Genomic DNA, 136409 nt, shown 5'->3' with positions numbered 1-136409 from the left:
TCCCGCGCTCCGCCGGGGGGGACGCGGGCTAAGGCCCGGGAGGGCACCAGGAAAAGAGGTTGGTTTGGGTGTAAGTGGGATCTTTAATTTCAGAAGTTCTCAAAAGAGGCGGAGCTTCACTTCCGAAGTGAAGTCCCTTCCGTCACGGCCCGAGAGGAGCCGGCGAGGTCACCGTGCGTGGAGGCCCACGGGGCGCGGGGACCCGATCTGACCCCGGGCGCGGCGCCCCTTCGGCGGAAGGGGAAGGGTCCGCAAGGATCAGCCTGGACGGACAGACGGACGGACAGACACAGACAGACAGACAAGCATACCCAGAAGTCCTAATCTTTCCCTCATGGTGCATGGTGGCATAAATGAAGCCTACTTCGACAGACAGACAGACAGATGAGCATACCCAGAAGTCCTAATCTTTCCTTCACAGTACATGGTGGCATAAATGAAGCCTACAGACCGACCGACCGACAGGCAGGCAGGCAGAGACAGACAGACAGACAGACAAGCATACCCAGAAGTCTTAATCTTTCCCTCTTGGTACATGGTGGCATAAATGAAGCCTACTTCTACAGACAGACAGACAGGCAAGCAGGCAGACAGATAGATGAGCATACCCAGAAGTCCTAATCTTTCCCTCATGGTGCATGGTGGCATAAACGAAACCTATTTCGACAGACAGACAGACAGATAGATAGATAGATAGACAAGCAGACCCAGAAGTCCTAATCTTTCCCTCGTGGTGGCATATCTGAACCCTACTTCTATCCAGCAGCGGTGCTTTTACCCCCCCCCCCCAGCCTTGAAGGAGGCCGGATGGGCCCCCTCCGCCGTCCTCGTTCTTTCATTCTTTCACTTCGTGTTTCTCTCCTGGCTCAGGGCTAAAATGGCCAGCCTACCTGCCCTTAGTGACAGCAATCTTAGAAAATAACTCCCTCTGCTCAACACAACACTTCTAATGAATAAGCCTTACAAAATGAGGAGGGAAAGATTATTTTATTCAGAAAAGTTAAATATGCTTACCTCCCCCGCAAAGATACGATCGTAATGGAAACAAAGTAGCTTCATGTTTCATGCTTTATATTAATAGTTGAAATAAAGACAAGGATAGAAAATACTGCCCTTTTGTGTTAGCCTTACCTTCTACACATTACTTTTCTAAAATTCCTCTGTTAGCAGTAAGGCGGTAAGAAAATAGTTCAGAGTTCAAAAGAAAGGTGGGAAGGATAAGGGGTGAAAGCCCTGTTCCCCTACCTACCTATCTTACCTCTCCAGATACAATCTACCAGTTCCTTACTGTCCATCCACATGTTCTATCTAATGTGTATTTTTCTTAAAGACTGTTACATGCAAGTTATGCATACAGTCTTATACCATAACCACTATTCATACTGTTTTCATATACAAATAATACAAATCATGCAGGCCATAATTTACAGTACATTTTTATATGTCACAGTGACCCAATTAATACAGCCCAGAAGGTCAAAGTTAATCTCTTACATGTTTTTCACAATCTTGGGAAATATAACAAACATGTTCATTGTTTTTCCAGCTGTGGAGACTGAATTCAGGGACTTGACACATTCTGTGCCCGCACTAGACCACTTATATTCCAGCCCTCAAATCCATTTCTCAGGAAGAGCATCAATTGGCTCTGTTATTACCTGGAAAGTTGTAGGATCTAAGTTATTAATGTGCTTGGGAAATGAACTTGGGAAAACAAATACAGTGTTATCATAGGGCCATACAGGAAGTTACAAGCACTACACCCACCCACCCACGTCCGAGTATCATCCCAGTATTTGGTTGTGAGTTTGGTTGTACTTTTGAAGTATGGCACTATCTAATATGTTTATTGTTAATTATTTTACAGTTTTGAGATTGCTTTCCCCTATTGTATCAGTTGTTCCTTACCTCAATTCTGCCAAGGTGTCTTTATTATTCCTTTAAAAATGGAAGAAACAAGGTTGTAATCCTATTACTTAGGAGGCTGAGAGCTGAACATTATAGTTTGAAGCCAGCCCAAGCTTGCAAGTTCATGAGACCATAATTTGCACCAAAAAGCCAGAACTGGAGAAAAATGGCCCAAAGAATTCCAGCCTTTAGCAGAAAAAGCTAAGGAAAAACACTCCCAGACCTTGACTTTAGCACAAAGAATAAAAGCAGGGGGGTAGGAGGGGGTGGGGGGAGAAATAGGCTGGGAGAAAATGTTTGTACCCAGAGACACATTAATAGCAGAGCTGACATTCTTTCATTCTTTCTTCTCAACAAAATGTGTTGTTTGTCTCATTTGTTTTTTTTACACTATCTCTACTAAGCTAAAGGCAACCAGAAGCTCATAGAACTGTCACTAAGTAACTCTTGTGAACATTTACTTGAAGCCTTAATTGTATCATTCCTAAAACAGACACAATCTTACCTTTCCTACAGGGTCACTAGAAAAATGAATCCGAGAAAAGCCTAGTGTGCGCTGCCTCCATGAATGTTAGTATTTTCTTCTCTCCTTCAGAAGTCCTTAGAATACAGTTTTTGTTGTCGGTTGTGGGACTTGAACTTAGGGCCTGGGCACTGTCCCTGAGTTCTTTTGCTCAAGGCTAGCACTCTACCACTTTGAGCCACAGCTTTAATTCCTGGTTTTGATGGTTTATTAGAGATAAGAGTCTCCCGGGGACTTTTCTTCCCCAGACTGGCTTCAAACCACTATCCTCAGATCTCAGCCTCCTGAGTAGCTAGGCTTACAGGTGTGAGCCACCAGGCCAGGCTCCTTAGAATACATTTTTAGCCTTGGAACATTTATCTCCTCAAGGTTATTTTTGACCTAACTTCTTTGCATTGACCTTCTCCTACGGATATCTTCCTAAACCATGGAACCATCTGGACTGAAGGCTTTGATATATGTTCACCATGGGGTCAATTAATTTCCAAAATAGCCAAAAGTACTATGTTGTTCATTTAGTTATTCTAAAGAACTGTTCGTCTAGCTGAGCACTGGTGGCTCATGCCTATCACCCTAGCATCTCTGGAGGCTGAGCTCTGACCATCGTAGTTTGAAGCTAGCCCAGGCTGAAAAGTTAGTGAGACTCTTATTTCCAATTAACCAGCAAAACAAAACAAAAACAAAAACAACCCTGAAAGTGGAGCTATGGCTGGAGAGAAAGAGAGGCCCCAGTACTGATGCACAAAAGCATGTGTGCCCACACTTGCATGCACCCACACACAAAATCTGTTAAGCACTTAAAACATATGCATTCATACATGACTGATGGGAAGCTGTTTTGGGAGCATAGCAGCCTTGCTATGGATTGAACACCAATGAAACAGAACACCTCCAGAGAACAAGCTATATGAAGCAGAGTTATTATTTACATGTAGGCAGCAACAGAGAGGACAACAGAAGCTAAGATTCATTATGCCACTGGTCCCCAGTAGTCAGGAAGGCTTCCCAAGGAGTCTTGCATCTCACTTGTGTAGCTGAGGGACCTTGAAAGTTTCAAGTAGACTAACTGGGTTCTGTGTCCTGGGGCCGCATGACACAGTAGAGGAATTGTTAAGGACATTCTGGTTCTAAGGCCTACTGGTTCAAAGCAAGAGTGTTCCAGGCGCTGCCTCCTTGTTTCAGGATGTTGCATTCCAGCATATTCTATAGTTAGTAAGAATTATAAATGAAAAAGAGAGATAATTTGATTAGTTCGAGGCCATCTGGTAAAGCTTCCTACCAAGATTGATGTGATTTCTTACAATCTAAATGTATACCACACCTAGCTTTTGTGGCAGTGGTTAAAGTGGTTCTCTTCTAATGTTATTTCCCCCATACAAACTTCAGTATGCCTCTCTTAGGAGAATTTTTAAATATAACCAGCACACATTATTATCTCTACAATAAAATTATTAACTAATTATTTTCAGCAAATACCCATTTCTTAGGATATTTGCCTGCTTGTTCCAAAAGTATCTTTTTTTAAAAAAATAAGTAGCTTAAAAAAAACAGACTATTGGTATGATGCTACACATCTGTAATCCCTGCCATTCAGTAGATGGAGATCATGATTTGAGGCCAGTCTCAGCAAAGAAAGTTATTAAGGCTCCAACTCAAAAAAAACGAACCAGTCATGCGGCACCTGCCTGTAATCCTACCTACTTAGGAGGCAGATATAGGAAGATCACGATCCTACACCAGTCCTGGGCAAAAAGCACAAGACCCTACCAGAAAGATGAACTGAAAAACAAAAAAGGTTAGGAAGAAAGTTTGCCTGGCAAGTGAAGGCCCTGAGTTGAAATCCCAGTATGACCAAATATGCAGAGTATCAGGCAGGGTGTTAAGTGGGTTTCATCTGTAATGCCAGCTTTTGGGCATTGTGAATTTGAGGCAAGCCTGAGTTAACTTATTGAATTCCTGCCAAAAATATATCAGATTAAACTTCTTATATGTCTTTTTATTTTCAGTTCCTACTTTCCCTCTGTTTATCATGCCAAGTGATTTTTTATGTTTTGCTTGTGTTGAGAAACCTAGATCTTCACCTCAGACTACCACAGTCTTTCTATTTAGCTAATTATTTCTTCATACCTTTTTCTTTCTCTTTTTACTAGATATGACATTTTAAAGATCTGTCCGTGTAGTTGTAGATAGTTATGATTAGTTCAGTTTCATCGCATGAGGATTAAATTGGGTCCATCATTACTTGGGTGGATATATCAGAAGTGACTTTCTATTAGAAGCCCTCATCTTGTTTATTTTTATGTTTTTTGTGCTACTTCAGGGGTTTGTTCTCAGGGCCTGGGCACTGTCCCTGAGCTTTTGTGCTCAAGGAGAGCACTCTACCACTAGAGTCATAGCTCTACTTCCAGCTTTTTTTTTTCTTTTTGGTAGTTAATTGAAGATAAGAGTCTTATGGATTTCCCTGCCCAGGCTGGTTTCTAATAAGGATCTTTAGATCTCAGCCCCCTGAGTAATTAGGATTATAAGCATGAGCCACAGGCACCCAGCATCCTTTTTATGTGCATCATTTTGTGTTGTTATTCTTCAAAGTACTTAGCACCATCTGCATGCTAAGGTGCTCATTGCATCACTTATTGGACACCTAGTAGGTGACTTACTGACTCATCTCAAAGGTAAGAATCAAATCATTTTTATATCTCCCAGAATTCTTTCTATATACTAAATATTTGCTACATCTTTTTTTAGATGGTCTTATTTAAATTTTCTTTTTAAAGTCAAATTTGTTATAGCACTTTGCACACACACACACACACATCACTTATGTTAACACTGGGGCTTGAATTCAAAGCTTCCAGCTCAGCTTGCTTGCTTACAGCTGGTGCTCTGCCCCCTGAGCTGCCCTTTTAGTGCAGTGTTTTGCCAGTAAATTTGAGATGGAGTTTTGTGTGCTTTTCTGCCTGGGTTGCTTCAAACTGAAGTCATCCAGGCCTCAGCCTCCCAGTAGCTAGGATTACAGGTCTGAGCCACTGGCCCTTGGCTGAAAGACTTTATCACTAAGATGATCTTGGAAACATTTCCAACTGGGTCATGACTTCTAGTTGCAGGGGCACAATGCATTTACTTTAAACAAAATAATCATGTCTTAAAGGCACAAATAATTCCCAGGAAGACTTGGGAACCAAGGGTGAAGACTTTCTGAGAACAACACAGCCATGCCTGTTGCTTCAAAGGAAAAATATTAAATTGTTATTAGAAAGGTGATGTATAGAGGGGTTATCATTTCTTACTTGTTTTTTAAACAGACACCAATGCAACCATTGCCCCTACCATACTTATAATATTAAGGAGCTATCTACAAGAACCAAATACTTGTATGCAAAATCCATTTTTACTGCACATTTCCTACACCACTCCACTGTGTTCTCTTCCTCCAAAGTAGAAGCTTCCTAGGGAGTATAGAGATGGTGTTTTGCTTTTTTAACTTGTAGGACAGAGGCAGGCATGATGGAAAGCAAAAGGAAGCAAGCTAACAGGCAAATAATGACAAAGCTACTGTAACCAATGAACACTGAAGTCTACACGGATTGAATGGATCTAATGGCAATGCGATGGAGCAAAACCACCCAACTTGACTTGGGATGTAGATTGTGGCATATCCGGTATATGGCTTTGGACAAGTCACTTAGCCCACTTGGGTCTGAGCCTGTATCTATACAAATCCAACAAGGACCAGTCTGCAGTGACCCTTCTGGCCGCAAATGCCTGTGATTGAAAGATAATTTAGCCGGCAATGTTCTTTCATTCAGTAGTTCCTCCCCCACTCCACCTGAGAAAAATGTTTTGTTATTCAGCGATATTTATATCGACAGTTTTCTTTTTGTCAGTTGTGGGGCTTGAACTCAGGACCTGGACACTGTCTCTGAGCTTTTAGCGCAAGGCTAGCACTCCACCACTTGGAGCCAGAGCTCTATTTCTGGTTTTTCTGGTGGGTAGCTGGAGATGAGAGTCTCGTGGGCTCTTTTAGCCAGGCTGGCTTCTAACTGTGATCCTCAGATCTCAGTTTCCTGAGTAGCTAGGATTACAGGAGCGAGCCACCAATGCCTGGCTTCTACAATTTTCTAGATTTAATTGGTTCTTCTCTCCTCCAGTTTGTATTAGCCACTTTGGTATCCAGCATGGTTCTTCTGAATAATATTTCCAAAGCTGATGTCTCCAGCAGGTACCCAGTAATGACTGCGATATACTGAAAAGGAGGAAACACACAGCCCTGCTCTGGCTTTATGATCTAAACTGTAAGTCTCAACTTTAAAAAGTTTTCCACGTTAGTTATGCAGGTTAGTCAGAATATCTCTAGTTATACCAACACCGTAGCTGCTTCATTATTTTCAAGGATGTTTCATAATCACAAAATGTTCGTAAAGAGAAGCTTTGAAATCTGCACTGGCCTTCTTCATACATTGCCCTACGTATGTTTTTATTAGCCTCACATTCCCAAGGCAGATATGTCATTGAGAGTTTATAGGCATACCTTACTGCTGGGTGACCTACTGCGTTAGATTGGGTGCTCTTTGAGGGTGAAGGCACACCTGTGTTGCTCATTCCTGCATCCCATTCAACATAGTATCAGGCACAGGAAAAGTTTCTAAAATCATCTTGTGGAATGAGTAAATGTGTTTATAAGTGCTAGGTGCTACACTAAATCTTGCTTTGTTTCATTGTGTATAATACTAATAATAACAGCATCAACTTTCCCTTCCTCTTTCTTTCTCCTTCCTCTTTCCTTCCTTCCTTCCCTTCCTTTCTTCTCTTCCCTTCCCTTCCCTTCCTTTCCTTTCCCTTCGCTTCCTTTCTTTTCTTTCTTTCTGTTGGTCCTGAGGCTTGGACTAAGGGCCTAGGTACTGCCCCTAAACTTTCTTGTTCAAGGCTAGTACTCACCATTTGAGCCACAGCTCCACTTCTGGCTTTTGGGTGTTTAATTGTACATAAACATTGCATGGACTTTCCTGCCCAGATTGGCTTCAAATCATGATCCTCAGATCTCGGCCTCCTGTGTAGCTAGGAATATAGGCGTGAGCCACTGGCGCTCAGCTTTTTACTTCTTCTTCTTTTGTTTTATTTTAAGCAAATGTATTGTGGTTTAGATTTGAAACACCCAGTGTATGGGGACCCGACTGGATCCTGGATGCTTTGCTATCACGCGCATGGTGATATCTGATGTTGTGACTGGGAGGGGATAAAAAGTAAGAGGTGGGGCTCAATAGGAGGAAGCAGGTCCTGGTATGTTCTTGGGAACTCTGCTTTGTTCTGGTCCCTTTATGCTTTCCCGTTTCTGTGCGACGCCCCCTCCAGTAGAATAGGCTGACCGCTCTCAAACCAGGCTGAACACCACTGTGGAGCGAACACAAGCACTCAGGGAGGGACAGCACCCAGGCCCGGCCCACGCACACCCACACACCCACACACATGTATTCCACCAATGCCCTGATCCAACGTTGGGTCTGGGTTTTAGTGGCTGTCTCCTTGGACTTCTGCAGTCTAGCACAGTTCCTCAGGACCTCTTTTCCTTTCAATGACCTTAACACTTTGGGAGAGTATCTGGTCACTTGTTTCACAGACAGTCCCTTCCTTTGGTTTTACCTGATGTTTTCTTACAGTTAGACAGTAGGGGTGGTATGGGACAACTTGCTGTGTTTATAAACGCAAACTCTGGAAACTGTATGTACAGACTGAACTGAAGAAAGGTTGAGCATGGCTGAAGCCCCCTTTAAGATGTTATAATTGACTTAGTGTGAATGTAAGATGCAGACACTGGGATGAAGCTTTGAAAAATGAGATATTTTTAGGTTAAAATGAATGGTATTTGAGGATCAGTTTTTATGCATGGGAGAAGAGCTGAAGGATATTAAGCATATAATTACTAGGATATTAGACATGGACTCTATTAATTGGTAGTTAAGATCTTTTTAAAATTTTTATTTTATTTTTTGTTCATATGGTACCAAGGAATCAAACCCAGGACCTCATGCACATCAGGCAAGCACTCTACCACTAAGCCACATTCCCAGCTTGTGTGTGTGTGTGTGTGTGTGTGTGTGTGTGTGTGTGTGTGCATACGCCTCACACTCTCACTTACCTTTTTCTGCTCAGGGCTGGAGGTCTGGTGCTCTACCACTTGGGCCACAGCTCACTTCTGGTTTTTTGATGGCTAATTGGTGATAAGAGACTCATGGACTTTTGGCCTGGACTGGGTTCTAACAAGAATCCTCAAATCATGGCCTCCTGAGTAGCAAGGATTACAGGCAAACACAAACCTTTGGCAGGATCTTTGCAATAAGTTTTGTAAAAAGTAATCTGCTGGTTTGCCATTGCAATAATGCAGAAAGAGAAGGAAAGAAAGCTGCTCAGCCATTCATTCGCTCTTGTTTCCAAGTTTAAGGTAGAGAAATGGCAGATCTCTAACTGAGGACTAGAAAGCACAGTCTGCACCTCACCACTACCCCTTATTTTCTTTGGATAAATAGAACTTTCTCGAAAGAACAACTCAGTCTGGGTGTGGGTAGTGAAAAGGGTTAGCTATACCCAGTGAGGGAAGCAGCCGTGAATTGCTCCGAGGTTCAAAAGCCCTTCTGAAGGAGTACTTGATCGAAATGCAATATAAGGTGCTGGAAACTAATCTTTTAAAGTTATCTTTGTTAGAGACAGAGGAGGAGTGAATAGTCTCTCATATTTCTCTTAATCTGCACTAGTCTAGCCTGACTCTCATGGTCCAAAAAGCTGTTCTTAATCTCACAAAGACTCATAGAAAGAAGAAGGAAGTCTATGTGATTGGAGCCCTGTTGGGTATAATTACATGATAAATACCTATTTGGGCAAATAAAACAGAGGTTTTTAAACTGAGGCTGCATTCAGAGTCATTTACAGAGTTTTGAAAAAATACAGGTGCCCAGGACCCATTCCATGTAGAGTAGGTGTGTTACTTAGAATTCCTTTGGTTGGAAATGGCAGAAAATCACCCCAAAAAGGTTTGAGCACAGTTTGGAAGGGGCTGTGTATTAGTCAGATAAGATCTGCCTAACAAATCAGTCTTAGGGACTAAATAAATCATAGACATCTTGTACAGTTTCCGCGTGGTGGTGGTCAAGATTTGGGGAGGAGCTAAGATTCTGCCTTGGGGTTCTCGTGAAGTAGAAACCAAGATGTGAGCCGGGCTTGGTCACCTAAACTCTTGTCTGAGGTTTGAGAAAGCATTTCTAAGATGGCTTCACCTCTTGGCTGGTGTTGCCTGGGTGCTTGATCTTGGCAGATTATCTCCTAACCACATGGGTTTTTGTACAGGAGATTCTTTCAGAGAGAAATCCACGAGAACAAGGCAGAAGCAGCGTGGCACAATTCTTAGGCTGGGATTAAGGTCCCTCAGAGGAATGGTGTTTATAGGTCACATCATCTATCTGCGAAGGCTGAGGATGTCCTTGATATACAGTAGTTTGTGTCCTAGAGAAAATATACATTATGTTGGTTACACCCATTCCGTTTTTATAGGATGAAAACAATTCAACTGAGTATCAAGGGAAGCTTTGAAGGGGGAAGCAGTAATTTTAAAAAGCCCTGTGGGTTAAGAGTGACTCACCTCTAGCCCTGGTGATGGGCTTAGATCTGTCTAATAACCTTGAAACACTGTTAACATTGGTAGAGCTCTTCAGTGTCCCAGATGATTTCATAACATGTTATTTGATCTTAAGAACAGTGTTAGGCTGGTAAGATGGAGTCCTAAGAGCTGGGATTGAAAGATGAAGCTAATAATAGTGAACACCCACCAGGTGCCAGGTCTCTGGATCCTTTTAGTCAAGCGGCATGAAGTAGAAGTGAGTAAGTTCAATTTGTCTTTTGTGCTGGTAGTTGGGGCTTGAACTTAAGGCCTGGGCACTATCCCTTAGCTTCCCCCCACCTCAAGTTTAGTGCTCTACCATTTGAGCCACAGCTCCCCTTGCAGCTTTTTTGGTGGGTAATTGGAGAGAAGAGTCTCACAGACATTTCTGCTCAGGTTAGCTTTGAACTGCTAGCCTAAGACCTCAGCCTGAGCCACAGCTTCAATCCTAGTAATTGCACTTTTGAAGAGAGCTCAGTTTCCTTTGGCTGGAAAAGGTTAAATACATGCCATGGGTAAGCATTGGCATTTTGATGAGCACCGTGGGGTTCTTATTCTAGTCTCTTGTACTTTCCCACTTGGCTGCTGAATCTTTCAGCATGATCAACCCTTGCTGCTGCTTCCCTCACAAGCTCCATGCTGGTCTTTTTCTTCCTCTTCTGGCAGCACAGGATGCTCCAAAGGCCAAAGAAAGGGCTCTGGAAGCCTGGGCTCAGACTTCATATGGCCAAAGAATGTATTCTCTTCTTTCTTTCTTTCTTTCTTTTTTTGGTGTCAGTTTCATTACAAGTTTGTTGGATTAGAAAAGAGAGCTAGTCCACCATTTATACTCAGATAAACCAAGCAAGTGTGGTTTTAACACTGAATCTTAAGTGGCCTCAAAAAACTCTTGGTTCTTCATTTTCCTTGTTTGTCAATTGGATTGCTTTAAGTATGAACAGATTTGAGGAAAGGTAGCATGAAGGATGCAAAACACTTTGTGATTCTGTATGTATTTGGGTGAAAAAGATGATTTTCGGGTATAACTTCTATTGTTAATGCCTCAAACTTTTTTTTTTTGGTGGTGGTACTGGGTTTGAACTCAGGGCCTCACACTTGCTGTGCAGGAATTCTACCTCTTTTTTTTTTTTTTTTTTTATTTTTTATTTTTTTTTGGGTCCGGTCATGGGGCCTGAACTCTGGGCCTGGGCGCTGTCCCTCAGCTCTTCAGCTCAAGGCGAGCGCTCTACCACTTGAGCCACAGTGCCACTTCTTTTTTCTTTTTGCTTATGTGGTGCTGAGGAATCGAACCCAGGGCCTCGAGCATGCAAGGCAAGCGCTCTACCACTGAGCCACCTTCCCAGCCCGGAATTCTACCTCTTGAGCCACTCTCCTGGTCAAACTTCTGAATTGCTCTTGGAACTCAAATATGTTTGGCTGTGGATTGTCATAAAGGTGCAAGAAATAAACATTACTTTACCATGTATTTGCAATTCACCCAAAGCAATAATAACCCCTAAGATTATCCAAAATACATGCCAATGGTACCACCAAATGGAGTCTGTGATATTATAATGAAATAAGCTTAGACTATGCCAAAGCTTCCCTCACTGGTTGTCTACCTAGGAAAGTTCTCTGAATGATTCTTACATTTTGAACTCTGGAGCTCCTTTGTAGTATACAAATAGAATGGCCAACAATAGTGGACGTATAATTGCAAGGTAGTTGTAAGCCAAAGTGACACGCTGAGCCACAGAGTTTAGAGTCTAGTCTCATTATAGTATAGCATGGTAGATGAGAGCTCTCTGAGCCATAAAAACTTGAATTCCAGACTTAGCTCCAACAAAGGTATAACTTTGGGTGGTGATTTTATCACCTAACATGTCATAATTATATATTTGTTATAAGGATTAAATAAAGTCAGGGAAATAAAGTGCTGTCAAAATTATATTTTTAATATGACTCATACAAATATAAAGTGAAGCATGTCTCAAAGATGTACTTAATATGTTAATGAGGGAACTGACAAGATGGTAAGACTGGTTCAGAGAGATTCAGAGGCAGTAAAGCATTTATGGCAACTGAAAAAAAATGCTTCCATGAGATGGTTAATTTAATACATAATTGGTTAATGTATAGACTGATGAATGGTAACCTCTAGGATGGTCTTTCCTCCAGATCACTTCATCTCTACTGGACAAGTTTAATTTGTATCCTTATCAGTAGTGGTGGTGATTTTTGTCTTCTGAACCCATTTTTAGCTCTCACTACTAAAGGGGAAGAGGAGGGCCAGCTGGCTCAGGTTGGTTGGTGGGAGAGCCGTGATGTTAATAAATATTCTCCCATGGACAGGCAGTACTCACAATGAGTTATCCACATTCAATCGCCATTGAATGCTGAGCTTGAGAAACAGGATATCAGTTTCTCCAGGTCACTAGGTTTTAAAGATATAAGGATAGAATACATTATCAGATGAAGTAGAATATTAATCAATTTGAGATCTGTATTAGAAAAATATGGGAAAAAAATCTAAGATGTTTACTTGAGAAGTAGATATACTTAAAATACAACCTATAAGGCGATTACAGTATCAGAAAAGCCAACACTTATTAACTATTTTCCTAGACTAGATTACCTTTGATACTTAAAACATTTCTATCTTGTCCAAACATACTTCCTGTATTTGGTATCCAGGAAACAACATGAAATAATTTCAACTTAAAACACTTAACAAAATTATTGAACTTTATATTATGTGGGGGAAGTATAGTTGATAAATATGTAACAATATTTCTTTGTCTAAAACTGTAACATATGACCATTAAGAAATCTTAACAAGTTTTACTTAGCTCTCTGATTAAAAAAAAATAAAGGAATCCTGGTAGTTGTAATCTGTATTTGAGCTGAGTCAATACAGAAATTTAAGCTGGGCACAGGTGGCTCATGCCTGTAATCCTAGCTACTCAGGAGGCTGAGATCTGTGGATCACGGTTCAAAGCCAGCCTGGGCAGGAAAGACCATGAGACTCCTATCTCCAAAAAACCACTAGAAAACCGGAAGTGGTGCTGTAGTTCAAGTGGTAGAGTGCTTGCCTTGAGCTGAAGAGCTGAGGGACAGCGCCCAGGCCCAGAGTTCAAGCCCCATGACCGACCAAAAAAAAAAGAAATTTAAGTGACTTGGCAACTGATAGAGGATTTAAGTACTGTGCATTATTTTAAGGCATTATTTTGTTAGATTATTTCCTTATGGAGCCTTTGAGACCTTGCATATAACCTTCAGATTAATAGATGGTAAATTCTGTTTTTTCACATACGTGTGAAAATGGAGCCAGGAGATGGATAGGGTTGGGAGAGGTGGGGGAATGATAGAAAGCCTAACCTTAAGCAAGAGGCAGTGTACTCAAGACATGTGGAATTGAAACTCTTGCATAACCACTCAAAGCTTGAAGGGGAAAATCAGGAAGAATTTCTTCTTGATGTGAGTTGTAGTCTCTATTTTAAGGAATATGGCTGGGTGCTGGTGGCTCTTGTCTGTAATCTTCATTGATCTTAGGAGGCTGAGATCAGAGGAGCGAGATTGGAAGCCAGCCTTGGCAGCGAAGTATTCGAGATTCTTAACTCCAATTGTCTACCCCAAAGCCAGAAGTTAAGCTGTGCCTGAAGTAGTAAAGTGCTAGTGTTGAGCAAAAACATTTAGGGACAGGGCTGAGACCCTAAGTTCAAACACACACACACACACACACACACACACACACACACACACACACAGAGAAAAATGAATTGTTTCATCTCTGGAATCGTACATTTAGTGTCTTTGGAGTCTGCCTAACCATCTGTATCTGAAACTCCAGAAAGAGAAATCACAGCTAAGGGGTACTAGTGGGTAAGAAAAGGCTCTTTGCCTATGGCTGCTGTATCTGGTGACCATAATTCGGTGGCTCACAGCAGATTCACGCTCCTCATTTTGGGGAGGCCTCTCTTTGCCTCATCTTGTGTCTGACAGCTCCACCTCCCTTAGCACCCCTAGGCATCTATCTGTAAGCCCTAGACTCTGCTACACCCCCCTGGCCTCTGCTTGGCCCAAGGACCTCACTCCAACACACCCTGATCCAATATGACAGGCACCTCATTTTAACGTATGATAAGTGCACTCATGTTTCTAAGATTTGGAGGGGCAGTAGAGGAGTTTGACCTCAGGGCCTTAGCTTGCTAGGCAAATTCCCACTTGAGCCACACGTTGGGCAAGTCTCTTTTTTAGGGGGGGGTGGTACTTTTTGAACAGTGTCATCTCTTCCCTCTTTTCTCCCCGTTTTTTCCTTCCTGATCCCTCTTCAGTCTCCCCCCTCCCCCCACCATGAGTTGTATAGTTCATTTTCTTTTTTTAAATGTTTTTATTAATAATAGAAAGGCTGACAAATAGATTTTATTTCAAAAACTATTGCAAGAAAGCCCAAAACATTTTGAAAAAGAACACAATATTTCTGAGTACAGAAAATGTGTACAGTTCATTTTCAACATCGGTCTCTATTTTTGCACTAATGACTTATTTCTAGACTCATAGTTTTTTAAAAGAACTTTTATATCCTCTTGTCACAGGTCTTGTCATCTTGATTAGAACCCCAAAAGAGCTAATACAATTCCCATCTTCTTCCGTGTGCATGCAGAAGGGAAGAGCGATGTCTCTCTTGCCCTTTCCACATCTTGACTTTTGTCTGAGCTCGCCTCTGCTCATGGAGGACTGAAGGAAAATCAGGAGCCGCAGACCTAAGGTCAGCACAGTCCGGATGGGCCATGGAGTTGTCCCACGGCTGCTTGGCCCGCAGCTCACCTAAGGCTTTGGCTTACCTCCCTCAGCCCTGAGATGAGCGAGAACGCCTCGCTTTCTCCTGACACAGCTCTTGCCTCTCTAGGCTTCTTGATTTGCAACCGTCAGAGGAGGAGGGAGGGGGAGATGATGTATCCCAGCACTCTACTTTTCTACTCTTCTTTGCTCTAAAATGAAAAATGTATGCCTCTCAACCCGATGGTGAGATTGTGTCCTGGCCCCGATCCCAGCACTAAGCCAGCTGGATGGTGCTGGACGGGTCACCGGCTCTGGTTTCCATTTCTACACTTAGAACAGCACTGAAGCAGTTGATACTGCTCCAATGTTTTATGGCTCTATGGAGTATCGCCAGTTTATCCTTAAAAGACAAACTGGTGGTCTTGAATCTCATCCATGAGGGTAATGGGGCGGTGCGCTTGAATCTCAGCCTTCAGCCTACTAGGTGTGCTTGCTTTTAAATGTTTCCCTCCTGGGTTTAATTCTAAGAACCTACCTAAGAAGCCTTCCTGCAGCAAAATCATCTGAAAAAGGATGGAGACGTAAAGACTACTCCTTGTTAAATACTGACTGTCTGAATAGGTTCTGTATCACCACTGGCTGCTTCCATAGAGTCCTTCTTCTGTGAAACACTGACATTTTTTTTCAAACTTCTGATGTACTTCTCACTGATAACAGGAAACAAAAAAGATACATCTTTCCTAACCCCTTAGAATGTGTCCATTTCAACGCCTGTTGCTCACAGTTTTTTGTTTTCCCAGGCTGCAACAAGGAGAAAAGTGAACGCAATGGTGCTCAGCTGAAGATCCATCAGTAGCCCTAGGCAGAGGGGAGGAGGGCACTTTGGGATCCTGAGAAATGAAGTTTGAACAATTACTTGTACATCACATTTTTTTATGCTAAAAACACTGGTACTTTACCTCACCACAACCTGAGTGTGATAAAATTATGGTGTGTCAGAATACACAGAAAAGCGCTATGGCGGACAATGAATGGTAAGTGCTTCCCTCGTTTTCTCTCCCATTTGCTTTTCTCTCCGTTCCTTCATTTTGCCCAGGTGAGTCATAATGTGACCAGGTGTCCCAACTCTGATGGGAAATGATGGCAGAGGTGCGTGGTAGCAGGACAAAGAAAGCTAAGGAAGCCACGCGAAGGACCTCAGACTTGATACACTTAGCCAACCATAATTGAACATCAAGATTAACTAGCTTGATCAAAGTCATGTGGCTGTTAAGTGGATAAACTGTAATTCAAAGCCTGGGTTTTTGTGTTTGCCTTAGGTTTGTGTAGCAATGGAAGAACTCCCTGATTATCAACAAGCATTAGTTAGAAACAAATAAAGAGAAATTATTTTTACAATTGCAAGTAATCTATTTATTTCCAATATACAAAAGGTTGATCAACACATAATTTACATTTCAGCATTGAAAGAGGCATCAAGAAATTTCAAGTCTATATTTCCTAATCTTTCCAAAGAAAGGTCCCTGGTATTACATGTAAGTGAAATAACTGCTTGCTTCTGTTGTGTTAGACCACTGATCTCATAGAACAAACAAACAAAAAACCCCAACACACAATCACAGAAACATCACCAACCCTTTCTATCTGTAGCAAAGTCTCAACATAAGAGATACAATGGACAAAAGAAACAATTACTCTACCATAACAAAACAAAAACTACATGTACTATAGTGAATTGTTGATTTAGTCAGTGTGACTACTATTCCTGGCAATGCGATTACTGCATTTGGTGAGAGGTACTAATTAATTAAAAAAAATTAAAACTAGAAGAAAATCAGTACGTAATATATAATTAATGTCTTGCAGTTCCTGATGTGTGTGTATACATACACATATGTTGTACACACCTGGGTATACAACTATACACACATACACATAAACACACACATGGCTTACATCTGTGCTGGATTGTGAAATATACTTATTTCTTTTCTAGATTGCAGTCACAAAACTTTGACAATCACTGGTACAGGGCATTGACTCAGCATTCCTGAGCTCTGCTCTGTCTATCCATTGGGATAGATGCTTGCTGTTCAACATGCTGGAAAACCTATGTGTGAGTAAGCGTGTGCAGGAACACACACACACACACACACACACACACACACACCAGCTGTCACTGTACCATAGTACAGACTGTATCTTGATTAAGGTTCAGAAATATAGTCCTTTGAGTTTTTAATTCACCCCAGAAAGGATTGATTACATTCATTTTCATGCTGTTTCTTGTAAACCTTAAGAATAAACAGAAAAAGAAATAATCATTAAAATTTATTTTGGTGATACTGGTTTGAGCTCATCTTTACTAAAGGTATTTGTCAATGGAAGATACTTGTAACGACACTAAATATTCAACGATTGGGAACTAGTTAAAAAAATCTTATGCGAAAATGACTATTATGGTACTTGAGTAAACTAAAAATATTTAAAGTTCAATGCAAAAAGTACTAATAGAGAAAACTATAAACAGTTGATCATTCAATTTTTATTTTACCTTTTCTTCTTTTTTGATTTCATACTTGATAAGTGACACCTTTCTTGCACATTACAATATCAATGTCAAGTCTTAGATTTCACTTCTGTGTACAAGACAGCCTCGAACCTTCTAATGGAAGTGACACTGCAGTTTCATTATATAATAAATTCTGTAAGGCTGCACAAATATTAAATACTAATTTAAAATAGAAATAAGCATGGCCGATTAGCCACTGATCTTACCAAATGTTACTGATGAGGACTCAGGTGATTATTTCCTCTTTTTCGCATTTATATGAGAACTTCTATAACTAGTCATTTTGTAATGGGATGAAAACGAACCATTTTAAAAGGAGCCTTCCTACTGGCTAGACTGCTTTGTTATTTTGAGAATAGGTTATGATTACATTTTGCCTTAAACTTTAGATTGAAATTAGGACTGAATTCAATGTGCAGCTCCGTAGCCTTTTACTTCTGGATTATTGTTTTGTTAATAATTGAATTTGACCTTCCTTATTTCACTTTCACTATTATTACTTTATAATCATGATGACAATATAGTTATGTATTTTTATAATACTAATTATGATTATTGATGTGTTATTTTTTTCAATTTTTTTTGGTGGTGTTAGGGTTTGAACTCAGGGCCATTGTTCTTGCTAGGCAGGAGCTTTACCACTTGAGCCATACTCCTAAACCAATGTGATGTATTTGGGATGAAAAGTTAGCCTGTAAGCCAAGCTGCTCTATGAGATGCCAGAAATCTGAAGAGTCAGCACTTGAAACCCTGGAAAGGCCACTGGAGCTAACTTGGTCCAGGGTTAAATCAGGCTCTGCTGAGGGCTGAGGATCCTGTGGCCAGCTTTGCTAGATTCCTGTGGCTGGAAGAACAGGAAAGGTGGCGGGTTACTAAGATCGCAGTGAATTATTTATGCAACGGAGAAACTCCCGTCCATCTTGTACAAGCATAGCTGCTCCCAATTTCAAGTTCTTCTCCTGGTGCTACTCCTTCCTCTTTTCTTTCTTTCTTTTTCTTTTTTGTCTCTACCCACTATCTAGAACCGGATAGTTTTAAATTGCATAGCTGAGTATTTCTTAGCTCACTCAAAGATACAGGTAAGAAAAAAGGAGAGGCATCACATACCCAGAACTGCACTTTGGGGGCTTGTACCACCAGTTCTTGGGCCTTGGAACAGACCCTAAAAACATTCTTTGCCTGTGCTAGATGACCAAGGTTCTTTTTGCCTTTACCAGTCGTTCTGTCATAGCACTAAACCCTACTGTTATGAAGCACTGAACCTGAGCACTGAGGTACAGCGTCCAGCAGGTGAAACACCGGAAGCTTCTCACTGGGGTGAGAAAGGGGAGCTGATAGCTCTTGCATATGTGGCTGGGGGTCAGGGGCTGTCAGTCATGAAATCAGAGCCCTGTGCTCGCCCCTTCCCCTTGTCAGTCCCCCGGCCTGAGTCCGGAAGGGCTGCCTTCCATTCAGGTAACAGATGGTGGCGGTGGGCAGACATCTCAGGCAAGGTTTATTAATTATCACCATGGTAAAATGGCTATAATTTTTTTCCCAAAGGGCTTCATGACTCTGTGAAAGGCTGGTACTGAAATCGGGGGGGGGGGCGTTAAGAATCAATGGACTGTCCAGCATTGCTCAGCTCTCCTGGTCAGAAAGGAACTCACTGAAGATGTAGGTCATTTTGTTCTTGTTGACAGATGACATCTGGACTAGTGCAGTTGCTTCTCACCAAAAACCTTTCACTGCTGAAGTAACTCGGATTGTCCTCTTGTCTCCTTTGAGCCCGTTGGTGATTACAGGAATCTTTTTTTTTTGAGACAGGTTCTCACTCCTTAGTCCAGACTGGCTTCAAATTAGAGATCAACCTGCCTCAGTCTCCCAGAGCTGCATTGAGTGGCACGCACCATGGCCGTCAGCCTGGGAATCATTTTAACTCACCCAGCTCCAAGGTAGCCGCACTGGAGTTTGGTTTCCTCAGCGTGCTTTTTTTCATCTTTGAATTTCTACCTTTTGTCCAGCTTCCTCTTTTAAGGATTGCTTTTTAAAATCAGGAGGTGTTAGGTGGGGGGGGCGGGGTCTTCCGTGACAAGATGGGTGTTTGATTTAGAAATAGCCACAAGAAGGCGCTATTTCCCTAGCCATAGTAGGTTTAGCAAGTCAGGTGACGGAACAGAACAAATCAAAATCTGGGTTTTTTTTTTTAACTGAACTAAAAATGGAAGTTAGGGCTCAGTGATGGCAGTTGTGCTTAGCATACATGAGGCCCTGAGTTTGACTTTCAGCACCATGAAAATAAACAAAAGACTGTTCAAAGCATTTTAGAGACTGAAGTAGACGAGTGGCTAAGTTAATGGAGTGCGAGGTAAATACTTGTATCCATAGGAAGTGGTGAAAATAAGATAAACCTTCCTGGGCTAGGGACTCAGCTTCAGCACAGAGCTGCTCAGGGACAAGCTTGAAAAAGCATAAGCAGTCTTTTCACATGGGCTGAGGGACTAGGAGAAAGGTGCTGACGCCAGATTTTTCCCAGCTGTTGAGTGGATGGACTTCAGAATGAACTGGGAACTGCAGCAGAGCCTCAAAGACAGCATCTGAGCTCCTGAATCCAGCTGAGCCCGAAGCCACTGCCACCTCTGCGCATTCCTTTTATAGCCTGGCTGAGGAGGAGGAGGCAGCGAAGGAGGAGGAAGAGGAGGAGGAGGAACCGGAGCAGGAGCAGGAGGAGTTGAAACTCTTGTGAAGAGCTCTCTAATACAAAAAACCTTAAAGAAGACTCAAGTAATTTCTAAAAATCTTGTGTTTGGAAGTATTTGCGAAGTAGAAATCTTAAGGAAAATATTTAAAGGAATGAAGGAAAATTACCCAAATGGATAATTTCAGGCCTATTAGACCAGCCATCGATTAGAATTTTAATCTAAATGATATAAATAAATATCACGAAGATATGTAGCAAAGGGTAAAAGTTCCACCCCTTAAAACAAGTTCTGAAATCAAAATAATCAACTCTTCCAAATGCACGTGGAATCATTGAGTCTAAATATTCTCAAAGGGATGAAAGAATGAATGAATGGACACAATGAATGAACACTCCCCAGCACCCTGGCATGCTATTCTTGGGTCTGTAATAACGGCTTTCTCTGGCTTTTCCTCCTGCAGCATTGACTTTGAAAGGGCAATGCTTACCTTTCTGCATTGCCAGTTCTTTCATTAGATCTTCATATACTTGGGAAAAAAGGTCCTCTTCAGATTTTGTTCCATCTAAGTAAACTAAGAAGAGGAAAAGTAGCAGTTCAATGTCAACAGGCTTGCGCTGGCACCTGATATCATCAAAAAGGATACAAAGCAACTAAAGGAAGACAGGGATCTAAGCTAGGTATAATCAAGCAAGAACTTTGGTTTGTTACAGAAAAAACAATCGAGGCGCACCTTTGCAAATCATTTAAATAAAAGAGAAAGGAAAGAGAAATTGCATGTGCACAGGAGACTGAAGAGGTGCAGGCTCCAAAGAGCCACTTAAGGAAATTTTGCAATCCTCCAACTCTGACCCTGCAAAGACCTGGAAGTTTCTCCAGGCATTGGTCTGGGCCCTGCCACTTACCTATTCGGTTACAATTCTCCAGGCCCGAAGAAATGCCCCTGAAAATAAAACTGATAGAGGCAGTTTTGGAGAAAAAGGAGAAATGGCTCATGGCTGGACGCCTTCCCCTGGGATCATGCTTCCCAGCTCTCTTTCACTTTTTGGTTTCTAAAATAACACCTGGTCGTTCCTTGGGTGTCTGCCATCTCATTTCCCAAGATGCTCCACATCTACTTCATCACACAGTTCTAATGAATTACATGTGTCCCTAACACGTCTGGAGCCATGTAAATCTATCTTCCACACAGCCAGGGGATCTTACTCAAAAACGTTTGTCAATCTATCCTTGCTAACCTGACTGTAGAAAGCTCCTCATCTTTTTCTCGGGTTAATGACCCTAACCTTTAGTGGGTATATGGGCCTGGTAGGGTGTTACCAGCATGAACTTTCTCCTTGGGTTTCCTCTACCACAAACAAGCTAGCTTTCTTTCAGGTCCTATGAAGGCCTTCCAGGCCTTTCCTTGTGCTTTCTCTTTGTAAACCCCCCCGGCTCTTTTGTCCAGTTAAACTCATCAAAGTTTGGTTTAAAAGTGGCTTTCTCCAGGAAGCCTTCCTAAACTAGTCGAGTGGGATTTGGTCAGTGCCCCTAGAGTGTGATGTCCAAGCAGAAGACCAGAGGGTGCAGTTGGCATCTTTGGTGTCGTTCCCTTATGGAAAATTAGCTGCAGGAGAATAGACCAGGCTCGCCTTCCACCTGCTATCTCCACAGAAGGCCTTTGGTGAACGGTGGATGCATGAATAACTATCCAGGAGTTGGTGAACTTTTGACAGGAGTTACAGAGAGAAATAGAAAGGAACAGAACATGCTGTGGAGGAGGGAAACACACAGAGTTCCTGCCGGAAGCATCTTTTATAGGTCTTAGATGGAAGAAAAAAAATTCCCCAGTCCTTTGAGGCAAATGACCAATCAAGGGCCTTAAGTGAAGGGTGAACAGGTACCTACCAATTTCCCACGTGATGGCCTCCATTTCCCCTCTGTGTTTCAGGTACATGGGCCACACGTGGCCATCAAAGTACCCTGGGACATCTGGAGGGTCGTACACTCTTGTACTGTTGAAGCACACAGAAAATCTCATGTTGATAGAAATACACAATTAGCAAAATACATACTGGGGAAAATCACTGAGATTAAATCTCAGCAGGATTTTAGACTAACTTGTTTTAGACATAACGTGAGTTAGAAAGACAGTAAAATGTATTTCTCCAATCTAAACATTACTTTTACATACCACCACTCAATGTTATTATTTTTTCTTCTAGTGCCTTATAAAAGGATTAGGAGATAAGTATCAGTGTAAGTGATGAGCGATTGATGGGTTGGATGGAGTTCTAGATAAACTGATGTTCTTTGTAGCTGTAGTAGAACATAGTTTCACTAACTTCAAACTACAACCAAGATGGGACTGGCCCCTTTGAAGACTTAGTAGAAATCAGTTGAAAAGGTTGACCCAGGCCTTTTCTTAGAGAAGTACTGCACTCAATTTATTCCATGTGAATTATAATATACAAGAAAAAGAAAATTTTTGCCAGTCCTGAGGCTTGAACTCAGGGCGCTATCCATGAACCTCTTTGTGCTCGAGGCTGGTGCTTTACCACTTGAGCCACAGCGCCACTTCCAGCTTTTTTTCTGAGTAGTTTATTGGAGATAAGAGTTTCACGGGCTTTTCTTGCCTAGGCTGGCTTCAAACAGTGATCCTTAGATCTCAGCCTCCTGAGTAGCTAGAATTACAGGTGCACCAGGCACAAAAAAAAAACCATTTTGCTCCTGTGCAAGTTTAAACTTCCTTTGTATGTTAAATGACCACCACAATGTGATTCTGATACACAAAAGTACTTTCAACACTTGCCTCCTCCTCCTCTTGCATTCTTCATACGGAACGGTCAGAAAATAGCTTCTATTCCATATGGTGTCGAACGGCCTAAGAGAAAAGCATATTTAGTTCATAATGCTCTTCCCACTCACTCAGGTCAGTATTAGCATGGAGACACTCACTTATAATTAAAGATCAGGAAACCCTCGATGATTAAGATGGCATTTTCTTCAGCCCTTTCCTGGACCATTGGTCCCTCTGTGTGTGCTGAGCCTGTCATCCAGCAGGAGATGGCTGACATCATTTTGTCCATATCAAGCGCTTCGAGTACTAAGACAAACATACAAGATGAGAAACTTGCGTGAGCTTTTTGTGATCATGGGGCTCTTTAAGTGTACGAATAGCCCCATTCTATTTTCCCTTCAAGATGTCAAAGAACAAATACTGTAGGACCACCAACTCAAGCTCTTAACACTGACAAACTTACACGTCTGGTTTTTTTTTTATTAGGAAAGACATCCAAATGTATAAATGTAGAGTGCAGAGCAAGTGTTCCTGCTTCTAGCGTTCACTGTCTTAAAGTCAAGCCCGCCTTTGCTAGATGCCACGCCTACTGAGGTGTGATGCACAGGATCAGATGGAAGCATTTGGCTTCCTGATCACATTAGATGGTGGTGTATGTGTGTGTGGGGGGGTGTCTAGGGGGAGGAGAATGATTAAATAGAGGGCTGGTTCAGCGTCACTGATGGAAGGGAGGCCAATGCGCAGCCTGGCACTGGGTCCTGATGACTGGGTGGGAAAGGCGTCTCCCTGCGGCCCCGCCTCCCCCCAGCATTGCTCCATTCTGCTTCTCTGCTGCCCGGTGCAGTACGTTTGGATGCCCCATCTCTGATGTGGAGATCAACGCGTCAACCTTGCTCTGCCAGGTGGCTCTAGACACCTCGCTTGGCCCTGCCAACACCAGGAGAGAGCCTGATGTTCTCTCTGTGGTCAGCTGAGTCCGATGGGCATCGTCTTGAGGACTTTCTATTCTGCTCGGCCACTCTTTTGCTGGTCCTTTGGGTACAGGAACAGGTTTTTGGCACTTTCTTTGCTCTGTCTATGTCTATAGTGGCTCTATGCTGCACGCTTCCTTTGCACCAACCCTGGGGATGAGAGGCAACAAGGAAACCCAAGGGCCCGACACCTGTGTCCTTCCTTCCGTCCTGCTCACTGTCTTCTTTTCATCCCTCAGCTTTCCTCTGTTTAATGTACTGTGTTCAGGGGTAAAGTGAGGACCAGAAAGAAACTGGGTTCTTCATTTTGGCTGGAACCAAATGAATTTTTGAATTTTTTTTTTTTTTTGCCAGTCCTGGGGCTTGAACTCAGGGCTTAGGCGCTGTCCCTGAGCTTCTTTTGCTCAAGGCTAGCACTCTACCACTTGAGCCACAGCACCACTTCTGGCTTTTTCTGTGTATGTGGTACTGAGGAATAGAACCCAGGGCTTCATGCATGCTAGGCAAGCACTCTACCACTAAGCCACCTTCCTAGGCTAGTTTTGAAAATTTTTGACTCTCTTTAGTTAAAAATTTTTTTCTAAATTGCACTGTGATTAATCTTTTGGTCCATGGAATGTATAAATATGTTGCTTTTGATAAAAGACAATGATGGGCCAGGTTCTGGCGGCTCACACCTGTAATCTCAGCTACTCAGGAGGCTGAGATCTGGGGATCGCAGTTTGCAAACAGCTGGGGCAGCAAAGTCTATGATGCTATTATCTCTGAATAAAAACATATGAAAAATGGAGCTGTGGCTCAGCCTCCTGAGTAGCTAAAACTATAGGTGTGATTTCTGATGCCTGGCTTTAAGTGATACTTTAAAAATATTAATAAAAACATTTTCTTCTTTACAACAAATTATGGAAATTTTCTTATGGAAATTTTCAAATACACTTAAAAGTAGGCAGAAAGGCATGGTGAACTTCCAAGAGTTTATCCCTCAGCTTCAAAAATAAAAATGATGAGCTATTGGCCAATTATAGCTCATCCACTTCCTTCTTAGTTATTTTAAAGCAATTCCATATCATAATACTTTTTGTCTGTGTCTGTGCGGGTCCTGGGGCTTGAACTCAGGACCTGGGCACTGTCTTTGAACTTTTTGCTCAAGACTCGAGCTCTAAAATAGTATCATTAACTTCTTGATGAATGGAAGAAAAGAATAAAACTCCGTGCTCCCGGCTGTAGCAACGGTTGCTAGCCTCCAGGTGCTGGTGGTTCACATCCGTAATCCTAGCTACTCAGGAAGCTGAGAGGTGAGGATTGCGGTTTGAAGCCAGTCTAGGCAGAAAAGTCCATGAGACTCTTATCTCCAATAAACTACTCAGAAAAAGCTGGACGTGGTGCTGTGGCTCAAGTGGTACAGCGCTAGCCTTGAACACGAAGAGGCTCAGGGACAGTGCCCAGGCCCTGAGTTCAAGCCTCAGGCTTGGCAAAAAAAAGTTAATAAGATCACTAAATATAATATGTTATTACAACATTCTCTGAAGGAAAAGACATATTTTCTTTTCTTCTCTTTTTGGTCAGTCATGGGGCTTGAACTCTGGGCCTGGGCACTGTCCCTCAGCTCTTCAGCTCAAGGCAAGCACTTGAGCCACAGTGCCACTTCCAAGACATGTTTTCTGATGGACCTAAATGCTTTGATTCAAAACAGTGTTATCTTGCCCAAGGAATGACATATATCCATCTTTAAAATAAAAATAAAGAAAGAACAGGGCTTTCTGAGAAACAGAGGAAACCAACCAATACACACAAGCTCCCTGGTTCTCTGAATAACAGGAAGGAAAACTGAGAGCATGGAAATGTAGTCTCCTCCAGGCGAGGCTGGCTGCCAGGAGCCAGGGATGAGCAGAGGAGGAAACGCTATCATCCATGTTTCCAGTTGGAAATACAAATCTGGAGAACAGATTTTACTTATTTAAATAGATGAAGGTAAGTCAGAAACCTATAATGACTTGTTTAAGGTACAGCAATATAGTTAAGCCAATCTAAGAGTGTCTTCACAGAGAGTGAATTTCTTTGGGTTTGAAAGAGAAAGTGAATGTAAGCATATAATGGTTTATAAGTTAATCTACTTACCATCATACTGCAAAAAACCATTTTTATCTGTCTCTATCTCAGATTCTGGCTAGAAAAATAATAAAATACCCATCAAAATAGTGTGTAGGGCAGAAATAATACAATTATATAATAAAGAGATGTCTTAAATGCTTCTGGTGATACTAAGATCAGCACCAACAGATGGTGCCATCTGGTGGACAAGTAACATTATTGCATGGAGTCTATATTTTGTACAAAAGTTACCAGTCAGTAAAGGCATGTTGGATATAATTAAATTGTCACCAAACTTTCTTATTTTTAAAGCCAGGTGCCACTGGCTCACATCCATAATCCTAGCAGCTCAGGAGGCTGAGATGTGAGGATCATAGTTCAAAGCCAGCCTGGGCAGGAAGATCCATGAGACTCTTATCTCCAATTAATTTCGAGAAAACCAGAAGTGGAGCTATGGCTCCAAGTGATAAGAATGCTAGCCTTGAACAAAAGAGCTCAGGGACAGTACCCAGGCCCTGAGTTCAAGCCTCATGACAGACACACAGACACACAGACACACACACACAGAGTTCTTATTTTTGAGACAGCATCTCCCTATGAAGCCCAAGTTAGCCAGTAATTTGTGAACATCTCTGGTTCAGCCACTTGAAGACTGGAATATAGGAGTGTGCCACTGTACGCAGCTACATGAAGCATTTTTGTCAAATACGTCATTTAAGTTTTGCGGTTACCTTGAAGAAGTCATCTTGAGATATGATGCTGCAGTTTGGCAGGTGTTTCTGCAAGTTCTTAGCCAGTGTTGTCTTGCCACCATTTGTCACACTGAACCCAGGACAAAACACAAAGTTCCAAGGAGGAGAAGGCATTACACACCGAACATTTAAAAGCAATCTTTTGCTGGGCACTGGTGGCTCATGCTTGTAATTCTAGCTACTCAGGAGGCTGAGATCTGAGGATCTTGGTTCAAAGCCAGGTTGGGCAGGAAAGCCTGTGAGACTCTTATCTCCAATTAACTACCAAAATGCCAGAAGATGAGCTGTGGTTCAAGTGGTAGAATGCCAACATTGAGCAAAAAAGCCCAAAGACAGCACCCAGGCCCTGAGTTCAAGCCCAGGATTCTCTCACTCACACACTCTCTCTGTCTCTCTGTCTCTGTCTCTGTCTCTCTCTCTCACACACATCATCATCATCATCTTTTTAGAAAGGATATTTCAAACAGTATTAACTACTTAAGAAATACAGCTTCCTTCATAGGAATAGCTTTTGCTGTTGGCAAAACCACGGAGTCTGGCAGATGTACTATACTAAATGGTAAGAAATGAGCTGGGAACGAGGGAGAAAGGAAGCTAAGTACTGGGAAAGACAGACCTTCTGTTGAAACAAAGTCATTTTTTGTTTGTGATTAAAAACGAATCTCAGGGTTCAGTGTGTCTAATATGACACATGGAGTATGGATGGTACACATGCACGTATGCACAATTGCTTGTGATCCCCGTGATCACTTGAATGCACAGTGTAAACACTAAGAGGAGTGGCAATGTCCAAGCCCAGAGTCTACCAGAAACACAGGTCACCTGATGCCTCCAGCCCTCCTCTCTCTGCACCTGGGGCGGGGGGGGGGGGCATGGCGGGACGTCCAGCGCAGCCTATTAAGGGATTAATTTTTTGTCCTCACTGGGCTGGACACCAAGCGTCCACAGTATGAAAGTGCCTATGTGTCTGTGTCCAAGTACTTGTCTATCAGGCCTTGTCTCTTCTGTTATATACAGGGAAGGAATGGAAAATCAGGCCAAACATGGCCGACTGACCCTTCTTCCCGTGTTTCCGCTTTGGCATTTGCTTCTGTGGCAGCACCTTGCCCGGGGCCCTCTCTTCAAACTGTTCTCTCACCACATTCACATGCAAACACCATCGGCACAGACTGTGGCAAAATTACTCACCCACTGATTCCAACGATAAACGTTTTCATGATTAACTTTGAAGATCGTGTCTTCTGCACCTTTCCTGAAATCAACACAAATCAGTGCATTGCATTTAGATGTTTGCAGAGACCAGAGTCCTGAGTGAGGAGAATCAGCTGGGAGAGGGAGGGAGGGAGGGAGGGAGGGAAAGTGAAGGGTGGTGGCAAGGGCTCTGGGGAGAAGTTCCTGCTGACTTGCTCGTGTAAAGGGCCTTGAGCTGGCTTGCTGAGCAGCTGTCCACTAATGTCCAGGAAACCCCGAGAGTCCTCGGGGCTGAGTGTTGACCGAAGAACACCACTTCTAGGGATGTGGGGTTATCAGGCCACAGGAAGGTGCTCAGAGTTTTAACCTCCCTCTCCTGACCCCTGATTCACCACCCCGAGGCGGGGATTTTTCTTGGGGTAGCTTTTCTCCCTCTTTTAGTGAAAGAGGAAGAAAATCACTGCTGGACAGAGGCAAAGAGAAGCTAATAGCCACCCTTTAAAAAAAAAATTTGCCGGTCTTGGGGCCTGAGCTCTGTCGGTGAGCTTCTTTTGCTCAAGGCTAGTGCTCTACCATTTGAACCACAGCACTGCTTTTGGCCTTTGCTGAGTAGATAAGAGTTTTGAAGATTTTCCTTGTCTGGGCTGGCTTTGAAGTGGATCCTCAGATCTCAGCCTCCTAAGTAGCTAGGATTCCAGGCGTGAGCCACCAGCGCCCAGCCTCTTATTTTTTTTGATACATCACTGCAAAGCTAGCATTTGTCTTGAGATGGTATCATTCTTTTTTTGGTGATGAATGAAATTTCCCTCTCTCTGAAGAAATTACAGTGTCAGGTCACCTTAGCATAACACAACTCAAAGCACTTGTCGTCATTCTTTGGGAGGTGAACCCCCTTCTCCCCGGCGGGGATGGCCATGTTGGAATGTGGGGTCTATTGGATGAATGGGGTGACAACGGTGCCCTTACAAAATATATTCTGTCTTTGCCCCTTCCCTCTCTCATCTGGTCTTTATGATGTTAGTAGCTTTGCTCCTTAACACACACCACAGAAACACCCGCGTGACCCTGGCTGAAAGCGTGCATGGAGAGAAATCTTTCTTTATGTTCCCAGATGTTTTGTCACACTGACGGCAAGCTGACCCACGTGGCCCCCTTTCACGTACCGTTTGTTGAAGCACAGGTGACAGCCTTAGCGATCGCTTCACCCTCCCCTTCGCTGGGTACTAGAAATCAACCCAGACTGGAAGGAGTGACAGTCCAGCCAGCCACAGGGAGAGCCAGAAATGAAACAAAAATCAACCGAGTGGACACCCTTCCCTCTCTTCCTGCGGCTACGACGGCGTTATTCCCAGGAGCACAGAACGGATCTTGCACATGTACTGACACAACTGTCAGGCTCTGCTGGCTGGCTGCCGATTCCTGCTGCATTACTGAGGAGGCATACATGGGCTGTGAGCACTGGAAGGGCTCCTGGTCCCCTGTTGTAACTACCACGTCTGTGCGTACACACGAGAGGACTCATCAGTGAGTCAGAGGGTTAAAAAGAAGAGGATGGATGTGGCACTAGAAATACAACCAGGGTTTACCTGGGTGGAAACGCTTAGCAATTCAGAATAAGTGGAAGTGAAGAACTTATTTAGAAAATTCTGCAGATCGAAATGGAGGGATGTCCTATCGTCAACGGCAAGTATTTTTCTGTCTTCCTTCCCTCCCCTCTTTTCCTTCTTCTATCTGTTCCAAAAATCAAAACCTGTTCCATTAGCTCTACATCAGGTAACAGTCTGAGCTCGTTCTGGGCACAGTTTGGGTAGACGTTGGGCATACCACCTTGGTGGTGGGCACAGGACAATATGGAAAGGATGGGGAAGGGCAGAAAGAAGGCCGGCTGAGTGAGTAGATGGGCTGGGCAGGGGGCCTAGCAAGTCCTGAAACAGTACTGAATGCACAAGGCAGACACACAAGAAGTCCATGTGCAGACCTGGCAGTCTACCTCCCCATCACACACTATTTATTTCTTTGACTCTTTCTCTCTTTAAAAACTATTTTAAAAAGCCAGCTGGTGCCTTTGCCTCATGTCTATAATCTTACTCAGGAGCCTAAGATCTGGGAACTTCGGTTCAAAGCTAGATGGAGCAGAAAAGTCTGGGAGGGTCTTTTTTTTCCTAATTAACCACCTAAAAACTAAAACTGGAGTTGTGGCTCAAGAACCAGCCTTGAGTAACAAAAAATAAGGGATCGTGTCCAAGCCCCAGTACTGGCATAAAAACAAAACAATAAAAACAACAACAATCGCTGGGCACTGGTGGCTCACGCCTATAATCCTAGCTACTCAGGAGGCTGAGATCTGGGGATCAAGGTTCAAAGCCAGTCTGGGCAGGAAAGTCTGTGGGATTCTTATCTCCAATTAACCACTAGAAAACTGTGGCTCAAGCGGTAGAATGCTAGCCTTGAGCTGAAGAGCTCAGGGACATCGCCCAGGCCCACACGACTGACAAACAAAACAAAACAAAAAAACCAACAACAACAAAAACTATTCAGAAACCAAAATGGAAGAGTTTCAGTCAAGGGTTGTTAAGCTGCAAAGAGATATGCAGCACATCTTATGAAGTAAACACGTCTGATCAATTACAAAGTGTAAAACATATGATGAATCCCGAGGAAAAACTTCTTGAATTTTCAAATGTAATCAACGTAGGGCAGCCTATGACCAGGACTTTTTAAAACTCTTTTTTTTCAACCACCTGTTGGCTGAGATTGTCTATGTGCACCACTATAAACATATGCGGCTTCATGCGAACATTATGTCAGATGTCTCGCCTTCCATCTCATGGGATATTTACAATTTATTCCCCTTCCATGTGGGCCAAGTGTTCGTCAACCTCAGAGATCATTTATTAATGGACTGGCATAGCCAAGAGCAAATCCTGAGTCATTTCTATTTTGTGATATTGTGTGTGTGTGTGTGTGTGAGTGTAGATTGTGGGGCTTGACCTCAGGGCCTGGGCCCTGTCCCTGAGTCTCTTGATGCTCAAGGCTAGTGCTCTACCACTTGAGCCACAGTACCACTTCCAGTTTGGAGTGGTTAATGGAGATAAGAGTCTCAAAGGGGCGTTTCTGCCTGGGCTGGCTTTGAACTGTGATCCGCACATCTCAGCTTCCTGAGTAGCTAGGATTTACAGGCATGAACCATCGGTGCCCGGCTTCTATATTTTGTTTCACGTCTAATCCATTACATTACTAAACATGGTGCATTTTGGGTTCTGGGCTACAGAGGGTTCTGGGGGGTTGCATGATGCATCTACAGACTGTAACAGAGAAATTCACTGAAAGATGATAACTGCAAACAAATGATGGTTTTTCAAATACCTCTACAGGGCAGTCTGATGTCTGATCTATCTGTCTACATTTTTTTTTTGTCGGTCGTGGGGCTTGAACTCTGAATTTTTCTTTTCTATATTATATTTTTATTATCTTCAAATGGTTGTACAAGGGGTTGCTGTTTAACAGATCAGTTTATAAGTACAATGCCTCTTGATCAATGTCACCCCTTCCACCATTCTCCTTATCTTTCCCAATCCAACCTCTCTCCTCAATTTTCCTAGTTTCACAGCATATGCATCGAATATTGGGATTGCATTCTCCCGGCTCAACACGTCTGTTTTTAACAGAGTAAAATGTTTGTAGGACTGCTCACTGATCAAATTGTTTTTCTCATTATTCTGACAAAATTGGGCAGTGTCTCCCCTACATTTTTTTTTAACCTTTGGTCCCCTTTGGTAAACACAGAACCCATCCAAGTCTGAAAACCTCCTAACCCTTGTCCTCTGCATTAGAATCATTTTGTTTTAAAACAACCCAGGGCCTTCGAAGCTTCCTTTTACTGCAGGTTCTGATGCACACGGTCCATTCACGTCCATTGTGCTTTCTTTCCCTTATATAGACAAGTCTGGCTTATGATATTTCCAGGTTACGCACAGCGCCTTTCTCCGGGGCTCCAGATTCACCTCGTTAGATCCTAGCTGGGCAAACCTGCGCCAAGCCCACCTAGAAGGGACAGACTCATTCTGCGTCCCAGGCAGCCAGGCAGCCCAGATGCAACCAGAAAACAGCCTCAGATACACCCGGAGAGGAATCACAGCCCCCTCGGGACGCAGCCCCGTGCACTGACACCGGCTTCTGCATGGCACACAGCTCGCGTCTCAAAACACTAGTCCCCTGTTTTCTCCCCCGATGCAAAATGAAGAATCGGAGGAGGAGCACTAGGCCGGCAAGGTTGGCAGCCTGCTGACCCCTCCCGGGGATGCCACCTGCTGACCCCTCCCGGGGATGCCACCTGCTGACCCCTCCCGGGGACGCCACCTGCTGACCCCTCCCGAGGACGCCAGCCTGCTGACCCCTCCCGGGGATGCCACCTGCTGACCTGACCCCTCCCGGGGACGCACCTGCTGACCCCTCCCGAGGATGCCACCTGCTGACCCCTCCCGGGGGATGTCACCTGCTGACCCCTCCCGGGGATGCCACCTGCTGACCCCTCCCGGGGATGCCACCTGCTGACCCCTCCCGGAGGATGCCACCTGCTGACCCCTCCCGGGGACGCCGCGCCTCGGGTCCCAGGGGAGGAGGCCCGGGGCAGAGTGGGTGGAAAGGGGTCAGTGTGTGTGTGGGGGAGTCCCTCCAACAGGGCTTTCTAGATGCAAGCTAAAACCTTCTGGAGAATAATACGTCCGGGTCCCATCGCGGCGGCCGGGAGCGGCGGAGTCCGGCCGGAGCTACTCACCGGACGCCGGTTCGAGTCCTGCCCTGCAAAGGCGCTGAGCTGGCCGAGCGCGTGCCCGCCGCCGCCGCGCTGCTCCAGGGCCGCAGGTGACCCGAGAGGCCCACAGTCCCGCCCCCAGCTCCCCGCCCCCGACGTCCGTGCAGGTAGGGGGGTGGCCGCCTGGAGGAGGCTCCTTCCCACGGGGACCCGGGGAGACCTGGGGAGCCAGCCTACCACGGTGGGGGCGTGGCTCGGGACAACGGGGTTCTACGCGTGCGCGCGCGTGCGCGCGCCCCTCCAGCCCAGCTCCGGCCTTGACGCGTCAGGAGCGCGCAGGCCGATCAGCCTCTCAGCCTGGGCGGAGGCGCCCACGCGGAGCACGGATTGGTTCCGCGGCCTGGCGCTTGGCCACGCCCCCCTCCTGCCGGGAAACCAATTAGCGCTCGGCGAGGAGGCGGCCACTTCCTGGTCTGCGGGGCGCGCGCACCCGGGCGGCTCGGGCTGGGGCGGGGCCCTAGGCGGGGCGGGGCCCTGGGCGGGGCGGGGCCCTGGGCGGGGCGGGGCCCTGGGCGGGGCGGGGCCCTGGGCGGGGCGGGGCCCTGGGCGGAGCCGGGCCCTGGGCGGAGCCGCTCGGCCTGCGTCCGCACGGCTCGGCGGTGAGAGTGGGCGAGGGTCAGGGAGGCGCCCAGCCGAGCACCGGGGAAGGAGCGATCTGGGGGAGCCGCAGGGGCTCCAGCTTCCCGAGAGGGGCGATCCTTTCTTATCTCTTTATTTCCCCGGTGCGCGGCCTCCAGGAAGCGCGATGTCGAAGCCGCCTCCCAAACCAGTCAAACCAGGTAGGCGAGGGCGCCGGCCGCTGCGGGGCGGCGGCCCCGGGCTGGGCTCCGGGCGCGATCGGCGGTGGACGGGTGCGATGGCGGGTGCGCTTCTCTGGGGTGAGGCGCGGCGTGGAAGGACTGGCTGCCCGGCCCCGCGCGGGTGCCCAGTCGCCCGGTGCAACCTTTGCTGCCGGGTGGCGTGCTGGCCAGCGGCCGAACCCCTCCGGCCCCGCAGGGCACGGACCCGTCTTGACCAGACGAAGAAGCCGAGCCACCCAGCTAGGTCGGGACCCGGGCTCTGGCCACTTCCTCTTCGCTCGGTGTGTCACTGTCAAGTTAAGAGAGTTCTCGACCGGCCAGCGCGGACGGGAAGTGCGCGGCAGGGCGGGGCGGGGCCTGGGGGCGGGGCCTGGCGGGGCGGGGCCTGACGGGGCGGGGCCTGGCGGGGCGGGGCCTGGCGGCACTGGTGTGCAAGGCTCACACTCTCTCTCTCCGGTCTCTGCTTAGCTTTGGGGAGGGTGGGGTCCGTCCTCCCTGCGGTCCTCCTTGGCCCGATCGGTGCCGTTTGGATTCGTGGCCGCGATGCCAGGCATGCCTGGGTGGGGGGGGGGGTCGATGGGGGAACCGCGAGGTTGGCGTTCGTGGAGGCGTCCTGGGGTGTGGGTTTTGATCCTGCCGAGGCTGGAACTTAGTTCATCCACGTCGACCTGGAGAAGGTGATTGTGTGGCAAGAGGCGAGCCCGCGTCGGTGGCCAGTTTTTCTCGGGCTGGAGAATTGCACGCCTTGTCCAGCACCCCGGCTTTCCGAATTTTCCAGCTTTTCTCCCCAAAGCTGGGTCCTTGTACTGGAAGATAATGTGCCCGGCCCCACAGGGGCCATCATTGTTCACCGAGGACTTCAGTCTTTGGTCGGCTGAGCCGCGGAGGGAAGATCGCAGTTCAAATGCACACGGAGGAGGTGGCAGCTTTCCACACTCAGATGTAAATGAGGACCTCCAGTGCTCCACGGAGAGCCCCGTGGTTCTTTGGTAGATACTGGAGTCTTTTACTTTGAAGAATGGTCCAAGATGCTGGGTGTTGGCAGTTTGTCCCGTAATCTTAGCTGTTCCCGAGGCTGAGATTTGAGGATTGAGGTTCTAAGCAGGAAAGTCCTTGAAATTCTTATCTCCAATGAACAACAACAACTAGCCAGAAATGGGGCTATGGCTCAAGTCATAGAGTTCCAGCCTTGAGTGAAAAACGCTAAGGACAGTGCCCAGCCCTGAGCTCAAGCCCAAGTACAGTCACTAAAAAGAAAAAAAAATGTCCCAAAAATCTGTTCATGAGGTTATTTTCAGACACATTAAGTGAAGTTTGTGTTCCATCTAGAGGGACAGGGAGACAAATGTGCCCGAGTCAGGTGGATGGGAATGTGTGTACCCCTGTGCCCTTAGGTGTGGCTTAACTCTATTAGCAGTTTGGGGTACATTCCCTAAAACTATTTTTGTTGTCTCACCTCACTGCTTTCTCTTCTCTCTAGCAAGTCAGGAAACACGTGGTGAAAACATTTCTGCTCTTTGATTTGGACTCCATGCTAGTTTATAAACGAGACCCAAACATAGATAAGGCTATGACAGCAATCAGTCTTTGAGGGCTAGAGATTTAGCTCAGCAGTGGAGTGCTCATGGGCGAGGCCTTTAGTTTGATCCTCAGCACAACTAAAACAAAATAAAACAACAACAAAACAAAAAAACCCAAGAAATTGATTTATGGTTGATTAAGTGACTTACGGGGATTATTATTGGTGTCACCCAGACTTGAAATTGTGTTGGCTTGCTTGAAAACAGAAATGTCCTAAACAGAAGTGTCCTGTTACCGTACTTACTGGTCCACATGTACTTACTGTGTCCTGGGCATTGGCCTAGTCACTTTTACAGACTTTAACTGGTTCATTCCTCTCAAAGACTGTAGGAGGCCAGTAACATATTTTTTTTTTTCCAATTTGCACTGGAGGGAAAACAAGACAAGACCAAGAAAGGTTAGGTTTTTCTTTTTTTTTTTGGTCTTAAGTCAGCAGCTGGGTGATGGGAGCGGCAGAACAGGTAGGATTGGAACTCGAGGGATCTGACTCCGGAATCAGGACTCTTAGTGGTGATGTCACACCTGCCCGTGCTCTTGGTTGATCATGTATCTTATAGCTAGTGGGCAGGAAGTGGAAAGGGGCCTGTGGCCCCGAGGCCGTCTGGGAATGGTCATCTCCTCCTGCCTTGCAACTCCAGCTGCAACAGTGGTGCTGCCTTTTATTTCCTGTCCTGTAGGCAAGTGATGTGATTAGAAATAGCCAAGGCTTGGAATGGATGAGAGTATATTTGCTTTTTGGCTTGTTGCTTTATTTTTTTAAACCCTCTTCCTCTCTAAAAGGCAACTAAAAATATAAATTATCGGATAGAAAAGGAGGGAGATTAGAATTGAGGGGAGGAAGGAAGAAGGTCAGATGGAAGGGAAGAATAGAAAGATGAAACTAAGGGAAAGGTACAGGCCTGTGTGTCAAAGAGTCCTACAAATTTCTGTAGGTGGACTGTGGATTTGATTCTCAACTTCAAGCAGAAAGACGGATCCAAAATCCCTACTGCACCTAAGATTAAAATGTGTTATTTACTGAGAAGTAGAATTTCACAAGTACTGAGGTCTAAGACAACCTTTTCCCCTGGGGACTGGATTGGACATCATAAGAAATAGAAGAGGGAGAGCCAGGTGCCAGTGGCTCATGCCTGTCACCATAGCTACTCAGGAGGCTGAGATCTGAGGATTGCAGTTCGAAGCCAGCCTGGGCAGGAAAGTCTGTGAGACTCTTATCTCCAACTAATCACAGAAAAAGCCAGAAGTGGTGCTGTGGCTCATGTGATAAAAGCCTTGAGCAAATGAAGCCCAGGGATAGCACCCAGGCCCAGAGTTCAAGCCCTAGGACTAGGAAAAAAAAAGAAGAAGAAGAAGAAAAGAAAGAAATATGACCACAAGGTGCTATCACAGTGTTTTCTTTCTCCTTCCTTCCTTCCTTCCTTCCTTCTTTCCTTCTTCCTTCCTTCCTTCCTTCCTTCCTTCCTTCCTTCCTTCCTTCCTTCCTTCCTTCTTCCCTTCTCTTCCCTTCCTTCCTTTCTTCTTTCTTTTTTCTGTAATGGGTCTTGAACTCAGGTCCTTATACTCATGGTGATTTTTTTTTAAACTCAAAGCTGGTTTTCTACCATGTCACACCTCAGCTTCTGACTTTATGCTGATTAATTTGGAGATAAGACTCGCACAGACTTTTCTGCCTGAGCTAGCTTTGATTAAATCCTCAAATCTCAGCTTCCTGTGTAACTAGTCAGGGAGCTAGCAGCTAGGGATCTTACAGGGGTTTTTCTTATTCCATTTCCAGAGGGAAAAAAACACTTCCAGCAAAAGAACACTGCGGAAATCAGTGGGCAATACTGCAAAGAAGGAGCTAGGTGAGAGGGGACAGAGGACTTGCTGAGAGATTTCAATAGCAAGGCGTACTAAGCTATGCTGTGTGCTAGTGCATCTTTCTAGCTGACCAGCATGTTTAGCAAGGTGACCACTCCCAGAAGGAGGCCACCCAGGCAAGTCCGGAACCGCTGCTGGAGGGAAAACTCAGCCATTTTTCTTGGCAACATCTGGGGGATCACAATTTGTTGGCTAGACCTTTCTTCATATGTGTACCTTATACTTTAGATCTTGTACTAGATACTGGAGTCTAAGGTAAAGTCAAATCGGTTCTCATTCTTGAGTCCTAAGTCAATTTAGGGAGATTCAGCTAGCTACAGGTATTATCTTAGATTGTCCCATGTCTCCAACTGGATGACTGATCTCAATTCTGTTTAAAAAAAAATATTCTAAGCTGAATGCTGGTGGCTCATGACTGTCATCCTAGCTACTCAGGAGGCTGAGATCTGAGGAGTCTATGAGATTCTTATCTCCAATTAACCAACAGGAAACAGGAAGTGGCATTGTAGCTCAAAGTGGTAGAACATTAGCCTTGAGCTGAAGGGCTGAGACAGTGCCCAGGCCAGAGTTTGAGCCCCACAGTTGACATATATATATATATAAATACATAAATAAATATATATGTATATAAATACATATATGTATATAAATACATATGTATATACTAGCTAAAATAAAAGACTGTTTTCTATGAGAAGTAGGGAAGGCTATTCAAGATTTGTCATTGAAACTCCTCCTCTAATAGTTATATGGGCCACTATGGAAACCCTATCAGATGTGTTTCAGTTTCATGGTCTTTAACGAATTTCTTTTCTTTTTTTTTTAATGTTAGTCCTAGGGCTTGAACTCAGGGCCTGGGCGCTGTCCCTGAGATTTTTTACTCCAGGCTAGTGCTCTGCCACTTGAGCAACAGCTTCATTTCCTGTTTTTTTTTTGTGTGTGTATGTGTGTGTGAGTGCGTGTGTGTATGTGTGCGAGTGTGCTTAACAGACTTTCCTACCAGGGCTGGCTTTGGGCTGTGATACTTAAATCTCAGCCTCCTGAGTAGCTAGGATTACAGGTAATCGTGAGTGCATTGTTTATGGGATTGTCCTTACCTTTTTCTGAACGAGTTCAGCTTCTCTGTTGTTTTCAGCTATTCTCAGGGAATTTGCACTTCGATTAAGGTGAATCTCTCAGGCTTGTCAAAATGTATGACAGAATTTTTGGCTGGGCACGTGTGGGTATATTCCTGTAATCCAGCCATATGGGGGATGCTGGGGTAGGGGAATCCATGGCTTGACACTAGCCTACAGGGGGAAAAGGAGCTAGAGATGTTATCTGAAAAAGAACTAGAGCAAAAAGGGGGCTAGAGGTCTGGTTCAAGTACAAGGGCCTGTATCTAGCAAATGTAAGACTCAGCTTTCAGTACAGTCAAAAACAGGGAAAAGAATAAAACAATAAACAAACCCACCCCAACCCCCAGACTTCTTGTCCTCACAGACTATCTTAAAGACTGTGTTCTCAGACCTTTTATAAAAATAGGCCTATGGACCTCAAACAGAATTAGACCTTAGTCCTCATTCTAGGACAGCTTGTTAACAATCCGCTGTGGTCAGAAACCTGGTGTCTAACCTTGGCCACATCTTTCAAATGGCTTATCGATTTTGTGGTACAAGTGAAGCAACATAAATATTTTATGTAGCTTATACAAATAAATTCATGGAATTTAGGAGAAACAAATGTCAGTGTTCTGGGTTCTTTTGTGATTTGTAGTAAAAAGCATCGTAAAACTTCAAAGACATCACACATGAGCTGCATCTAAATATCAAAGAGGAAAAGGAGTCTTAAGCTACAGGGATTTCTATTATTGTTTAGCCTTCCTTCCCCTCAATCTGTGAGTGAGTCAGGTGAGAGTGTGAGATTGGCTTTGAATACACAGATCTTATTTTTTCTCCTAGACTACGGATTAAGAGCAAGTCTGAAGAAAACACCCAGAAAAACCCACGGTGATAATAATATTGACCTTGGTAGAAGTAGTTAACATTAATTTGTCCCTATTTGTCAGGTACTATGTGAAGCACTTTATGCCCTCTCTACACTTCAATTGCTCTGATTTCTCCATGATTTGGGCATATCTCTATTTTATGAATGAAGTAATAGGTTAAATACACTACTTAAGATCTCAAAGCTAGTAGTGATTAGTGTGCCCTTAAGCTTGCTAGGCTGGTGCTCGACCTCTGAGACATCCCTCTAGCCCCAGAAAGCAAGAATTTTAAGTGTACACATCAACTCCTCTATAAAGATGCATCTCTGTATAAGCATGTTTGTTCGTGTAAATAGCTGTGGTGTTTAGCTTGCAGCCAGAGATAAATGAGTCATTTACTCAGTAAGTATATTATTTAGATATACTTACTGGTGTGACTGTTTTAGCTGCCTTTTTGTTTGTTCAGTATGAACATCTGTGGAAGTTTAAAAAAATGCAAAGGTACATTCTTGTTGGCATTGATTGAGGGAAAGTTTTGTAATTATATTTGTGCTTTCTTTTTTTTTGTGTGTGTGTGTGTGTGTATGTGCCAGTACTAGAGCTTGAACTCAGGGCTTGAATGTTGTCCCTTAGCTTGTTTTGCTCAAGACTGACACTCTACCATTTGAGCCACAGCTCTACTTCTGCTTTTTGGTGGTTAATTGTAGGTAAGAGTGTCACATACTTTGCTGACCAGGCTGGCTTTGAACCTGATCATCAGATCACAGCCTTCTGAGTAGCTAGGATTACAGGTGTGAGTCACCAGTGTCCAGTGCTTTTTTCTTTCTTTCTTTTTTTCTTCTTCTTCTTCTTCTTGTTCCTGTTCTTATTCTTCTTCTTGTTCTTGTTCTTCTTCTTCTTGTTCTTGTTCTTCTTCTTCTTTTAATTTCTTTGACTGTTTGGAGGACTGCTGTCTTGATGAGTCTGTGTAGTTTTGACTGAACTAAACATATCCTCACAGGTTCTTTGGGTAAGAATAATGGCTTTGAAATATTATAACAGAAACCATTCTCTCAGATAATTAGTATACCGAACTGGTGTGCCACACTGGAAATGTTTTCAACCTTTATTTTTCTGAAGAGGATAATAAGTACATCACCACATGTCTGCATTTAGGGTATAAATGTGAAGTTACCCAGCCAGCTGCCCACTAAAACCTGGACCTACTTGAGCTGAGATGTAAAGTAGGCGTTGCTGTAATGGCTCATAGGAGCCTCTCCCTTTCAACAGGCCTCCTGCTGCAAAGGCTTGAAGCTGCTCTTACTGCTTGAAGCTCTGGGGTCCTCTGGGCACCTTCAGTATCCCAAGGACTTGATACTGACTCGTGAGAAAGTCTATTTCCCAGTCCTGGCTCTTGTCCATTTTCTGATTCTCGGTTGGGATGGCGTCTGTGATGTCCTTCCCTCTTCCGGCATTCCCTTTTGATTGGCTCCTGTGTGCCTTGCTGCTCAGCCTTCCCCAAGCCTTTGTCATCTGCCTCGCTGTGGCTGCTTGGATGCCTCTCCAGACCCCTGCACCTGTGCCTTGTGACCGTTTATCCTATAGTAGGTCTGGGTCTTTACCTACCTTTGGATAGGTTGCCACATGGACTCCCTTCCCTTTCAGACAGACTTTGGTCTGATTTGAGCACTGTATACCCAGGGCCCCTCACAGTAGTCTCTTGTTCAGAACTGTTCCCATTTTTTTTCCACCCACCTCAATGAGAACTTGGTTTCCTTTCCTCTCAATTCCATGAGGCCCTGAGAATGAATTCGCTGCTTCTCAGCTGATGAACAAATTCTCCTTCGGTGTTAAAACAATCATTCATTCATTGTTGTTCTATTCCTCAAAGTACTTAGATTAAAAATACCAGGCAAGCAAGAAATAACAAGACTCTGAGAAGGAATCTATTCCCTGCGTGACTTCCCCCCCACACCAAGGCAAGTGTTCTACCACTGAGCCACAGCTTTATTTCCTGCTTTTTGGTGGTCTACTGGAGATAAGAGTGTCATGGATTTTCCTCCCTGAGCTGAATTTGGACCATAATACTCAGATCTCAGTCTCCTGCATAACTAGGTTTACAGGTGTGAGTAACATATGCCCAGCTACATTCCCTGTTTAAATAAATACATACATAGAACGTCAAGCAGAAAGCCTTGCGTTTTAGGATAGAGATCATAGGTCCAAGAGACTCACTGGAAGAAGAGTCCAGTATATAAGAATGGAAAATAAACATCAGCTTTTGGATTAAGTTCTGATCCCAATTTACAAGTTAACTTGGTAAGGGTCCTTGATACATCCCTGGACCTATTTCTTTATCTTTTTCTAAGCCTGGTTCTAAATTTACTAAATTACTTCGACTAGCCTTTCATGGGGGTGCAAACATGGAGGAATAAAACATTTTCCTAAATCCAGATTTCTGTGACAAACGGGAGGAGGGGGATGGAGGATGGGATGTAGGCGGAGGGGGGGGAGGGAAGGGGGGAGGGGAGCATCATGTGCTGATATTTGGGTTGGATCTGATTTCACTGAGATATTTTTCACAGCTGACTGGAGAAAGAGAACATGGAGAGAACCTGGCCAGGATAGGTCGGAGGTACTTTATTTCACAAACTCTAATGAGGCTATCACAACATGTGTCTGCTCATGAATAGCCACGGAGACCGTGGAAATCTTTATATCAACCCCAGGCCTGAGATGTAAGGTTTTTAGAAATTAATTCTCTCTGCAAGATGTCATTTGGCACCCTTATTTCTCGAGGGCTCCCCACTTGTTCCTTCCTGTCCCTTTTGGAGGTGACAGGTTAAAGCCATGGCTTCAAGTTTAGACCTTGCTTTATTGAAATTGTAACATTGCATTCCAGGGAGGAGGGTCTTTCCTAAGAGAATTGTTTTGTGTTCATGTGAGTCTCATCAGAGAAGGCACCCTCCTCCCCCAACTCTGCCCCATCTCCCCTTGCAGGAAATACCACTTACTTATTCCAAAAGGTTTCTGATATAACAACAGTTTTAAGGACATAGAATTATACTGGGAATAAGTTTTATGACCATTGTTTTATGCTTCATACAAAGATAATTTGACTCACGGTAGAATTATTTAACTTTCCATTAAATATCTTTAAAAAACAAAGGCAAAGTGCTGTAATTTGTTGGGACAGATGGCAAAGTATGTCAAGGTATTTGAGTATTTGGGCAGTGGGTATCGAAAGCAGATTTCCGTGATTGTCATGGTTCAGTGAGCTGAATTCTCTAATGTCCCTGCAAACAGAGAGGTTATTTTCACGGTCGCTCCATTCACTGGGGTGGACCTGGGGCTTAGGAAGGAACCAGTATTGTTCCTAGAAGTTTAAGGGCAAACCTCAGGGTCCATCCCTTCCAGCATGTCTCCCTGCTCATAACAAGACTTGTGGCTCATGCCTGTAATCTTCTCTACTCAGGAGGCTCTGAGATCTGTGGATCATGGTTCAAAGATAGCCTAGGCAGGAAAGCCCATGAGATTCTTATCTCTAATTAACCACCAGAAAACTGGAAGTGGAGCTGTAGCTAAAAGTAGCTTTGTGCAAAAGAGCTCAGAGACAACACCCAGGCCTAGAGTTCAAGTTCCATGACTGACAAAAAAAAAAATCCTTTGAGTGTCCACAAGAGAATTTAGTATTTTTTTTGGCTTGTATTTTAAAATAACTTATAGCCAAGTACTTGTTTATCCTAGCTACCCAGAAGCTTAAATCCAGGGGATTACATTTTTGAGCCAGTCAGGAGGGAAAAGTTTGCAAGACTTCATCTTCAAATTAACTGGCAAAAAATTGGGCTAGGGTTTTGGCTTAAGTGATAGAGCACCAGCAAAGCAAGCAAGCAAGCTGTACAAGTATGAGGCCCTGAATTTACACCTGAACACCAGCAGAAAACTCTCAGAACCCAGCCTGTAAGGCAAGTGCCGTCTCCAGTGCACGTGACCTTAAGCCATGCAGTAGCCCAGGGATGAGGCGCTTCAGAAAGGGTCTGTGATTTTCCCGTTATAATTACAGTCCCTAGAAAACCACAGCTGTGGTTTTCTGTCATTTTCTGGGGAAAGTCTAAAGGATTCTGTTCCCTTGAGAATCCCTCCATTTCTCCCTAGATCTGAGCTCATTTGGGAAAGAACCATGGCATTTCTGTAGGTTAAGATTCTCCCCTGGCCTTTTTGGCAGCCTCCTGGATTTGTTGGGTCTTTCCAGACTCTCCCTACTTCCGGGTACTCTCTCCTTCCCATAAATAATCTTGATTTTTAGAGCCAGGGCAATGGGAAGATGCCACCTGGGCATCTTGCTGGGCAGCCAGGGCTGAGTGGGTAGGTGGATGCCAGGGCTGGCCCTGGAGTGGAATGGTGGGTGGAAGTGTCTTCAGCTACATGTTCAAGGTCACCTTTTATGATAAAAACGTGGCCTGGAGAAACATAATATAAGCCTTTGAAGTTAGGGCTGTGGAGACTTGAGACAGGATGTGATTAGAGAAACAAAATCTGGCTTCAAGGTTATTATGTTAAGGAGGAGTTGATCTTGGAAGAAATGAATGAATGTCTTGGACATCTTGCTCATTTCTTGCAGATGGCTTCTCAGAACCAACTTCTCCCTTCTTTTGACTTTGTTGTGGGTTCTCTTGGACATATTGCCTAGTAAAAAACAATAGAGGAAAAAGAGCAAACTACATAAGAACCTCTTGTTTCCATAAATTGGAGTTCATGTTGATATGCTTCATTATATATAGTCCTATGCACTAAGCAGTTGGGTTGTTGAGAACCCCTGTTAAGAATATCATATTCAAAACAACAACAAAAGAAAAGATGGGCACCGATGGCTCACACCTGTAATCTTAGCTACTCAGGAGTCTGAGATCCAAGGATCATGGTTCAAAGTCAGTCTGGACAGGAAAGTCCGTGAGACTCTTATCTCCAGTAAACCACCAGAAAACCAGCAACGGTCCTGTGGCTCAAGTGGTAGAGCACTAGCCTAGCTGAAGAGCACAGGGACAGTGCCCAGGCCCAGAGTTCAAGCCCCACAACCAACAAAAACAACAACAACAGCAAGCGTATCATATACATAGTCTAGTTCTTACAAATGAGGGAGATCATGCGATCTACTTTTCTTTGGGCCTGGCTTACTTCACTTAATACAATTTTTTCCCAAGTCTTTTCATTTCCTAACAAATGGGGCAATGTCATTCTTTCTGATGGAGGCACAGAATTCCATTGTGTATATATACCACATTTTCTTGATCCATTCATCTACTGAGGGGCATCTGGGTTGGTTCCATATCTTAGCTATGGTAAATGATGCTGTGATGAGCATCATCATATGGGTGGCTTTAGTGTGGCCTTGTCACACTCACAATTAAAAAAAAAAGGAGTTTAAGAAATTTCTAGTGTATTTGCATCCCCTGACCCACAGTCGAATCTTTCACCATTTTCTACCCCAGACAGTGACTGAGGTTTCTAGATCTCATACCTCACCTTCAGCCTCTCTGTTGTGTCTTTCTACTCCTATCTTTTTTAGGGGGAAGGAGTGCTGGTACTAGGTTTAAACTCAGTTTGCTCCACTTGCTTACTCAGTTGGTATCCTTCTTCAATGACTCCTGTTCAGCTTTCGCTGGTGATTTTTGATATGGATTCTACTAGGCTTTCTGCCTGGGATGACTTCAATCCTCAGCCCTCTAGCTGTGAGCTTCCTGGGTTGATAGGATCACAGTTGTGAGTCACAAATGCCTATCTCTACTGTTTTGGTTCTAGAACTGCCTACCATGCACCTTTTTGCGAGAGTATTGTACCTCTTTGCAAGAGTACCTACTGTGTTAGGTCTCCTCACTGTGTTTACTAACTAAGGCTGGACTTCTGTTTGTTTGGGGCATTGAAGATGCTTCTCTATGCATCTTTTTTCCCACTGAAATTCAAGAGAAAGAGATATAAAAGGAAGCTCATTAGTCAATACTCTGGTGGTAAATAAAATGCTAGTCACTTCTAAGTGTCCTTAATGGAGCATTAAAGGAGAACACACTTTATTAGATGTGCATGGAATTTTTATTCTTGTAGACAATTTAGAAGATAAAGGAGAAAATAAATGTGACTCAGAGGTCTACCACCCAGAGATTACTGTGAACAAGTTGGTATTTTTCTCGCAGGTTTTCTTGGATGTATGTTTTTGTTTCATGTGGCTGATTATATGGATATTATCTCCAACCTTTTTGTGTAGTAGCAACATGTAAGTATATTTCTAAAAGCTACTTTTTAGGAAACATGGATACACCTTTGGGGAAAAAAACATCATTATGATAACCTGTATCTCAGCGTATGTATACATTTCCACACTTTGTTTTTCTCTTTATGCATAATTCTGTAGTCATTATCCTAGATTTTCAAGAAATGACAGATTTAGGGTTAAGCAATAGAGCACCTGTCTAGCAAACATGAAACTTTTAAGTTCAAACCTTAGTACTTGCAAAACAAAGCAAAACATATGGTAAATTTAAACTTTCTCCCTCTCTCTTCTTTCTCTCTCATGCATGTGTGTGTGTGTGTGTGTGTGTGTGTGTATGCATGCATGCATGTATGTGTGCATGAGCTTTGTACCTGTAGGAATTACAGTCAGGACCTCGTGCTCTTAATTGGCTTTTCCACTCAAGGCCGGTGTGCTACCACTTGATCCACAACTTTACTTCCAGGTGTTTGGTGGTTAACTGGAGATGAAGTCTCAGATGTTAGGCTCTACTTGCTTGATAGAAACTTCAAGATTTTTCTGCTGAGATGTTGTGGTGATAAATTCTCTCATTTGTAGAACTGGTTAGTCCAATAATGTCAAAGATAACAAAAAACAAGCTGTAACTAATGTAAAAATTCATAGCAATTCACAATAGTTGACATTTATGGGCACAAACCCTCTGTCTGGACCTACACCTATTATTCCCCATGTATGGATGCATTTCCAGCTTTGAAAACCTGGAAACCCAGGTAGTTCCTGCCGTCCAGTCTGAGGCTGCTGAAGTTGGGGCCTCAGATTTAGCCCCCTTCAAGTTGTGTGGACCAGACTGCTTTACCCTTTGTTGTAAAATTGGGCTAATTAAGGATTTACATCCTTGCATTCTTGGGTGGATGAAGTACATTGCTGTAAGTTAGTGCTTTTTTGTAGTGTCTGGCCTTTGGTAAATGTCTTGGAAATGTGAGCTCAGATAGGTAATTGGGTTTTGGATGGAAGAACTGAATCTTTGGGAATTATCTGTCTGTAATTTTGGCTCTGTAGAGTTCAGTCATGATTTTCTTCTCTAGCCAATCATTTCATACAGGAGGAGTTCCAGCCCAAGTGGGTTTTGGGGGTGTTTAAGAGGCCTTTCTAGAGCTACAGCTCCTCCGGCCATGGTAAATTGGTCCTTTTGTCTGATTTGTTACTTCTGGGGAAAAGGGACCACCAAGGGGAAGTTGTTCTGTTCAAAGGCAGATAGTAAATATTTTCATCTTGGTGGGTCACACAAAGCCTGTCACTTTAAGTCTGCAGCCCAGACAATATGCAGATCAAAGGCTGTTTTCTAAGCAAGCTTTACTCAGAGATACCACAGTTGAAATTTCATATCATTTTCACATGCCATTAAATAACTCCAGTCATCTCTCGTTCTATCACAGTTCACTTATTGTGGTTTCACTGTATCACGGGTTTTGAAAAAAAATCCTTATTGCTACTTGAAGGATTTTCACCTAACCCGGGGTGTCTGGACTGTCCTCCCGTGACAGATGAGGGACTCACTGTATTATCTTTTCATTTTCTCTCCAACTGTTTAAAAGTATGAAATTCACGGGCCATACATTTCCAACCTTGCTGTCATGGGTCATACCGCAGACTTAATCTGCCTTTTGTAGAAGATGCTTGACCGCTAATTTTGTTTGTTTGTGCTGTTTTGCTTTTTAATTCCCAGGCCTGCGAAAGCTTTCTACTGTGCTTAAGTCTTTAGGGGCTGCTCCTCTCTTTTTCTATTATTTAGTCAGTCAAGATATAGTTGGCAAAGAGCGTGCCGTTGGAATATTTGAATTCTACTCTTTGAGACTTTTACGTGCTAGGGTAAAGGAATAAAAATAACCAGCAGGCATGATCCTTCAAGATGTAAAAGCAACCCAGTTTGCTAAAAGACATGGCAAAGGATAAGCAAATAAAAAAAAATGGATTAGAAAGGCACACTGTTAAGAACAGAACCCTCTTATCAGAAAACACATAGCTACTGTTTAAGAAGTCTGCCGTTCATTCCTGCAGCTGAAATCAAAATACATTTCAAATTCTTTCCTTTTTTTTCCTTTCCTATTTTTTTTGATTGCATAAAGAGGCAATAGGTACTGTTTGACTAAGGAGGAATAAAAATGTCATGTCCTTTGTGTTTTCTTCTACTGGCAAATATCTACTTAACTTGCTTTAGTTAACTCAAAATACGTGATGAGAAATTTGTTATATTATTCATCACAGCTCTTGGATAGTAGTGCCATTCCCCAAATCATGTGGTTTTGTTTTTTTTTTTCCAAAGAGTACAGCCTCTTTCTCTTTTCAAGAGCAGTGGGCGTTTGTGGAATGATACAGGGAAGTTTGAGCCAACCACGCCAGTTTTGAGCTAATCACTTCATTTATGGCCCTTGGGACCTTCCACAAAGACCAGGGGAGGACTCTGTGGACCTAACAGCACACAGCTGTTTCCTTTCACCTCGGGAAGCCAAAGGATGGCCTTGACTCTTGGATGCCACTGCATAGACTTCTTCTGTTTCACTTGGAGCAGAAAACATCCTGTTTCATCATGTACGTTAAACAGGGTAAATACGTCTCACAGAAGTCACAGTTAGTACTTTCACTTAGAGCTGAGAATTTTCCTCAGGTCATGACACTTTTTTCTTTTTGGTGGTGGTTGTTTATTTTCCACCATTTACTCTCGTTATAAAAAATAATTCAACTCTTCTTGTCAAACAAAACCAAAATAGTATATTTTTGGACACATACATCACATTTTTCTGGCTTTAGCCCACCCCCACCCCACCAAAGTAGACCAAATGTGTGTGTGCACACCCCTACACCAAGACAATGAAACAACTCTCCCTGACCACATTTACAGAAAATAACACCAGAATACACTGCAAAACAGAAGGTGTCATCGGCTCTGTGTCTGGAGGGTTCCTCCCATTGTCTTGTACCAGGTGAGTGACTATCAAAACCCAGCAGTATGTTCTTAGAGTAAGCACCCTTGGAGTAGCAAGTCTTTTCAATCAAGGTTGTCTCTTCACCTAGGTAGTCCTTGTCTACTTGGGCTCTGCTCTTCAAACAACTGACCAGATGTCCCTTCAACAGAATGTTTGGTTTCCCCTTAAAAATTAAAGGAAGGACTGGGCTCACATCTGTCATCCTAGCTACTCAGGAGGCTAAGATCTGAGGATCACAGTTCAAAGCCAACCCCTGGCAGGAAAGTGAGACTCTTATTACCAATAAACCACCAGAAAACTGGAAGTGGTGCTGTGGCTCAAGTGGTAGAGCTGTTTTGCCGTGAAGAGCTCAGGGACAGCACCCAGGCCCAGAGTTCAAGCCCCAAATCTGACCCCCCCCAAAAAAAAATTCAACTGAAACAGTAGGTGCCTTACATGCAGAAGAGCATTCTAGAGAAAAATCCTCTTCGCTTTAGACCTACCTAACTGCATAGGCTTTGTAAAAAGACATTTTATTAGGCCTGGATAAAGAAGCCCACATAATGAAAAGTCCCCTAAAAAAAAAAGAGCATGTTTAAAACAAAGTCTGTGGCAAAGAAACAGAAGAATAAAATAGTGGCAGTGGCCAATAGCAATTAATATAATGCATACATCTAAATATGGTTGGGGTATTATTCAAATATAATTTTAAATAAATCCCAACTTCTAAATAAAGCCTTTAAACTTAAAAATAATTGTCATGTACTACTGTCTGAATTCAAATACCTTCAGAATAAATGATCTTGGCATCATTTATCCAATTAGAACATTGCTCAAATGAAGGAAAATTCTCAAAATTTCTCCCTAGAAATGAGTCAGCCCTAACTAGACATGGGTTTCTAGGATCATCAGACTTTTTTTTTTGCATGCCCACAAGATATGCATTAAGAAGATCAATTAAGAAGATTTCATTCTCTTAGACAAATATGAGAAATATATGTATATAGTAAAATTCATGTATTTCACAATTCTCCCTTGATCACATAACCTTTTTTTTTCTTCTGAGAACTCTATAATTGGTTGTAGCTATCTGGTTTTGAGAAAGAGGAGAAAATATTGATTTTTGATATATTAACTACATTTTGAAATTCATAAAATAGAAGAATATCACTTACTTTTTATAGAATTCTGTCCGTAGCAAACTCTGAGTTTGGTCAGACAATTAGAGCAAGGATTTCTTAAGTTTTTGTGTGAGTGCCTGTATTGGGACTTGAATTCAGGGCCTGGCTGCTGTCTCTTACCTTTGTTGCTCAAGGTTAGTAGTATTCTACCTTTGAACTGTGATCCTCAGAGGTCAACCTCCAGAACAGCTAGGATTACAAGTAATTTTTTTTTTTTCCGGTCATGGGGTCTGAACTCTGGGCCTGGGCACTGTCCCTCAGCTCTTCAGCTCAAGGCTAGTGCTCTACCACTTGAGCCACAGTGCCACTTCCAGCTTTTTTCTTTTTGCTTATGTGGTGCTGGGGAATTGAACCCAGGGCCTCATGCATGCAAGGCAAGTGCTCTACCACTGAGCCACCTTCCCAGCCCTACAAGTAATTTTTTTAGAACTTGATCTTTAGTAAGGTACTTTACTTGACCTGATACATTAAAAAAATCACACAAATACACATATACACAGGATCATGGGGGTATACCATGAAATTCACCTTAGCCTTACATTTCTTTCAGAATCTGCCATCAACTTTGGCTAGCTGGCCAAGAAAAGTTGTGGTCACTTCAGTGTTAAATCTATTACATCATGACTGCATTAGCAGGGATTATAGATTATACAGGCAACTCTCATGCCTAATCATAGAAGCTGCAGGAATAATGAAAATAAGGCATACCACTTGGATTTTTTGTTACCTTCATATTCATTTTGGAAAAGGAGTGTTGTAAATAATTTATCCCAAAGGTATGCTTTATATGTTTTGTGATTCATAGTTTATCCTTTATTTATTGAAATTCTCTCAATCAAAAGCATCAGAGTGTATTTACTACTGGATGATAAAACTATTAAAATTAATGATGCTTAGGAGGCTGTGAATTTTCAGTCTGAAAATCATTTAAGGACTAAACACTTATTTGGAATTTTGTAAACACATTGGATTTCAAAATCCAGTACTCATTTTTTTAATTTATTTGTCAGTTGTGGGGTTGAACTCAGGGCTTGGGCACTGTCCCAAAGCAATTTTTCTCAAGGCTAGCACTCTACAACTTTGAGCCACAGCACCACTTTCTCTTTTCTGGTGGTTCATTGGAGATAAGAGACTCACAGACTTTTCTACCTGAGCTGGCTTCGAACCATGAGCCTCAGATTTTGGCCTCCTGAATAGCTAGGATTACAGGCGTGAGTCACCAGCGCATGGCAAAACCCAATATCTTTTTTATAAGTGCCCTGAAGAAAACTGGGTATATAAGGATCATATCTCACCACAGTAAAGGCTTTGTACAGCAGACTTAGGGCTACCATTACATCAAATAGGGGGAAAAAGCCAAAAGCATTTCCCCTAAAATTAGGAAGGAGACATGATCATCACTTATTCAGTATAGTTGTTCAGTTCTGAACCAGAGCAGTAAGGCAAGAGAAAGAATTAAGAGACAAAATTGGAACGGAAAATTAAAAAAAAACAAATTGTCCAGGTATCAGGTATGATGAACACGTATGATGAACAAAGTATCAGGATACAAAATCAATACACAGAAATCAGTAGCTTTTCTACACACCAATAATAAATTTACTGGAAAAGAAGTCAGGAAGGCAATCCCATTTACAACTTTGAAAAAAATGTAAAATACTCCTAATACCTAAATGAGATGTTAAATACTTCCAAAATGAAAACTATCAAGCACTAAAGAGAGAAATTATAGAAGATGAACCCATCTCCCATTGATCATAAGTCAGCAGAATTAATACTGCTAAATGGCCATATTACCAAGGGTAATCTTCCAGAGAATATCAAAATTGTAATTGATATTGCTCATAGAAAAAGTCAAAAAGCAATGCAAAAATTCATCTAGAAACACAGAAGGACCCCAAAATAGCTAAAGCAATCAAGCAAAAGAGGAATGAATGCTAAGCTGGGTGAAGACATGCATTCCTGTAATACCGTTTCTTAGGTGGCTGAGTGAGGCAGGAAGAATTTGAGGTCAGCTTGGGCAACATAACAACACCCTGTTTCAACAGAACAAAACGAACATGAATAATGCTGGATCTATCATAATAACATGAGTTCAGATTATATTATAGGACCATAAAACAGACACATAGACCAATGGAATAGAATAGAGGATCCGGAAATAAAACACCACAACCATAGCCATCCGATTTCTCACAAAGGTGCCAGAAACATACATTGGGAAAAAGACTGCCTCTTCAAAACTGGTTCTGGTAAAACTGGGTGTGTACATGTAGAAGACTGAAACTTGACCCTCATTAAGATCAATGAAAGACCTGAAAGTTTGCAATGACTAGGAGAAAACAAAGGAAACAGTTCAAGATCTAGGAGTAGGCAGTGACTTTCTGAATAGGACTCTAATAGCCCAGGAAACAAGCGCTTGGCAAAAGAAATAATTGAGTGTAGAGATAGTCCACAGAATGGGAGAAGAATCTTGGTCAGATATTCATCTAATAGGGGATTAATATGCAGACTATATAAAGGATTCACCACATTAAGTGACAAAAGAAAATTCCATTGACAAATGGGACTGAACCAGTGGAATCGAACAGATACTTTCAACAAACATATGAAAAAAATATTCAGCCTTTCTAGCCATCCAAGGGATGCAAATGAGAACTACCTGGAGTCAGCTGCAGGTGGCTCACGCCTGTAATCTTAGCTACTCAGGAGTTTTAGATGTGAGGATGCCGTTCAAAGCCAGCCCAGGCTGGAAAGTCTGTAAGACTCTTATCTTCAATAAACTACCAAAAAGCCAGAAGTGGAGCTGTGGCTCTAGTGGTAGAATACTAGCCTTGAGCAAAATAAGCTATGGATAGTGCCCAAGCCCTGAGTTCAAGCCCAAGGATCAGCCTAAAAATCCCCTCAAAACTGCATTGAGATTCTTTCTCAGTGTAATCAGAATGACTGTCTTCAAGAAAACAAAAATAAATGCTGACTAGGTTGTAGCAGAAGGGGAAGGAATCCTTTTTAGTAGGAACATAGTTTATTCTAGCCACTAGGGAAGTCAGTGTGAGGTTCTTCAAAAGAGTAGAAATAGAGCTTCCTAATCATAGAGTGACACCATTTCTGGGCATTTGCCTAAAGGAACAAAGTGAACTTCCCACAGAGATACCTAGGCACCTCAGCACTATTCCCGACTGCCAAGATAGGGAATCAGCCTAGGTGCCTGGAATGGAGCGTTGAGACGAGAGATGGTCATACTTAATGAAATAAACTAGAACAAGACAAATGTTGTTCTCTTGGAGTGAGGGAAGACCATGAAGGTAAAGGGGGACCCAGAAACACTGAAGGAAAAGGAGAGTGGGTGGGAGATACGGGAGGGCAGAGAGCCAGTGAATATGATCAAAGTACGTGTTAGGTAGGTGCAGATATATCCCCATGAGACTGTACTCCGAAGAAGAAAAGCAAAACAAACAGGTATAGATTAAGAATGCATGTTGGCTTCGCTTGTTCATGAAGACATGTTGAGAAGCTGTTGTAATCTCTGTGGGATTGACTACCTCCTTTGAAGTCACCTGATAGTCATTAAGCCCATCTTCTCTCAGGAGGTAAGGAAATATGCTTTGACCTATTTAGGTTACATAGAAAGGAAAGTTTATATACTCTTGCAACATGACCACAGGCAGTAGCCTGTGCTTTCCCACCGATTATTCTTTTCCTATTAAAAAATACCTTTAAGTAGTTGTACAAAGGAGGTGCCATGTAACAAAGCAGATTATGAATACATCGCTTCTTGTTCAGTGTCATCCCTCTCAACATTCTTACCCTCCATTGATCCACCCCTTCTCTTATTATTTTTTATCTTGTGGTATATACAATGAATTACTGACTGCGTTCTCGCTTTCCTACTTCGTTGGTCTACCCTTCTCCCCTTGGCCCTGGCCCTTATTGGATGTATCCATTTCCTGGTGTTGATTTTGGTGGACTTTGACCTAGTCTATTATACTCAAGCTAATTCATTTGTAACCATTTTCATAAGGCCTGACTCAGTAGGTTTACTAAGATTTTTCTTCAGAGAGAGCTTGCGTTTAGTTTTGTGAAAGTCCAATCAAGCTTCATGCAATCGTGGTTCTTTGCTCTTTTTTCTTTTTCTTTTTGGTTGGTCCTGGGGCTTGAACTCAGCCTGGGCTCTGTCCCTGAGCTTCATTTGTTCAAGGCTAGCACTCTACCACTTGAGCCACAGCACCACTTCAGAAACAGAAATTTCTCTTACCCTGTGCCGGTGAAAAGTCCCACATCCCCTCCTCCACTTTCCCCTTGCCTTCATGCTTGAGCTCAGGATCCATGCATGAAAGTACCGTAGCCATGGTGGGCTTGCCCCTTCTCTAAATGGGCCTGCCAGTGTTGGAGAGGAAAAGGAAGGGCTGAGAGCAGGGCTGGGACCTGCTGCTCCTGTCCTGCCAATTTGCTTATCTAGCTATGTCAGGAGACCAGCCCTGCTTAAATCTTCCTATGGTACTGTTCACAGGATGTCTGTTGGTCTACCTGCAGCATCGCACCAAAGGTTGGGCCTCTTTCCAGCTTTCACTCAAGTGCTTTCCAGGGTGGTTTGAGGTCTTTTTCAAGGTCTCCTGGGCTCCCCATTCTCTAGTTACAAGTAAATAAATTTGGCAAGAAAAAGACCAAGTTAGAATATCCCTGAGAAGTAAAAGAAGGCAGCCAGGCATCTGATGGCTCACTCCTGTAATCTTGGCTACTCAGGAGTCTGAGATCTGAGGATCCTGGTTCAAAACCAACTCAGGCAGGAAAGTAGTGAGACTCTTTTCTCCAGATAATCACCAAAAAAAGCTAGAAGTGGAGCTGTGGTAGAAGGCTAGCCCAGAGCAAAAAATCTCAATGGCAGCACCCAGAATCAGCTTCACCAACACAACAACAACAAGAACAACAACAACAATAAACAACAAGAAGGCATCTTCTCATTCAGCCCCCTTGCTGGCACAACAGCACAATCACTTTTTGTTTTTGGTGTTGACACTGCGGTTTGAACTCAGAGCCTGGGTGACTGTCCTTTAGCTTTCTCCCCTCAAGGCTGGTGCTCTACCACATCTGGCTTTTCGGTGGTTAATGGGAGATGGATCCCATGGACTCTTCTGCCTCAGCCAGCTTCTATCTGTGATCCTCAGATCTCAAGCTTCTGAGTAGCTAGGATTACGGGCTTGGACCAACAATGCATAGCTAATGGCATAACTGTTCTACATTTAAAGCAAGTCAGGATTGACCTTGGTGCCTGTTCTCAGTGCTCTCTGTGATGTCCCAGGAAGATCATATAGACACACAGCACTACAGAACATTGCTCAGAGCCAAAGGACCCGTGATGTAAAAAAAAAATGATGAGTGAATTATGTATTATTAAATGGTTGTTTTCCCAAGAGAAAAGCCAGGGATGTTCAGCTCTAAGTCTAGAAATCTGTTTTTCTGTTTTGTGCATTTCTTTCATTTCCTCTGGCCCTTTCTACTGTTTCTTTGATTTTTAGTTGTCTCAGGTTTGAGAACAGAATAAATTAAGGCCCTGAACTTTGGTCCCCTGGGGATTTAAAGGGATCTACAAAAGGTTAATTTCCCAATATTTAACATAAATATGACTATATATATAAATATGCATTTTTTTCTTGCAGAGTGACACAAATAAAATGGTCTTGTGTATAACAGCCTAAGGAATTGCCTGCTGTTCAATGTTTTTCTTTTGTTGTTGTTGTTGTTATTATTATTATTTTGTGCCAGTCCTGGGGCTTGAAGTCAGGTCCTGGGTGCTGTCCCTGAACTTCTTTTGCTCAAGACTAGCCCTCTACCACTTGAGCCACAGCACCACTTCCAGCCTTTTCTGTTTATATGGTACCGAGGAATTGAACCCAGGGCTTCATGCATGCTAGGCAAGTGCTCTACCACCAAGCCACCATCCCAGTTTTTTTATTATTATTTTAAAGTAATTGTATAAAGGAGTTTATGAGGACAGTGTATCTTGATGAGTGTCAGTCCTTTCTATTGTTCACTTTCAATCTTTCACAATATTTAGTATAAGTCAGAATGCAACACTATGCCCCCCTTCCTTTCTGGTCTATGAAAATTTTAAATGAAAGTGTCGCAAGAGATAGTTATAAAAGTCAGTGGTTTAGCCGCACTCTATGTCTTTGTTTTGAGCTTCTTTAATTTTTATTGAATTTTACTTGACACTGGATCTTGTTTCCAAAATGAGCCCATTCATCTCATGGTTGTCACGCTCACCAGGAAGTTTTGTTACTGTGAATTTTGGTCACAGGTGGACTGCTATTTTGTGTGACTCCGCTCGGGAAAATATGAAGTCATCAAGAGAACTGATCTTCTGCAACAGAGACACAATGGAGTCCACAGAAAGTATTTCTCCTGGCAGCTCTTCCTTCCGTTTGATGTTATCATTCTTCAGATGGGTTGTGGGTGTGTGTGGGTAAAAAGAAATCTGTGAACCCAAACCTTTTTATTTCCACTTTTCCTTCTGCTTGTGACCCTTCCCTCCCCTTCCCGAAGCGGATAGACATGGCTCCGGAATTCTCATGACAAAGTACTCTCTGGAAAACGTACCAAGCTGCAGGCTGTGAGCTGCGCCCTGCGTTAAGATGCCGAGAGGAGGAAGGGTTTTTATTCCCCAGTGAAGTGTTGTTGCTGTTTCCGTAGGTTATGAAAATTAGACACGATCAGTGCAATGAATGTAAACAGAATGGTAATGTGGAATGTGGAGGCCTGTAAATGCTAGCTGGTCAAGGTCTGGAGTGCAGTGTGTGTGTGTGTGTGTGTGTGTGTGTGTGTGTGTGTGTGTGTGTGTTTGTATAGGTAGTAATGGAAATTTTGTAGACTGTTAACAGTGTCTGTTAACTGACTGTAGAATCCTTTTCCTTTTGACAAGTAAAAATAATGTAATTTATGGTGTACAACATGATGCTTGATCTATGTATACTTTGTACAATGGCTAAATCAAACTAACTTATTCTGATATACTTGCCATTTGTGAGGACACTCTGTGTATGTGTGTGTGTGTGCACATTTGCACCAGTATGCCAGTACTGGGGCTTGAACTCAGGGCCTTGACATCCTGTTTGACATTTTTTGCTCAAGACTAGTATTCTACCACTTGAGCCACACCTCTATTCCTACCATTTTTGCTGGTTAAAGCCTTTCTGATTTATCTGCCTGGGCTGGTTTAGAACTAGGATCTTCAGATCTCAACCTCCTGAGGAGCGAGGCTTACAGGTATGAGCCAGCAGTGCCCAGCTTGATGAGAACACTTAATATCCACCCTCAGTGTGTACTGATGTTTGAGTGGGTCCTTACTCATTTAGCAAACGTGTTTATCTTGGGCATTGGGAGGCACTGGGAAATTGAGCAGTTGGGGTTCAGGTACTCCAATGAGATAGGCTTGAAAATAAAGCGTTGCTTGTAGAACAGAGAACAGCTCTTGTGAAGTTCTCTTTGCTTGGTTATTTTATCCTCTTCTCTGGAGACTTCATGAAATCACAGTTTCTTCAACAGATTCTTTGATTTATTTCTCCATGGTATTTTACTTTCTTTTGGAAAAGATAAAATTCTAACTGATTGACTTAAAAATTTTCAAGCAATGTGAATTGCTGCAAGTGTTTTTGTTGATGTGTGTGTGTGTGTGTGTGTGTTTGTGTGTGTTGGTTCTAGTGCTAGGGCTTGAACTAAGGGCCTGGGTACTGACCCTGAGCTTTTATTTTGTTGTTGGTTATGGGATTGAATTCAGGGCACAGGCACTGTCCCTGAGATTGTTGCTCAAGGCTAGTGCTTTACCATGTTGAGTCACAGCGCCACTTCTGGTTTTCTGTTGGTTAATGAGAGATAAGACTTGAGGAATTTCCTGCCCAAACTGGCTTTGAACCATGATCCTCAGATCTCCTTTCTGAGTAGCTAGGATTACAGTTCTGAGTAGCTAGGATTACAGGCGTGAGCTGACTCTGAGCTTTTTTGCTTAAGGCTAGTGCTCTACCACTTGAGTCACATCTCCACTCTGGCTTTTTGGTTGTTTATCAGAGATAGGAGGCTCACAGACTTCACTGACCAAGCTGGTTTTGAACCATGGTCCTCAGATTTCAGCCTCCTGGTTAGATAGGGTTACAGGTGTGAGCCATTGGTGCCCAGCTCATGTTTGTATTTTTAAATTTGGATGTTAGTACTAGATAACCCACTCTATCCACAAAGAAGACACCTATAAATAAGGATGTACCTTTTGCTGTTAGGAATAAAGTTACCCCAGTGATGTATGCTTCCTCTGACATTCATTTAACAAAGTACATCCTAGGTAGAAAACACATTTTATTTGCAACACTCTTTCAAGGGCTTTTAGTGAGGGAATTTTGATGGAGATAATGGATAATACAATTTAGAACAAAATGAGAAGTGAAAGAATTGATCAGATGTTCTTTTTCTTTTAGGACAAGTCAAAGTCTTCAGGGCTCTGTATACCTTTGAACCCAGAACTGTAAGTATTCTGTTTTTGTAACTTTTATGTTGGCATAACAAAGTCAGGCGATTTTAGGTAGATTCTTACACTGGTGTAACTGGTCTGCCATTTCTTGGATAGAAGTTGGGTGAGGTTACAGAAATGAGCGTTTCCTCACTTCCCACTGCTGGCCCTAGATGCGCATGCTCAGCCCTCGGGTTGATCCGTATGTCCTGTGATCTAGATGCGCATGCTCAGCCCTCAGGTTGATGCGTATGTCCTGTGATCTAAATGCGCATGCTCAGCCCCCAGGTTGATGCGTATGTCCTGTGGTCTGGATGCGCATGCTCAGCCCCCAGGTTGATGCGGATGTCCTGTGGTCTGGATGCGCATGCTCAGCCCCCAGGTTGATGCGGATGTCCTGTGGTCTGGATGCGCATGCTCAGCCCCCAGGTTGTATGTCCTGAAGATCCTGTGGTCCTTTCCCTACTGCTTCTCCCCTCCCGGTGACACCGCCGAGTCACCAATGATCTCATGGAGAACAGCGACCCTCTCTTAGTGGTCCTTCCTTCTATTTCTGCTCTATGGCGTTTCCGTTGTTGCAGTGTCTACCATCACCGCGCAGACCCCGCAGCGCGCTGTAAACCCGGCTCCCGTGAGAGCTGTTATTTCATGCCTGATTGACCTATTCCAGGGCCCCGAGGAGGGCAGAAGTGGGGAAGGATGGGGAGACCATCAGCCCCCTCTGGGCCACGCCATGGAGTGATTCTTTTTTTATTGTGAGAATACCCTACAGAGGAGTTACAATTACATGGGCAAGATAACGAGTACATTTCTTTTTTTTTTTTGGGTGGGGGGGTCCGGTCGTTTGGCCTGATCTCTGGGCCTGGGTGCTGTCCCTCAGCTCTTCAGCTCAAGGCTAGCGCTCTACCACTTGAGTCACAGCACCACTTCCGGCTTTTTTCTTTTTGCTTATGTGGTGCTGAGGAATCAAACCCAGGGCCTCAGGCATGCAAGGCAAGTGCTCTACACTGAGCCACCTTCCCAGCTCCACGAGTACATTTCTTATCAAGCATTGTTGCCTCCTCTTTGTTTCCCCTTCCCAACCCTTTTCATCTTCCCCCACTACCCCCACCTGATCCTCCCCCCCCCACCAAAGTTGTAAAGTTCGTTTTTCAACATAACGACTTGTACATCTTATTGTTGCAATGGGTCCACCTGTATCCCTAGTTAAACGATTTGTTTTTGCCCTTCCCCTCCACAAATTATACCAACATCAAATACAGAGAAAGCAGGGGTTATACTGTGGGGGAGGGACATACAAAACAACATAGAAATCATCTTATAAATATGTTAGAAACAATTGCATCAAAGAGAAAAAAACATTTAAATACTTATCTTGGGGTTCATTCCCCTAACATCAACTGATCTGACCTTTTCTGCTTGACTCAGACATATACTAGTTGTTGCAAATAAGGGAAACCATAGGACTTATGTTTCTTTGGGCCTGGCTTACTTCACTTAATATAATTTTTTCCAAATCTTTCCATTTCCTAACACATGGGGCAATGTCATTCTTTCTGATGGAGGCATAGAATTCCATTGTGTACATATACCACATTTTCCTGATCCATTCATCTACTGAGGGGCATCTGGGTTGCTTCCATATCCTAGCTATGGTAAATAATGCTGCAATGAACATAGTTGTGCTGGTAGCTTTAGTATGGTCTTGTTTGTGATCAGTTGGGTAAATGCCCAAAAGTGGGATTGCTGGGTCATAGGGGAACTCTATATGGAGTCTTTTGAGGAACCCCCCATACTGCTTTCCAAAGTGGTTGAACAAGTTTACATTCCCACCAACAATGCAGTAAGGTTCCTTTCTGTCCACATCCCCTCCAACATCTTGTTATTAGAGTTCTTGATTATAGCCATCCTAACTGGGGTGAGGTGGTATCTCAATGTTGTTTGATGTGCATTTCTTTTATGTGTCTATTGGCCATCCTTCTTTCCTCTTCAGAGAAGTTTCTCTTTAAGTCTTTAGCCCACTTATTTATTGGGCAGTTGTTTCCTTGAAGATTTGTTTTTGGGGGATTTAATTTTTTGAGTTCCAGACCTTTGTCAGTTGTATGGCTAGTGAAGATCTTCGCCCAATCTGTGGGCTTTCTTTTTTTTTTTTTTGGGTCCGGTCATGGGTCCTGAACTCTGGGCCTGGGCGCTGTCCCTCAGCTCTTCAGCTCAAGGCTAGTGCTCTACCACTTGAGCCACAGCACCACTTCTGGCTTTTTTCTTTTTGCTTATGTGGTGCTGAGGAATCGAACCCAGGGCCTCAGACATGCAAGGCAAGTGCTCTACCACTGAGCCACCTTCCAAGCCCCTCCGTGGACTTTCTATTGATTTTGCTAGCTATGTCCTTTGCCATGCAGAAGCTCTGTAATTTCATGCAATCCCATTTGTCCAACCTTTCTTTGATTTGTTGTGTTTCTGGGTCTCTATTAAGAAAATTTCAGCCTGTACCAAGAAGACCTAGGGTTTCTCCATTCCATCCTGTAATGTTTTCAGAGTGTCTGCTTTGACTCCAAAGTCTTTGATCCATTTGGAGTTGATTCTGGTGCAGGGTGATAGATAAGGATCTAGCTTTAGTTTTCTACAAGTAGTTAACCAATTTTGCATGGAGTGATTCTTGATGTGTTCTCCCCTCTGCCCCCAGTTAGCATCACCTTTATCCTTCCTCCTTCCCCCTTGGTTCTCCCTGGCCTTATGTCTCTTCTCATCCAGATACCAGCTTCTCCTTTTGTCTTCATTCTCTGCTAGACCCATCTTCCTAAAAATGCGGCTTCCATTTTACCACCTGCCTCAAATCTTCATCCAATAGAGGGTATGACCCTTCATAGTCCCTCCTCGAATCATGAGATCTGACTTCTGGTGAACCCATAGCAGAACCACTGCTGGACCTACAGTGTTGCCCATTCTAAGCTCTGTGAACTACTTCCTCTTCCACAGACCCTTCTCAAACCACTTTACTTCCCCTACCTCCTCCACCTCTAACCTAAGACTTGGCCCGTGTTTCAGCACTTCACAGTGTACTGTGTAAACTCAGGCAGGTTTTCTTTTTCTCTCTTTGTGGGTCTTGAACTCATAGCCTGGGTGCTGTCCCTAAGCTTTTTTGCTCAAGGCTAGAGCTCTACCACTTGGAGCCACAGCGCCATTTCCCATTCTCTGGTGGTTAACTGGAGATAAGAGTCTCATGGACTTCTCTACCCAGGCTGGCTTTGAACTGGGATCCTCAGAGCTCAGCCTCCTGAGTAGGTAGGATCACAGGCATGAACGTCACCAGCACCCTGTATTTCAGGGGTTTTATGTATTATATGTACAGCTGAAGTTACTCGTAAGCAGTGATTGTTATTGTTGGTGGTAGGAACAGTGGTTGTTGTATTGAGAAGTGTAACACATATTTCTGGTTGCCTGGTATACTAATTAATTTACCTTCAGTTCGGCTCTGAGATGGCATTTCTCCATTAGTTTTGTTGTTGTTGTTTGTTTTTAATAAATTCTTAGTTGTTATTGAATGTATAGGAGAAATTTGAAAGGTGAACATATTGTCTGGAGGATCCTAGACCGTGGTTAGGAATGGCCTTTCTAAGCTTCTCAAATCGAATCACAAAAGGCATCAACCTCAGAGTTAACTCTGTGATTGGAAGCTTATAAGGCCTCACTTTCTCCCTTCTTTAAATCCAGATCTTGAAAGGTCCAGTTTGATGGGTCAGGGAGCCCCTAGGTTAACTAAGCATGTGTTCCTGATGTTAAATTTTGAATATCGCCCCAGAACGGGGTTCGTTCACATTCGCTTCTGAATGAGAATTCCTAGTGGACATGTTGGAAGCTCAGGTTGGTCTTTTCCCACTGTGTCTGGCAGCCATTTTCTTTTAGAGGGACAAAGACACCATAACTCCCTGAGGAAGGATCTTACCTCCTCAAACCCACAGGGACCTGGCAAGATTGATGGGCTGAGCTGAAGGACCTTTTGCCAACATAGGCAACACTTTAAGAAGACCTAAAGTCTTTGGACTCTGTGTGTGTGTGTGTGTGTGTGTGTGTGCACTGATCCTGGGGCTTGAACTCAGGGTCTGGGTGCTGCCCCTTAGCTTTTGCTCAAGGCAGGTCCTCTACCACTCAGGCCACGCTTCCATTTCTGTCTTTTTGGTGGTCTTTAGCTGGAGGTAAGAGTTTCATAGATTTTACTGACCAGGCTAGCTTCAAACTGATCCTTAGATCTCGGTAGCTACAATTATAGGATGAGCCATCAGTGCCTAGCCAAGACTTGTTTTTAATGACTATTCTGTCACCAGGTGATAGTGATAGCAGTGGCTTACTCATATGAATGATCCTTGGAAGAGGTAGACCATGATACCACTTGTGCCTCTGGGTTCTTCACAGAAGCCCATTTGTCTTCTTAAAGCCCACCTGTCGTACTTAAAGGCGGGTAATCTTGACATCATCCAGCCCTCCATCTGATAAAGTGTCCCACAGGGACCAGTCTGGACTGGATAGACCAGTGCAGAGACATCTGGCCGGGTGTGACCGGGGAGTGTCCATGTCAGAGGGAAACCATCTGGACCCCAGCAAGGCTTTGCGGAGCAGCACAGATTATGGAGGAAAGGAATTCTAGAATAGGAATCCCAAAACTGAGGTAGCAGGCCAGCCCGGCTCCACACTGTGAGGCCGGCAGCACATTCTTTTAATGTCTGTGGGCCTGCTTGTGAAATGGATACTGCACCCTCACCCAGCCACACCTAGCGGGTTGTTTTGAGGATCAGATGAGGCTGGTTTTGTTCATTGTGTTATTATTCCCTTCTCCCCACCCCATCTCCTCCCGCCCACCCCCGCCCCAACCTCCTGACTAGGAATTAGAGCCCAGACCTCTAGCTTTTATACAGAGGGGTTGTAGTTATGTAAGTCAGGTAAAGAGTACATTTCTTTTTGGACCATATCACCCCTTCATACTTCCCTAGTTCTCCCTCCCGTCCCCACCTACAAGTTGAATAGTTCATTAAAAAAAAAAAATCATTGTAAAGGTGATGTAGGTGGGGGTTACGGTAAGTACATTTCTTTTTGAGCAGTGTCACCCCTCTCCCTCATTTTCCCCTGTTTTTTTTTCCCCCTCCCAGTATAGTTCATTTGTAACATAGTGTCTGGTGAGTAGCACCACTGCATTTTTACCCTTTGTCCTCCATTTCTGTCCTCTTCCCCCCCCATCCTCCCAAAGACAAATACACAAACAAACAAGACAACAGGAAAAGAAAACAAAAATCGCAATTAAAAAACCCCTCTTGTTTCCATTTCCTGGAGTTCATTTCAATAGCTATATACTTTTTTTTAGAGCGGCGACGCACGGCCCTACCCCGCTCAATAAATATTTTGTATGCTGACATGCACATAGGCATTACACCTTTGTGTTCCTCTCCTAAGAGAATCACTGTGTGTGACTTATCATGTCCTAGTGATTTTTAGATCTAGCTTCTGTGTAGGAGAGGAAACACGTGCTGCGCGTCTAGCTTGCTAGGCTTGGTGGTGCTTGACCACTTTTGCCACCCTCTAGCCCTGGACTGCACTCACTATTGTGGGAAAGACTGGGAATAAGGAATGACAGATATTTTCCAAGACTATCAGCTTTGAACCCAATCAATGGTTATTAACATGACAGCAAATAATGGCTGTGCAGGATGTGTCTCTGTAGGAGAGCCCTGGTAGGCTTACGAGCAGGGCCTCAGTATTCTGACTGTCACATGCTCTCTGGTCTTGAACTGTGTGGCAGTCACAATAGCTCAGCTCCTCAGCATTGTTGATGTTTGTCGAGGTCAGAGGAGCACCTGACACCTGATAAACATAATGAAGTGTTCAGTGAAAAATGTCGTGGAGAATTTGTTTTTCCATTCTGTTAATTTTTGGGGCCTTTAAGGTTACCAAATCTGAAAAAGATCAACGATTTCTGTAAGCTTCCCATAGAATATATACTTGAGTAAACCAACAAAAATAACACCTTGGGCCAGGTCCTGTTGGCTCATGAGGTGTGAAGATCAAAGTTCAAAGCCAGCCTAGGCTAACAAATCCAAGAGATTCTTATCTCCAGATATGCAGCAAAATACTAGAGGTGGAAATATAGCTCAAGTGGTAAAGCAACAACTTAGAGTGAGAAAGCAACAACTTTGAATAAGAAAGCCAACTGAGTTTAAGCCCCAGTTCCAGAACACACACACACACACACACACACACACTCACACACACTCACACACACACACACACTCACACACACACACACACACACACACACAGAGTAATGCTTCAGGAGCCATGTTAATCTGGAATATACACAATAGGAATGAGAATATATCCCCAAGTATGTACCTACCTAGTGCGGGAACTTTCTTGTTCTGATATCGCATGGTTCTTCAAGGAGAGAGGAAGGGGAAAGCTATTAAAAACCTGGGAGCAAGCTGAAAATAGAGACAGGCTCACTTCACCGAGCTGTGGTTTTCTCTTTTCTGTCCCATCAACAAGATGCCAGGAATTTCAAAGTAGAGCCTCAGTGAATAATTTATATGGAGTGTCTTGCTGGTGGTTGCTTAATGGAAAAAGTGAATATTGTAGGTAGAAATCTGATTTTTAAATCAGCTTTGCTATCTCTGTGACCTTCAGCATTCTGAAGAATTTCAGAGACGGCCTTTCTAGTCCTGTTAGGAAAAAACAACCCCTCGCTTCTTTGCAGGTAGTGGTGTGGGGCTTCTTGGAGCTTTTGATGAAAAGAAAATAAACTGGCCACAATCATTCCTCAGGCTGAAAAAAAATCAAGACCTTTTCTCTATGTGACTGAAATTGACCCCTGTTGTGGCCTTCATTGAAACACTCCCCCCACCTGGGATATGACGTGGCTGATCGGTATGGATCAGAGCTGCAGCCATTTACCAGCACGAAGAAGTATCCAGATGATTGCTCTTGGCCCTGGTTTCCAAATAATGCAGCTTACCAAACCACAGACACTGAGTTTTAGCTTTGACATTTTTGCACTTTTAAAATGGAGGTAAAGTTCACATGACATAAAATCAGCCATTTGAAAGCAAACTACTTAGTGGTGTGTGTACTGTCTAGTCAGAGTGGTGGACAGTGATAACCTCTGTCCCCCAAATAACCCGCTGCCATTAGACAGTTATTTCCCTTTTCCCTGGACTTCACTATTGGCGTCATGGAGAATCATAATCATGGTGATTTTGTACGTGTGTGTATTCAGTGTATTTGGTGGTGCTGGGGTCTTGGGGCTTGAACTCAGGGCCTGGGTGCTATCCCTGCCTTTGTCTGCTTGTTTGTTTTTTTCTCAAGGCCGTAGCTCCACTTCTGGATTTTTGGTGGTTAATTGGAGATAAAGAGTTTCATGGATTTTTCCTATCCAGGCTGGGTTCGAACTGCCATTCTCAGATCTCAGCCTCCAGAATTGCTAGGATTACAAGCATGATCCATCTGACTAGTCTCTTTAAAGCTATTTGTTTGGTACTTTTTTTACACTGTTTCTTTTTGTGTTAAGAGTGAGTGGTCTGATTGGAAGTAGGAATTTAGCCCAGGGATGGTGGCTCGTATCTGTAATCCTAAAAATTTGGGATGTAGAGATTCTGAAGATTGAGGTTCAAGGCCAGTCCAGGCAGCAAACGGGTATCTCAACACAAAAGCTGGTTGTGGTGTCACACAGCTGTGGCTGCAGTTTGAGGCAGGCCTAAGTAGAAAGACAGAAGTCCAAGCCTGCCTGGAGGGGTGGGACTGGCAGGATGATGACAAAATAAAGCGAAAATCAACCCGCTCTGCCCAGCAAGCACGAAGCCCGGGGTTCAGACCTCCACTGTTTCAAACAATAAACTAATACTACTACTAATAATTTAGCTGGACTTGTCTCTTGCAGTGGTAGGAAGGTGAAACCACAGGGCGAGATACTTCCTTTCCTGAAAGCAGCAGTAGAAGATCTAGGGAGACATAAGTGAGCAAGTTTACACTAAAGAAGTCCAGCACAGCTCTGACGCCGGAAATCAAGGCATCTTAAGTAACTCCAGGAAATGGAGTCATTCTAGGAAAAAGCTGCAGTTCACATCTATCCTTGTTTTTTTTTTTTTCTGAAATGCCATCCATTTTCTTTCATTCTCCCCTTCCATACCTTCGTGTCTTCTGAAGGAGAGGTACAGTCTAATTAAAATTCCTAGCAAAGGCCACTCTCTCCGTGTCGGGGATGGTCACAGAGTAGCGGGGATGCTATGGTACTGAATGCATCTCTACAGCCTGTCTGACCGCGGCAGATATTAAAGAAAATAATTAAAGATGATAAAGGCATAATTAAAAGAAGTATGAAAGGAAATCGTTTCCCTAATCACTTCCTGCAGCCATTAAATATTGGTAGTAAAACTGCTCCTCAATCATCAAAACGTTTTAGGGACAGATTAGAGGTCTTTAATTTCCTTTCTCTGAAATATATTCAAATGAAATTATGATGCACATCATCAGCTCTAGGAGGTTAATTTTATTTAGTTTCTGTTGTGTGGAAGTAGTGTCTCTGTAAATCAAAGTGTAAATGAAACAGATGCTTTAGGAATTGTCTTTTAAAGAAATTCAGCTGTTTGGGCCAGATGCCATTAATCATTATCTGATTTACATATTCATATATTGCTATTGCTTCAAGCAAATATGGTCTTCACTTGTATTCAGGTCAAAACAAATTAGAACAGTAATCGTATAGATTACCTTTGAAATGAAGTAAATACTAATGCTGAGCCTTATTTATTATTTATTCCAATCTGCTACCAAGAGGAAATAAACAGAGAAATGAATGGATGAACGAACTAGTTTTTCTAGTGTAGTTTTTATTTGTAAGGAATAGTTACATAATCAGAAACGTCCAAGTCTTTTTTTCAAGATTATTTCACCACTAGTATAATCAGAACCATTAGTATAATCAGTATAATTTCACCACTAGTATAATCAGCTCTTCATGGTAGAAAATTTGGAAAAATTTCTATACATGTTTCATGCACAATTGCGATCTTATGTGGAATTTTGTCCCCTGCATTTTTTTTTTCTGCTCCTGGGCTTAGAACTCAGCCCCTGGACACTGTCCCTGAGCACTTTTGCTCAAAGCTAACACTCTAATGCTTGAGTCATAGCTCCTATTCTAGCGTTTTGGTGATTACTTGGAGATAAGAGCACAGACTTCTTTCTCCAGCTGGCTTTGGACCACACTCTTCAGCTCTTGGTCTCCTGAGTAGCAAGGATTACAGATGTGAGCCACTGGCATCTGGCAGCATGTATATGTTTCAGAAAATGATAAATGTCTAGAATTCCAGTCACAAAGCATACCAATAGTTGCTATCTAGTTATTTTAATAATACTATCATTCAGTCTCCTCATGTTCAGAGAGAATGGAAATTACATGGGTGCATAATTGATATGTAGTTCAGCCATTAATAAAGCCAAAGATCTGAAAGATATAAAGCAATTACCTAGACAGTCTAGAGGCCATAAACAACTCTAAGGAGTTAGCCAACTACTTCGTCTACATGTGTTCTGGCTGTATAAAATAAATGTCCTACCAACTCTGAATAGAGTGAGCAACTTAATGAAAAAATCTGTTTCTCATTTGATAACATACACACACACACACACACACACACACACACACACTCCTTGCTTTTGTTGTAGAAGAATATGAAATATATGTGTGGGAAAGGCATTATCATATTCTAATTCATAAAAAAGCAGAAGGACTCAAATATTTTTTTTTCTTTCAGCCAGATGAATTGTACTTTGAAGAAGGTGATATTATCTACATTACTGACATGGTAAGCCTAGCTAATGTTTTGTAATATTATGTATGTTCTATAGTTATAATGAAGCTAATATGCAGCTATGAAATTGTAATATTATTTAATGAGTATGTACACTGACGTACTTGTGCAGAAATTTGTTGAATTTAGCACAATTTATAGTATCATAAGGCTGAAAGTAGGCCTTTAGTTGATAAAAAGGAAAATTAGACGAATGAGCTATGTTATATCCACAGAGTATTATGCAATTACAATAAAGAAACGGGAATGCTGTTATGGAGAAATTTAAGCAAACAAAATGCAAGGTGAAAAAATGTCTATATTATGTTTTTGATATTATTATCAAAGGGAAAGTGGGAGAATATATATATATATATGCATATATTATATATATATATATATATAAGATACATATATCTGTTCCCCCCTATTCAAAGTAAAATGAAAGGGCTAGTTATTAAATTAGTTTCTTTTTCTTGTTTGTCAGTTGTGGGGCTTGAACTTGGGCCTGGCCATTGTCCCTGGGCTCTACCACTTGGAGTCATAGCAACACTTCTGGTTTTCTGGTGGTTAATTGGAGATGAGTCCCACAGCATTTCCTGATCTGGGTGGCTTTGAACCGTGATCCTCAGATCTCAGCCTCCTGAGTAGCTACTATTGCAGCCATGAACCAGCGCCCAGCTAAATTAGTTTTCTTTATATGGAGGAAGGGAAGGCAGGAATATACAGAAGGACTTTGAAAAATTATGTTTTGTTTTGAAGATTGAACTTTGGAATGCTTATAAACATTTACATAGTTATAAAGTTAACTAGTAAAATTCCTAAACATGAAAGGTAGAATGGATCAAGTGACTTTAAGAATATCTTGGCAATTGGTATTATGACGCAGAGAAGAAGGTATTTAAAATGACTTTAAAACTCAGCAGTTTGACTACTAGAATACATTTGAAGGACAAAAAGAGCTAGTTTAAAAAAAGGAAAGGAAACTTCAGTCATGATCTAGTTGAGGAAGCGTGGCTATTTTGCTAATTCTTAGATCTTGCATATGCATCTTGGTTCTGAAAAATGAGCCATTAGATTAGTGTTGATTTTCACCTTGGGAGAAAGGATACACACACACACACACACACACACACACACACACACACACACACACACGTAAGATCCTGGAGGTTGAATAGAAACTTAGTAACCCTTCATTTGAGTTGGAAATATTTTATATTTTACCTAAAAGGAAAGAAAAATGTCCCTTCTCAGTTCTTTGAAAGGGCCTAAAAACTACCAAGACTACCATCACAAATGTTATTTCCTACTATAAGGAAAAAGTTTATTTAAGAGATGTTTGAATCTGGCACTGGTTCACACCTATTAGCTAGCTATTCAGGAGGCTGAGATCTAAGGCTAATGGTTCAAAGCCAGCTTGGGCAGGAAAGTCCTGTGAGACTCTTACTAACCACCAGAAAACTGGAAGTGGCACTGTTGCTTGACATGGTAGAGCAAAAGAAGCTCAGGGACAGTGCCCAGGTCCTTTCCAAACAAACAAACAAAAAAGCAAAAGAGAGAGAGGCCAGCCTTGGATATGGGGCAACAAAGGTACGAGATAAACCCAGCACATCCTGTTAATAAAAAGCAGGAAGAAGCCCAAAGGATACAAGGGCCACATTGATGAAAGGACTCAGGAATTAGGAATTAGCTTCAATGGCAACTTCCATTGGCCAGACTGAAGAGTTTGAGTATCATTTAGAACAACAACTTCCAGGAATTAGAATACATTAACAATGGCCAGCTTTATGAGTTCCTAATGTTGCACTGTGGTCTGTGGTGTGAGGGAATGCTAGTGAACCGCAGTTTTATTCTGTCAGCCACTAAAGGAATTGACTGGCACGAAGGGACAAGCATTTACTGTCTTTCCTCCGTCAACTTTAACTTTGAGTAATGTGAGAGTTGAGGTGAGGAAAGTTTGTTTTTACAACGTGTGCTAAAGAAAGGTAGAATAGCCCCCTTGTGCAACCCGTGTGAATAATGGCCCCAAAGGGCAGTCACCCACGGTGACACACCAACCACACAACAGCAGAGCCAACCACACCTTACATGGTGTTCCCCTAAAGAAACTGACCCCAAGCCAGGGGCTGGTGGCTCACGCCTGGAGTCCTAGCTACTCAGAAAGCTGAGATCTGAGGATTGCTGTTTGAAGCCAGCCCAGGCAGGAAAGTACAAATAACCACCAGGAAACCAGAAGTGGAACTGTGGGTCAGAGTGGCCTAGTGCTAGCCTTGGGCAGAAAAGCTCAGGGACAGAGTTCTCAGGCCCCGAGTTTAAGACCCACAATCCACAGGAAAAAAAGAAAAAAAAAACAAAACAGAAAGAAAGAAATTGACCTTACCTATAAAATAACCTTAGTAAAAAGGTTAAAAGCAGAATCTAACTCAGCCTCTAAAATCAGCTATCCATTTGTAGGCGAGACAAGACAAGAAGTAGCATATGCCTAATAACACAGGCAAATAATAATAACAGGCAAAATCTAGACTGAAATTTTACAGAACGAGGCTCTTCAACAGGTATGTTGCAAGAGGTAGAATACAGGGCGGAAAGGAGCCTTTGTCTTGAAAGATGTGTGCTCCTTCTTTGGGATCCCAAATTGTTATCCAATTAGGAAATTTGAATATTGACCTGGAGATTTGATGGTATTGAGGAATTCTGGTTGTGAAACTTTTAAGGTGTGATCATTATCTTTCAAAAAGTCCTTGTAAGTAGACATGTGTCTAAAATTGTCTAGCACCAGCCCTGAGTGAAAACTCAAGTGAGAGTTTAAGGTTCAAAGTTCAAGTCTGAGTACTAGCGTATAAATAAATAAATATCCTTACATATTGAAACAGCTGTAGATGAAATGATGTCAAATTTCATTTAAAATAATCTAGAGAGACTGGATGTGATGGGATTTATGGAACCATATTGGTTACAAATAAAGGATTCATATAGTTTGGAACCATTTATTAGAATATTCTTTCTACTTTTTGCATAGTTTTGAATTTTTTTCTGTGAAAAAAATTGAAAAAGTTGTCAGGCACTGGTGGCTCATGCCTGTGATTCTAGATACTCAGGAGGCTGAGCTCTGAAGACCATGGTTCAAAGCCACCCAGGTAGGAAAGCTTGTGAGACTCTTATCTCCACTTAACCCCTGGAAGTGGAGCTGTGGCTCAAGTAGTAGAGCATTAGCTTTGAACAAAAAATCTTAAGCACCCAGACCCTGAGTTCAGGCCCTAGGACCATAACAAAATAAACAACAAACAACAAATAAAGTTACCCAAAAGATGAAGGTAAAATAGAAAGATCATTAGAAATTCTTCCAGAACATAACATTTTAGAAGAGAAGAACAATTAAACCAGACAAAAAAACCCCACTTCCCCTAGTTAGTTTTCTCTACTTCTCTTTCATGTTATCTCTGAATTGTTTGGCAGTTGAGGCTCTGTAATGAAGTCTATTTGATTCCTGTGTACATTGTAATTTGGTGGTAAGGGGGGGTGGCTACACCTCGCAGTGGTATGGTATGAGGGAGTTGATGAACATGGACATCAAGAAGAAAATAGAAACAGCTCAAGTAAATAACCTCATGATTCATACAAATAAAGCTGCCAGGAAAACAGGAACAAACCAAACCCTAGACGACCAGAGGGAGAGATATAGTAAAGATTAGAGGAGGAATCAATGAACTGGAGACTTAAAAAAAAAAAAGCTGTACATAAGATCAATGAAACAAAATGCTGGTTCTTTGAGAAAAAAAATCAATCAAATTGACAGACCACTAGCTAAATTGGCAAAGAAAAGGAGAAAAGAGACTCAAATCAACAAAATCAGAGACGCCAGAGGTAACATGACAATCCAAAAGATTGCGAAGGACTACTTTCAAAACCTGTACTCAAATAAGATGCCACACATGGACATGGGCAAGTACACTTTACAGTACAGGTATGTGTGGGAAGCAGGTGGTTTTGAGAGAGGTTGAATGGCATCTGGATTTGGCGCCCTGTCACTGAACTCTTTCTTTCCCCAGAGTGATACCAATTGGTGGAAAGGGACTTGCAAAGGCAGGACGGGACTCATTCCAAGCAATTACGGTAAGTGCTGCAGGGGTGGCTTTACTGTGCTCATTTTTGCCTCCTGGTTCTTGAGGCAGGTTTGGCTTCCTCTGCTTGCAGATGTGGAGTTATTGCCATTCTAGGACATTTTCTAGTCTCTGAGCCTCCTGTCATACAGTGGCCAAGAGTAGCAGCTGTGCTTGGGGCCGTACACTGCAGCAGCATGAGATTTCTCCGGAAACACCGTGGTCTTAGGTCAGTCAGCTCTTCTCCCAGAGTCTTTCTTGAATGAATTTGTGATTTTTTTTTTAAAAAGCCCCACTTCATAAGTTCATGTTTGGGGTAATGGAAATCATAGCATGAAAGTTTGGGGAGCCGGAACATGGAGATAGGGTGCTTGCCCCAAAGCTGCTTCTGGTTAGAGAGAGAGACAAGACAGACAAGAATAGATAGGTAGAAATAAGAAAAGTCAGAACATAAGACTAGTAAACAAGGGTACCAAGGTATGGGTTTTAATAGGTTTTCTTCCACTTGTATGTTTGTTTACCATGTAGGCTAGGCTAGTCTTGAACACATGACCCTCCTGCTTCAGTCCCCCCACCCCCCCAGCAACTGCTAGGATTATATTCATGTCCCATCATACCCAATTCTTGTACCTTTTAATAACAAGGCACCTTAGTTAAGACTACTACCTTAGGAATTTAGTTTTCCCATATGTATAAGAACAGGTTTGCATATTTATCTCTTCTATGATTCCTTTAGGATTTAGTATGATGAGTCTTTAGACTAATAGAGCTGGCTTCAGGCATCAATTCCCAAGTACCAGAGAGAACTTAGAAAACACCAATCAGAGTCCTTCAAAGTTCTGGTGAAAATTGGGGTGATGTCTAAGGCTTGGGACCCAGCCCAGGGATCCTGCTCACCTTGGTTTTAGGATGGCACTGTTCTTTGCCAATGCCCATAACCAACAAAATATAACACAGGAAGAAGAAAAAGATCAAAAAAAGAATTCTTTAAATATTTATCTATTTCTGCATTTTTATTTTCTGTTTTGGTGCTGATCCTGAGGCTTGAGGCTAGATCCCGGATGCTGCCCCTAAGTCTATTAGCTCTACTTGGGCTTTTGGCTTCGAACCACAATCCTTAGATCTCAGTTTCCTGAACAGCTAGGATTACAGGTGTGACCTACTGATGCCCAGCTTGGGTTGCCTTATTTTATTTTGTCCTCAAGCTGGGTCCTTTTTTTCCCCTCTGGAAATTGTGGGATATAAACAAGAAGACCCAGCACTCATTGAGCAGCAAAGCAGACTTTTTATTCTTGGCCATGAATAGAAGTGGGAGATAAACTCCTGAATGCTTAAGGATCAGAGCTTATAGATACAGAATAAAAGAAATGGGCTAATAATGGGGAAGGATAGTCTCCTCTTCTCCAGGTCTGGGTGGAGTCTCCAGGAGTTCAAGCGTTGTCTGTTTTCACTCCTTTCATGGTTCGGTCCAGTTGTCCCTGTGGAACTTGTCAGCTGCCACAGCACTGCAGGGTTGTGTCAATTATCACACAGATGGAATTATCATGAACTCGGAGGTGGCCTGGTATTCACCCTGGCAGCCATCTTGGCTTCCAACCACCTAAAGATGAGCTTCTGGCCTCCAGGCACCATGTCCTCAACGATCACTAGATTGAGGGCATGGTAGAAATTCAGCTAGGTCACCTGGGTGGTATTCCAGGAAACATTCGACACCCCCAAATATACCTTTGTAGTACACTCCATTCCAGCCAAAAGAACATTCCGTCACAGTTCTTCCGTGGTGGGAAAAGGTGGTCTTGAAGTCACACTTGAACCCCCAGCCCTCCTTGGAGCACACCTCCTCATTTGAGGACCACAGTCTCTCTCAGGGACTTGTAGGTCTGCCAATTGTCCTTTCTGAACACAGGAGACAAGCTATGTCCCTCGCTGTCTCCTACATGTACTCACACAGAGGAATCAGAATTATCTTTTAGCTATCTTCAGCGTAGGTTAGTTTGGTGAATGAGTGGATATCAGATGCTATCTTTCAAAGTATTTGTTTATTAAATACTTTGAGAGTAAATTCCTGGGGTTTGGTATTAAACACCCTAGTAAATCCCCAGGTTGGACGGTCTGTTTGGCTTTGTTTATGGTTCAGTGAATTACTATGTGATTGCCCCACTGAATGCAGACTTCAGCTTCCTTTAAAGCAGGCAGTATCTTGTTTGGTTCCTTGTTAGTTTTTATCCTCCTTAAGTAAGTGAAGCTGTGTTATCCGAGGCTTTGGCCCTCATAAAGTTGGGATGTGGGTCACTCTGGTAAATCATGGGGCATCCTCAGTGCTGGGATTATACTTTTGCTTTTCAATTTTTTCTAGTGGCTGAGCAGGCAGAATCCATTGACAATCCACTGCATGAAGCTGCAAAAAGAGGTGGGTGTGATTTTCGGTGTTCTGACCGACAGCGATAGTACAGTAGAATGCAGTGATTTTTTTTTGTTTGTGTGTTTTGAGTGATATTGGGGTTTATACTCAGATCTTACTTGCTAGGAAGGTGCTCTACCACTTGAGCCACACCTCCAGTGAATGGAAGGATTTAAAGTATGCAATATGTTAACTTTTGGCAAATGCATGCATCCAGGGAACCAGTACCCAAATTAGAATGTAGAAAACTTCAGCTACCTCTAAATGTGCCCTCACGTACTTGAGATCCTCCCCTCTCCAAAGCCAGCCACTGCGTTGACCTCTAACTATAGATGATTAAAATGTGGTAGGAGAGGCAGAGCAGTTGAAATGTATCTAAGTTTGGACAGGCTGTAGTGGCCATAATGAAGAACCTGAGAGCAAGAGTGTGTCCTGGGGGTGCATTAAGAGAGTACCCATGTGGAGAAGGAGTTCAGGAAAGGGGTTAAGTAGCAATTCGTCTGAAGAGGATGTCTATGATGAGTATGTCCCCTTCCGCTCCCCCCAGCCCAGTTCAAAAAAATCCTAGTGCTCCAGGCTTTATATTTGTCGATGCTTGCTCTACTACTTGAGCACGCTCCACCCTTTTAACTTTAGTTTGCAAATAGGATCTGCATTTGTTTGCCCAGGCTAACATGGATTGTGAATCTCCTATTTACACCTCTTGTATAGCTAGGATGGTAGATGTGTGTCACTATGCTCAGATTATTGGCTGAGAACCTGCTTTATGTTTTATCTGTGCTGGGTTTAAACAGTCCTCCACATCTCAGCCTCCTAAGTAACTAGGATTACAGGGATGTATTACTGTACACCGATTTAGCCATAATTCCTTCCTATAAGCTCTAGAGCATTTTGCTATATTTGGAGACATTTTTACTGCCATGACTTGGGAAGGATACTACTGGCATATTTTGGGAATGTCACTGAAGCTCCACAACATAAAATTCTCTGGCCCCAAATGCCGGTAGCACTATGGTTGCCACAGATAATGAGGTGTTTTGGTAAAGCATTGGTAAGCATTTTCCCTTCTGTTCTGGGTCTTTTTAGAAGCTGAATGTGCATAAGGAAATTATGGGTTTAGAGGTACTAAGCTGCCATTTAAAAACAATTCTTTGTAAATTCAATACTTAGAGCATTAGCCTGAAGAGTTTTAATTTATAGTTATGTTTTAGCATCTAAGGACCATAGATTAGAGTAGCTTATGTAGTATGCCTTGTCTTATAGGAACTTAATGTATGGATAGGAATGCCTCAACTTTGTTTTTAGGTTTGACTGGTTTTCATTCCAAGCTTCAGAATTTCACAAAGAAAGACAAATGCACATATACAAATGTATATATATATGTACAGACATATATATTTGCCATATATATATATTTACAGAATATCTTCAGCAGATCTACTTAGATAGCACTTCCTGTCACTCTACCATTAAAGCTTGATGTGAATGCTTTCCTTTAATACACGGAGAGTCAAAATGTGCAAGAATAAATGCACCAGATGGGCAGGTCTCCATTTAAGACTTGATGACGATCCGCCACAAATGGAAGCTGATGAAAGATTAAATTGACTGAAAAGCATAAGATCTTCTTTCTGGTGTTTTTGATGCCTGTCAACTTGTTCCAGGCAACCTGAGCTGGCTGAGAGAGTGCTTGGACAACCGAGTGGGCGTGAACGGCTTAGACAAAGCTGGGAGCACAGCCTTGTACTGGGCTTGCCACGGGGGTCACAAAGGTACTGTGTGTCGTTGGCGGTGACAAATCCCTGTGCTGCTGGGAAAAATAGTGTGTCACCTAAGGGAGCCAGAGTTACGAGAATGGAAACCCAATGATGCTGGTTATTGTTTCGGAATTCTCTGGAACTTCAGCCCAAAGCCTTGCTCCTGGAGGCCGTGCCGAGCAGCTTGCATCCTCGCCGTACATTCTGCTCCCTGGAAAGGCTGCAAAGTGCTTTTCTTTTTTCCTCTCAGGCTTAGAAAGTTTGCCAGAAAACAGAAGTACTTCAAACACAAATCCATTGTTTGAATCTTGCAGAGAAGGAAAGGGAAAATTTAGCTTTTCCCAAGACAGGTTTTAATGATTGGCATTTTTTAACCTCTCCCTTACTTTTTCTTCCTCAAGGCTGGTGCTCTACCACTTGAGCCATGTTTCCACTTCCAGCTTTTTGTTGGATAATTGGAGATAAAGAGTCTCGATGACTTTTCTGCCCAGACAGGTTTTGAACCACGATCCTCAGATAGCAGCTTCCTGCATAGCTATTATACCCAGCTATGATATACATGTTAAGTTAAATGCAAGCAATTGACTTCAGAAGAAAGACGTTGTTGTCTTAAACTTATAATTCATTTGATGGTCTCTCTATGGAAATCAGTACAAATGACCAATTACATTTCTAGTTGTTTTTTTCAACATTGGCCCCAAATGTACCATACCAATCTTTCTATCTCTTTCTCTAACACAAAAAATACAGAGCCCAACTAACTAAGTAGCCTACAGCACAGGGAAACTTGTGACTGCTTTCTCTCTCCAAAGAAAATCTGTCTTACTGTTGGTCACATGCAGATCATGTGAACTTGCAAGCAGCAAAACCATTTGTATATTTTTTTCTCAGTAATACTACTTCATAGATTCTTTTTTTCCCCTGTGTATAGATTGTTTGGCAAATTTGTTATAAGAATTTGCTTGAAAATCTTCCTAAAAAAATCTTCTCTTGAAATATGATTGTGCCTACTTTCATCAGGTCTTGTATTTCTTGCTTAAAAAGCATCTTTTCTATTTGACTTTCAGATGTGGTGGAAGTTCTGTTTACTCAGTCCAATATTGAACTGAACCAGCAGGTGAGTCTGCTCACTGGGAAGGCTCTCCAGACACACCTGGCCAGTTGTGTTTGGGACAGGACAGCCTACGGCGTGCACAGGGTTTTAGTCAGAAAACTGTGAGCACCTAGGATTTGTTTCTTGTTATTTTTATTTTGTGTTGCTGTCTTGAGGATGCAACCCAGGGCTTCACACATGCTAAGGAAGCACCCTACCACGCAGTGACAGTCCTAGCCCTTCAAGCATATAAAAAGTATTATTATTTTAGTCTGTAAGTTGTTATTATAAAGGTGATGTACAGAGGGGTTATAATGTCATAAGTCAGGTAATGAATACATTTCTTTTTGGACAATATCACCCCTTCCTTCACTCTGTTATTATTTTTAACATTCAAATTAGCCAATACCTCTGCAGATGTAGTTTGGCCTCCTGGTTGATTGGAGAAGGTTTAAACTTGCTGATGGTGCCCTGATCTCATCTTACAGTATCCCAGCACTCCATGTGTCCACCCGTGCTCCTCCTGAAGTGTGTGATCCTAGGCTTGGGTTATATTACCTAGGATAACACTGTCAAAATAATGGCCACTGCTTGTATAATTTCTTTCTTTCTTATTGTCTTCTGTTTATCTTTAAAGAATCTTATTCAGACTTTTATGATTTATCCTCTCTTGGTATCCTTGTATAAAATGCTTAAGATAATCAGTGAGTTCCCAGAACCTCCCACCCTGAGCAACTTAGCCTCCGCTGCCCGTTTCTACCTTCCCCTCTGTTCTGTGTTGTAGCTTCATTGTTCTGAGTCCTGTGTCTTTTTTTGTCGCAGAACATCTTTGGGTAGAATCTTGAAAAAGGAGAAGGTTGAGATGGGTTATTTGGCTTGACACAAGTTTATATTCCTCAGTGCCCACTGCCCTGTGGGATTCTCATTTCGGGGGTTGTTTTTGAGAGGTTTGATGTTGGTTTGATTCTTTTATTATTATTTTTATTTTTGGGTCCTGTCGTGGGGCCTGAACTCTGGGCCTGGGTGCTGTCCTTCAGCTCTTCAGCTCAAGGCTAGCACTCTACCACTTGAGCCACAGCGCCACTTCTGACTTTTTTCTTTTTGCTTATGTGGTGCTGAGGAATCGAACCCAGGGCCTCAGGCATTCAAGGCAAGTGCTCTACCACCGAGCCACCTTCCCAGCCCCTTGGTTTGATTCTTGTATTAGGCAGTTTTCTGTTACTATCATGAAATATCTCAGGCAGGTTACTCTATAATGAAAGGAGGTTTATTCAGCTAACAGTCCTAGAGATTCAAGGGCAAGGTGCCAGTATCAGTATGGCTGTGGTGAAGACCTTAAGGTGGTTGGCATCATCATGGTGGGAGCATCTGAGAAGGACAGATCTCATTCCCAGATAGGAAGCCAGACTGACTACGGCATCTGTTCCTTGTAGGTTAGGATTCTAGGCATGCCATCGAGAGCATCTGAGCTCAGATTCTCAAGGGGGAGCCCAGATATCAACTGTGAGTGGGCTTCTTCCAGGCTCACTTAAGTCATTGGGAAACTTGAGTTTCTTGCCTTGCAGTCTTGAGACCCTCTGCTGCCTCTCCACAGACAGTTCACACCATGGCTGTTTACATTCTTGCTCAAGGTGGATATAGGAGATGGGATGCCTGCCTCTGTATCTTTTTTGTTTTTTAACTAGTGAAGCACTAATGTATGATACACCTATCTTTCCCAACCAAAAATCTGGTATTTCAGCAGCCTAGCGTTTCTCAGAGTAATTGTTCCTGTACTTTCCTCAGCTCCCCACATGCATGCTTTAACAGGAGCCTACGGAGCAGTGTGTTTGGGGAAACTCTATACTGCTGTGTTCCTTTTTGATTAAGCAGATGTTTACTGAACCAGTTGTGAGTTAGTTAATGCACATTGAAGAGGCTGTAGGTAGATTCAATGTAGAGAAGCAGATTAATCAATTAATTTTGCTTAATGTAGGTTGGAGGGGAAAAGGTAGGAATAGGAATTTCATGAAATTCCTATTAATACAAATTTCTAAATAGGTTTGTACAGAGGATAAACAAAAAGGAGTTTGAGCTCTTGTCCTTTTGCTCTTTCTACCAATAGATTATGCAGTCACTAGCTCTTGTTTGTCAGGAACAATTCTGGCCCATTTGACCAAACCAAAATAACATATTATGGGGCTGGGAACGTGGCTTAGTGGTAGGGTGCTTGCTCTACATGCATGAGGACTGGGTTCAATTCATCAGCACCACATAAGGAGAAAAAGACGGAAGTGGCACTGTGGCTCAAGTGGTAGAGCGCTAGTGTTGAGCTGAAGAGCTGAGGGACAGTGCCCAGGCCCAGAGTTCAGGCCCCATGACCAGCAAAATATAAAAATTAAAACATTAAAAAATGCATATTATGGCCATCTTTTCCCCCCAATATTAAGTTTTATTTCATTTACCATTTTTAATGTTTAATTTTAATTGTAAAGGTGATGTACAGAGGGGTTACAGTTATGTTAGGTAATGAGTACATTTCTTTTTGAACAGTGTCACACCCTCCCTCATTTTTCTCCCAGTTTTTTTTCCTCCCTCCTTCCCTACCCCCCAAGGCGCATAGTTCATTTCCAACAGAGTATCTAGTGACTATCACTATTGAATTATTTCACGTGTCTCACCATTTCTGTGCTTTCCCTTCCCCTCCCTAAATCAGATAAACTTACACACAAGACAAAGGGTGCAGAAATCAAGAACAGCAACAAAAGGAAAATAAACAGAAGGGAGGAAAAAGACCCACAAACAGTACAATAAAAAGCCATTTCTTGGAGTTACATTTCTTGGAGGTCCTTTCAATAAGCATCATTTCATGTGATCATAGGCACCTAGCTGTTGACTTGTTTAAGCAGTTTCTTGCTATCTTATTTCTGTTTCCTCATCCCACTCCAGTGTCTCCAGGATGATGCATTCTGGATTCTTGCTAGGTTTCTGAACAGGCTAATCAAGCAGCTTCCACCTGCTGTCTCTCTCTGCTGCCATCTGCATTTCATTCTGAACTTCCGCCATGTTGCTTTCTGCCCTTCCTCCCAGGCCTTCCATCTCCCCACATCATTCCCTGTTCTCCTTAGAACTTTACCACTCAGTGTTCTCACTTCAGGCTTGATGAGAGTAGATCTAATGTCTCCATTCAAGCCACTCCCTCGTTTTCAAATGTCACTTGCTCTCTCTGCCACCACAGAACAAGCTGGGGGACACGGCTTTGCATGCTGCCGCCTGGAAGGGCTATGCCGACATTGTCCAGTTGCTTCTGGCAAAAGGTAAAGGTGGTGCTGAGTTGATCTGGCCTTGGCTTACTGGGAAAGATAGACTCCATCTAGTCATACTGCTCACAATAGTAGGAAGATGATCACCTCCTTATTTGAAACTGGGAATTTAGCTTTCTGTCTATCTATATCATAGAGTTGTTTTTGTTGAGTGAACTTCTGTACTTTCTGACCTTTGTGTCAATATATTTCTAGATTCTGAGGTAATTTTATCACCAAGACAAGGACAGAGTGGGTGGTGGAGTTCTCCCTTGAACAGTGAGTTAGGCAACTAGTTTCCTCTGGGAATGTATTACAAAAGAGTATACCTAAAGATGTCAAATAGCCCCTCAAACTCAGCCCCAGGGTGTGTATGTGTGTGTGTGTGTGTGTGTGTGTGCATACGCCCGCGTGCTAGTACTGAAATTTGAACTTGGAGTCATGAGCTCTCGCTTGGCTTTTCTGCTCAAGGCTGATGCTCTGCCCCTTGAGCCACATCGCTACTTCCAGCGTTTTGCTGGTTAATTGGAGATAAGATTTTCATGGACTTTTCTGCCCCAGCTGGCTTCAAACCAAACCACAGTCCTTAGATCTCAGCCTCCTGAATAGCGAGGACTACAAGCATGAGCCACCACTACCCCGCTGCCAGCAGTCAAAGATGTGTCTTTGGAATTCACAGATTCCTGCTCAGATGCACATACCGTCTAGTGTGTGGGTACATGGTTTAGGGCTTGCCAAGGGTGTGATAAACACATCCCCGAAAGTAGTCCTGTAGGGACTAGAAGGGAAAGCCTCTTTTAATGGAGCATATACTTCCACAGGTACAGCAAGAAGCTATTTGGCTATTCACGCCAAATACTGTTTAGTCCTAGGCCCCAATTGTTCGCGAGTTTGATAGCCTTGGTGGAATAAGCATTGACTCCTGCTATACACTCTTGAAAGATGACTGACTTTTTCTTGTGTTGGGAAGGTGCCAGGACAGACTTGAGAAACAATGAGAAGAAGCTGGCCCTGGACATGGCCACGAATGCGGCCTGTGCGTCTCTCCTGAAAAAGAAGCAGGGAACAGGTATTTACTTTTTCAGTTCTTTCTCTGTGTATTCTAAGGCTTATCAGGTCACACTGGGAAGATTTTTTTTTCTTGGTAAATTCTTTAGATGATTCTGAACTTTGATTTATACATCCTTGTTCTAACCCAGAACCTCCAAAGTTGAAGAACACCCAGACACAGACAGAAATCTGGAGAAATATAAGGACCTTCCACCCTGTTCTTGTCTCTTTTGTTCCTTGTAAGCTATGTCTTCTCACCTTGTTCTTCATAGTAGTCCATTCTGGAGATCCAACCCCTTTCCCCTGGTCTAGAAAAGTTCTTAGGAGTAGTTTTGACTATATGTTGTTCAAATTGAGCATCTCATGGCTCCATGGTTATATTTTGCTTCTAATTTAAACAAGGATACTTGTAAATTTTATTTTAAAGGATTCTAGATTTTGTTAAACATTTTGGACTTTGTGTGTGTGTGTGTGTGTGGCAATACTGGATGCTGTCCCTGAAGCTCTTCAGCTCCAGGCTAGCACTCTACCACTTGAGCCACAGTACCACTTCTGGTTTTTTGGTGGTTTATTGGAGATAAGAGTCTCATGGACTTTCCTGCCCAGGCTGGCTTTGACTCATGATCCCAGATCTCAGCCTCTTGAGTAGCTAGGATTACTTTTTCTACATTTTTAGTGGTTTTCATTACATTTTCATACATGAATATAATGTACTTTGATCATATTAATGCTCCCTATTCAGGGATGGTTTTAAAAGGTACATGCCTTTTTAATTTAAAAAAAATTGGGGTGCCAGTATACTAGGGCTTGAAATGAGGGCCTTTAGTTCTTGCTTAGCTCTTCTGTTCTCAGAGTGGGAGAGTATGTGAGGAAAAAAAAATACAGAAGCTCTTGTGGTTGCTTTGAAAGAAAAGTGTTAAGACACAATGACTCACTTGTGATGATTATTCATGCGAGCTGTTTATTGACCTCTCTGCATGTAACTAGTGAAGGTGTCTTCCCTCAATTATTCTGATGAATTCAGCAAGGACCTGTCTTGAACTACTTGTTCATTTACTTCTCCCTTCCTACCACATTCATCATCAACCTCCTGGCCCATTCATTGCCAAGTCCAAGAGGTGAAAGTAGAGAAAGGTTTGAACAGAGGGGACATTAAATACCCCTTCATTTGACTTCTCAGACCTTGCTCCTTTAATGTTTGACACTTGGATACCCATTAAAATGTAAATGAACAGTAGTACATTATGGTCACAATTTTCTAGGACGAAATTGGTGTCATAGAAGGTGTACTTTTTACAAATCTTTACGTGGTTGTTCATTATGCCGGGCCTTCTTTAATGGTCTAAAGTTCAGCTGATCCATATTGATACAGAATTACCAAAAAGAACAGAATATATATCCAAAGAGGCAAAGGACATTTGTTTTCTTGTTTTTTTTCCCCCTCTTACTTATGATATTGGGGCTTGAACTTGGGGACTCATACTTATTAGGCAATCTGCTACTTGAACTACACTCCCCAGCCTTTTCTTTTTGCTTTAGTTATGCTTCAGATTTAGTATCATGTTTTCTTCCTCGAGCCTGGTCTTGGACCAAGATTCTCCTACCTATGACTCCCACATAGCTGGGATTGCAGGTTTGTATAGCAGCTACCACATCTGACACGTTTTCTTGTTGAGAGTTCATTTGTATAATGGAGTACTGATTACATTTTGAATTAATTTTTGGACCATCGATCTCCAATATTTCTTGTTTTATCAGAAGAACCACATTTTTTTAAAATATAATTTTATCGTTTATTATTAAGATGTTGTCCAGAGGGGTTACTGTTTCATAAGTTAGGTAATAAGTACGTTTCTTTTTTACCCTTCCTTTGCTTTCTCCCAGTTTCCCCTCCCATTGCTGCTCACAAGTTGCATAAGTCATTTTCCACATAGCATGAATATGAATAGCATGATTGCATTTGTTCGCCCTTCTTCCCTCCCTTTCTACAACAGATGTTTTTTTTACTATCTCTTATTCAGTTGCTAGCGGAAGCAGCAAAATAGAAAAAGGCCCTTAGGCTCCTGCTTTAGTCCATCACAAGAAATAAACAGTTCTCTCTTCATGATTTGCCAAAGGAGCCTCCCAGAATTCATCTGTGTAGACCTCCAGGAATCCCTTGTTTCTTTTGTCTTTTCTTCCAGATCGATCTTTGCCCTGAATTTTAATTTTACTCTTCCACTTTACTTCAGATGTAGAGTAAACCACTTACCAGTCTGAGATTTCTCATTCAAGCCCTGATTAATGCTCACGGGCAGAGTCAATCTTCTTCGATTAGCCCTTCATGGACACGGTTTCTCCTAAGGGAAAGAAAAGCATTTATCGGCTGATCTGGCACTGCCCAGAGCCATTTTATTGGGAAGCCGTATTTGCAGCTGTGTGGAGAGATACTCTAGCTTGAAGTTGGCCTCCCTGCCCCTCTCCCCACCCCAACTCCTCCTCGCTGCTTTGGTTGGGTTAGCAAGAAGGGACTGTGGCCCAACTTCCTTTCTCTGCCACTAACTTCCTGTGGCTAGACAAATACTCCCCAAAGTCTTGAGCAAGGAGTTAGGTTCTTCCAAGCTGAAGCGTCTCAGAGTCTTGTGCGTTTCATATTCTTGATCAGGATAAGCAAAGGCTGTATCTAGTCCTGACTTGCTGGGAAGTGGTTAAATTTGTGTTAATTGCATCATGGATTTATTAATGAGACAATCTCAGGGTCTGGCAGACAGTGCCCAGAAATGAACCTTCATATTTCAGATTTCATGCTATGTTTTTCCTTGCTTTATTCCCTCAATCATCCAATTTAAAATTTTAAAATTCATATTATGATCATAGGTGGATGCAGGTTGTATGTACCATTTGGCCATGTCCTCCGGCTTGAACTCTAATCTAGAAATGGTATAATTGGATATTATTTGATAAAAACCAATTTTCTTATAATCTTTTCTCAGACAAAAAACTTACAGATTGTGATTATCACGAAGGATTACTTTGGGATGGAGGAGTAGAGGCCAGGGTCGTACTTAACAGCTGAGCCCCTTAAATTAAAAAAAATTAAATATAATTAACATTAAGTGAAACACAAATGTCAGATGTCTAGCTAGATAAATTGTTTTTCTTACTGCATGTACCCGTGTACCCAAACATGTGTCTAGCTAGAGAACATTCCCACACACAAGTAGTCAAATACAATACACTCTGTCAGTCACCATAGATTGTTTTTGGGTAGCTAGGATTATAGGTACGAGCCACTGGGTGCCTGGCTGTGCTTGATATTTTTCACGTACAGTATTGTCTACAAGGTTTATCTATGTGACTGTGTCTGTCCTTCTGCCACTTAGTTATCCTTTGTTGGCTTATGAGCTTGTTTGTGTAAGTGCTGATGTTTGGGGAGCTTGTGGCTGAGGGGGGATGGACATGAGGAATGCTGCTAAGCCATGTGTTGTCTTGCTGGCTGCACATCAGTGGACAGTGGAGACACTCAGTCAATGCGTTGTCTACACTTGCGCACCACCCAACACATTTACCTAACCGTTTGTAAGCTAAATCTAGTTTCTACATAGAAGGGAAACCATACATCCTTTGTCTCTAGGCCCGAGTTACTTCACTTAACATAATTTTTCCAAGTCTTTCCATTTCTTGACAAATGATACAATAGCATTCTTTCTAGTGGATGAGTAAAATTCCATTGTGTGTGTGTGTGTTGTGTATGTGTGTATCACATTTTCTTTATCCATTCAAGAATTTGACCAGGTAGTTGAACAGATGACAGTAAAAGAGGAGCTGTCTTCCTTTTGACGCTCATTCAGGGTGTCTTTACCATTTGATTAGTGCAACTATTTCTATTTTTGAACCTTAACAAATTAGCACACATGAGCTGTACAAGAGGAATTTCACAGTGACATTTCCATTATGTACGCAGTGTATCCCTCAGCCTTCCCACCCTTCTCTTATTCTCTTATTTTCTAAGTCACCATCATTTACTTGTGAGAATACTTTGATTTCAAGTTGTTGTAGAATGAAAGTGAACTTTAGATGTTTTCGTCTATTCTCTTTCTCTATTGGCTATCTCTCTATCCAGTAACCTTGTCTCGAGGTAAGGGCTCAGGCTGTGGGCAGACTGGGCCACATCTACCTTTGTCCCTGGGCGGAAGGCTGTGGGGAACTCCACTGTCACAGCAGAGTGACTCTGGTGTCCCCGTGTCACGGTGCGTGTGGCTGATCACTTTGCGTTAGAAATGGACTCAAAGTGCTTCACTACCCTACATGGATAAGAAGAGGTAGACACATTTATTCGTCAGGCTCTCCACTGGCAGAAGCTTAGTTTCTTAAAAGCAAACACAGGAAGATCTCAGGGAAAATATTATCCCTGCTTCTAGGAGAAGATTATAGTTAAATTGAAGGGGGAAAAATGGAAGCAATTTGTACGTTCTGTGTTTTACCTTCTCTCCCTGTTCTTTTAGATGCAGTTCGAACATTAAGCAATGCTGAGGACTACCTTGATGATGAAGACTCAGATTAATTCTCTGGTGGAGCTTTGACATCTAGAACTTCTTTTGCTTTTGCCATTCCAAAACTTATTTTTTGCCGGAAGAGTATTGATAACTGTACAAACAAAAGTGTCTATGTAGACATGACAGTATTGCACTGTGAATAGGACGTGTAAGTGAATGTCTCACCTTTGTTTTGCCAATAAGTGATGGAAAACTTTGCTCTGTAAAATACATTTATATTCACCAGAGTAGAACAAGAAGAGATTATTTCTATTTATCAAGTTAAAGGAATTTTAAGAATATTTTGCCTTAAAAAATCAGATCTCTCTCTCTCTCTCTCTTTTCTTTCTGTTTCATTCAAGTTCTTTACCTCAAGGATTGGAATCTCTTGAATGGATTTTTAAAAGGGGGGATGCTTGTTATAATAACAGACCAAAATACTTAATAGAAAATTGTCAGCTGTTCTGACAGAAATAAACATTTTAAGAGACTTCATTCCTTTTGGGTGTTTTTGCGCCATCATTCATGGTTAGTAAATGGAGCCAACTCTTTATACTGAAATAAGAACTGGTTTGTGTTTTTTAAATTGCTTTTTATATTAGTACAGAAGAACCATGCTAGCGATGTTTAAGGCCACCTTTCTGTATCTGTTTTGATTAATCAAGACAGTAACCAATGAGCAGATGACTATATAGTGAAGTATATAATTTGAATAATTCTGAGATGTTTAGTTTTATTTCTCAGGTTATAGAGTGAGGAAACTCAGTAACTTGTTACAGTTTGCTTAATTGAAAAGTTAAACATGTTAATATCCTCAAAAAAAAAAAAGCTGCCCTCATTTTCCATAGGAAAAAGTTGAGTCATGCCTTTTTTCATATACATTATTTTCTCTTGCCACATTCCTTTTCTCAAAATGCAGGTCTAGCCTGTAACAGTTCAGACTCTTTTGCTGAATTAATGAACCTGGCAGGAAACCCTGTGTAGTAATGACTGACACTTCATTTGTGCTTCTGATTTGGTGTTTCTGCAGTGATGATGTTAAAAATGTCACACCCACAATAAATTCGCCTATTTTCTCTACTCTAGGCCCAGAAGTACTTTGGCAAGTAGACTTCAATGCTAAGTTCACAAATTACATTGGTGAAGAGAAGGAAGTGTTTGAAGCAGGAAGTGGTTCAGCTCAGGAAATGAGTATCTGCCTCTGTAAGAGTTTCTTTTGTCTATGACTGGCCTTTCTCTCTGTGTGTCTTGAGAAGGGACTCCAAGAGAAGCCAGTGAAGGCCTTTTAAATACGCCCCCTCCCCCCCCCCTCCCCCCGCCCTGAACTCTAGTAGATATGGAAATAGCCCCACTGGACTATAGGGAATCTGAACATATTTTGACAGCAAAGGATGAGCTTAGAGTCAGGAACTAATCAAAAGAGAATATTCTAAAATAAACAAGTTATTAAGTTTGGCTTAATTTGTTTTTCATCCTAAGAGCACACTGGAAGATAGATGTAAAATCCTTTTTGAAACTAAGGATTATTCTTTTAAAAACAGGGTTGTGTCTATGTGAAAAGATTTTGGAGAGTCTTGTGATTTTTTTATTCTTCTCTACTTTGCACCTGTAGGTAATTAAAGAACTCGTGTGTGTGTGTGTGTGTGTGTGTGTGTGTGTGTGTGTGTGTGTGTGTGCTGATACTGGGTTATGAACTCAGGGTTTGGGGCTGACCCTTAGCTGGTGTTTTACCATTTGTGCTTCAGCTCCATTTCTGGCTTTTTTTCTCCCCTTTGGTGGTTAAATAAAGATAAGGGTCTCCTTAAAGATAAGGATTCTTCTAAGTTTACCAGTAATATACGTTTCTGGTGAAGCACCACAGCTTGTTTAGTTGTGTTTGAAACTCCATGGGACTTTTCTTTCTTCTTGTTTGTTCAGCCTGGCAGATCAGAGTTTCCTCTCAGATTGTTTAATGCCGAAGTCAGCAGCAAAACCCCATTCTGGGAACTTGCCACTCCTCTGCTGTGGTTATGTTCTGGAAATGATTGGAGGTTTTGTTGTAATCTGAACTTTCTGACAGTCACGGTAGTAGAATGCTGCCCTAGCTGTTGCATTCTGGCCTCTCCGGCAGTAAGATACTGGCCCAGCTGTGTGTCCCAAAGCATCTTGCATATTCCAGTTTTAGTTTCCTCTGGGGTTGAGTCTGTTGTAATTTTTTTTTTTGTATTGTGAAGATGCTGTACAGAGGGGTTACAGTTATATGAGTAAGGTGATGAGTACAGTTCCTATCTAGTATTGGAGCATTGTTACCCCTCCTTTGTTTTTTTCCCCTACTATTCCTTCCCTCCCCCACCTCCCTCACTCCTCCGAAATTGTACAGTTCATTTCCAACATAGTGTCTTAAATGTATATAAAGATTCAGGGTACCAAAATTAAGTACAGTGACAACAGGGGATATACCATGGGGGAAGAACATATAAAAGAAACAAAAACAATCCTATAATACATTAAAAAACAACAACAAAGGAAAATCTCTTGTGTCCATATCTTAGGGTTCAGTTCGCTTAGCATCATCTTATATGGTCATATGTACATAGCTTTTGAGCTTTTTTGCTCATCTGATAAGATTATCCTGGACATATACTTGTTATTGGAAGTAAGGGAAACTATGGGTCTGGCTGAATTCACTTAATATGATTTTTTCCCAAGTCTTTCCATTTCCTAACAAATGGGGTGTGGTGTCATTCTTCCTGATGGAGGCATAGAACTCCATTATATATATGAGACACATTTTCTTGATCTATTCATCTACTGAGGGGCATCTGGGTTGGTCTGGATTTTTTTTAATGTTCCTCACTGGCTCCTTTTAGAAATAGATTGTTACTGCTGTTACTCCCCAAAGGCTTTGCCCACCTGCCCTTCCTTCCCTCCCTCCTTCCTTCCTTCCTTCCTTCCTTCCTTCCTTCCTTCCTTCCTCCCTTCCTTCCTTCCTTCCCTCCTTCCTTCCTTTCTCTTTCTTATTCCTTTCTTTTCTTTCTTCCTTTCTTTCTTTCCATCTGTCTTTCTTAACAATTGGAAAGCTGCAAGCTGGTGTCTTACACCTGTAATCCTAGCTACTCAGGAGGCAGAGAGCTAAAGATCACAGTTTGAACCATCCCAGGATGAATGGTGAGACTCTTACCTCCAATTAACTATCACAAAGCCGGAAATGGAAGTGTGGCTCAAGTGGTAGAGGACTAGCCTTGTGCAGAAAAGCTCAAGGACAGTACCTAGGCCCTGAGTTCAAGCTTAGTACTAGCATGCACATGTGTGCATGTACACACACACACACACACACCTGGAAATAATGCTGAAAATGAAATTTCATATAATTTGAAGTAGAAGAAAATGCAATTTTTTTCCTATAACGTGTGTGTGTGTGTGTGTGTGTGTGTGTGTGTGTGTGTGTGTTAGTACTAGGCTTGAACTCAGGGCTTTGTGCTCTTGCTTGGCTTTTTTGCTCAAGAGTGGTTCTCCATCTTGAATTTATCTAGCCAGGCTGGCTCTGAACTGAGATTTTCAGCCTCCTGAGTAGCCACAGTTACAGGAGCGAGCCACGGGTTCCTGGATAAGTCTTCTTTGCCAATGTTTGGTTTTATGTGCATATTCGCTTATTGCTTGAGACTCATTGCCCTCATTGCTGAGATCCTCCTACTCAGCCTCCTGAGTGGTGTGATTGCCACGCGTCACTATGGCTGAATAGAAACAGTCTGTACGAGTGACATTTATGATTTACTGCTTTATTTTGAGGCACACTGTGCCTCTCATTTTATATACATTGTGGTTTCTTTTCTAGTAGGCTGTAGAACATAACGTTTACATATGTTCATCTACATTTCTCTTCTGTCTTTGATTTCTCTTTGATTTCTTTTCACCAGATTTTTAAAAATTGTACATATGTCTGTGGCAGTAATAACAGAGCAGGAATACATTGCGTAGCTAAACTTCAAGGTCTCAAATATCTCAAATTTAAGGTTTTGGTTCAAGAAGGAGTGCTCATGATAATGCAGCCAATCCCTGTTTTAATTGCAGGTTATAGCTTAGGAGAGCGAACATTTTTCTCTAGGGAAAATTGTAGCTCACAGATTTTTGGTTCCCGACTTCTTATTTCTTAATTCCATGCCTTTCTATCTGACCCTCCTTTAAAATGACCTAAAATTAAGTAAAAATACTATTTATTTAATGCCGCCCCTGCCTATTCCCGTACTCAGCATTTTTACCAACATCATGTCATCCGAGCCTTACCGCTGCCCAGCAAGAATATTAACATCTCCATCTGTTTACAGAGAGGCTGAAGCTTGGAGAAGTTAAGGAACTGTGTCGAGGCCATCCTGCTTAAATGGACATGCGGATCTGGGGAAGTCTTAGTCCATGCACCTGCCACATTCTATGAGAAAATCTTGTAGAATAGAGAGTTCCTCTTCCAGTTCAACCACAAACACAGGCATGTGATCAACCCAGCCAGGGTGACAGTCAATCATGTAAACCAACCTCAAGAACTTCTATAAAAATCTTGGGGATCACCTCCACCATCCCAAGAAAGATTTTTGGCAAAACACCTTTGTTTCTAGTCACATTAAATGAGTACTATTTAACCAGGTTTCAAGTATAGGAAGCTTCCTGATCATTCTTTAAAGCAAGAGAGCTTAGAATAATTTTGACCCTACATGGCTGAGTTCAGAGTTGTCCTGCCCAGTCTGCAGCCCTCATACATTTCTATGCAAATGTGGATCCTTCCCCTCCCTGGGAAGGGTTGGTGAGGGTCCCAGTTTGGTTGCAGGTTGTAGACATTGAAAGAGCCTCTCTTCTCAGATGCTTCTGCTCTTGTCTCTCTCCAAGGGCCATCTGCTTGGGTTTCTTTCCCAGGAGGCTCAAATTCCCACCTAAGCGTTTACCCATCTGCAGACTGGGAGCTGGTAGGGGGCCAAGTCCTGGCTGTGGCTGCACGGGACAATTGAGACCGTCCAAGGGGAATGCATGGGGGATAGCTGAGAGGAAGCAGGAAGGAAGAGGCGTGAGGGAAGGCTGAGCAGCAAAGAGGATGCGATCACCTTCCTTGGTTCTGATAGAAACCATTAGGATGCTTCAAGATGTGGCTAAGATCACAGGCTTCAACGTCATTCAAGTCTTGCTGCTTATTGGTGCATGATTTTGAAGCGGGCTACATAAACACTGATTCTTTTCCTAAAAATGGAGAAGCGGCAGTATCTACTGCCTAGACTTATTTTTAAACTTTATTTATTATTATAAAGGTGAGGTACAAAGGGGTTCTGTCTATACTTCTGAAGATTAAATGCGATGATGCGTGTAAAGGACTGAATTGCTTAGTGATTACTTAATAAGTGTTGTTTATAATAATGAGGGTAAATACAGTTTTCATTAAAAGTAAACTGGCGTATATGCATCACTTAATGTTTTGCAAAGGTACCAGTGTTCTTTGGAAGAGTAGAATTTCCTAAAACACTTTCAAAATAAGTGAAGGGCTATCATGTTTTCACGTAGTCATCTACATATAGAAGCTTTTGTCATTAAGTTTGAAAAAACAGTATGATTTAATTGAGTATCAAAAAGCTTATATACTCATGTATAATTCTAATAAAATGTACACAGGATCTATGTGCTAAAAATATCAAGTTCTGTTGAAAAAATCAAAGGAATCTTTTATATTTTTTTATTGTAAAGATACTGTACAGGGAGGTTACAGTTACATGAGTAAGGTAATGAGTACATTCCCTATCGAGCATTGTTACCCCCTTCTTTGTTTTTCCCTTACCATCTCTTCCCTCCCCAACTCCTCCCCTCCCCCAAAGTTGTAAAGTTCCTTTTCAACATAGTGTCTTGTACATCTCATTGTTACAATGGGTCAACTTTTATCCTTGTTTCAGCATTTTATTATTTCCCTTCCCCTCCCCGAATTAGAAAAATGTATATACAAGATGTAGGGCACCGGAATCAAACACAGTGAAAACAGGGGTTAAACCATGGGGGACGAACATACAAAAGAAACAAAAAAAATCACATAGTACATTAAAAACAACAGCGACAATGATAAAACCTCTTGTGTCCCTATCTTGAGGTTCATTTCGCTTAGCATCATCTTATATGGTCATATGTACGTCGTTTTTGACCTCAAAGGAGTCTTAAACACATCATCATAAGATGTCTATGGTTTGGAGCATTCAATGTTGTTGACATGTCAGTTCTCCTCAAACTGATGACATAGTCCAATTCCAAAGAAAATCCCAAGTTTATTTTTAAAAGTCATGAAGCTGATTCTAACAATTACAAGAAAGAAAATCAAAATATCAATTGTGAAAAACAAGAGCTAGCCAACCATTGGTGGCTCACAACTGCGATTCTAGCTACTCAGTATTCTGAGATCGGAGGATCGAAGTTCAAAGCCAGCCAGCAAAGCCTGGGAGACTCTTATCTCCAAGTAACTATGAAAATTCTGGAAGTAGAGCAATGATTCAAAAGGCAGATCCCTAGCCTTGAGCAAAAAAGCTCAGGCCCTGAGTTCAAGCTCAAGCCCCAGGAGCAGTGTGCATGTGCACACATTCACATGCGCACACACACACACACACACACACACACACACAACACACACACACGCCTTACACTGTCAGATTTTAAGACATATCAATGCTCGACAAGAAATGTACTCTTTACCTTACTCATATAATGGTAACCCCTCTGTATAGCATTTTTACAAGAAAACAAAATCTAAAAAAAGACACACGATACAAATATTGAAGTCATGTTTGTAGACTATTTGGCTAAATTGTAGTCACAAAGATCAGTGGGACTAGTGGTAAGAAGTTGATTTGTTCAGAGGTTTATCATAGTGGTTTGACAGAAGTTCTGTGCTTAGAAGATTATTGGATTGTCCGTATGTAAAAGAAGAGACTTACATCTTGTACTTTACAAAGATTAACTCAAATGTTCATAGTCCTTTGTGTAAAACATGAAAGCATAAAATTTATGTCACACTGGATTAAGCAGATTTCCTATGTCTGAAACTATAAGGCACAATCTATTTAAGACCAACATTAAACTCCATCAAAAAATTAAAATCTGTGCAGAAATGGTGCTATGGCTCAAGTGGTAGAGCAAAAAGAGGCTCAGGGAGAGCACCCAAACCCTGAGTTCAAGCTCTAGGATCAGCAGGGTTTTTGAGTCTGAAGTTGTTTCTGTGAGGTGCTGTGGAAAGTTACATGACCAGACATGGCCAAATCATTATTAAAAATAATGCAGGCACCGAGGAGAATATCTCTGGTATGATGTACGTTTATATAGTCACTTTGAATGGTTCAGCTTCAAAGACCTTTGCTCTAATGTTTAAAATCAGAAGGGTATTTGATATTAACATCTTACTTCTATATTGTTTTGAAACCATCCAGTTACTTTGAATGGATAGGCTTTTCGGTTTCATGTTTCCCCTACAAGGCCCAAGAACTTAGTCCCATCCTGTCAATGAGATAAAGACAGAATTTCGGACTCGTAGAAATTAAGTTTGATATACTCATCACTAATCTTGAACGAGAAGGGAAGAGAGTAAGAATAAATTGGGTATGCCATCATTCCCTCCAGAAGGAAGATTCTCGAGGATATTTCTTATGTGAGTCAAAGATGTGGAAATAAAGCCTGTTGGGACACAAGTTGACTTGAAAGATCAGCTCATGAAATCATCCACTGCAGCTAGAGTCAATGAAAAAATTAGCCTTGAAAGACTTTCCAAAGAAGATGACATAGATTTTGATACTGGGCTCAGGAGAGCTTGCTTGGTCTGCAACCCTTCCTTTTCTTTTCTCTCTTTTTTTTTTTTGTGCTGGTCCTGGGGCTTGAACTCAGGGCCTGGCTCTGAACCTGAGTTTTTTGTTTCTGTTTTTGTTTTTTTGTACAAGACTAGTGTGCTACCACGTAAGGTACAGCTTTACTTCCGACTTTTTGCTGATAAGAGTCACACGGACTTTCCTGCCCAGGATGGCTTTGAATCTCGATTCTCAGATCTCAGCCTCCTGAGTAGCTGGTAATAGGTAGACGCCGCTGGCACCTGGCTCATTTCTTAGCCCTGTAACATTGACGAGGCCTTTGGTCTCCTGATACGTCCATACGAAGCTCAGAGGACAGTAGCTTCTACTGTGAATGCAAAGTGTCATTGCTATACCTGACTTTTAGAGTCTCCACCAATGACTTGACTTGAGCATCCCAGAGCATGGCATCATCCACCATGGTTCCTGTCTTGTCTACTGTGTGTCATAGCCCTCAGGAAGCCTGCAGGATACAGGATTGATCCTGGCACTTACTGGTTGAACTAAGGTCCAGTTGGTTGGTCTTAGGGGAAAAGGGCACCTAGGATTCGTTATCTAGTCCAGCTGAGTATGTGGGCATGATCCAGTGTGGCCGGTGTTTACTAGCTGCATGTGAGATCCATAGCCAACAGTGCTCGGATCCTTTCTTTTGTGAGTCTTGAGCTTTTCACATTGCTATCTGGGCCACTATTGACCAAAAGTGTGTAATGTTTTCCTATCTCTTTCTTTTAAAATCAGAAACTTCCTTATTTTTTTCACTTTTCAAAGTTAGCAATAGTTAATTTTTTTTGGTAATAGGTGAATTTATTGATTTCTATGACTACGTTATTCAGCATGTTTGTTTGTTTGTTTATTTAGTGACAGTCACGTTTTGTCATCCTGGCTGACTTCCATCTTGACCTGGTACTGGTGATCTTCCTGCCTCTCTGTCTCCTGAGTGCTGGAATTTGAGGCCTGTGCTACTGCACCCTGCTGAAAAGTGTTCTTAAATTTTGTTCTTGCAGTCCTTAGATACTATTCATTCAGTCCAATGTCTTCTTCTCTCCCCACTTGATTAGCTGGTGCTGGAGGCCCAAAGTGACTTGCTAGGAGGAATGTAAACTAATGCCCGCTGATCAGCAAGTGCAGAACCAGAGGCAAAGGGATTTGAGGTGCTTGCTGAGGGTGAGCCTTTCTAGATCATATTGCTGGGAGAAAGATCACTTTCCCACCGAAGTCTCCTTCCTCTGGTGGATTTTCAGGTGTAACATTCCCCTTTATTTCCTTTACTCCTTTCTCTTTTTCCTGCAACTACCTTTCAGCTACACAGAGGGTCTCATCAAATCCATGTTTTCTTTTTCCCCTCATGTTTATTCCCTGGTAAGTGTTACCATGGTGGGTGGGGAGAGACGTTGAAGAGCTCATCAAAGAGAAATTTGAGATGCTGGAGTTAATTTTCCATGTTTTGTCCCTTATTAATTACCTCCCCTAGGTAAACAGGAGTTGAATGTCTTGTGTCCTAATTTTCATGGTATCTTAGTTACTCCACTAACAACGTCATTCAATACTATGGACATATCCAGTAACAGAATAGCAGTGTTCCTTATGCCTTCTCTCTGGTTATCTATCAGTAAATGGCTTGTGTATGTTTAAGATACCTCCTTTCTGACCCCAGTGAAACCACAAACTCTGGATGCTGAAGTAGGGGGATGTGAGTTCAAGGCCAGCCTTTGCTGTACAGTGAGATACTGTCTTCAAAAAATAAAAATGCTTCTTTTTGATTTTGAGGAATAATGTATAATTATACATTATTAAAGGTTTTACTTAGTACTTGTGTAACAGCCTGGTCATTTAGACACACCAAAGAATTCTAAGAATGAAGCCACGTACTGATTCAGTAGATACTTGTGACTTTTATGTTTTCTTTTAAACCGAGAGCCTCCTAAGCTTTGTAATGACTTCAAATAAATAAGAATGGACACCCAGTTTCCTTTCTAGTCTTATGATATGCCTTTCTTAGTTTAATAGTTTGCATATATTTTTATTGCATTGTTAATAATGAATTTATACCAAGACACATAAAATCTCATTGTGTCCAAATTAGTTTCTGCTCTTTCCCATTGTATATGATTGTGGCTTAATACAGTTGCTACCATATACGTCCAGTACTATCTAATTTTCCTTTTTATTTTTAACCACATGCTCTATCGTAAACTTTATTCTCTAGATAAGTTATGATCATTCTCTCTTTTTTTATTGTAAGAGAGCCAATGCTTATATGTCTTAAGACATTTTCCATATGATTTCCTAGTTCTCTATTTTATAAAACTCATAATCACTTTAAAAAATTTTCTATGCCAATGAGAAGAGTTGGTTTGGAAATCAGACTCTGCTTCCCTCATGTTTGCCCATAGCTTTAGAAATTGTTTCAGATTGTAGCACTTCGTTCAGTACTTTTTTTATACTATCATTACAAAGATGGCGTTGCAGTGTTGTCTGTGTTTCTTAGTTTGTGTTTAGCCAGTGTTTTGACAGAGATTTCCTTCAGTCACAAGAATTTTAAAAAGCACAACAAATACAGAAAAATAGAGAGGAAAAGGGAAAGACTACCTCTCCTAACAGTCAGCTCTGTGCCTTGTGCCTTCCTTGAACATTTAGCCCAGCTCATTCTAAGTGTAGAGATCAGCCCACCATGAAAGCTGAGGATCTGCCTAAGATTTTTTCTCTCTTATGCCTTGTCCCAGGCATATAGGGGCCTTTGAAAGCCCTAGCAGACTAGCTGCTTTGGATTGTCCCCTTTTCCCAAAGAAGCTCACCGTAGTTTTTGCCTCAGGCGCGTGAGAGTTGTGAGTTTGCTTTCCAGTGTATTTGGACATTGCTTTTTGTGGCCTGCTATCTGAGTGAGGAAAACAAAGATGGTTGATTTCTGTGCGTCCTCACATGAATTTGAACAAACACATGAAATTGTAAGTAGAGTCTATTCTGCTCTCTCTGGGTCAGAGAAAAGAGTCCCACAGTGAGAATTCAGGCAGCCATTGCTTTTAAGTGTGTGTATGTGTGGTCATGGGGTTGAACTCAGGGCCTGGGTACTGTCCCTGAGCTCTTTTGCTCAAGGCTAGTGCTCTACCACTTTGAGCCACAGCTCCATTTCCTGTTTTCTGATGGTATTGAGATGGGAGTTTCACAGGAACTTTTCTGCCTGGGTTGGCTTACAACCTTGATCCTCAGATCTCAGCCTCCTGAGTAGCTAGGATTACAGGTGTGAGTCACTAGCGCCCCGCTCAGTGTTTTGTTTGTTTGTTGTTTTGTTGTTGTTGTTGTTGTTTTGCTAGCAGTCTACAAAGTTAATTCTGACAGTTTGTATTCAATCTTCAGTGAGGCTGTGGAGAATGAAGGTGAAGCTGCTACTTCACTGTTTCGCTGATGTCATATAGCACACAGTTCACAATTCTTCCATGAAGCCCTCCATTCTTGGAGAACATGAGCTAGGTCTATTCTTTCATTGTATTCTTCTTTTCAGACTCTTGTGTGACATTGGGATTCATCTGTGTTCAACTTCAGCAGAGCCGGACTCATCATCATCTGCTTAACTCTCCAGGAATAAGTCATTTGTTTTTATTTACTCAACAATATATACTGACCTTGTCTTTTGTTCAAGATGAGGCTATAACTGAGAAGGGTAAATCAGAGACAAGATTTCTTCCCTAAAAAAGCTATGGCCTGCTGGGCACCAATGGCTCATGTCTATCATCCTAGCTACTAAGGAGGCTGAGATTTGAAGGAATGAGGTTCAAAGCCAGCCCAGGCAGGCAAATCTAAGAGACTTATCTCCAGTTAACCAGAAAAAAAAACCAGAAGTGAAGGAATGGTTCAAGTGTAAGAGCATCAGCTGTGAGGGAAAAAGTCAAGGAAGAGTACAGAACCAAAAAAGAAAAGAAAAGAAAAGGAAGCTAGTAAATCTAAAGGAAAGCAATGACTTTATTATTGCAGGGTTTTGTTTGTTTGTTTTTGAGAGGTTTCTTCCTCTAAGATAAAGGAAACCTAAGAGTAGTTTCTGGAGAAGGATGTACAAATAAAAGGTCAAATTAAAAAAAGAATCATAAATCATAATAAAATAAAGTTTTCTTGAATCCATTAAAATTTTCATAGTTCATTTTAGATTTCTAAAATGTTGGCTCCTGTAGGCCAGTGGTCTTATCTGAATGGAATATAAATCTCACACCCTTCCACAAAGTGAACAAAAGAGTATTTGTGAAGTTATTTAAGACATAGAAAAATCAGAAGAATTTTTCTTCTCCTAAACATACCATTAAGGTCAGTTAATGGCAGACCGCTGTGTCATCGTATTCTGCTCATGGATTGCTGTACCCGGGAATTTTCTAATTTAAATGAATAGTTAAATAAAGTCATGGAATGGTGATTTCATTTTGGCCGGGTTGGCCCAAATCCTGTAGCATTCGGCATTTGGGCCAAGCCCAGTGCTTTTCTGATGGTGCATCAGAAAAGCTCACCCAATTCCTCATTTCGTCACTCAACAAGTATTTGGGGGGCTACTAGGACATACCAAGTGTTGATGATAACAAAGCTGATGCGGTTCCTTCCTGTATTCCCTGGAAGTCTAGGTTAGCAGATAAACAGTGGACAAAGAAGCACGTTCAGAATATGAGTGCTTCTCAGTGGCAGGAGATATGGACGAGATGCTATGCGGTCATGGAATTAGACAGTTACTTCAACTGAGATGACAATTTGAGACAATTGAAGAAGACTGGGTGAGACGCAGCTGTGCAGACAGAAGACTGGAGGGTGACAAAGCCTCCGTCCTCAGGGAAAGAAACCTGTCTCAAAGATGGAAAGAAGTTGTTCTGTGTAAGATCCAGAAAGAAGGGCTGGAACAGAGTTAAGGAGGGAGAGAGCCCTGAAGACACACTGGAGAATGAGGCAGGAGGTAAATGGTGTAGTCACGGCTAATCCTTGGCCGGGCGCATCAGTGGAGTTGCTGAGATGAGGAACTTAAAAACAAGCACTTAAAACTCTTCGATGGTTTGACAGAGTGACTTTATATCTGTCCGGTCTAATAAAAAATAGACTAATATTTTATGTTCCCTTTCTGGCTTCATTTTCCCCCAGTAATTTATTTTTTTTATTAGGTCTTATAAAAGTATCAATCAGTCCGGCACCGGTGACTCATGCCTGTAATCCTAGCTACTCAGGAGGCTGAGATCTGAGGATCACAGTTCAAAACCAGCCCAGGCAGAAAAGTCCCTGTGAGACTCGTATCTCCAATTAACCACCAGAAGACTGGAAGTGGAGCTGTGGCTCAAAGTGGTACAGCGCTAGCCTTGAGCAAAAGAGCTCAGGGACAGACTCTAGCCCTGAGTTGAAGCCCCACAACCACTACCACCAACAAAAAAGTATCTATCACAGAGGGCTGGGGCATTAAAAAAATACAAGCTGGTCCTTCACCCTTGGTTGGTTGAGGTATTGTCCTATAGACCCAACCGAGAATTGATTTTCTTGTAAATTCAAAGGGAAATCATTGAAAAATAAAAATTTAGGATTCATTTGACTTACTTTTACTTTATAAAAAGACTACCCCAGGGCTGGTTCACCTGGCACACATACCAAAATGTAGATTCCCTTGGCAGATGAGAGATATACTTCCTAGACACTTTTCTGGGCACATGGAAAGGTAATAAAAGCAGAAAAGTAGTATTAGCAAGAAAAGAAAGATCACCTCTTAGAAAGATTAAGAATTGATAGCTCGACTGTTACTGACGTTGAATAAAGAATTCTGGAAGCCATTTCCTCCATAAGCCTTTTGCAGGAGGAAAAATGGTAATATGCACGTGCTGAAAAATAAGTCATTTTTCAAAAGAACTCGAGTTTCTGATGGTTGAATAGATTTGGACTTGTCAAGATGAGAAAAGAGAGACTTGTTAAAATGATGACCGCTGTAATGTTCAGCACAACAGGGGCATGAAGAATAGTGTTGGTCAAGCAACATTATGTCTTGCATTTCAGATGGGTGAAATACAGAAGCAGAAATATCCCTTAGCTGGACATGTGATGTGGAACTTTTTTTCCCTTTGCTACTGGGGATTGAACTCAGGACATGATCCTTGGTAGGTAATCGCTTTATCACTGAGCTACATCCTAGCCCGTGAAGTGGAACTTCTTTGAGGAGAGGTCTGATCTCAAGATAGATATTTCTAGATGATCAATATATAGGTGGTATCGATTTTATGTCATGATATAGGAAGAGAATGGTTACCGGCATGAAACATAAGAACTCCCAATTTCTAGAGGCGATCTTAAGGGCTGACAAAGGAAACTTGGAAGCAGTAGATTGAGATGGGGAAGATACAGAGAATGCAGATTCTCAGAAACCAAAAGAGGAAACTGCTTTAAAGAAAGAAAATGGAATGGAACACTGTATGTCAAGCTGCTGAGAGTTATATGATTAGAACAGAGTGTGACTTCTGGATCTGCTAACATCAAATCAGTGGTGACTCCCCTTTAAGGTCCTGTACTGTTCACACTCCTGCATTACCTCTTTAGGCTCTGCAGAGTCTACGTGCACTAATACACCAGGGCTGCCACAGCAAAGGGCTGGGTGGATAGAACAACAGAAATTGATGTCCTAGCCAGGCACTGGTGGCTCACACCTATCATCCTAGCTACCTGTGAAGCTGAGATCTGAGGATCATGGTTTGAAACCAGCCCAGACAGGACAAAGTCTGTGAGACTCTTATCTCCAGTTAATGACCAGAAAACAAAAACCAAAACCAAACAACTGGGAAGTGGCACTGTGGCTCCAAGTGGTAGAGCACTAGCCTTGAGTGAAAAAGCTCAGGGACAACACCCAGGTCCTGAGTTAAAGCCCCGTGACTGACAAAAAAGGAAGGAAAAAAAAGAAAAGAAAAGAAAGAAACTTATGTCTTTACAGATGTGGAAGAAGTTAGAAGTCCAAGAACAAGGTATTCGTGGAGTCAGTCTCTGGTGCCATCTCCACTTTGGCTTGTAGGTAGGAGTCTTCTTGTATTTTCATATGTTTGTCCCTGTCGGATTGTTGTCTGTGTCCTGCTTTCTTTTACTTAAATGTATACGCATCCGGGTCCATCTCTATGATCTCACTCTATTCTAATTACTTCTTTAAAGACAACTATCTGCTGTCTTCTTTTTTATCCCTGTCCCTTTGCCTCTTCTTCCTTAATTCTCCTTCTGCACGTTCACATCTCTTCTTTTAACTAATTAAGACTGAAATGGTAACTTGAAGGAAATCCTTTTTCAAGACTCAAGGGGACAATCTGGTGCCTGAGGCTCACTCCTGTGTTTCTAGCTACCCAGGAGGCTGAGATCTGAGGATCCATAGTTTGAAGCCAGTCCAAGAAGGAAGGCCTGTGAGACTCTTAACTCTAATTAGCCACCCAAAACACAGAAATGGAGATTTGGATTAAGTGGTAGAGCATCAGGCTTGAGCAAAAAAATACTCCTAAGAGACATCCCTAAGTTCAAGGCCCCCTTGCCCTCCTCTTTCTGTGAATACCAGTACAACCCATACATGACTCTGTTCTTCACCTGCCCCGTGTATATGGTCCCATTGTGCTTTCTTGTGGTCTGGTGATACTGCCTTTCCTATTATTCAACTTTCTACATACTTATTCCCATGTTTTGTTTTTGTTTATCATTTCAGTAGGATTGTTTGGAGGAAGGAGAGGTAAATGTGTATGCTCAGCCATCTTGAACTGATGAATTACCAAAGCTAAAAACAAAAGGACTCAAAGATGAACATTACAGGTTAAACACATTTCAGATAGTTAAAAGTTTTCATGTCAGTGTGCAATATTCAAAATTCGTTATGCTACACTTAGGCTTTCCCTTCTGAGTAATACGTTTATCACTTGTGTTCACAGACAGGTTTTGGTTTTTGTTGTCTTTTTTTTTTTGTTGGTCCTGGGGCTTGAACTCAGAGCCTGGGCGCTGTCCCTGAGTTCTTTTGCTCAAGGCTAGTGCTCTACCACTTGAGCCACAGCTCCACTTCTGGTTTTCTGGTGGCTAATTAGAGATAAGAGTCTCACAGACTTTCCTGCCTGGGCTGACTTGGAACTGTGATCCTCAGATCTCAGCTTCCCAACTAGATAGCAGATAGTAGATAATGCCCAGCTTCACAGATGGGTTTTTTGAAATATGTATTTATTATTATGAAGTAGTGGTACAAAAGGGTTTCAATTCCAGAAGCCGGGAAATGAGGACAGTGCATCTTGGCCAGTGTCACCCCTTCCACTGTCCTCCCTCTACTTCTCCATCCCATAGATGGTTTTAACTCATTTTTATGCACAAAAACATTTCTGAAATTATTCCTTTGGGTAATAAAAATTTTATTCTCTAGAAATTCTACATAGGTGTGCTAGTGATCTTGGAATCGTTTTCACAGAGTCTAGTCCAATACATATTTCAAACAGGTATTATTCATCTCAACTTGCACATACTCCTTTCCTTTGCTCAACATTCCTCTCCTTGTGACCGATGTTGACACCAGAGTGTTACATCTATTACAACTGGTGAAATTAACTTGGCACATCATTTTCAACCAAGGTTTACAATTGCCCTTAGGATTCACATTTCCTTTATTTTTCTTTAGTGAAATAGAACGATGTGCAGTCATCATTACAATATCACGCATGCCAGTTTCACTGGTCTAGAAAATCTTCTCTGTTCTACTTATCCATCTACCCCTCCCCATTAACATGTTGATGATGTGATCTTTTTTTTATTGGCTCTACAACCTTTAGTTGAAGTAATATGGTTTAAAGAATCTAATTGAATTATACAGCATACTGAGAGTTAGTTTGGCTTCTTTCCTTAGTATACTAACCACATTTAAGATTTTTAGCTGCATTTTCATAGCTTTTGTTTCCTGAGTTGTTTCTGTTAGTATTGTTTTTAGTACTGAATAATATTCTATGGCCTGTTTTTATTTATCTATTAAAGACCTGCTTGATTACTTGCAATTATTGCCAATAGTAATAAAAGTGTAAGTCAACAGCAGATACAAATTATAAATAAAATAAGTTATAAATAAAAGTGTAACAAATATTCAAGGAAAAAAACCCCAAACAAATATCCATCTCTCTGAATAGGATGGGCAGGAGTTGAACTACTTAGAAACAAGGTCTGTATTTCATTTGCTTTGGTCTCATCTGACACATTACCTGACTCATGCATGTTATTTGGTCTGGACACAAGAAAATGTATATTTATTCTTCCTTTTTTTTTTCTTTTGGTATTTTTTTCTATCAGTTCCCATATTGGCCACTAGAGGACACTGCTAGCAATGGTTATAAAAGGTAGAATTACTAAAAGTTATGGTACAGTATTTGTTACTTAATTCATCTTAAAATCAAATCTGATCACATTTGATGTGCAATACTGTCTTTTCATTCAACCTGAGAAATGAAGGCTTATTTTATTATTCCAAATTTTCGGCTAAAATAGAAATGCAGTTTGCAGCCTGATGGAATCTGTTAGATTTGAGGATTCATGGCAACTTAAGAATGTAGGAAAAGAGAAGAGATTAAGTAGAGGGACAAGAAATAGAAATACATCACAACCAGGTGGATAAAATGAAGAAAAGTGAGTGAGCAAGACCAGGGAGAGAAGAAGAAAAGAGAGTGGTGGATTTGTGTGATACTGAAGGAAATGTCTTCTGATGTTGGAATTTCCTCATTCATTACTCTATGAAGTTCTGTAAGGAAATATCTGACTAGTTAAAGGAGAAAAGGTTGACTTAGCTCACAATTTGGGGAACTTGAGTCTAATAACCTTCGGTGAACCTGTTGCTTGGGCCTGGAGTACAATGTTGTCAGACAGCAATGATAAGGAACATCTGTCAGCATAAACTGCTCACCTCTGTAGCTAGGAAACAAGAGAGAGGAAATCCCATAATTTCCTTCAAGGCTACCCCCCCCCCCTACAGACCACTCCTACTAAGCATTGGGCAGTCTACCCGTCCACAGAAGTACCCCCCCTGGGGAACAAGCCTTTAACACATAGGCTATTGGGGGAGTCCTGAACATTCCAACTGTAGCTACATGCCCAGAGCTGGGAACTGGAAGCTCATGCCAGTTATACAAGCTACTTAGGAGGCTGAGATCTAGAGGACTGCAGTTTGAAGCCAGCCTGGGCAGAAAAGCCCTTGAGATCCAATCTGGAATTAACCAGTAAAATGCGAGACTTGAGGTATAGTTTAAAGGGTGGAGTCTGCAAAAACCCTGCTTCAAATCCCAGGAATAGAAAAACAAAACCACGTGATCCGTACACATAGGCCATGTACACCTCTCCAGGCGCCGTCAGTGGTGAGGAATAAGGGTCTCCAGGGTTTTGGGGCTGCAGTTGCGGGAATCGTGGGGTTGTGTCACCGACTGACTCCATGATTCATTATGTCCCAGCTGGAACCTTTCTGCTTCTCTGTATGGAGAATCTTCCATGTCATGGGGTCCTTCTTCATAAAAAGGATGAGAGAAAAGAACATGGCCAGTATGATGTTGTTTATCCAAACCCATCTCTTTTTTTTTTCCTGGAAAACCAATGCTAAGTTACAGGAAATGGGAACCAAATAAATCTTATCAATACTTATACTTTATTGACAGACCTTACATAAACCTTGTTTTTGCATTCTTGAATAAGATGGACATGTTGCATACCCACATATGTTTGCTGAACTTGGGGGATGAGAAGTTATGATAATTTGCCAGATTTGAAATGGAAGGGTAACATGTACGGAAAATGTATTTATTTATAAGGCAGTGTTCTTCTTGGCTAAGACCAATGCTTCGTTAGGAAAATGTCACATCTGAATTGGAAATATGTATTTGAAGCCATTTATTTCTCCCAGTATGAAAACACAATTAGCCTTACTTTTCTAGAAATGCTAAACACACCTTTCACAGGCCATGGAGTCTTAAAGTCTCTGCTTCTTCCTGGGCAGAGAGCTGCTCAGGTAGCAGTATGCAGGTGTGTGTGTGTGTGTGTGTGTGTGTGTGTGTGTGTGTGGTGTTAATATTTGTGCAGAACACTGTGGTCCTATGACTCACCAGAGATTTTTTCCATGCTAATAACTTGTACAAATCCACAAAGTGATGAATCAAGGCAAAGGTGAAAGAATTAGAAACTGGCCTCATATTTTTTTTCTAGCCCATTTTTTTTCGTAGTTCTGCAAAAAAAAAAAAAATGTTGGAGAAATCCTAAGTAGCTCTAAACTACATCTGTTGGTGGTTCAGAAGGGCTTTCCAATCTAAGCCATGAGGACAAAGTCACTTGGACAAGAAATTCACTTTTCTCTGGACTTTTGTGTCTCAAACATCACCGTCCTTAATAGGCATTTATTAACCATTTATATTTAATTAATATTTATTTATTTAATACTTATCTAATCATCCATTACTCTGTGGTTGTTAAAAATAGCTCAGGATGTCACATAAGAAGAAGGACACCAACTTGAAAGGAACTCAGCAAGGCGAGGTTGCCAAAACGAAGCAAACTGAGCAAGCAGGTGGCTCCCATTTTATCATTAATCCAGCAGGCCCCGCCCCTCTGCTCCCATTGGCTGAGCTCAGGCTCCTAATCAGCAAAAGGATGTGGCTAATTAAGCTGGATGAAACTAAAAACTCAAGCAGCTTCTAACAGGATGCCTTAATTAAATGAAAGGGCCACGCCACCTGGCCAAAGCACTACCTTTTCAGAAAACAATAATCACAAGAGGAACAGACTGCGTTGGTAGGAAAAACACTTTTCTTCCAGTGATAAGTATTGTGTTTATTCGAACTGACCTAGCACATATATTTTTATGTGTTTGCTTCTATGATTGCATAGAATCTGTGGCAAGTGAATCTAGAGTGAGCTACCAATATGGTGTACAAGGGAAAAACATTAATTGGGGAATCAGAAGAAGGAGGAGAGCTAGCTAAAGCCTTGGCCCAGGAAATCATTACAGACTTTTGCTCCCCATTTCCATCTGTGTCTACGGATAATTTTGAATGGCCTCTGAATGCTGTTTAAAATAGTCGAAGCTCTCAGCCCTGTGAGAGTTTAATCTGAAGAATGTCTTAAAAGACTTTGCCACCCAAAATGTCCATCCAGAATTGTTTAGAAAAATCTGAAAAAAAATCACTAAATTTTCCCAAACTGGGAACTGTTTAAATAAATTATAGTACAATCACCTCAAGGAATTTATGTAGCCATTTCAAATACTGCTGTCAAATGGCATGCAATGAGTTTTCTCTTTTTAGTTCCTGAACTTTAAAAGGTGGTACAAGAGGGTTACAATTTATGATGCTTTCATATGGAGATTCATTTCTGTCTCTGTCTCTTTCTTTTTCTCTCCCTCTCCCTCCCCCCCTCCCTCCCTCTCTTCAAGTACTGGGGCTTGAACTTAGGATTTGGGCCCTGTCTCTTAGCATTTTTGCTCATGGCTAGTACTTTACCACTTGAACCACAGTGCCACTTCTGGCTTTTTCTGAGTAGTTTATGGGAGATAAGAGTCTCATGGACTTTGCTGCCCAGCCTGGCTTCAAACTGCCATCCTTGGTGTTCATCCTCCAGAGCAGCTTGGATTACAGGCATGAGCCACAGATGCCCAGATAGTTTTAAGCTTTTACATTTTTGAAGTGCAGACCAGGTCATGACCAACAGTTTGGAAGACTGCATGAGTCCGAGAGCCGGTTCTGTTGCATAAAGATGAGAGAAAGTCTCCCTGGATGTGGAAGGAACAGAAAGGAAAGGGAGAAGGTAGTGGGTCTTGAGTGGACCACACCCTAGAAGTTTGAGGGAGCAGGAATTGGAGAGCAGGAAAAGACTGGGTGTGCTGGAAGAACTTGGCGGGGGTGGAGGGGAGGTAGAGGAGGGGAGAGATGGGAAGGGATGGGAAGGGGAAACAAAAGAGGAGGCAACAATGCTTGATAAGAAATGTACTCATTACCTTGCCCCCATGTAATTGTAACCCCTCTTTACGGTATTTTCACAAATGTATATATATGTGTGTATATATATATATATATATGTATATATATATATATATATATATATATATATATTCTCAGGTGAACAGCCTTCTCAAAGTAAAACCAATGATCCACTGTGAGCTCTTCCCCCTGGGATAATTAATGAGGGAAATTAAAGGGGAGGGGGAGGAGGTTGTGCTTCTCAGAACTTACTATAATCCAGAGACATGTGTCAACATTAGACTGGAGAAGGTCTGTCTGGGTCAATATAGATCCTGATTAGAATAATGTACAGCATAGTATTATCCTTGAATTATACTAATGATAACCAGTGTTCCAGCACACACAGAAACTGTCTTTGGAAGTCACCTGGTGTCAGCATGTGTTTATACTTGTTCTCAAGTCTCCTTGCAAATAGCAGCTCTGAAAGCTCCGAGATTCACCAGGCTCCATTTCTATTAAAATCTAATCTGAACCAAACATACCAACCTAGCAGCACACAAGGTTGAAATGTGACTTCATTTCTAACCTGCCAAAATGGCCTAATTTAAAAAATAGCATTGCACAAATAACGTATCTTTTTATGCCTTCTGGTAATGAATTCTGTCTCACTATTTACATCTATTAAAATTACAACTCAAGGGTAAAAATATTTGCAAATATGAATTGACCTTATTTCTCTTGTTGCTTGGTTGCCATTTATCTTGAAGTTTATTCTGCAGCCTTACCAAGAATTCTCCTTCTGAGGTCTTCAGGACTGTCCTCATTGCTGCAACATTGATCTTATTGAGTTTATTTTCCAATTTCATCTAACACTATGGCTCATGCCCTCTGTCTTGATACCATCCTTCTCCCCCACTCCCTCCCCCCATTCCACCATATTCTTGGATGTTTTCCTTTTCTTTTGGCCAGTCAATCCTGGGGCTTGAACTCAGGGCCTGGGTGCTGTCCCAGAGAGTCTTTTTCTCTCTCTCAAGGCTAGAACTTCCACCCTTTTCTGAGTAGTTTATTGGAGTTAAGAGTCTCCTGGACTTTCCTGCCTTGGGCTGGCTTTGAACCTCTAATCTCAGATCTCAGCCTCCTGAGTAGCTAGGATTACAAGGTATGAGCCACCAGTGTCTGGCTTTCTTTCAATTCTTAAACTTCCCTAAGAATACTTATTCTCATTGTTACAATGTGACAAACTATGTGCTTATTTCAGCATTTTGTTATTTCCCTTCCCCTCCCCAAATTAGAAAAATGTATATACAAGATACAGGACACCGGAATCAAATACAGTGACCACAGGGGTTATACCGTGGGGGAAGAACATACAAAAGAAACAAAAAATCACATGGTACATTATAAATACATTAAAAACAACAGCAAGAAAGATAAAACCACTTGTGCCTCTATCTTGGAGTTCATTTTGCTTAGCTTAGCATTATCTTATATAGTCATATGTACATAGCTTTTGAGCTTTTCTGCTTGTCCCAGACATATACTAGTTATTGTGAATAAAGGAAACCTTGTAACAATGAGATGTACAAGACACTATGTTGAAAATGAACTTTACAACTTCAGGAGTGGGAGGAGGGAGGTATTGAAGAGATCGGGAGGGAAGGGATGGCAGGGGAAAAACAAAGGAGAGGTAACAATGCTCCATAGGAAATGTATTCATGACCTTACTAATGTAACAGTTCCTTTTTTTTTAATTTTGGTCGGTCATGGGGCTTGAACTCTGGGCTTGGGCGCTGTCCCTGTGCTCTTCAGCTCAAGGCCAGCGCTCTACTGCTTGAGCCACAGCGCCACTTCCTGTACTCATTACCCTACTCATGTAACTGTAACCCTTCTGTCCAGTATTTTTGCAATAAAAAATAAATACAAAAAAGGATCCTTCTTCTTTGCATTCTTTAAATATTACTGATTGTTTTAAGCTCACATTCTCAACCTTTTTGCCCTTTTCATTTATCTTCATTCTCTTCCTGAAAGATGTCTCATCTGTTGTCAAAGCTTTAATGATCCCAAGGCTCTGTCCCTTTTTTTTTCTGTGAGCTTCAGATTTACATAGCTTCCCTGCCAGTCTATACATAGATGGTCCATAGATTCGAGATGCCTAGAATGGGTCTACCCCACTAATCCCTCCACACAAGACTGTTCCTCCTGGTGTCTCTGTCAGTGGCTGGCGCTCCAGCCGACCTAGAGGCCACCAAAGAAATCTGGAGTCCCAGTTCACCTTGCCTGATTCCCCATAGTACACACTCAGTGGCTTATATAACAGAAATCCAAGACAAGGTGTTGGTAAATCTAGTTTAGGTTCTTTGTTTTGTTTTGCAGTGGTGGGGCTTGAACTCAGGGCCTGCGCACTGTCCCTGAGTTTTTGTTTTTTGTTTTTTTTTCCTCCTCAAGGCTACTACTCTACCACTTTGAGCCACAGAGCCACTTCTGGTTTTCTGATGGTTAATTGGAGAAATCAGAGTCTCACGGACTTTTCTGCCAGGACTGGTTTCAAACAGCGATCCTCAGATCTCAGCCTCCTGAGAAGCTAGGCCTGCGACACCGGTGCCTGGCTGTAAATTTAGTTTTGAGAGAGGGTTTCTTCCTACTTTGAAATGTTTACCTTCAGAAAGCAGATAAGAGAGTCAGAAGCAAGGAGAGAGTGTGTTTTCTCCTAAGGACACAAACTGTGTGAGATCAGAGTTCTACCTGTATGACCTCCATTTAACCTTAATTGCATTCTTATAAATATCGCCAGGCTGAGGGTTTAGACTTCAACAAATCAGTTTTGTAAAAGAACCCACATATTCAGTCCTGAACACCACACATCCATCAACCAGGTCTTGCTAATAGTGTTTAAAACACTCTCTTCTTTCAACTCCTGTGATCATTAATTTATCTCTGGACACTCTAATCTCTGACAGGGTCTTTTACCACAGCAAGTCCCTGTGTCTCCCTGTTTCTCGTCTACGTCTTAACCTTGTGGTTCCTACACTGCAATCAATGCAAATCATGTCGTTTGTAGCAAGATGGATGGAATTGTAGAATATCAGATTGAGTGAGACACACCAAGCTCAAAAGCCAAGTATTGTGTGTCTTCATTTATGTTTGGAATTTAGACCTAAATGGTACTCAGATATGTATGTGCATAAGTATACACATGCACATGTGTACATGTAGCCATACACACTTACATGTGTATAGATGTAGATGTGTGTAGGTGTGTTTGTATATAAACATACACTTAGCTGTTTTTATTCTTTAAGGTTTCCATGCCTCACACAATGGATAGCTAAGCTTTCCTGTGGAAATGGTAATTATTTTTTATATGGTATCTCCTATTATTAAAATTGACAATGGTGGTTACCAGAGGTTGAGGGAGTAAAATAGCAAGCGAGTGGTCAGTGGATAATAGTACAGTTAGATAACATTAAGTTCTGCTTTCTGTTACACATGAAGGAGATGAGGTCTAATACAATTGTACTGAATATCTCAAAATAGCTGGAAGGTAACCAGGTGTTAGTGGCCCATACCTGTAAGGCTGAGATTGGAGGATCATGGTTTGAAGCCAACCCAGGCAGAAAGGTTCATGAGACTCTTATCTCAAATCAATCCTCCAAAAGCCAGAAGTGAAGATAGGGCTCAAGTGGTAGAAATCAGCCTGGAGCAGGATCTATCCATCTCAGAGAAAGGCACACACACACACACACACACACACACACACACACACACACACACATGAAAAGCAGGTGGAAGAAAGGATTTTGAATGTTCTCACCACCAAGAATTGATGTATGCATTGAGGGACAGGCTACTTACTCTGATTTGATTGCTACACAGAGAATACATGTGCCAAAAGATGACATTGTACCCTTAAGTATATTCAATGACTACATGTCAATTAAAAGCAAGCTTAAAAAAAAAAGAACCTGTAAAGAATGAAGTGGAAAAAAGTCCACAATGATTAAAATATCATAATTTTTATAAAGACAGGATCAAAAAGTTAAAAAAAAAGAGAATCTAGTACTGATCCTTTTAACCTTGGATTTGACTAGAGAATAACTGGGTTCCTTCCTACATAATCTGAAAAACGTCATCTATAATAGCTACATTCTAATTCTCTCCAGCAGAGGGCAGTGGTAGTTAAGCTAACAGTCAAAAGCTTTCATAGGTCACCTTCATCATCATCATCATCATCATCATCATCATCATCATCATCATCATCATCATCATCATCCGTGCGAAGGGGATCACCTGAAGGGTGATAAAGTTTTGCAATGGAATTAGGGTGCCCTTTGTAACCCCAAGTCTGGGGGACTAGCCAACTCTTGCAAACTGCCTTACCTCCACCTCCCACTTTAATAGATAGATGTTTTGCAGAAATGATTTGAGATATATCCAGATCAGGCAGCCATGTGGCAAAGAGAATTCTGTAATTATTTTTGGCTAGTTTTTGGAAGCAGCTGCCAATAATTGGCTGGTTTCCCGTTTATCCCCTCTTTTCTGTCTTTCCACATTCGAATTGGGGACTTCAATGGGAAGCCTTGTCATTCAAGAGAGCCACTCATTTGTTAGGTGAGAATAGGGATCCAGGAGAGGTCAGCTTGTTTGTTGATTCACACAATCATTCATTCATTCATTCACTGTTATTTGAGGGCTTCACAAACATGTGTTATCTATCACATGACCAGTACAGTGGTGGTGGCAGTAGACACAGTGATGAATACAAGTCACAAAGCTTCTCTTTCATGAGCAGCTATTGAGAAGAAGAAATAATGGCAGCGATCTGTGCGGGAGATTTTTAGGATGAGTTTCTTTGCAGAGTATATACCAAGCACCTTGGGAATTTGCTTGTACAGCAACTAAAATACTACTAAGAGTATTTTAGACTTACTCTTGGATCTAAAATATGAAGTTTAGCAGGGTATTGGTGGCTCACACCTGCAATTGTAGCTACTCAGGAGGCTGAGATCTGAGGATCACAGTTCAAAGCCAGTCTGGGCAGGAAAGTCTGTGAGACTCTTATCTCCAATAAACCACCAGAAAACCAGAAGTGGTGCTGTGGCTCAAAGTGGTAGAGTGCTGGCCTTGCTCAAAAAGAGCTCTGGGACAGTGGCCAAACTGCCAGGTTCAAGCCCTACAACTGACCAAAGACAATGACAAAAAAAGAAGCTTAGTGCTTTTATTTGATTATCTATTATTTATTTGATTATTTATTATTATTTGCTCCCCCCCCAAATCTCTAACAAAGTTCCATGCATTCCATAGGTTCTAACTAAATGATCCCAGTCAAAATGGTGACATCCCATCAAACATATTTATTGCAGGACCATTTGAGAAGAAGAGAATAACAGTTTTTAGAGAAATTGTGAAGGTTTGTAGTGCTTCAAGTCTGTTTTTGGAATCAGGAATTCTAGGACAGTATTTCTTCAGTGCACTCTGTATCACCTACATCAAATACTTGGTAGGAGTCCTAAACATTCTGGGAGACTCACAGAATCCAGCTGGACAAGGATTGGGGGAATCTGCACTTACACAAGTCATTTTATTTAAGAGGCCCAAGGGTCAGACTCTTCCTCTTGCCTCTACTAGTTTATAACCAGAACAGTTGGCCTTAGCTTTCTCTTTCTCTCTTTTTACTTTCCCTCCCTCCCTCCCTCCCTTCCTTCCTCCCTCCCTCCTTCCTGCTTTCTTTCTTCCTTCCTTCCTTCCTTCCTTCCTCCCTTCCTTTCTCTTTCTCTTTTTTTGATAGGACTAGGATTTGAACTCAGGGCCTTATACTTGCTAGGCAGATGCTCTTCTACTTGAGCCACACCTCCAGCCCTAGACTATCTCTTTTTCTAACATATACCTTCTGTGAAGTCATGAGATTTTTTTTGGTCTCTCTTCAATGCTGAATCTTCACTACTTGAAAGGGTCTGTTGTGTAATAAATATTAATTGACTAATTAAATGAAAGTAAACTTTTACATTATCTTATATTATTATATAGTTGGAGTTGTAGAAGTTCATTTTGATAAAGTCTCTGATCCTAAAATGTCAGAAGGCTTAGGCAGTAGTTTGGCTTATCTTCTTTCTTTAAGAGGAAAAACACAGATAATTGAGAGTCCACAGATTTATGAGTCCCTTTTAAGTACTTACACTTATACCCATGTTTTCAGGGCCAAGTTTTGATTGCATTCTAAACAATAATTTACCGGGTGTGAGTATCACTCCCAGATTTATTTCTGTGGGAATCATAACTCACCAAGTGCCAAGTGTCCATTTCTGTTGAGCTTGTTTTCCTACCCAGCCACCATGACCTGTAGACGGAGTCTCTTCCTGCTGCGCTGCCTAACACATAGATTCCAATTAAGGCACAGTGGTGATGTGTCTTCTGTGGGCATTTCTGTCCATGGTGTTGGAAGTAGGGCTGGAACTTCCCACTTGGAATTCTTACATTTAGTTCAGTGGCCTTCTAATGTTTATCATGAAGGAGCTCTACATGTACTCACTTCTACAGCTGGAAGTCCATCCATCCATCCATCCATCCATTCATTCATTCATTCATGTACTTGTTCTCTGTGAACAACTAGATTGAGCATCTCTGTTCATGAGAGAGTTTCCCCCACCTAGATTTATAGAAACAATTGGCTAGTCTTTCTATATTTATGGGAAGAACATACTAATTATTTAAAAATGCGATCATTGGGTGTTTGTGGGTACATCGTAAATTAAATCCTTGGATTAAAAAAAGTACAAAAACAAATGACCCCTTACTAGTAATTCCTTTGTTTCAATCTAGAGATCATCTTTAACAAAACAACCACAGCTGGCCACCGGTGGTTCATGCTTGGAATCGTGGCTACTCAGGAGGCTGAGATTTGAGGATTGTGGTTAGAAGTCATCAGCTCCAGGAGAAGGACTCTTTTCTTTAATTAAACAGCAAAAAGCCAGAAGTGGAGCAGTGGCTCAAGCAGTAGAGCACCAGCCTTGAATGAAAAATCAGGCAGACACATAAAGCTGTGACTTCAAGCCCCAGCACAGGTACAAACAAGCAAGCAGGCAACCAGACAAATAGGAGAAATGACAAAGACAATTCTTCATAGGAACTGAAGACTGCAGTTAGGGGAAGGGAAAATGAGGAAGGGAAGGGGGCACTAAGCAGGAGAGCAGCTTGTCGGTGGCCTTTGCTTAATGCTCACACACTGTTTGGGGCAGTAGAGACAGGAGACAGGGCAAAATCATCAGACCTGTCATTATCTCCTCCTCAAGGTGAGTAGACTGGATCTCTGAGTGTCACAAAGAACTTGAGATCCTCTACCAACACCTAGACCTTATTCACGAAGAGCGGGCTCTTTGTTTTAGCTCACTTCCTGGTATTTCCAGCATCTTTTCCTACCTTGAGCAGCCCAAGATTGGCACCAAAGAAAGGAAAAGCAGGAAGCTAGAAGAGTAAAAGAGAATGCACCATAAACAGTGGAGGTAATAGAGGCTCTGAGGTAATAGATATCTAATTTTATGAGTCCCCTACAGGCTGTTTAAATAGATTTAAATTAGATGGATTTCAGCATAATGTGGACAGGCCTCTTTGAGTTTTGGATCTTTATTCTGGCCATGCCTCTTCCCTCCCCGTCCCCGCCCCCAGCCCAAGATGGACAGCACCATCTTCTCTTTTCTTCTCTTTGAGCTGGGCCTCAGCTCTCCCTGGCTGTCCTCCTCCACCTTCTTCCTGCTACCTTGCAAATTTGTGCACCTCCAGGGTCACGTGACCCAATTCTCCCTCTCCTTCTCCCAAATGGTTGTAGTTGTGTTGTTCTGGAAAGTCCTATCTAAGACAGTATGCAAATATTTTTTTTCTTCTGGTTAGGAATAAAAGCAGAAACATTTTTTTTTTGACAAAGAAGGCAAAATGTGTCATTTTCATCCATTTGTTGAAGCAGGCTGGTATTCTGATAATTTTTTTTAAAGTTGTACAACATTTTGCTTAAAATGTAAAAAAGAAAGATAACAAAGCACAAATCCAGATCATTAAACTTTCAAAACCAAGTAACCAGACTGACAAGTGCATTCTCTTTTCAGAAGCATTTTATTCTGCACGAGAGAGGAATGTAGTGGTACAAAATGTGTGCTCCGTCTTATTGTTCTTCTTGGAATTCTGAATCTACAAGCTATAATTTTTTAGAGTGAGTTTAGCTCACAGTACATTCTGTCCACGAAACACATTACTGCTGAAGGTATGTTTGGCCCTTTCCTGTTTATTGCTACCCAGAGTGATTATAATTAGAATGAATTTATTATTTCCTAGTACATACTAGGTACCTTAGTCTTATCTCTATTTCTCTTGGCTCCCAAGTTTCTGAAAACAACTCTTACGGATGACTCTGGCTGCGGGTTGGCAATTAATTATGTCCTTATTTGCATGATCTGAATTTCTCTATTGAATAGACTGTAGTGTTTTTGCTAGATGTCAATCAATATCCGGTTGAAATCCCCAGAACATCTAAAAAAGCTAAGCCTGATTAAAACGCATTAAATATGATCTCATTTTCTACATTAAAAAAAACCTAATTTTCAGAGCAGTAATTTGTAGGAAGCAAATAACCAGATTATTTTCTTTATCTCTCAGCGTTTCCCAGATGGAACAGCCCATGGAATGGTATATTATGCAGCTTGAGTTGGATGTACCTCAAAATCATTCACTCAACTCTCAAAGTTCCACGGAGATGATTAGAAATAGAGTCGAGATGACATTCCCTCTTTGAAGATAAATTCCAATGAAGTGGAACCAAATGTTGTGTGTGTGTGTAAAGAAAAGAAAGCATCTTTTTGACAAAACTATTTGATTTCGTTTAAGATTCTGGGGCTTCAGGTGGAGCAGGGGAAGCAGAGAAGGGGGTGATGGAGTAAGTTATTCACCAGGAGATCAACTTAGGAGGCCTGCCCTGTCATTAGAAGAAGAACTCTGGCTGCCTGTGTGTATGGAGACAATGGGATGCAAGCGACGGACACTCAGCCCTCAGAAGCGCCATGCCAGGGAAGGATGCTGCTGAGCAGCTGAGCAGACACCCCTCCCAGGGAGACAGGATTCTTAGATTGGCAGTTGGTGGCGTTGTGGCTGAGCCTCGCGGATAGTGGTGGAGGTCAGGAGCAACGCCTTTGGTCCTGGGATGGTTAACGCCCAGGTAGCATCCAGCCCCCCAGCCCCAGTCGCTGCTCCCTCCAAGGAAACAGCACGCAGGCTGAGAAACGGTGACAAGGAGCCAATCCGGCACACCATGCCTCCCCTGTAGGCATGGAAGGGAAGCCGTCGGCCCACCGCCCTCCTGCAGATGTGTTCTCAGACCTGGAGTTTCACACCATCCTGCTGGTCCAGCCGTCCAAGAGGCCGGAGGGCAGAACGTACGCCGACTACGACTCGGTGGATGGATGTATGGAGGGCGTCTGCAAGATGTACGAGGAGCACTTGAAGAGGATGAGCCCCAACTGCCCCTCCATCATCTACGACATCAGCCAGCTGTTTGACTTCATCGACCACCTGGCGGACCTCAGCTGCCTGGTGTACCGAGCGGACACCCAGACCTACCAGCCTTACAATAAAGACTGGATCAAGGGGAAGATCTACGCCCTGCTTCGCGCGCAGGCCCAAAGGCCGGGGAGCAACTGAGCTGGCCACCCCCGCGCCCAGGGCCCAGGGCTTGCTGGGGGTTGGGACACAGGAGTGTGCAGCGTTACTGTCCGAGCCTGTTTCTGTCGTGTTTCACGGGAGTTAAGATGGAAGGAGTGAATTAAATGGCACGGGGCGGATCTCATCCGCGGGAACACCCAATGGCCCTTCTGCTTTTCTGTTTCTGTGTTTTCCTACTTTAGATGGAAGTTGTTCTTTTGTCAGTTCGCGTTGGTTCCAGTTTCTTGATCTGCTTTCTAGCATGTGGCCAGCAAACCCTTGCAGAGGCCGTGTGTGTGTGGGGGGGTGGGGGAATAGGGGGGGTGGAGTCTGGGGGGGTTTGGGGTGCCGTTATATGCCCCCAGGACAAGGTCTTAGTGCAGAGTAAATAAATGTTCTTCAGTGATGTATAGATAAATAAAGGTTTTGTCCTCTTTTCGTTTCTCTGTGAATCAGCTTGCAGCTGCTTAGGACAGACTGGCTTTCCCCATGAGGCGGAGGTGGCTCCCAAGATGGGCATCTTTACTTCCACTGACTGAAGAAGCAAAGACTGTCGTGCATAGCACGCACGCACACATACACACCACACACACACACATTCTCGCTCATCTCTGCCACCTGTCTGCCTCTCTCTCTCCAAAAAGAAGGAGGGCATTCATGATTGAGTGCGGACCAGGGGGCACCAGGCACCATCATTAAGTAACTGGCAGATATTACCTGGCGCTTTGCTTATGTGATTTCTCTTCAACATAGGTTCAGGTCAGACCTAAAGGGCTTAGATCACCCAAAGGGTGTTAATTCATTTTCTCTCACTACGAGTCCTAATACTACTACCACACAATACACCCTCTGGCCTGCTGGGTGCCCTCACTTGCATCATTCATTCTATCCTCCAGCAATGGGAGGGGGGGTGCTACAGGGAAGTATTCAGCTTGAGGGTTCCCTCTGTCTCACCCAGCTTCATGGCTTAGTGGGGTTTTCTTTCACATGTTGACTCCGGTTCCCACTTTTTTCCTTGTGTTTGTCGCGGTCGATCTTCACCTGAGCTCCCCTCCCCCAACCACCCTGGTGGGTTGCTGGGACGCAGCTCACTTCAGGGCACCCCCTCTCCGCTGTGTAACTCAGGTAAGTCCGGCTGTGCACGCTCCTGTCTCCTCATGACCTCTGGAGCTCTCCTATTTCCCCGTGAGAGGCCTTTCCAATGTCTCCCTTTGTTTTAGTGATGCACTGAATTCCTCGTCCAGAAACCAGCTAGACATGGAGATCGAACGGATTGAGACTTCTGATTGCAGCATCAACCTCTCCTGTAAACTACTCCATCTAGAACTTGTTTCTATCCACCTACCTGTGAAAGTATAAGACAAGGCTGATCCTAACGAGATGGGCTCATCTTTAGATCAGGTATGCTTCTGCTGCCACAGACCCAATAAAATTAATTTCCGGATTCAATTTTGTACTTAACAAGCCAGATCCATTCACGTAAGAAACCTTGCAATTCTTCCAGTCCACAGGGCCACTGGCAGTTCACGCATGCACGCATAGACACTTAGGAATATGAGGCAGGGTCTTAAAAGAACGTTGGAAGTCATAGTAAATGTGAGCAGCATGCCTCGTTTACAACTGCCCCCCCCCACACCAATCATCAGTGGTGGTGCTATCATAAATTCAGATTCACGTTCATGCTCCTGGGAAGGAAATCACACCGGTGGTTACTGTCATTAAACATTCATGTTGGAGATAGATACAGGTGGATGTCTGCATCTATATGGTTTGCCTTTCATTTTGGGAAAACATCCTACCACCTGTCATAGTTGAGTTCTCATATAACCAGAGCACTGTGAGGCCAACTCTCTATTAAGTGTAATTCAAACAAGCAGCAGCCTACAACAGTGTCATTGGCTGTGGGAACATCGTGAGTGGAGCCTCTGGTTGAAGGGAGGTCTTCCGCAGGCATGTCTCAGTCACACCAACCCTCTCTGCTGGCTTTGAGGATTAAACAAGGACCATAAAAACCAGCATAAACTTAAGGTTTATTTAAGCTTGAGGAGGAAAAGAAAGAACAATGATTAAAGGAAAGTGGATGTGTAGATTGATTGTGTGAGAGAGAAAAATACAAAATCACCTCTATGTGACTCAATTTTATTTTCTTTGCATAGAACTTTGCAAACAGTAAATCCTCAAGGATTTATCTAGCTTACACACACACACACACACACACACACACACACACACACACATCACTGGAACTGGGCACCAGTGGCTCCTATTTGTAATCTTAGTGACTCAGGAGGCTGAAATCTGAGAAATCTTGAACAGACAAATCTGAAAGTCATTTATCTTCAATTAACTACCAAAAGCACAAGTGAAGATGTGGCTCTACTAGTAGAGCACCAGCTTTTAACAGCAAAAAACCAAGCAAGAACATGGTACCCTAAGTTCAAACCCCACTAATAGTGTGCGTACACACACACACTCAGTGGAATCACTTTTTAAAAGAAATTTTAAAGTGAAACTAATAAAATCAAACTTTTGGATAGGGAGAATACTCTGAAGAATTCAGTTTAAAAAAAAACAGGAATTAAATTTCATTGACAGCCTAAGTTATTTGTTAAATTAGAAAGAATTTAACAAGGAAGGTATCATTGATTTCTTTACCATAAAGGCAGCATATATTTATCTGGAGAAAATTAAAAATATAAATAAGTACAGAGTAGTCATCATCTCAGCTTCCCTAATAATCTTGACTAATACTGCTGCTCCCATTTCTGTCTGCTCACTGGTTTTTTAAGTTTGCCAATGACACGGATTATCTTCTCTGGTTCATGGGAATGATCACACAGCATCACTAAAGGCTCACAAGTGGTTTTCTGTACAATCACACAGTAAACTGATCTCCAGGTTCTGAAAATCTGACTTTCCTTTGAACACTCCACCACCCCTACTTATTACCTGTCATATGACAGGTAACGAATGATCTTTCTCTTCTTACACTCAAGTATATTCTCTGGCTCTATTGGATTCAATTCATAAATGCCCAAGCAAACAAATAGTCCAAATAGTCAAGTTAAATCGAGGTGCATTCTGTTTTCCCTATCAGAAAATGTGGACTCCTAGTTAAAGGGTATATAGTTTGTCACTCTGAACATAGAGATTGTTTATTATCTTCACCTATGGATATGGAGCAATACACTCATGGGGCACTATGGAGTAATACACTCATTTCCAAAGGGAAGAACAGCCTTGCTTTGCAGGAGAGACACATTAATGAACCAAGAAAGGATGTGGAATATTCCAAGTGATCTTCTGTGTCCACTTTCACTACCAGTAGTTGGACAGAGAGACTCTGGGGTCTACAATTGCAAAGCCAAGTTGCAAATCATTTGCTTGACTTTAAAGAGTACAAAGGATGTTCTGCTTTATGTTTTAAACTCTCGACCCATGATCATTATCTGGTAAGAACCGTATCAATTACCATAAGTGTAATTGCATTGCTTTTAATATCATCTAGAAAATCGTGCACATTAACAGTGGATGGTTTTGATCTCTGTGGAAGAACAATTACTCCTAAAACTTTATTATACTTTGGAAATAGAGGAAATTTTTTTTGGTTTCATTTTCTGTGCAAAAGAAATGCCAGCATTGAAGTACCATTTAAAAATTGTTTTGGGGAGAAATACATTAAGTTTCTTCAACAACGGGATCTTTTAGCGCAGGAGTAATTTCACATTATACAAATGCAAATGTTCTTTCCTTCAGGATGAATGTGTTTGTTTCTTGACTGATGATTCTCCTTTTTAATCCAGCCACTTGGACTACTTATATGTTTTGTTTTATCAAGCTCTACAGCTCCTATGCTATTTCGTTTTGGCTGCGGGCTATAATAGCTTCAAATAATTATTTTAATATCTGGAATTGATAAGAACAGTCTAAGAAGAAAAACAGTATTGTTTGCATTATATCTCCACTTAGAAGGTAATGGCAGTAATAAGACCGAACTCATAAATGAATTAATCACATTGCCTGCTTCATTTTCTCCGAGAAATTCTTGTTTTCAGCAATGCATTACAAAGACATCGTAAATGTGTACAATGTACTTGCTTTTTTATTTTTCATGGCAATGTCTTTTTGAACAGAGTATCTTTGTTGAGGATCAGCATACGAGAGTAATATTCTTGTTAGGTTTTCAGATATCTTTCTTTTTCTCTCTCCTTTTCCTTCCCTCCCTCCCTCCCTCCCTCCCTCCTTCCCTTTCTTCCCTTCCCTTCCCTTCCTTCCTTCCTTCCTCCCTCCCTTCCTTCCTTCCTTCCTTCCTTCCTTCCTGCCTTCCTTCCTTCCTCTCTTGTGCTGGTATTGAGACATGAACTTAGGGCCTCAAGCTCATACCTTGTCTTTGTAGGTCAAGGTAAATGTTCTGCCAATTGAGTCACACCTCCACTTCCAACTTTTTGCTGGTTAATTGGAGATAGAAGTCTGTAAGGTTTGTGGCTTCGGTTAGCTTTGAACTGTGATCCTCAGATCTCAGCCTTCCCTGAGTAGCTAGGATAACAGATGTGAGCCACCAGTGCCCAGCTTAAAATAAGATTCTGATGTGTAGTTTCTAAGGCCAACTAATAATGTGTGTTACTCTTTCTACACTGTAACAAATTCTCTTTTTTCTTCTTTCTTTAGAGTAGAATATATATATGACATAAAGTTTTCATTGTGATAATGCCTTATAACATGCTTTGTCAAATTCACCTCCTCTTCTGCTCTTTCTTGTCCCCTTTCCCCTTTTAAGCAGTTTTAGTGAGTTTCACGATCATATTTTCATACATGTGTATGAAACACATTGATTATATGAATCTCTTTCTGTTCCTTTTACCCTTCCCATAGCCAACCAGCCCTCCATTTCCCCTAAAACAAATTCTTGATCCTTTTTCCTTTCCTCTCCTTTTTTTCCCCCCTGTGCTAGTAGTGGAGCTTGAACTTAAGGCTTTAAGGCTGGCATTCTACCACTTGGGTCACAGCTATAGTCTGACTTTTTGCTGGCTAATTGGAGACAAGATGTTCGAATTTTCTGTACTGGCTGGCTTTGAACTGTGATCTTCAGATCTCAGCCTCCAGAATGGCTAGGATTATGGGTGGGAACCATTGGCACCTAAGTAAGAGAGAATTTTCTAAGTAGAGAAACAAATACATTTTTTGCGGCTGTCTTTTCATACATATACATATATATGTAATGTTATTTATGCAAGATATTAATAGATATATGCAATATTTCCCCCAACATTATTTCCGTTACTATGTGGAGATATTTTGAAATTGTTTCTGACTAATATTTTTCTCCAGGAGAAATAACCATAAGTTGATTTTATATTTGAATATAAACTTTTAAGAATTGTATTGAGAAGTTTTAAAAATTCACATCCCATAAACATCAATTTCGTGGAGCAATCCATGGCTCATTCATGATGCTACACAGAGACACTATTTCTACACATTCTCAAAGTATTGTTTTTCACCCCAAGGGAAACCTCTGTATCTTTTAAAAAGACAAATTTGGGTGAAAAGCAAGCTTATTAAAAATAAACAATGTGGCATATATATATATATATATATGTATATGAATTCTATGCCTCCATCAGAAAGAATGACACCAGTTGTTAGAAAATGGAAAGACTTGGAAAAAATTCTATTAAATGAAGTAAGCCAGACCCAAAGAAACATAGGTCCCATGGTTTCCCTTATTTGAATAACTAGTATATGTCTAGGATAATCTTACCAGACAAACAGAAAAGGTCAAAAGCTATGTATGTATGACCATATAAGATGATGCTAAGTGAAATGAGCCCCAAGATAGGGACCCAAGAGGCTTTTTTCTTTGTCTCTGTTGTTTTTAATGTACTTATAATGTACTATGTGCTTTTTTGTTTCTTTGTATGTTCTTCCCCCATGGTATAACCCCTGTTGTGACTGTATTTGATTCCAGTGCCCTGCATCTTGTATATACATTTTTTCTAATTTGGGATGGGGAAGAGAAATTACAAAATGCTGAAATAAGGATACAGGTTGACCCATTGTTACGATGAAGATGTACAAGACACTATGTTGAAAACGAACTTTACAGCTTGGGGGGGGTGGAGGGGGGAGCTGGGGAGGTGGGGAGGGAAGAGATGGTAGAGGTAAAACAAAGGAGAAGGTAACACTGCTCGATAGAAAATGGACCTTACTCGTGTAACTGTAACCCCTCTGTACAGTATCTTTACAACACAAGCTCATTCCAAAGTGAATAAAAACATAAGAGGAGGAAAGCATTTTCTTTAGTTCCTTTTCTTTGATAACCTAGGTCCCAAGTTTGTTTCCCAGGCCCATAGGGCATCAGGTAAAGACATCTCTGATAAAATGCGGGTTCAGGCTACGGGCAAGCCCTGTGCTTACTCTTCAAGTCGAGATGCAGTGTAACCTCCAGGGTCAGGTAACCCAAGGTGCAGCGCAGGATGGTTTATTCAGCAGCGATCATCCGGGAGGCGGAGACTCCATTGGCCACAACGTCTCCTATAGCCATTCCTCCTGTGGGTAGAACTCCAGATAGCTTTGCATCGACTTCTTGTGCCCTTTACATCAGCAACAAGGCATCAGATCTTTCCTTCCATGTACCATACATTGAACATGCACACAGACATTCTTCTCAGGTGCCTCAATCCAGGGTCTGTGCAGTCATGTCTGCTCCAGCCTGAAAAATCACAGCAGTCCTCATTACCGATGTCCAAGTGTTGGTCCTCCAGCCCTGAAGAGCTTAGTGTGATAGTGAGTTTGGCTGAAAGAATGGGACCAAAGAGTACCTCATCTATAATAATATCCTTTCCTCCAGGAAATGGATTTCTCTTTCTTCCTTAAGGACCTAATCCAGTTACACAAACCTTCAGTGTACATACATGACTGAACTAAGTAGTAAACATCTCCATCAGTACCGCTGAGCTTTGGATATAAAATGATTTCTCTCTTTCTAGAACAATGATTGGATAATAATTGCTTTCCATTGCAATAATTTAAGGGGTTATTCTGGGAAGTTTTCTAAGCATTACGTTCCGCCAAAGGTCTCTCAGAAGCTCCTCAAGTGGTAGATTTACTTCTTAAAATCAGAAAGTTAACAAAATTTTTTGCGGATCTTTATTCCACTGGCGTTGTAGTAGCAAAAAAAAAAAAAGCTGCAATTTCATAACTTTCCTCATGTTAACAGTCATTGATTTTCTTCCAAGTAAGGGAAAATCAGTAGTACCCATGATTAAAGGAAAGGGAGTTTAAGTTTTCCCAGGACTGTGAGTTCAGATTTGATTCATAGTATTAAACATTCCTGAAGGACTAAACTGAAGTTCTGGAATTATCTGTCTTTAAAACATTAACTAATAGCTATCGGAAAAAGAATGCATGACTATGCTAAAAATTTCACAAAATCCCCAATGCCCTCTATTTTATATTCTTGTTTTTACTTTTAAGCTTTTATATCCATTCCCAGCTATTCCCTAACCATTGCTGACTTGCTTCCAGAAGCATTGGCTTTAACATTTTTATGTTGTATTTTCAGTATTTTATCACCTACTGAAATAAAATGTGTGTATGTCTACCTCTTTAGTCTTCAATTTTAGACATTCATTGACTTCCTTGAGTAGAAGGTGAGAATCGTATCTCTTTTTTCACCTTCTCTTTTATCCACTTAATACTTTATGTGATTTGGTAAACTCATGTTATGTTTTATACTATAAACTAATATTATGTTTTATACTAAAACCTGTTACTTTTCCTGGACATGGTAATTTATTTATATATTCATATTCTTTCAGTCTCTCTGTTCCTTCTTTTCTATCACTGGTTTTTCATTTGCTCATTATACACACACACACACACACACACACACACACACACACACACACACAGTGTGTATGTGCTGATCCTAGGGCTTGAACTTGCAGGTTCCTGGGTCCTGTCCCTGACCTTCTTTTGCTCAAGGTTAGCACCCTACCACTGTTCTACTTCTAGGTTTAAAACATATATAATTTACTGGAGATAGGAGTCTCATGGACTTTCCTGCCTAGGCTGGCAACTGAGATCCTCAGATCTCAGTCTCTTCAGTAGCTGGGATTGCAGGCATGAGCCACCAGTGCCAAGCTAATTTGCTCATAGAATACTGAACCCATTGACTAATTTCTCTCACCCCAACACCAATATAACATGCTTCATTTCAATTTCCACACAAATTTATCAGATAATTTTTTTTGTCGATTCAATTCCTTAACTTCTCTGCTCCAGTCTGGACTGGTAGCTTGCTTGGTCTTATTCACAATGATTTTTTTTCCTATCAGAAACTGGGACTTGAACACACGAGCTGATGCTTTACTCTTACTGACAGGCACTCTTCCACCTGAGCTCTGCCTCCAAGCTATCTTTGTGATGCGCTTCACAATCTTCCTGAAGATACGGAGCATTATCCTGTGTTGGATTCATTTTCCTCTAAGCTTTCATTTTTGACTTCTTTTTGTTTTCTTGTAGTATATCCTCCTGAAGTTTTCTTAGAAAGGCTCAAGAGGAGAAATAGTTTTGAAATTTTGTATACTTGATATTGAAAAAATCCTACATCATACTTAGCGGATAGCTTGTCTGGGTAAAGAATTTTAGCAGAAATTTATTTCTTTTTCAAAACTTTTCTAGTTTTAACTCTTGCAGGATATATAATGCAATAAAAACGATGACCCTTTGTTAAATTTTCCCCCTTGGAAAAAATTTAAAATTTGTTTCTTATTCCTAATATTCTGAAATTTCTAAATATATGTCTTGAAGATGATCTTTCTTATTTACTACTTTTGGCATCTGATGGACCATTTTAATGAAAAAATTTCACTGGGTAAATCTTTATATGTATTTTTTCTTTCTTTCTTTAACTTTTACCCTGTAGGTATGATAGAGCTCTTGTGTTAATATTCTGATTTTCTTATTTTTGTCTAATTGCCTTTTTCTTTTTGTTTTTACTTTCTAGAAGAGTTCCTTGACTTTACCTTCATACTATTATGCTAAAATTTGTGTTAGTTTGTGTGTGTGTATGTGTACATTTACTTCTAAATGATCCAGGGTATCCATCCCATCTGACAGTGATAGCCAACTCCTAATTAAAAGCCATTAATATCATTAAGTGATAGGTAGGCTTATTAAGATCATCAGATAATTATTCAGATTTTGATGGGAAATTTTTATATGTTAATCTTTCATTACCTTTATTCCTGAAGTGGTTTAACTTTAGGAAAATATTCTCCAATTCCTGCTTGGGACTATTGGAAAACTGTAACTATCGGCTAAAGACTGGGAGAAGTTTCTCTGTTCAATCTCTTTCAAAGGAAATAAATTCTTGGTATTCATTCAGTAATCCTTTATATCTGGTGTTTTACATTCTGTAATCTGCTGGTCTCCTTCAGGAATTGGAGTGTGGAGTAACACTAGGAGTCTGGTTGTTTCTTATACTAATTTCCAAAAGCTTTCTCTTTTCAATCTGTTGCCTTACCTTTGTTTTCCGTGTTATCAGGTGGCTTCAAATATAGTTATGATGGGCTATTTCTTTTCTTTCTTTTTAAAAATCATCTTTAAGTAGTTGTACAAAGGGGTTGCCATTTAACAAAGCAGTTTACTAATACAGTGCATCTTGCTCAATGTCACCCCGTTCAACATTTTCCCCCATCCCTCCCTTCCCCACTCCTCCCCCTCCTTCTTTGAATTCTGTACTATACACATTGGATTCTTTCTTTACTGAACTCTTCTCCTCTTTGCTCTTCATTTGTCCATCCCTTTCCCCTTGCCTCCACCTTACCTTTTTCAATACTTCAAGTACAGCTTCCTGGCATTTTATTTTTCTGAACTTTGATTTTGGCTTTCTAAGGAGTTATGCTATTTGAGTTCTTGCTTGAATCTACTGTAGTTCAGTCAATACATTTGTATACACTTGCCTACCACCCAATGTGTTTTCTTGTATGTTTATAAACAAAATCTAACTTTCAAATTTAGGGGGAAAATATGGATCCTTTGTCTCGCTGGGCCTGACTTGCTTCATTTATAATTTTTTCCAGGTCTTTCTATTTCTTGACACATGGTACAATATACTACATTTTCGTGACCCACTTGTACATTGAAGGGCATCTGGGATGATTCCATACCTTGGCTATGGTGAACAGAGCAGCAATGAACATGGTTGTGTGGATGGTTTTACTGTATCCTCGTTTGGAATCTTTTTGGGTAAATGCCCAGGAGTGAAATTGCTGGATCTTAGGGTGAGTTGTTTCTTGAAAAAAACGTTTATTCCCATTGCTCCACCTTTATAATTTTTCACTCATTTATTTATTAATTTATTAATTTAATTTATTTATTTATGTATTTATTCCAGTATTATGACTTGACCTTAAGGTCTTACTCTGTCACTTGGCTTTTCTTTAAGGCTGGTGCTTTGCTATTTGAGTCTCACTTCACTTTATGCTTTTTGCTGATCATTGGAAATAAGTGTCTCAGAGACTTTTCTGCCCAGGCTGGGATTGAAATTTAATCCTCAGATCTTAGCCTCATAAGTAACTGGGATTATAGGCATGAGCCATCAGTTCCCAACTAAGTTTTCCTAATGTACTATGACTATAGGTTGTATATTTTATCAGCTTTTATAAAATGGCAATTGTGCTTCTGTTTCTTAATCACATAATCCTTTGAGGGTTAATTGTAGAACATAGAATGTGAATATGTAGCCTTCTTAATTTATCTGACTATTCCACTCACAAGTCATTATTCTCCATAATAAAAGCATAAAGAGAAACTTTATTCATGAATTTTTTTAGCTATCTATCTTTACTGGGAATGTTAGCTGGCTCTTCTCTTTAATTATGAGACGTATGTTTGCAGTCAGCAGTAAGAGTTATAGGATGCCACAAGCCAGTCTTGCGAAAGTAGCAATGATTATATGGACATAGAAAATTTATTCCTGAGATTGTGTTTAATATAGTAACATAATTTAAATGAACAATTATACCAGTAACTAAACATTAGAATGAATTAATCATGTAAAAGTGTGTCTAGTAGTAAGTACAAGGCTCTGAGTTTAAAGAAGAAAATGACTGAGGCTGTCTGTCTTTCTTGCTTTGCTTGCTTGCTGGTCCTGGTCCTTGATCTCAGGCGCTGGGCACTGACCCTGTGTCTCTTTGTGCTCAAGGCTAGCACTCTGCCACTTGAACCACATCACCACTTCTGGCTTTTTTTCCCCCTGAGTAGTTTATTGGAGATGAGTCCCATGGACTTTTCTGCATGGGTTGGCTTCAAACCGTGATCCTCAGAGCTCAGCTTCTAAGCAGCTAGACCTGCAGGTGTGAGTTACTGTTGCCTAGCTGAGTTATTGTTGTTCTTAAAAGACAAAACCAGAAGTTGTTATGCAATCAGAGCTTTTCATACCCTCCCCATAAAATCAGGGGAGGGGAGGACATGTCCTTTGTTGTCCTTTGCACGCTGTTCTCAGGACTGTTTTCTCTTTCTCTGTGATATTTTCCCTTCTGCAAGGCTGCCTATTACAACCAGCCCTCATTGATCTTGATCGCATCTGAGTGACAGGAATGAAAGCGAACTCAGAAGTCCAGGAAACCTTGTATTTATTTATCTCTTTCTGGAAATCAGCCTCACGTCAGCATGGGGCCTCCCAACCTCAGGATCTGCTTTTCAACTTCATTCAACTTTAGTCTCCAGTTGCTGTCAATGAGGCAGGGCTGATGTGGACGGGCCTTCTGAGTTCATCTATCTGTCTTCTGTACATACTGTACACAGTGTTCCTGAGAGCACCCTGTGGTGCAGGACCACATGTCTGGTAGCTTTGGTGCTTTTGGACAATGCTTGGTACAGTAAATCTAGGATTCCCAGCAGAGAAGATTAACCCCTGTCCTATGGAGTTCCGTGTTTACAGCATAGTCCGCGCTTGGCCATCGCCCGAGAGCATCTGTGCATCTCCTGCGTTCCCCCCACAACTCCTTCTCCTCAGCTTTCATCTTCCAAGTCCATTTCCCCTAGAGAGGGTTTTAGGACTTTGGGAAATAAGAGCTAGAAAAAGAATCAAAGGCAGGAACTTTTTGATTTCTAGTGAACCCAAACATTGACTTCTAAAATGGGAAAGAAAAACACAGGGGAAAAAATGTAACTAGTATTTCACAAAAGCATTTTGCCAAGTGATAAGCAGTCATGACTCGAAGTGCATTTGGAAGACCATGCATTCAGAGAAGAACTCTAAGAGACTGGTGTTGGGCCTCAGGGTCAAATGGCCTAACGAAGGTCACAGAGACGACCCCTTTTTGTGAATTTGGTTACTGTTTCCGTTGACTCCAAACAAACACTGAATCAATCTCATTAAGGATTTTGGATTAAACCCCAAAGATGACTGGAAATTGCTTCAGTTTGGCTTCTGTGTTCTTATGTAGTGTTTGAGCCAAGGGCCTGCTCTACACAGCGCCTAGAATACTGTGGTCTTTAATTAGCATCCAACAAGAGAACACAAGTGTATTGTGGCACTGGGGCAAAGTCAGCAGAGATACAGCCTTGACAGAAGTCCATCCTAAGTATACGTAACTTGCATGCTCTTGAATCAACTGCTCTCATTGACTGGATGCAAGGCAATGCACCACGTGACCTTGGGTGAATTTCAGGCTAGTCACTATCAACTTCTATGGACTTTGAACTTGAGCTCAAGGCCTGGCCCCTGTCCCATTGCTTTTGTGCACAAGGCTGTCACCCTACCACGCGAGTCACAGCTTCACTTACGACGTGTTGGTAGTTAGAGCAAGAGTAAAATAAGAGTCTCCTGGGCTGTCTTGCCCTGGCTGCCTTGGAACCTTGATCCTCAGATCTCAGGTTCGAGAGCAGCTGGCATTACGGGTGTGAGCCACCCATGCCGAATTCAACCTCTCTGGTCTTACATCTTTCATTCATAAAATGGTTTTCCTACTTACCTCCCAGATTGTTAAGAACATTATTGAAATTTCTTTAATTAATGAATGTTGCCAATAAGTATTAACTCCACACATTACATTCCGGAACACACTAGCCATAGCCAGTGCTCTGGTGTTTGTTATAAGGAGCTCCATCAGGAAGAGAGGAATGAGTGGAAGATCACCAGGCACAGAATGGGGGGAAGAATATTCCATACAAAGGGAATGGCTGAAGAAGGGAAGCAGGCTAGTGAGGGCAGAGCATAGGGAATATGGTAGAGAAAGGAAGAGCTGTCACTGGTCAGATGCTACTGAGTCTGCAGGTGTTCAATAAGAGGTAGTGAGGCTCCGAGTCCAGCTTAATGAAGACAGTGTTACACTGATGTTCCTCAGGGCTCCGGGATGGTTATTAGCAATACAGGGTCTTTGGTTCCTTGGTGGCATCAAACAGTGATTGCGTATGTGGGATTTGAAGCCAATATCCAGTGTTTGGATCCTGACTCAGACAGTTCCAGCTGTGTTATGTCAGGTAGTTACTTATCATCTCTGTGCTTCTGTTTTCTCCTCTGAAACATGGAAGAAATACTGGCATCTACCCAGAAACTTGTGAATTAAGTGGGTCTATATAAAAACCAGATAATTCTAGCTGTGTTATGTCAGGTAGTTACTTATCTTGGTGTTTCTATTTTCTCCTCTGTAACATGGAAGAAGTAATGGTGTCTACCCAGAAGCTTGTGAATTGAGTGGGTCTGTATAAAAAAAAATCACCTAAAAGAGAACTTTGGGTATAGAACTCACTTGGTGCAGAACTATGGATGCGTCTTCTATTTTGGAGGGAGTACTGAGACTGAGAGTAGTCTGACTTCCTTTCAGATAAATGGGGAAAGTACTTTTCAGTGTTTGTTAATGTATCATCCACAGCCATGGTATCCTTAGGGTATGGAGAGAACTGACTTTGGATCAGTAGTCTTGACGTGGGGCTGGGGACTGTAGTGCAGAAGTCAAGGCTTGCTTAGTAGATTTGTGGGCATTGGGTTCTAGCTCCAAAATTAAGGATTAACCTTTAAAATCTCAGTTTTCTTACAGGAAACTGTCACTATTTCAGCATTCGCTTCTTTTTTACTTCTCTTCTTTTCCTTTTTAACTCTGAGACTGGGACCCGAACTTGGTACCTGCTGTTTTTGCTCATTGGCTAGTGCTCTACCAACTGAGCCACACCTCCAATTCTTATTTCAGCATTCTTATCCTCTATGTTTATCAACATGTAGAATTGGATTTCCTTTGGAATACAGAGGAGCTTCTGACCCCGTAACCTGGTGTTTTATCCGAACATTCAGGAGTTCAGTATATTACTCTCCCTGATCTGGAAATTTCTCCTGGTTTTGGAAGACTAGAACCAAGTGCAGGCAAAGAAGCATGTGACCTTAGTAAAGATGTCCTTCCTTTCACCAGAAAGCACTGTTGTGTTGTCTTGTGGCTGCCTTTGATTCAAGAAGGTCTCACTTTATTTAACAACCCAGTTCCTTTTGTATGTTGTGTGTCATATTTAGAGTCTGCCTACATGCATGATTTTGCTTTCCCTTCGATAAAGTCTAACACTCAAGTAGAGTTGGAAATAAGAATGGCGATTGTTTCCTTATTAATCTCATTACTGTCTTTTCCCAAGTCTCCTGTTAATTGGTAGCCTCTTCACGTGGCCTGCTTCCTTCCTGTGTGTTAAATTACAGCAACTTGGTGTCTGGGATCTCAAAAGCCACCCATCTGTGGGGAAATTATCTCACAGTAGGGAATAATTTAAATCTCTAGAAGCAAATTTTCAGGTTACATGAAAGAAAGCAGCCCAAGGGGAAAAGATGGAGAAATGATGTTTTACCAAATGCTCTCTCTTATGTTGCATCCAACCCGTTGGCTTTCTGAGAAGTAGCAGATATGATCTCTATTGGAGACATGAGGAGACTGAGAACCTCATTAGCGAGCTTCTGTTAGAGTCAGGCAGCCAAAGTGGAGAGGCCGGGTTTGAACCTGATTTTCTTTTGACAGCCAAAGTAATACTGCGACTGGGAGTTATCAAAAAGGTGCTAGACACTTTGGTTGCTAATTATTTTCTCCTAGGCTTTCATTTCAATGGCTTTGTCAGGGTACTGGCATTAGAAACAAATAGAGAATGTGAGTGGATAGTTCAACCCCAGAAGAATCTGGGGCTGATGGGGTCTATTCCAAGGATTTCACAGACAGTGGAATGGAACATACGTCTCAGGGAGTTTGTGATAGACACCTTGGGCTCTATGCAGTCTGCATTCATTCCAGATCCCCTAGGCCCCAGGGAAAGAACTCAAAGCACCAATCAGTCAGTGACTGTCTGGCTCTTTCTAAATGTGTTCTAGCCAAAGCTTCCTCAGACCATGCTGTGACCATGGGTTAGTAGAAAAGCTGGCAGTCATAGAATTGAGACCTCTTGCAGATGATAACAAGCTGATAAACCAAAGTCTTCCTGACAATGGAATGGTGGCTGGGGGTAGTGGTTGGGGGGAGAATGGGGGTGGAGTGGGGGTTACAAGAGAATGAAGGGGTAAGAGGGACAAAAGAATGAAGAAATCAAAACAGGGTAATGAAAAGTAGGTTTTACAACCTTACAGGAAATAGAAAAGAGACCCACCAATCAGAAAGCCATCTAATTCTCACTATTTAACCAAAGGCCTGTGATACAGGAATTCAATCGCGAGATACAGAGAAGCCACATTTTGAGAGGTCGAATTGGGAGTGTTTATTAGAAAGCCAGGAACTACGAGCAGGCACATGTTCCCCCCAAAACTCTTGCAGTCTCAACTACACTTAATATTGTTAGGAAACTGAGCCATGAGGGTAGGAGAGTAAAGAGAGAGCAGAACAACAACCAGCAAACCTGATCAACTCCATGGAGAGCTGAGGTGGGGACACCGTGGTGATCCGAAGAGGGTCAGAGACACGAGGCATGGCACAAAGCGGTGGCCGAGCCGGTCAGGGCCTAAGTAGAGTTGGGGCAGAGTCACAGGGAGCTCAGCTCAAGAGTCCCCAGCAGTTCAAGGCATAGGACTGGAATGTTCAAGTCCTCGCCCTTGCCTCTAGGAATTCATGTGGGACTTCACCTTCATCCACCAAGAAGACAAGATGGCGCCAGTTAGACCCAATTCCTACCATTGCCAAGATTGTGCCAGTTGAACCCAGTATCCTTATTTTAGCCAAGTACCATAATGAGGATAATGGTGGAAGATGGCCAAGATCGTGGAGATCGGCTGAACGTCTGTCCATGCTGTGTGTCTATGCCACATGCTCTCTTTCTCTGCCATAATTCTTTAAACTCTCATCTTTACTTATATCACATCTTTTTTTTTTGTCAGTCATGGGGCCTGAACTCTGAGCCTGGGTGCTGTCCCTCAGCTCTTCAGCTCAAGGCTAGCATTCTACCACTTGAGCCACAGCGCTACTTCTGGCTTTTTCTGCTTATGTGGTGCTGAGGAATCAAACCCAGGGCCTCATGCATGCAAGGCAAGTGCTCTACCACTGAGCCACCTTCCCAGCCCTGTATCATGTCTTTCTTGACTCCTCTCGTAGACACAAGGTCTGAGATTGTTTAGTGCCTGTTTATTTGGTGTGTTGGCCAGAAAGTTAAGGGTGAAGTATATCAGTTTTTGACTTGGACTCATTGCATGATTATGATTGCATTATGTCTTCAATCGTCTCTAAATCTGGATACAGAACTCGAGACCGAGTCCTTGAGGCACGTGATCACCTGTTTTCAGTAGCAGAAATAGCTGAAGGAAGCAACTCATGCGGTAGATAGGTAGATAAGTTGTCTTTAGTAAAGTCATTTTCACATTTAGAGGGGATGGCGCCCCATGGCTGGAAGAAATCTCGGAAATCACTTTATAGGTGTGAAAATTGCGGTTCATACTGGTAAAGTGATACATTCAAGTGTCCAGACAGAGCTTAGAATCTGGAGTCATTTCTCCCACTTTGGAGTTCTTTCCTCTGCAGGGGACTTTTAAACACTGGTCTTTCACTTTGACTTGTGTATTGGAAACACATGGGGAGTCAAAACTACGTGGATTCCTGGGTTTCCCATGCAGCTTTAATTGGTGTGTAGAATCGTGTGGAAGTCAGGATCATACAAAAAAAAAACCCCTTGAAGATTCTAATTGTAAGAAATGAGAGGCAAGCCAGTGATACAGGCCCAAGGCTTTACTGGGTGACAGACCTGCTGGGCTGTTCCAAGTGGGAATGAAGGGGGCAGCAGCAGTGGACAGGTGTGGGTGAAAGCTAAGCAAAACTTAGGGATTGGTTGGTCATGGGTTATATTGCATGGGCTACGTTCCGTGGGCTGTGGGAATTAGTGGGGGGGGGAAGAGTCACGTTCAGCAAAGGAGTGTCATGAGATGGAGGGGATTTGTGCATCACAACAGGGAGAAGCTACAGCATCAGGGAACTAGAAACGTAACAGATTTGTGTCACCTTAGACTAATATGTAGCAAGGTTTGGCAGCCAAGTTTCAGAAGTACTGGCCAGGAATTCTCTGCCCTGGTACAACTTAAAATCACAATGGGAGCTTCTGTAAGGTGTATAGGCCTAAAAGCCCACCTTCACATAATTAAATCAGATTCTTCGGGAAGAAGGGACTGTACCTTTTGAAGGGACCCCTCCTCTTTCTTTCTGTTGTGATCAGTAAGTCTTCACATGCAAAGTTATCAGTCTTCTTTCCTTCGCTAGAACTGCCAAAGCTGTGTGTTATGGATTCTTAAAAGAGAGGAAGACTTCTTAATTTCAGCTGCCAATAATCTTCCTGGACTGCAAGCCAGGGATGTTATTACTTGTGTGAGGCACTGAAGACCAGCAAGGAAGGAGGATCTCAAGCCTAGAAGGACCTCTGGATGCTCATGCATTTATTCTCACAAAATCACCTCCTTGCTACAGTTTGACTGCACTCCGTTGCAAGGTTTAGGTGTTTTTGTGGCAGAAATGGGGCTTTTTACAAGTTGGGATGTGGTAAAATACATAGATAAGACAGGGCAATAGAACTTACAACACACATCAAAAGGGTCAGACTTGGAACTTCAAACCAGGAATTAAACTGAAAAAACAGAGAAGCTCCCCTCCTACTAGGTCTTGTTTTGAATATTAAGTTAGAATATTAGGAGACATACAGGAGGGGTACAATCTGTATCTGCTTTCTTTGAAGTGGTGAACATCTAGGAACTCGTCGTGGATGGGTGAATACAGAAAGAAGGAAAGGCATGTCTGGCTAAAACAAGTCTTGAAAGTTGTCCGGGTTCTGGAGGGGCCTCATCCAAGCTACTCACCCCAAAGGGTTGCTGGGGCGGGCACCTCCAAACCATCACGGTGGGAGAGGAGCACACACATTCCTTTAGCTCAGAAAAGAATAAAAACAGTAAACAGCAGCTGCTACTTGGAGTCCTTAACTCTTAACTTTCTGCAGGAGAAGCAGCAAATGTTTCCTTTTCCATTTCTCCCTATAGTAATCCTGTAACACTAAAATAAATCCTTGTTAAAACTTTCACTGTGTGAGACTCTCCTTTTGGTGAGACATTCTGAAATGTTTTCATGAGCGCATCTCAAGTACCCATGATTTGGTGTGGAAATTGGGAAGTCGAGAGAAGTCCTCATCCATCTGCTGGTGACAGGCTGTGAGATCCCTGTGCTTCTTAATGGGATGAAAGCCACCTAAAACCGTCTATAAATGAGGCCTTCCCCCAGCGTCTGGCTAGCCTTGCTCTGTCTTACCACCAGATGGCGATGCAGAAGAGAAAGTCCACATCAGGTACCAGTGCCTCGATGTTGGACTTCGCAGCCTACAGGATCACGGAGACACTGCATTTCTGTTCTTTGTCCCTTTCCTAGTCTCTGATATTAGAACTAACAACACCTGGTCTAACGTAGGAATCTTTAAGCAGCAAGGCCTCATCCCTTAACTGTTCTTACTGAATTTATCAGGGGTGGAGCTGTGATATTTGTTAAAAAGAAAACAGTCAGGGGTGGAAAAGCAATGAAGGCTGCTGGGTTCTATTACATCCTTGCCCAGTGGTAGCTTGAGCTGTTATGTCCTGGTCTACTCTCGGAGCATGGATAGATAGATGTGTTTGCTATGCTTGAGCCTCTAGTGCAAGAGATGTTATTCAGTGTTCTATCAGCAGATGCTATGGTGTCATCCTGCTCACTCCTCATTGGGCTTCTTTAGAATAACATGTTCTGTGTATTCCCCTCTGTACCTCTAGCTTCAGAAATCCAAACTCAAGGGCAACATCAAGTCCTGTGCTGAGAAAACAGTTGGTGGTGATGACCACAGGAGTTCACGTGGACCCACACTTAGCCTCCTGCTTTCTTGATCATTACACATTTTGAGCTTCAGTGAAACTGATCAACATGGTCTCATGTATGTAAGAAACCAAACCCTCCTGGTAGTGGCGACCTGGAAGGAAGAAGAGGCAGGAGATAAGGAGACAGGAAGCTCTCTATATTGAGCTTTGCTCTTTATTTTTATTTTGTTGGTCTTGGGTCTTGAATTCTGGGCCTGGGTATTGGCCCTGAGCTTTTGTGCTCAAGGCTAGTGCTCTACCACTTGAGGCACAGTACCACATCTGTTTTTTTTTTTTGTAATTTAGTGGCGATCAGAGTCTCATGGGACTTTGCTGCCCAGGCTGGCATTGAACCTTGATCCTGAGATCTCAGCCTCCTGAGTATCTGGGATTCCAGGCCTGAGCCACTGGCACCCAGCTGATCTTTACTGTTTGATAGGAACTGGACGTCGTGCTTCTAGTCTACTGCTTTTCTACCTTTCCTGAAGTGCACATCAGTCTTGATCTTCCCAGATACATGGGAAATGGAAATGTGACTGGCCGTTCTTAATAATCCTGCTGGAAAAGCTGGAGATGGTGGTATATACCAAGGAATCCTAGCAGGTCAGAAAACAGTGGCAAGAAGATGGCAGGTTTGAGGCCAGCCTGGGCTACATAGTAAGAACCTATCTTAAACAACAAAACAAAACCCAATCCCAAACCCAAATAGAAAACACCTATCCTACTGGGAAGGTATTGTGGACATATATGACTTCACACCAATAGACAGGACTGTGAGAGGTCCAACATAGTTTGTTTGCATATATGAAAGTAGAATCACGAAACCTGTTGACATTGTTTGAAGAAAGACAAGTGGGATAATGAAGAAGAACTGGCAGAGTGAAGTTGATCA

At 42.1% G+C, this 136409-nt stretch overlaps 2 protein-coding genes and 1 pseudogene across 6 annotated transcripts; 2 read left to right on the top strand and 1 right to left on the bottom strand.

The window, feature by feature from the left end:
- Window positions 1-16482: 16482 nt before the first annotated feature.
- On the bottom strand, window positions 16483-32833 carry Nmrk1 (nicotinamide riboside kinase 1). 5 transcript variants are annotated; one of them, XM_013018493.1, is made up of 9 exons: window positions 32649-32833; window positions 27869-27932; window positions 26660-26750; window positions 25956-26004; window positions 23025-23172; window positions 22879-22950; window positions 21975-22081; window positions 20578-20661; window positions 16483-18253 (listed from the first exon to the last, which is right to left on the bottom strand). In XM_013018493.1, exons 2-9 carry the CDS (start codon window positions 27895-27897, stop codon window positions 18240-18242), a joined length of 594 nt encoding a protein of 197 aa, XP_012873947.1. In that variant the 5' UTR covers window positions 27898-27932; window positions 32649-32833; the 3' UTR covers window positions 16483-18239. The 5 variants fall into 5 exon arrangements, with proteins under 5 accessions (XP_012873947.1, XP_012873945.1, XP_012873946.1 ...); XM_013018491.1 differs by having other exon boundaries at window positions 16483-17550; XM_013018492.1 differs by having other exon boundaries at window positions 16483-17131.
- A 412-nt stretch (window positions 32834-33245) lies between these two features.
- On the top strand, window positions 33246-86268 carry Ostf1 (osteoclast stimulating factor 1). The gene is made up of 10 exons (XM_013018481.1): window positions 33246-33463; window positions 57721-57767; window positions 67544-67594; window positions 71632-71695; window positions 74039-74092; window positions 75748-75855; window positions 76908-76957; window positions 80151-80229; window positions 81185-81283; window positions 85749-86268. Exons 1-10 carry the CDS (start codon window positions 33430-33432, stop codon window positions 85805-85807), a joined length of 645 nt encoding a protein of 214 aa, XP_012873935.1. The 5' UTR covers window positions 33246-33429; the 3' UTR covers window positions 85808-86268.
- Window positions 86269-115833: 29565 nt separating this feature from the next.
- On the top strand, window positions 115834-116205 carry LOC105987194 (annotated as a pseudogene).
- Window positions 116206-136409: the final 20204 nt, after the last annotated feature.

This window comes from Dipodomys ordii, unplaced genomic scaffold (assembly GCF_000151885.1).
Source record: "Dipodomys ordii isolate 6190 unplaced genomic scaffold, Dord_2.0 Scaffold40, whole genome shotgun sequence".
In the NCBI taxonomy this organism is placed as follows: Eukaryota; Metazoa; Chordata; class Mammalia; order Rodentia; family Heteromyidae; genus Dipodomys; species Dipodomys ordii.
The sequence above is the reverse complement of the archived record's forward strand: the minus strand, read 5'-3'. Positions and strand labels throughout refer to the sequence as shown.

Excerpts from the sequence above, each read along its gene's own strand:
- Nmrk1 (XM_013018491.1), bottom strand. The coding sequence starts at position 27,897 with ATGAAAACGTTTATCGTTGGAATCAGTGG. Across the intron at positions 26,751-27,868 it reads TTTATCGTTGGAATCAGTGG|TGTGACAAATGGTGGCAAGA; the intron begins GTGAGTAATTTT and ends TCCTGGGTTCAG. Across the intron at positions 22,951-23,024 it reads TTCCTGATCTTTAATTATAA|GCCGTTCGACACCATATGGA; the intron begins GTGAGTGTCTCC and ends CTTTTCTCTTAG.
- Ostf1 (XM_013018481.1), top strand. The coding sequence starts at position 33,430 with ATGTCGAAGCCGCCTCCCAAACCAGTCAAACCAG. Across the intron at positions 74,093-75,747 it reads GCATGAAGCTGCAAAAAGAG|GCAACCTGAGCTGGCTGAGA; the intron begins GTGGGTGTGATT and ends AACTTGTTCCAG. Across the intron at positions 81,284-85,748 it reads GAAAAAGAAGCAGGGAACAG|ATGCAGTTCGAACATTAAGC; the intron begins GTATTTACTTTT and ends CTGTTCTTTTAG.